This window comes from Anticarsia gemmatalis, chromosome 1, assembly GCF_050436995.1.
Source record: "Anticarsia gemmatalis isolate Benzon Research Colony breed Stoneville strain chromosome 1, ilAntGemm2 primary, whole genome shotgun sequence".
NCBI classification, from domain to species: domain Eukaryota; kingdom Metazoa; phylum Arthropoda; class Insecta; order Lepidoptera; family Erebidae; genus Anticarsia; species Anticarsia gemmatalis.
This window is the reverse complement of record NC_134745.1, coordinates 9128167-9250592: the sequence shown is the minus strand read 5'-3', so window position 1 is coordinate 9250592 and position 122426 is coordinate 9128167. Positions and strand designations below refer to the sequence as shown.

The 122426-nt window shown below is 35.9% G+C and overlaps 8 protein-coding genes across 10 annotated transcripts; 3 read left to right on the top strand and 5 right to left on the bottom strand.

The window, feature by feature from the left end:
- Positions 1-10958: 10958 nt before the first annotated feature.
- Positions 10959-11852, bottom strand: LOC142974906 (uncharacterized). The gene is made up of 2 exons (XM_076117480.1): positions 11657-11852; positions 10959-11453 (listed from the first exon to the last, which is right to left on the bottom strand). The coding sequence occupies exons 1-2, from the start codon at positions 11703-11705 to the stop codon at positions 11011-11013; spliced, it is 492 nt and encodes a 163-aa protein (XP_075973595.1). The 5' UTR covers positions 11706-11852; the 3' UTR covers positions 10959-11010.
- A 2966-nt stretch (positions 11853-14818) lies between these two features.
- Positions 14819-18109, top strand: LOC142974930 (endoribonuclease Arlr-like). The gene is made up of 6 exons (XM_076117508.1): positions 14819-15223; positions 15540-15651; positions 15749-15833; positions 16809-16961; positions 17299-17387; positions 17733-18109. The coding sequence occupies exons 1-6, from the start codon at positions 14850-14852 to the stop codon at positions 17967-17969; spliced, it is 1050 nt and encodes a 349-aa protein (XP_075973623.1). The 5' UTR covers positions 14819-14849; the 3' UTR covers positions 17970-18109.
- Positions 18110-18223: 114 nt separating this feature from the next.
- Nt5c (5' nucleotidase C) lies at positions 18224-27728 on the bottom strand. 2 transcript variants are annotated; one of them, XM_076117488.1, is made up of 9 exons: positions 27343-27728; positions 27081-27256; positions 26508-26735; positions 25224-25358; positions 24318-24475; positions 23249-23435; positions 22324-22464; positions 20585-20736; positions 18224-19479 (listed from the first exon to the last, which is right to left on the bottom strand). In XM_076117488.1, the coding sequence occupies exons 1-9, from the start codon at positions 27512-27514 to the stop codon at positions 19254-19256; spliced, it is 1575 nt and encodes a 524-aa protein (XP_075973603.1). In that variant the 5' UTR covers positions 27515-27728; the 3' UTR covers positions 18224-19253. The 2 variants fall into 2 exon arrangements, with proteins under 2 accessions (XP_075973603.1, XP_075973611.1); XM_076117496.1 differs by having other exon boundaries at positions 18224-19458.
- A 373-nt stretch (positions 27729-28101) lies between these two features.
- Positions 28102-32638, bottom strand: LOC142974889 (uncharacterized). Its single transcript, XM_076117462.1, has 6 exons — positions 32389-32638; positions 30663-31752; positions 29708-29819; positions 29110-29338; positions 28866-28954; positions 28102-28635 (listed from the first exon to the last, which is right to left on the bottom strand). The coding sequence occupies exons 1-6, from the start codon at positions 32444-32446 to the stop codon at positions 28402-28404; spliced, it is 1812 nt and encodes a 603-aa protein (XP_075973577.1). The 5' UTR covers positions 32447-32638; the 3' UTR covers positions 28102-28401.
- Positions 32639-32979: 341 nt separating this feature from the next.
- Positions 32980-36403, top strand: rasp (protein-cysteine N-palmitoyltransferase Rasp). Its single transcript, XM_076117470.1, has 4 exons — positions 32980-33596; positions 33686-34470; positions 34554-34771; positions 34994-36403. Exons 1-4 carry the CDS (start codon positions 33497-33499, stop codon positions 35475-35477), a joined length of 1587 nt encoding a protein of 528 aa, XP_075973585.1. The 5' UTR covers positions 32980-33496; the 3' UTR covers positions 35478-36403.
- Positions 36024-43261, bottom strand: rec (minichromosome maintenance 8 factor recombination-defective). Its single transcript, XM_076117452.1, has 15 exons — positions 42668-43261; positions 41976-42208; positions 41555-41642; positions 41267-41398; positions 40846-40961; positions 40528-40632; positions 40162-40308; positions 39696-39915; positions 39087-39229; positions 38450-38589; positions 38020-38110; positions 37786-37913; positions 36966-37194; positions 36407-36568; positions 36024-36237 (listed from the first exon to the last, which is right to left on the bottom strand). The coding sequence occupies exons 1-15, from the start codon at positions 42888-42890 to the stop codon at positions 36043-36045; spliced, it is 2352 nt and encodes a 783-aa protein (XP_075973567.1). The 5' UTR covers positions 42891-43261; the 3' UTR covers positions 36024-36042.
- A 572-nt stretch (positions 43262-43833) lies between these two features.
- On the top strand, positions 43834-80792 carry kl-3 (dynein heavy chain 8, axonemal kl-3). Its single transcript, XM_076117441.1, has 90 exons — positions 43834-44649; positions 44732-44842; positions 44922-45033; positions 45151-45293; positions 45744-45945; positions 46203-46366; positions 46837-47013; positions 47403-47506; positions 47701-47920; positions 48227-48373; positions 48486-48625; positions 48732-48816; positions 49186-49331; positions 49836-49980; positions 50337-50435; positions 50518-50644; positions 50916-51018; positions 51108-51273; positions 51489-51624; positions 51844-51955; positions 52026-52090; positions 52185-52344; positions 52700-52832; positions 53075-53192; positions 53643-53782; positions 54002-54182; positions 54291-54498; positions 54720-54849; positions 55012-55175; positions 55408-55551; positions 55647-55757; positions 55969-56123; positions 56450-56535; positions 56823-57022; positions 57433-57604; positions 57902-58150; positions 58322-58456; positions 58544-58672; positions 58785-58990; positions 59296-59434; positions 59636-59846; positions 60175-60331; positions 60753-60946; positions 61326-61491; positions 61639-61740; positions 61916-62138; positions 62370-62499; positions 62605-62822; positions 62903-63039; positions 63117-63169; positions 63476-63683; positions 63914-64175; positions 64523-64645; positions 65121-65238; positions 65445-65540; positions 65778-65884; positions 67293-67456; positions 67854-68054; positions 68484-68624; positions 68706-68810; positions 69042-69226; positions 69504-69637; positions 69838-69969; positions 70301-70503; positions 70675-70789; positions 70917-71093; positions 71364-71531; positions 71626-71726; positions 71808-72006; positions 72267-72478; positions 72894-73032; positions 73294-73478; positions 73693-73819; positions 74047-74182; positions 74524-74741; positions 75104-75346; positions 75782-75917; positions 76209-76362; positions 76633-76752; positions 76841-76901; positions 76977-77269; positions 77342-77427; positions 77504-77765; positions 78283-78522; positions 78594-78761; positions 78934-79075; positions 79155-79344; positions 80023-80144; positions 80251-80412; positions 80534-80792. The coding sequence occupies exons 1-90, from the start codon at positions 44299-44301 to the stop codon at positions 80657-80659; spliced, it is 14067 nt and encodes a 4688-aa protein (XP_075973556.1). The 5' UTR covers positions 43834-44298; the 3' UTR covers positions 80660-80792.
- Positions 80793-80843: 51 nt separating this feature from the next.
- On the bottom strand, positions 80844-102867 carry LOC142974856 (uncharacterized). Of its 2 annotated transcripts, none has more exons than XM_076117423.1 (6): positions 102513-102867; positions 88036-88102; positions 85322-85559; positions 82283-85237; positions 82075-82192; positions 80844-81980 (listed from the first exon to the last, which is right to left on the bottom strand). In XM_076117423.1, exons 3-6 carry the CDS (start codon positions 85509-85511, stop codon positions 81917-81919), a joined length of 3327 nt encoding a protein of 1108 aa, XP_075973538.1. In that variant the 5' UTR covers positions 85512-85559; positions 88036-88102; positions 102513-102867; the 3' UTR covers positions 80844-81916. The 2 variants fall into 2 exon arrangements, with proteins under 2 accessions (XP_075973538.1, XP_075973547.1); XM_076117432.1 differs by having other exon boundaries at positions 85322-85554.
- Positions 102868-122426: the final 19559 nt, after the last annotated feature.

The window sequence follows — 122426 nt, the reverse complement described above, 5'->3', positions numbered from 1 at the left end:
GGGGTCGAGGTCGTATTACACTACAGCTACTGTAAATTACGAATGTTATATTCCTGTGATGTAAATGAAAGACTGTGTGGGTGAAACAATCTAAGTGATTACAGACAACGAAGTATCAGGTCTATGTATTCTTGCCCAGAAAAAAATGTTCGATATATGGGGTTTTTTCCTGATGCCGTAAAAGGTTTCATGTAAATATCCTTAAATTTGTAACATACTCTAACATATCAGATTCCGTTTTAAGTGGCCCTAATAAACAACTAAGAAACAATAAAGGTGCATTCATAAAAAATCTTCAAAAACAATCTCGATATTAAATATGAAAAAATAATAAAAAACAAGTGCTGTAGAAATTAAAATTACTTAGCAAAAAAGTATCGACCGTGAAGTTTCAATTCTGCGGCATAAGAAAGCGGGTAAAACTTATATTATATTCTATTATGTCATGTCATACAAAAGTTTTTAAGACATTATATATTATTATTGCAAAACGCAATTATATCAACTTTTGGTCTATGAGTTGTATGTGTTTTGTAACAATTACTTACAAAGAAACAACTAAGCATAACCATTTCTTCTTATTGAATGTTATATAAACTTTCTGAATCATTATCGTAGTAGACTTCGACCATATAGAATTGTAGACTTATCGTTAAATTGTAACCCATATTCAAATACATAATTATTCCTAGAACCACGATTTCCGCGGTCAGTCACAGCCTTTGCAACCCATCATTTTTACCTGTGTAGGTTGCACTGACAAAGCTTCAGCTTTTATGAAATTACTCTTTACGAGCTAGTGTACGGGTTCTTGGTTCATAGAGACGTGTTAAGAACTATCCCTAACAACTATTATTATTTACCAATTTTACGGTAAAACTAGAACAAATTAAAATTCAGATAGTACGACCAGTTCTATAAGTCTAGCAGCATCCGATATATGTAGTTGGGTAGAGATTGCCTTCGATTACTGCACGCCACATTTAGACCTATTTGGAAAGGAACGCCTTTGCGTCGAAATGTGACACCCATCATCATATTTTATTAAAACTCTTTTTGGTACTAAAAAGATAACTGAATAAAATGCCATTCGGATATTTTGTTTATGCATATTTCGGATAAATATTGCACGAAAATTTATCCAAAATACTTTGTTTACTAAACAAAATGCACTAATAGTTTCTAGCTGTCTAGTGATCAACTCGCAATGAAAAAAGTTGCATAATAACAAAGTAAAAGTGCAATAGGATGTGGCTCTTAAATCATCTAACCAACGACTGTGAGACAAGTCGCGTCATCGTTTTGTCGCAATCTCGAGCACTAACGCTTTTTAATCTGGTTAAATTCTACATGCTACATTTTCCTTGAGTAGTGCGTTTCCATTATTATTGTATGCGTTTAACGTTATATTAACGTGTGAGCTTATTTTTACGATTCCTAGAAGACTAGCATACAAATTTAAGTTTCCATTCAAGGTTCATATAAGACCACACAGTTAAATAAAATTAGTCTTTACAGATTTCTCAGATTTTTTTCATCGTCTTATGTCTTTATTATTATATTATATTAGTACACTAGGTCTCGCAGAAAGATCTGCCAAAACACAATGTAATCGAACAAAAATATCTAACAATGAAAAACCGGCCGTTTTTATTTATAAAAGGGAAGTCAGTTACTGTGCTCGTGAGTTGATTGGAGCTGTTACAATATACATGTGCTTCAAAAGCAATATTAATTGCCAAATTGAATTGCCAGCCTATTTAATATTGAAGAAGAAACAAATACAAACGAAAAACACTCTACATTGTGGCAAATCTTATTATTTTTATTACACTATTAATTTTAATTACCAGTAAAATTCGAAGGCGCTTACTTTGTATTTTTTTTTAACTGGCACACTTAAAAGGCAATGTAAAACCATAACGTAGTTCGCGAATCGCAGTAATCGACCAATGATAAAGGTTAATATAGATGCCAAGAGTTAACATTCTCTAAGATACTACGTTCACCACTAAAATTCGATTGCATTTTATTTTCTCCGTGCAATTTCTAAACTAAACAATAAACCTTTCGTTTAGTTACCTAACGATAAAACTAATGCTATCTGTCAATACTATTAGATTTATCCAAGGATTATGCTAAGCTGTATAACTTGTAAAGCACTTTCTAAGTCTTAGTATATCTAGTTGTATTAGTTATTATTATTGTATGCATGTCTATTTGCTGAAACCTACATAAATATACATAAAGCAGCAAATTTTTTACAAGTACGAAGAAAATCGAGTCGCATTTGATGTAATGGGAATACTTTATTTAATGAAAGTTCAAGATCAAGAGGTACAAGGTCAATTGAGTACAAAATCTTTTCGTCTATCTGTAATTGACTACACCGAAATGACTGTAATTGTTTGAAGTGGCTTAGTGGCCGGTATTGGTCGGTTAATTGTTGTTCTACTCAGAATGTTCATTTATAATGGGCACCTAGAGTCAAACGTCATAATTTAAGCACGCTCTCACAAACGCACCGGGCCTGAGCACAGCGCGCGCCAACACACAAATATGAAATTTACGGAAAGAGTGAAATCGAATAAATTGCCCATTGTCTTAGTACGGTGCACGAATTTGGCCAGTATTACTTTCTGTTTTCATCTCAACATGTGCTCGGCTGCAGGTGAATGATCTCGAGTAATTGTTAACTACCACCGCGGCCCCCTTCATTACCGACTCTGACTCTATCATTACACATATTTGTATTAACTCTCTTATTACCCACCAACGCGATAATCGCTTTTTTTTTCTTTCTGTTTAATTAGAAAGATCTAATAGATACGTAACCGGCATGACAATGATTGGAAATTCTCTTAGCTAAGCACAATTGATGGGTTGAAGAAAGTTAGATTTAATATGTTAAGTAATACAAAAATGCAGACTCTAGCACATTCAATATTCATTGAAGAAGTTTTAGTAATGTCACAATTTGGATGAAATGAATAAAACGAAATGTTTCTATTGATTTAATTAAAATATTATGAGGATCAAGTTGCGTAACAGTTGATTGACTTGTTTGGTGAGATCCACATGGCGCCGATTGAGTACATTTTGGGATTATGATTGTGTTGAGTGGATTGAATCCTTAGCGTGTAAATACGTGCGCACGCATGCTTGCCAGCTACATTACATTGTGCTCACAGATCCGCTTTGCATAACAATGCTGTGTCACAACTTTCTTGTAAACGGAACACAATCTGAATTCGGGTTGTATTAGTCACTGTTCTATGCCACCAGCCAAGTGTTCCGATTTACATAAGTCTTACCTACATAGCATTATCTGTATTACTGTCAATATATGAGCCATTGACATATTTACATATTGAGTCTGTTATAAAAGTGAAAGTCGGTTTAATTTGGTAAATATTACTTCAGGTGGTTTCCAATTGCAATAAGAAGCATATCGTTTAAAGGCTTGCATGCTTTAGAGAGAGGATGCAGTAGATACAAAAGAATTTTAATGCTCAGTCATACCGACTTATGTTTGAATAAGCAAGAATTTTAGAAAGTTATGTAAGATTTTTTCTTATTTGTGTAAGTGGTTAAACTAAATTTCTAATTACTTGGTGGAAATACATATATGCAATGAAATTACGGCGCGGAAAATAATAATGTATATGAAGCTCCTACGTCACGGTGAAAATGTGTACGTATTTAATTACGTCCCTAAAAAGTAAATGTTAACTGTGAGAACAGCTCTAAAGCCAACTTTATGTTGTTACATAACACCGACGCTCAACGAAAACATTCTATTAAAAAATGAAAGTAAACGAATTCAGTGTAAACGACAAATCTGAATACCGATGCATAATAAATCAAGCATTAACGCTTACAGATTATAAGTTATCGTAACGTAACATTATACGCCATTGACCTTTGTTAAAAAATATATTACGTTGTGTAAGTGCATACGTCAAGCGTTCATTAGAATGGGCCAGGCGGCTCCGATTATTCAATGGTCGATGATGCGGACGCGCGAAGAATGGGGGCGGGCCTAGCTATTTCATAACATAACGCAGTGGGACTTGGACGAAAGTGAGTCTCGCGGATGTTGGAAACTCCCAATTGTTCATAACGCAAACTGTAACTCAAGGTTACATGTGTTTGGCAACTGTATGCTTCATTACTGCAAGTGCGTAACAATTCTGTATCTACTACCTATCTAGGTTACCAGATATGAATCAACTCCTACACTAAGTATTTTTTAATTATTTAAACATATTAAATGGCAATCCGTGTGGTCTTATTTATATATCTTTGTATACGGATTATGGTGACATGTGGCGGCATGTATGACATTTTATTTTCTCTTCACGACATTTAACTTTTTTAGCATAAAAGTTTAAGTAAATGTTTCAGTGGATTTCGAAAACTGTACAAGCGAAATCGAGAGCTTAAGTTGATTTGTCATGATTAATATAAAATTGTTTACTTATAAATTTCTTTTGCAAATATGCGCAGTTGCGAAACAATAAGACTATATAATAAGAATCTATAAACCAACAAGATTTTGGAGGGCCTTATATGCAAGATGCACCACATTTATTTTCAATAAAATTTAAAATGAGGAGCATCAGCGACCTGAAAGACCATAGTTTGTTTGATGCAGCATCTTTGTATTGGAAATACACAGAATAAGTGATTATAACTTAGATAAATCGTGCAAAGACTCTCTACTATCTCTCAATCGGACTATGTATACTACAAAGAGAACGTACAAACTAGGTAATAAAGGTATATTTAGATTTTTATACAAAAATAAACTACAAAAACTAAAAATGGCAGTGAAAATAAAAGTAAAATTCCTAAGCTGCCTACAATATTTTAAGTATCTCATATTCTATCTTAATTGGTTAGAGAAAGCATTAAAGTAAGGTGAGGTAACTAAATTATAATAACATTCTAGCCGTGTAACGAACATTCCGCACAATTTTCCTCATTCCGGATATTGTTATGAGGCAGAGCATGTCTTGTTTATGAGAACTTAAAACTTATATTGAACATTAATATTTGGTAACTATACTTAATAAATAATACTTAGGTACTTTGAATTATATAGCCGTATTTCGTATCCGCCGACGTACGTTGTATGAGTCTGTTTTATCTTAAATATGCATAAATGTGTTAAAATATATATTAGGTATGTGTATTTGATATGCTATTCAATTTTTAAAGATAAACGTCGCCTATAAAAATTAACAAAAAATAAACTTTTCGGTCATCTATACTAATATTATAAAGCTGAAGAGTTTGTTTTATTGTTTGATTGTTTGTTTGTTTATTTGTTTGTTTGAACGCGCTAATCTCAGGAACTACTGGTCCGATTTGAAAAATTATTTCACAGTTAGATAGCCCGTTCATCGAGGAAGGTTATAGGCTATATATCATCACGCTACGACCGTTAGGAGCGGAGTAGTAACGAAAAATGTTACAAAAACGGGGAAAATTATGACGCATTCTCTCTTACGTGACGCAAGCGAAGTTGCGCGGGTCAGCTAGTAGGAAATAATTTTGAACATAACAAGTCATTCTTTATAATATTACTAGCTGACCCGCGCAACTTCTCTTCCGTCACGTATTGGTCGAAGCGTGATGATATATAGCCTATAACCTTCCTCGATAAATGGGCTATCTAATACTGAAAGAAATTTTTAAATCGGACCAGTAGTTTCTGAGATTAGCGCGTTCAAACAAACAAACAAACAAACAAACTCTTTAGCTTTATAATATTAGTATAGATTAGTATAGATATTATGAATAATTCAAACCTAAAAACACACGCGTCATTATTTTTCTATGCATATTGTACTTGTAAGTTCAAGTCACTGAGCCATAATACCCCAAACAATTACTGCACATAACAATTGAACTGTACTTTAAAATACACCGAACATACTCCTATAATCCTATGGTCTCATGAAACAGCATTTTCACATACAAAATGTAATGGCACTTTCGCCAGTCGAAGAATGTGTGTACTTATGGAGCCACAAAATGATCTCTTGTCATTGTGTGCAGATTAGTTGACAACGTGAATGTAAAACTAGATGTGTAGGGTTGATTGTTTGGCCATATTTATTTATTGTTTTAACCATTAAAGAATAATAAAAATAAAACAATAAGATGGTCTAAATGTATGCGCGTGTCTGTCTGCGGTATTGTAGTGTTTGATATGTATATTTAAAGCCTATAAATTGTAAGGCGGTATTTAAAGTGTTTAGAAATCTTTCAAAAGAAAAAAAGTTTTTTTTTTGGACGACGAATCTCCATAAGGTCATAAAAAATAAAAGAAAAATGCAGCAAACTTTTACTGATAAATCCTTTTACTTTTTTTTCTCTTAAGTTAATTTTATACTAATGTTTTAAAGTGCAAAAAAGATTTCTAATTTAATTTTACAATGCACAATTTTATAATAATCATAGTGTGAGGGAAAACAATAAAACCTAATTATGGTTTGGTTAGGTTGGTATTAACTCAGTATACAATAAGGTTTAATACGAGACGTGATCTTATAGCCAGGGAGTTACACAGTCTACCACACCTAAGAAAGAACAGAGGAAATGCTTTCTATTCACGTATTTGCCGGACACCAAATTACGACGATTTCAAAACTTTTAGTATTAGATAACTAATTTCCAAAAAAAAAAGGCTCTTAATCTGTGTGAGTTTACATATTGGAGCAACATTTTGGAAAGTGTTTAATAAATTAATTACAATAATTTTGTCACACGGAAAAGGAATTAAAGCGGTTGTAAGTTTTATTTATGCACCTTTTATAAATTTATATTTTGGTGACATTCCAGTAGCAAATGTATTAAAAAGTATATAAAGCGATCAATATATGTACTTAAAATTACTCCTACTGTTTCTTTGTTAGTAAATATATTGAAGAAAAAGGTTTACAAATAACCTAAACTTGACGTAACTCGACTTTAATTGAGAACATTATAACTGACAAAATTACCAAATGAGAATTTACACGTGGTGAATATATATATCAATACAAAGAACTTTTTTATATAGCCTGTTTCTGTGTCCCATTGTTAAACAAAGGCCTCTCCCTGGATTTCCAGAAGGTCGATGGTTGCGTTTTGCCACTTATCCAGGAACGCGTCCAGGTTATTCAGCCATCTCCGTTCGCCCTTATAATAAGTTATTTACAAAGAAAAGTATAATAAAAGCTCCGTGCCAGCCCTGTGCAAGTATTTCATTGTAAGTAAGTCTAATAAGTGCACGCGATGGGAACAAGCATAGAACCAAGATGGCACCCATTGTTAGAATTAATATGCCTAATTTATAAGTAGCTGAGTATTGTGTTGTTACATACACTTACTTTTCTTATTACGAATGTATGAAAGTATACTGTTTATCCGTAGAAAGCTTGGAAATCGCGTAATAAACAGATCAACATACATTTATTTATTTCTGAGATATTGATGCACTTTTGACCTGTTGTGGTCACCGGTCGCTAAACGATCAGTGGGTTAAACAACGCTTGGTGCGGACATTTCATAGATGGGTGACCGCACTGTTATATTTGAACTGAGCGTTTCCGTGTTTCGAAGGGCGCAATAAGTCAGTCCTAGTAGTTAACAATTCAGATTAAGGTTATAAAGTCATCTCAAATGTCATAATGCGGCTTGAACAATTTCGACACTAGTTTAACCGCTAACTAACTCTAAGCATAACTAAATCTTAGTTATAGACAGACTTCCACAGTCGTATAACGTAATATACTAGCATAAGTATTTGACGCTGGGAAAGTTATATTTCAGAGTAAGCTATACTTAAAGTAATTTGATTGTACCGCCACAGGCAAATTAACAGGAACACTTGATTTAGTAAAGAAAGTTTATAGCCCTAAATACGTGTTATCCAATATGTAGTAATTTAATAAGCAGGTGAAGCCACTATTAGCTTAAAAGCTTAATAATTAGATATCTTTCAAAAATTGTGAAATTTCGTAACAAAGACATAAACGCGTGCCGGTGTTTATCTAAAACCAAAATTTCAATTGTCAAAATCGATTTCTTGGTTTTCTATCACATCTATTTGCAAAACTTTAAGAAATAATTAATTTAAATATATAGTTCTAATAAGTGGTGGTTTTATTCATCCATCTAAAAATATTTATTACGTCAAAACTTACTCATAATCGCATTTCACAAAATGTTTTATTAGGAAATCGAAAGTTAAAATCCTTTAAAAATAATTCTCTAAATCGTTGTCCTAAATTTGGATATGTCCAAATACGTCATTTATTTTTGGCAAGGGCGTTGACTCATTGTTATTATGAGCTTCAAAATGCGGTCGGTTGCACAATATGTCGCGAACGACGCATGTAAGAGGTATAAGGCATCCTGTAGTCGTAACCGCATGATTCATGCCGAGAGTGAAAGTGGCACATTTCGTGAGCTGTAGCCCTATCTGTGGAGCGACTCGACCGTGTACACAATGAACCTGGGGAAGTAAACTGGTTTTATTAGGCTTTCAGGTTCCTGTTTTTGTTGTACGTGTAGATTAATAATTGTGTATTGTTGTAATGTGTTATTGTGTTATTATTATGATGATGAAATCAAGTGTCATTATTGTAACAGACAGTGTAAAACCAAGATATTTAGGCTTCGCCGCAGTCGGGTGATTATCCTATCAATACTATTACTTTCGCTCGAACTATTGCTAATATTATACGGTTAGTATTTTGTGAATTTTAATAAAAAATAATTAACAATGGGAACATCACAGTCATTCTATGCTATTTAACTTAAGGCTTGAGACTACTTAGGCTCTAAATAAAAAATAACTTAATAGTAAGTTCTTTCTTTATTCAAGCGTAACATTCCATTGGTTCAGGATATTGAGTAGGTATGTTTTCACAGAGGCATGCTAATATCATTATGTGAAAGCCTTAGCACGTTACACTGAGGTTACTAGTCACCTAGAAAATACACAAAGAAACGTGGCCTCCACTACAAAACTAAGAATAATAGAAAAATAATTTTGAACTTGTTTTTCTTTTGCGTAAATACCATTGCGGTTGCCAGACGGCCTCGTTAATATTGAAAAGTTTAAAAGTAGGTTGCTTATAAGTTATAATCATTTTTTGTTTGACAATCTGCAACTATCTTTTATTTTGATTGCTGTAAAAAATGTATGAAGTATGTGTGAAATTTTATGTAACGCTTACGTGTTTTTTTCATGAGACGTCGCTTGTAAAATAACTGTACTAATGAAGGCTTATTATATTGTGGCTTGTAAATTGTCTTTTGTGTTTGAAATCTGTGAGATTACGAGAGCAGTTGGTTGTATGAATGAGCCACAAAGGCGAGGCAGGCGTCGGCCCGCGCCCCGCTGCCGCACCTCACCGTACACTTTCACTAGTGGAGTAGGCTTTACTGCAATTGTTTATATCTTGTTAATGCACCTTTTATGTCTCATCTAGATGTATCCGGCTGATGTGACGGCCATTGACTCCCGTTTCTAATTGTAGTTAACTGCAACATTACATATACTCTTTCCACTTTTTTGTACAGGTGTGTTAAACCAATATCACTGTGGTTAGATACGTTCTTGAAATTGTTTTTTTGGTTACGCCTACTTTCTGATTTCAAAGAGCGAGTTGGTGAGAATAATAATTTATTTTTGAGAAACTTTTGAAATAAACTAAAAAGTAACATTCCATTTCTGTATTTGTTAAAAAAAACTAAAACTGTTTACTGTCATTTTTTTTTAAACAATAAGTTTGAATAAACAAACACAATATCTCAATACCTTTTTAAAATAACTGGCCAAATACATTACCAAAAAGGAAAATCTAATGAGGATTAATGTGTTTAAAACTGAAAGGTTAAGGTGGAAAGTGAGACGACTTGATTTATAGGTGTCAGTCTAGTCAACTTTCATAGTGCTATCAAAAATTGTCCAATTACATCTAATTTGATTCGCTGTAGGCATTCAAGTAGTCATTTGTTTTAAGTTACTCGGCCGTAGATTCAAAAGGTTAATCTAGCTTAAATAATGACTGGAACAATATGGGTATAAGGATATACAAATATAATGTTTGTGTCATTGTTTTCTTGTAAGTATGAGTAGGATTGGTATATTTAGTAGCAGTAGGTAATTCAGGTGTAGCAATAATAAATAATAAAGTACACAATAGTATGTAGAACGATACATAAATTTAAAAAAAAGCTAATATTGTAATAACTACTGAATGTTAACGATAGATTTAAAAAAGAAGTTAATATAGTAATAACGACCAAATGTTAACGTTTTAGATATGTATAAGTAAGTGGTGTACGGAAATTCTTAACTTTAATCTGTTTCTTATAACTCTCATATATTATTTTACTTTACTATACCTAAGTAGTTTTAAAAATCTGTGTAACTTAATTATTACATTTGGGATATGGATACTTCACAAACGAACTTTTTTTTATTTACTCTCTCTATTGTAATTGATTGACATTCCTTTGTAAACATAATAGACAACAAGCCTGTTGAGTTTGCCGGACAACCAATTAAAATTCCAATATATCGAGTCACTTAGAATCTATTGCGGCAAATTGTGATGAACAACCAATTATTACAACAGGCTTAAAGATAAAAAATTCACACCAGTAATAATGTTGAATATATCTATTTAGAATATTATCAACGGTACCGCTGTTACACAACCCAATCTATAACACTATGGGGGTCTATCACGTATTTCAGTTGACAACCATTTTGAAAGCCACTATGCTGTACATTGTTCTTTCTTTTAAATTTTAGTGATTAACACGTTACGTCAAAACAGCAATGTACCATGTGACCATTAATTGGACGTACACTGGTTGTCAACTGAGATACCTGATAAGCCCGCTTGTGTTGCTTAGAATTGAGCTTAAAAATAAAACAAATAAAACAATTCATTAATGTTACGATTTATTTGATAGTTTGGCACTGTTAAAGAATCCCGTTTATCCTTGTTTCACGGCTTGGCTGTAGCTGTAAGGCCTAATAGGACTGCCCTTGCCTTGACTGTCGTAGTAGTTGATCAGAGACTTGACACTGCCGGGACCGGGTGTGGAAGCAGGATTGGCTACGGGAGCAGGGTTTACTGGGACTGGTTTGATTTGAGTCGGTGTTTGAACTGGTTTCGGTGGTGGATTTGGCTGGACTGGTTTAGCAGGCTGTGGGGCCACAGGTTTGGCCACTGGAGCGGGGTTGGTTGAAGGCTGATTCACTGGCTTAGCAGCCGGAGCGGCCGCCGGTGCCTTTGTAGTCGCAGCTACAGGCGCCGGCCCTGGTTTCATCGGCTGAACAACTGGCTGGACTGCCGGCTGACCTCTCGCCCCCCCACTCTCCATATGAATAAAGTCCAAGTTAGCATTTTTGTCGATAGGCTGGTAAATCTTGCGACCTGACGAACAAATCGTTAAATTAAAATTTCATCAGTAATGAAGAGAAAAGATTGTAACTGGAAGAGGTTATGTAAACAAACGATAAATATTGAACGAACAAATAACAATACACCTACACAATTTGTTATCGTTAGCTATTTTCTATTACACGATTAAATCAAATCATTTCTTTGTCATAAAATCGTAAATAAATCGTACTTACATTCAACGTAGCACACGGCGAACAACAAAAATAACGCAGCGGCCTTCATTGTGGACACAAGCACTGTACGGAACTAGTTGCTTGCACGAACTAATAAGGAATGTGCTTAAACACTAGCTTAGAACGTTCTGATTGGTGGATGTTTGATTCGGCAGGGTCAAGTCGGCGTGTGATCATCGACTGACGGCGGGCGTCACTCCGCACCCGACCTCTTATTAAGCATGACCTCACCGATAACACGTTTCTCAGTAAAGTTGGTTTGTTTACAATTTTATTCACCGTACTAATAATACAGAACCGTGTTTTCGTTCGTGATTTGCCTAATGAAATGTTGTAATTTATCGCCTTAACCACAAATAAGGGAGCCACCTCAGAGTATTGTGATAGACATATTCCCCATCACAAATATTTTATAACTTACTGAGGATGCTTCAATTTGGGAACATTGTAATATTGAGATATAATAAAGAAATATTACATATACATGTATTATGTGATTATGTGTATTATGTGAAATTTGCACAAGTTTTCAAGTGCATAACTGTAGTTTAATTATAAGGAAACAATAGCAATAAAATTGTTTCTTTTCTTCGATGTAATTAACGGATAACAGTTAAGTGCGTGTCTGTCTGTGTTGTGATAGATTAACTGGCTAAAAAAACAAAGCGTCATAGTAACAAACTTCTCAATCTTAATTAAGTATAACTATTTAATGTTCCAATATTTCATAGTTAGTTTTAATTTAATTAACAGAAGTAATGTACTGCATTGCGAGAAATACTCCATTAAAACATTATAAAGACAATTGTTATAAATCAGACAAACATGTATTTGTTAATTCCAGGAAGTGTTTGATATGTTATTGTGTGTGTTGAGCAAATAAACAAGGAAAACCTTGGTAAATGAAACCTCAAGACATTGGTCTTGGGAATATACCAATTTATATTCTACAATGTCAAGGAAACTTTGGTAATATTACAACGCACTACTGAAGCTTGGACCCCTATATCAAAGATTTATTATTGTAGATATTACTCTCATGATAGTCCTCGACTGCCTGTCCTAGTTGTCGTTGAAACATTACTTGGTATAGATATTGTATAATTTACCCAAAACAAAACTTTCATTTACCGGAATAAAGCATAATATTTTGAAATAGAACATCACGTTACAAATGAAATAAATAAAACAGTATCATCACTGCAACTTAGATAGCCGAGTACTGTCGACTGCAAAATATAAAGAGGGTTTACTAATGTTCCACATCTGAAGATAAATTAGATAAACGCAGACGCAAATTGCAGACAATAAACACGTTTTACAATAGAATGTCAGATTCATTTACTACTGGATATTATGTTTCAACAAAATGAGTTCACCTGAACTGAACATGTCCTAGTATTCTTCTTTAAAATCTTTCTACCGTGTCATTCTGAACTAATTCAGAAATGTCATTCCCTTGCCAATTTACAAAATCCATATAAGTAGAAAATTTTAACGAGCTGATTTATATGAATGAGTTGCATACGACAGGAAAATCACAGTTTGATCTAACATTGTTAAAATTTATCAGATGTCTTCAAAACCTAGAAAAATAATAACCCATTTTTCTACGCGTGCATTTTGTTATGCTCGGCCATAAACAAAGTATTGGCTATAAATAATTAACATTTCAACAAAGCATTCCAAGCGGTTGCTATGTACAGTTCTTTAACAGCACCATACAAGTATTCAAACGCGATCGGACGAGAGCCTAATGCATTAAACATAGAGTAAGATACGATTTTCCCGCTGCGCGGGCGCACATCACGCTAGTGCTGCATTTCGCGTGCGCACTCGCCCGCAACGATGCGCTTCTGATAATGTCTCTTTTATGATGACTTTCTTTTATTTGTGGACTATAAATACACCCAGAATTGAAACATCCTGATCCTGTTCCTACTATAAATCAACAAATTGCACAGTTTATCTCAAGAGCAATCAAGTGCGCCAGATTGACTCTTCTATGAAACTACGTCGAGGACAATCGTAATAACAAAATTAACAGCCATAATGCACCTAATATTGATACTTACGAGACTTTTTATTGTTTGTAATAATTCAATGGAACAGAGATTACTTATTCTAGGTATATTTTTTATACTTTCACCAATCAAACTATAAAATAGAGAAACGAAGGGCTACTGTTATTGCTGTTCCCTAATTCTTGTCTGAAACTTATATAACGTGTGTTATTTTCTTGTTTGTTTACTGGAATAATTATCGCCAGCAATTGCCTACCTCATTAAAACCAAAAAAGATAACAGGCGCACGAAATTACTTACTAATTGGGAGACTGCACAATGCACTGCACATACCTAACTGACTTATTGTCATAACTAATTTCTCCTTTCCCGGCTGTATCCTTAATACTACAAAGGCACGATTACCTTTTGATTGACTGCCAAGTAGTACCAAGTGGATGCCAACGCCCATTCTCCTGTAGTACCTTCGCATCCTTGGCGGAGGTGACCGCTTATCCTCGATTTGGCAAGGTTCGTCATAACACAACAATCTTGGTCACCTTGATGAGTACTTATGAGTTCAATTTGAATGCTTTAATTAATCTGTGTAACCGTATGATGTATGGGTGCTTATATTAATAAATATATAATTAAAAAGATAAATATGTTTTGAAGATTTTTAGGGCTTTGTCTAGAAAGAAGTCTGACGTAAAATCGAGTTGTAAATATTTAATTGCAGTGTCTCCATCAATTAATTTAACTACAATTAAACCGTTGAAGAAGGATGATAAAGTAGTTGTTTTTGTTGTAATTGTAGAAAAAAGAGTTAGCATTGCACACTATAAGTATTAGACTAATAATTTCATACGACACAGTAGCCTCTAATTCTAAACATAGATATTATTATGACTTGCTCTAACTAACGTGTGGACATATACGCACACCTGCGAAGGTCAATTCTGTTTACAGACAGTCAAGTACTATACACCTCATGTTATATTCAGGGCAATCACCGTTGTCGTCGCAAAAACTATAGGACCGCGGTATGAATCTCAACAACATGCCGTATCTATACGAACTCGGACATGACATCACTCAGAGGTCGCACAGTATCGCCTCCTCGCGCGAGCTCAGAGATCACTAGTGCGCAGCGATCGCGCTAGACACAACGTATTCAAATTACTTACAATATGAAGATTGCTCTAATATTCCTGGCCTGTTTAGCGGTGTGTCGCGGGGACGACCTAGCGCACGCTGCAGGCCAAATATTCAACAATATCCTGCCTAACTTAATCAGCAATCAAGTGACCGGCCAGCAAGGAAACACAGCGGGTAACACCATCCAACAAATTGGTACCGTAGTGGGTGGAGTCGTTGACTACGCGAAGAAGAAGAGCTACGATGACCTGCTGCGTCAAGTTCAAGACTCTACCACAGACGATGACCTCCTCCGCATCAGCGAGGAAATGTTCAACGCTGATATCAACAATGCCTTCAACTACATCCAAGTCAATTTGCAAGGCAAAACCAGTGCTATGTCCAAGAACGACGAGGCGCAATCTAAGTGAGTAAAATTTTTGATCCTATAAAAGAGAATAAAAGTTATTTATAAGTATTTATAGAGTTTGCATGCAAAACAAGAACTGGGTTTTGTCGATTAAAATAGCTTGCATCTCGTTTATGTCAATGACCTCGCGGTTTTTTCTTAAAATCTAGTTTTAAATCTTTAAACAGTTCGACAAGTGGTTAAACAAAACTCGTTAACAAGACTAAATAGGTAGGTGCCTACAACATAATTGGAATGACAGAGAGAATAAGTATTAACTAAGTCGTTAACTAAGTTATGAGTCACATATTTATTGATAAATGCTTGATTACAGTCTCCTGAACGTGCCCGAGAACGTATGGAACGGTCCCACAATCAGACCATTCGTCGCTCTCTTCGACAATTACCACAAAAACGTGATCAGACCAGAATTCGTCACCCCTGGTGTGAGTAAACGCTACAATTGAATCATTAACTAAGATATAAACAACACACCTGCAGTGTGAACAAGGTAAACTAATGTTGGATGATGTCATGTTGCAGGAGGAAACGGAACAGACCACTTATATCAACACTATACTCGCAACTGGTCCTATTAGAAGCCTTATGAACTTCTTGGTTAGCAAAGGTAATGAAAACTCGTTCTTTTTGCAATTAACACATCACGCTATGGCCCGTTTTGATGGAAAATTTATTATACTTACATACTTAGTAAGATATTTTATATCGCGTTAAAATGTAGGTAAGAGTTACTCATAAACTTGTATTTGTATTTTTTGCGCTGATGTCAGAAAGGATACCATAACTGACACGAAACGCTAAGGTAGAGATGAGTTCATACATTCATGCATTCGTACTTATAAGTAGACAGATATGTTTCAATTGTTGATGCTAATCATAATACCATACAATCACACTATCAAGCAAAATCAGTACCTACTCATTATTAAAATCCACCGCACCGTGAAATTTTGCCTAATGTTATCGTTTAATAGGCACTTATATGCCTTACTTTGATCATTTTTAACATTAAAAATATCCATATTTTTAGCAAAATATATTCTTGTTTGCGATAAATAATTTGTATGTAAGTTTATCATTAAAGGATATCCTAGTGCGATATCTAATTGCCCTTAATTATATACATCGCACATTTTAAACGTTTATAACAAATGAACGTGACTGTACTATTTATGTTACGTTAGGTTTATAAACATTAATCATAATTATTAATAGTGTTCAACCATCGGCGATTAACAAACAATTAAGATTTTGCAGCCTATTTTACTTTAATAATTTTCAGTTAATTTTGATGCGTAATAAAACGGAACCAAAATAAGTAACTAACTTGCCATCACCTAGTTTTAGCTGCTTTTGTTAAGAACTTTAATAATTTTTATTGACTGAACATTCATGGTAAAGGGAAACAAATCATCACCTCAGCTATCCGCATGACTTCTTCAAGTCATACAGAACCTATGATCTAGAGTTTAAGATAATATCAATCTCGCAAATTCAAATCATTTATTTCAGGCTACATAGGCCCATATATAAAAAGACATATGTAGTTGACTACTTACATTAATTAAATTTTCTTGTACAGGGCTCACCCAATTGAACGAGTACCCCGAACAAGTGGAGTTGTTGAAGAAGATCTGGTTCACGAAGTACGCGCGTCACTGGACCGGCCTGTGCAAGTGCAGCTGTGCCTTTGAGAACATCTTCATGGCTGAGCTTAAGTCTAATGATGTGCTTGGTGAGTATTACTTGTTGTTATGCCGTTGTTTCTTATTTAGTAGCAAAGTACCGTGAAAAAAGTGATCTTCCATGCTAAGTTGAGTTATTTTACTTAGTAGAAAATTGCAGCAACGGTCTAGAATGTTATTAAGTAGATTTTTCCTTGTTTACATTGGATCAAATGCGGGGAACAATGGAAAGTTGTTGAATATAGCGTTATCATTTATGGTTTCCATGGTACTTACTATGAAATCAGACGACCATGTGGTGAGTAGTACAAAAAAAAAATTGGTCTATAAAAAAAAATACTTACCTTCTATCTTCAGGTATTGTAATAGAATATTCGTATCTTCCAGGTCTCCACAGTTGGTTGTTCTTCGCTAAGCGTGAGCAGGACCGCAAGGCTAACTACTTGGGCTACATCGACAAACTGGACTTGTCCGGCGTAAGTTTAAATTTAACTTATCCCCCATCATTTGTTTTATATTACGATATGACTAGTTGTTTGAGTAATCAACCAGTTATCATAGTTCATCGAATCATAATCATAAAGCCATCCCACTACCGGATACGAGTCTTCTTAAGTTATAGCAGAAATATGGAATACGTTGGCGAAGTAAAATTTTGAGGACTGTACTAGTCAAAAATTATATTAAAAACTCCAGTACATGTACTCTCTCAGAGAGACAGGCATTCAAACTTTAAAAAGTAATATCAGGCGTTAAACTATATACTATGACAAATATACTCTAAAAGATCCACAATCTAAATACAACCATTTCGTTTACAGAAAGGCATGATCCTCAAGCAGCACTCCGTCCTAAGTGACACTAAGGACGCTCCCGAAGTGAACATGTTCGTAGGAACATCTCCCGAGCTGGAGACTGCGTTATACACTCTGTGCTTCATGGCGAGACCCGACAGACCGTGCAAACTGCGCTACAACAACATCAACTTTAGCATTCAAACTAAGACGCTGAAATCTGAGAACGTTCTACTTATTGACACCGCTTACCCATTCTACTAAAGTTATAAGAGTAATAGATTGTAAGACAGGCAACTATCTAGTTAAAGATGTACTCAATTTATACTGTTGTTCGTCAACTCTCTCGCTATCAACAGCTCTCTTAAATAAGTTATTAATAAAATAATTTATCCAAATAAGTTGTTTATTATAGACGATGTAAACGCGTTATCATGCCACGATTCGCAGGTCCCGCCCTCAGATAAACTCCAATTGAACTGCCACTCAAAATCAGGTTATAAATAACAAAATCAGAGTAAATGTAAACAATTTTTTATTACAATATTCGTCTAAAACACCAATTAATATGAAAAGTTTGACTACAGTTTCAGTGTTTGCAACTTGGTTCATATGTCGTAGTGCATTCTGTTTATTGTCTGTGATGGCACAAGATAAGGTTATCTACGAACTAGGCTACTCAATAGTCACTATTCTGGGTCACAATATCATTATGTTATGTATAAATAACGTCTATTTGAACATTCTACTGCAGATCTACATACAACAATAACATTGTCTTTAGGTACTTATTTTAACAATAAAATAATATTAAAGAAACAGCTTTAGAATAAAGAAATTATAAGAAATAAACACACAGAACAAGTAACTAATTTCAACAACAGACTAGCATTAATTAGGTAAACTTCAGTAATCTGTATATGGCTATCAAATGCTTTTAAATAATAACATTTCAGTACAAAGATAACAGCAACTTTAACCTTTTGCGATTACAATAAATGAGCAATATAATACCTACAGCTATAACGAAACGAATACGAGAACATAACTTTATAAATTATAAGATTTTCATTCAACCCGTAATGTCTTATTTTAGAATACTAATAGTTTTTCAATACTTGAGTGTTGTTAAACTTACTATAAAGTATATACTTACTTGTATGCCTGCTGTTGTGTTCCACTTAGTATAGCAGTGAGAAATTGACACTCAGATATGTGTTAGTGGTAAGCGAAAATATAAATAAACAAACGAACTTATCAGAGACAATATTAAATACTCGTGACTAGAAATCCGTTGGATGAATTACAACATACCTACAAAATAGGTACCTTAGTCTTACTCAATAAATTAGACTAATCGCTCAGTGATAGCTAAAAGAACTATAAAAATATATGTACAGACATAAAATATCTTAAAAACTGATTACACATATTTTAGTAAAATAGTTATCAATGAAAATATATCGAAGCATCTTCTATGAATTTGCCTAATTGATTGTATATACAAATGCTGATAATACGCTTATATTTGTAGATTGAGTCTTATATCTAGACGAAATAGGATCCATATTCGTGTGGCATGACTCCTCGGCGCGGATAGAAGGTGTGTGTGAGCGAGTAGTTCATTAGATGTGTGATGTTTGACGTGTAGATGTCAGCGAAGCGGAACAGCCGCCGGGAGAAATACGTCGGGTTGTGGTAGGTACGGAACACACTACCGAATTGCGGATTAAACACCGCCTTTATTTCGTTCCTGGAAGGGATATAAGTACTCCTACAATGGAAGCATGAAAATAAAGAGAAGCGTTATTTACAGCCAATCATGTTATAATAATGTTATTAATGTTAGTAATTTTGTATAAATTCAGGGCCAATTTCACTACTGTCATTAGCATGAAATAGACCCTAAATACATTTAATATAGCCAAGCATCCATCACACACATTAGCCTAATAAACATAGTACGTTTAAATTCCTCAGATATTTTAGACAACAAGCAGAAATAGCTAAGCGGTCAACACTTCAAGCAATAATGAATGTGTCGAAGTACACATTTACAAACACAAATGACGGACAAATGACACCCAAACCAAAACCAATCAATTCTGGCATACAGAAAGCAATTTACACCGGGAGTCGAACCCGTTACAAAGACACAACAGTAAAACGATCACGTTTCATAGTTTTCAAATTATGGTAAGCTTTTAAGTACATAATCACAAAGTTGCAAACTTTTGTCAATAGATGTCGTTAGTTAGGCATAAGTATTATATGACACAAAACGCTTCATTGACATATGAAACTAGCCATATTCACGCCATATACAGTGCCAACACGTGCTATATAGTTCATTGTAAATTGTTTACACTATGAATAGCTTTGTATATTTAAAAATATGCTTGTTTACAGTCATCTTTTGTAAACATCATGATTGTTTGGATAGAACATGCATGGTTATTTGCACAAACAACTGTTACAGGCAAAAAGATCATTATTTCAAAAAAACTCTTTCTTTTAAGTATATTTACTATTCGAGCCTTTGTATAAATATACGACTTTCAAACTGGGTATTTGCAAAAATATCAAAAATTTCTGGCCTAGTTAATTTACAACTGTAACCATTATGCTTTTAGGCTGACGTTCCTTTGTTAGGTAAAAGCCTTTTTAAATACTAAAACATTAAAAAAATACAAAATGCAGCTTGATTTTTGCTTTTCACTCAACAAATTCAATACAAAAGAACACGACAGGTTAGTTACCATCGAAAACAATTGTTAATTAATTTTTAATTGACTTTGAAGAGCCAAGACCAACAGTGACCAATTGCAACATCACTTCTTCTATTAAGTTATTGAGTAAAGTAGTGTATGTTTTCAAACCTGAGGTAATCCCTTTCAGCCATCCATTCGTTGACGACCTCTAGCGCCTCAGGTTCCTTATAGTCCTGGTGGTCCTCGATCAGCTGGGTGAGCATCTGAAGCCAGTTGGCGTTCTCCTTGAACGACTGCGTGTTTAACGTGTTGATTTCATGCTGGAAATTGGAAAAATATTATATTAATTAATTTTATTATGGAGCTTTAGTTTAAAGTTTGGTTTTCGAGGACAAAGGCGTGATTTAATATTAAGTCGAAAGCCAAATTCGTTTAACTGATTTCATGTCAATAAATATGTATACAGTGCCGATCAAAGTTGAAATTTGTAAAGCGATAGAACAGACAAGAAGTTTGTATGGATCGTACCAAGTGGCGTTTTGTGGTCTCTGCGTGTGTATAGAAAATATATCTAGGGATAAACCTAATAGGATAGTGATATTAAAGATAGTATAGGTTATAGGTAGTATTTTATAAAATCTCCCACGCGAGTAATCAAGCTGGCACAACAAGTAAACAATATTTACTTCTATTACTCTACTATCACCATGTAATTCAATTCGTCAAGCATATTATTTTATCAGGCCCATAGTAATCTGTCGTTATCAAGTACTTACAATAGAAAATCACATGAACAGTAAACTACCGATTGTGATTTTTATGAAGCGATAAGTTGAAGTACATAATGTCGAAATTTGATAAACGTAGACTAAATCCTTAAGACAAGTACTTATTAAGATTATAAAAATCCAACAATTTTAGTTAAGAGCCTCATATGCAAGAGTCACGGCTGGCTAAGGAATATACAAAATTCAGAATATAGAATCTCAATCACCCGCAACCATATGCAGCTGACTGTGACGTGTTTGACACAGGTACTTTTTTGAAAATGGACAGAATTATTAAACGAGGCTCTATACTAAGTTGTCGAACTATAAGTATGGTGAGTTGTTTACTATTAAATTTTAAACTTTCGCATTCGTTAGTCAGTCATTCCAGCCAACCACTGCCTGTGTCAGAACCGAAACGTCAAGGTAAAATCTAAATTTGCGTCCTATTCAATAATGTACTAATAACTCTTTTCACCCCTTAAGTTACCTTATAATGTTCGGTGACCTTAAAACAGTGACAAGGCGTATAATATTGATTTTATTTTATAGAATAAACGACGTCTATGACAGTGATCAATGTGATTGTGAAGGTCGGATTCCCACAGCAAATAACCATTAATACTTAATATATAACATGGAATAAAAAATAGTTATTTTAACACCGTGTTCTGTTTAGCGGTTCGTTATTGGTATAATTGAAAACCCTACAAGCCATAATATTACCTACTTATGCTATAATAATGCGAAAGTTTAGATCGTTACCCAATCACGCCAAAGTCAATGGACGGATTTTAATTAAATTTGGTATAACTACATACATTTAAACATAGGATACTTTTTACCATTTTTTTTTTTTTTTTTTCGTGGGGAAATGCGTTGCGCATACCCTGGTCCCTGGGTGGAGCCCAGGGTTATGTGGGACTCTCCCGCCAGAAGGGCGGTCATACCCGCTAAAACCCCACGAGTGCCTGCCTGATCCGCGTATGTGGCGTGCGACGGGATAACTGCTTGCGCTTAGAACCGCAAGTCGCACGCCAAGGATACTTTTTACCCTGGGACATCTCTTCACGCCGGCCAAGTCACGGGCATAAACAAGTCTTGAAACAAGATAAAATAGTGTTTTTGTACAAAACTAACCGTCAACTCATTGATGATGGCTCCGGTGCGCCAGCCATGCTCCAGCGTGACGTCAGCGAGGTCACTGTACGGGTGATCACCGAAGTACAGCACCTGGTGTCCGCACCAACCTGTCAGATCTTGTAACTGCTTCACTGTGCCCTGGAAATTAACCATGAGTATTCATTAGCAATATAACAACTGGAATCTTTGAAAATATAAAACCGGCTTATTGAGAACTTTAACCCTCCCGATTTCTTACCGATTCAATCGATTGAGTTCTACCTAAATAGGTTTCGTGACGTCGTTGAGAAAGACTCCACTATTTTTAATAGATATCCAATTCCCATTCATGTCATTATACCTACACATATTACCAGTACCAGTACGAAAGCGAGATGGTTTTTAAAGTTACTAAGATCTCGATTACCTTCGCCCCATTTTGTTCTTGGTGCATATAAAATATCTGTTTCGATTCTGTCTACGTGACGACGAACCGTTCCCCCTTTATTCTGCCTACGTGACAGCTGACCATTACCCCAGTATAATCTATACTAATATAATAAAGCTGAAGAGTTTGATTGTTTGTTTGTTTGAACGCGCTAATCTCAGGAACTACTGGTCCGATTTGAAAAATTCTTTCAGTGTTAGATAGCCCATTTATCGAGGAAGGCTATAGGCTATATAACATCACGCTACGGTCATTGGGAGTGGAGTAGCAACGAAAAATGTTACAAAAACGGGGAAAATTTTGACCCTTTCTCTTAGGTGACGCAAGCGAAGTTGCGCGGGTCAGCTAGTTTTAAATACATCCTTAATGCCTACGTGATCAATTCTGCGTTTACAGATGGGAATACTGCGAAACCTTTACGAGTTAATAAAATAATAAGTACAATCACTAAATAAACCTGTTATTTGCAACACACAAACAAATAAGTGACCCAACCTCATAATAAATGATGCCTTTTTCCAAAGAGGAGACTTTCTCCCAGATGTGCGTGTTGGCGTTCTTGTCGAACACTCTGATGGGACGGGACACTTCGGTGAAGAACGTCGGCTTGTTCGCGTTCACTATCACCACGTCGAAGAACTCCCGCCAGTCGTGACCCACCAGCATCTCCATGCCAGCGTTACTGGAAACCAGGAAAAGAGAAACGATTTATCAAAAACTCCCGTATAGAATTTTGTATCAACGTAGTTACTTAGCAGTCGAAAAAATTCGACTTTAAAATATTTTTATTTAATGTAGTTTAATAGGTTCTGTGTTATTGGCGAAATTAGGCATAAAGTCAGGATCACCACGAAGCTATACAAAAAAAAACATATAATTATCCCCTACTAAGAACTTCTTAGTAAGAAGCACAACAAATAATATAAAATCTGATATGTGTGGAACAAAAGACGCGCGGAAGGAAAGCTGTAACCACCATAACCACAGCGCTACGGAGATTGTCAATTCCTCATCAAAAAGTTTACTTGACCGAAATCGCAATATGTTTATGTCGAGTAACAGTGGCTCCCATTAAATAGCAGTAGGCGCCTTGACTAATCTAATATCCGAGGCGCCAGAAACACAGCGTGACTTCCTGCATTCCCGCAATAATAATTATTTGTATACCTAACAAATGTCACACAAATGGGTGTGCTCATAATAAAAACAATGTATTTACTGTTTTACTTCATGTCTATGAATATGTAATACAAACATACTATACTGTAAACAACACGCAAAGCAAGATTTATTCATAATCTTCGTATTTCTATGTTTTACCTTTCACGGATAGAATTACGACACATTCGTTATGGCCATGGGACGCACAAAGTCTGCAATCTCTGCGTTTTGTTTTGGTCTAGATTAGAATGCAATACTAAGCATTGTTATGTGTCAAAGATTTCTCGTTTTAAATACGCCACACGTGCTCTCAGTCACGTGTGCTTTCTTATCAATTACATTGTGTGTAATTTATATAATACATAGTTGTTCTAATCCTTTAGTAAATAAATATTTAACTCACACAAAATGATAAGGACTGTTTGTGACTAGGAACAGTTTCTTGTCGTTCTCTTGAAGCATTTGGAAGTATTTCCTCAGATCTGCATTCGGTCTTATGTATTCTTCTACATTTTGAGCAACTATTTTATGCATGATGGGGTGACAGCTTTGCACGGAGTTCTAAAACATACACAAATACGTATTTTAAACATTTATAATAATTAACTGTTACATGAAGAATGATCAATCTTACTAATATTATAAATGCGAAAGTTTGTGATAATGAATGTAACACATAAGATACTTTTTACCCGGGAAATCTTTTCACGCGGACGAAGTCGGGGGTAGAAACTAGTGTAAGAATATGCTTGCTGAACTTTGCTAGCAGGATATTATCTACATCAGTGTTATCATCATATAATTCGACAAGCATCTGCTTTTTCGAGAAATATTTTGCAGAAGCTATATAAAACATATTCATGTATTGAGTCCTTCAATATTTAAGTTGATATAACAATGATTAAAATAAAGGAGTTTCAAGGTTTTCATTATGGTTTTAAATTTTAAATGCATTCAGAATAATATAAGAATATTATTGAGATCTTGTGACCTTTTGTAAAGAACTAGAATATGATATAAATTTAAGTTAATTTAGCTTAATTTGCTACTAAATCTATACTAATATTATAAAGCTGGAGAGTTTGTTTGTTTGTTTGTTTGTTTGAACGCGCTAATCTCAGGAACTACTGGTTCAATTTAAAAAAATCTTTCAGTGTTAGATAGCCCATTTATCGAGGAAGGCTATAGGATATATATCATCACGCTCCGACCAAAAGGAGCAGAGTGCCAAGAAGAAATGTGTGACCCATTCTATCTTATGTGACGCAAGCGAAGTTGCGCGGGTCAGCTAGTTATTTATAAAACTCACCTTAACATCCAAGAACAAAATTTCTGGATGATAATCAATATGATTCCTTATAAAATATTCAGCTACATTACAGAGCAAACCCATCTCAGGTACAGAAAACAGGTCAGCTAAATGCACCATCTTAGCTCTGTTGGGCTGAAACCAAGGCAGATAAATATTACATAGATCAAAGTTATTTTAATAATAACTAAAATGTTACTATTATGCTACCACTATCTACTACAAAAGTTTGTATGTTTGCATTTAGTAAAGTAGAAATCTAAATTATATGCCAATATTCTAAAGTTTGGATGGGTGTTTGTTACTCAAACATGCCAAAACTACTGAAAGGAATTTGATGGAATTCATACACATTACAATCAGAATTAAGATATAGGATACTTTTATCGTGAGAAATCTTTCCACACAGTCGGAAGTCGCGAGCAAAAACTAAAGTAGGGTACATAATAAATACATTTTACTACACTATATCTATGCAACAGTCATGTGCATATTGTTTAATGATGTATTTCAATACGCAAATTGTTTACAGGTAATATTAGAGTACATTACTCTAACAATAATGCCCTACACATATCAATGGTATAATATCAACAAGTGATACATGGTCCTTGTTCAAACATAACACAAGGGGAGCACAAATGAATGATTGCTTACAAGTGCCACTGATTACCAGACACTGTCTAGCCTAGCTACACCCACTACAACACATATTCAACCTTATTCCAATAACCGTTACACATATAATCGTCTGCAGTAATATATTTGTTATGAATAGTACTTGTTATGTTAGCAGCATATGGCTTGTATTGCAGTTAATTAAACCATGTCTTGATCCAATCGCAAACATATTGGAAAACTGCATTATGCATGCACACATTTCCATGACCTATATCAAAAATATGTGTGTTTATAAGTAAGAAGAAATGTATATTGTAGGTGAGTAAAGTATCGAATTATAAGTTTGTAGTTCTTTAGTACTGTTTTTAAAGCTATCCACATCCCAGAATGATATACTCAAGAACTAAACCTTCCTCCAGTCTGAGAGGAAACTATTGCTCTACAATAGGACAGTGATGACTGATGGGATAAATTTAGTCTACCCATAAAAGTAGAAATAAATCACCAAAATGTATGAATGAACATAACTTTTTAATAACTAAACAAATTTTTTTTTAAATGGTTGTATCGGATCAACTGTATCAAAATTCCCACTGGAATTGAATCAACGGGATAAAATTGCACTAAATAAATGAAGTTGGACCAATCATTAATAATAATTACCTTATGTGCTCTTGTATCTCCTTCAACATATGCAATAGGTATGATTCTGTTTCTGTACAATTTGAGCACCTCTTCTGTAGAGACCTGTGTAAGACCTCTGTATACAGAACCAAACTGTATTTGCAGGAAGGAGTCCAACTTCAAAAGGAGGCCCTTCTCAATGTCATAATGCAAACCTCTTACGGCAAAGTTAGGCTTGTATTCCAACTGTAGAATTTCTGGAGGATACTGAAATATAAATACTTGTTGAGTTTTATGTAAATAAGTAGAAAGTTTAATAGATTAAATTAATTAATTAAAAGTGAAAGTGTGTCTGTTAAGTTGGCTTTTTAATTTGATTACTGCAAAAATATAATAAATATATTTTAATTTTACATACACAGGGATAAATACAGATACAGGTATTTGATAATCCCACACAAATATGTGATGTTATAGCAAAAGTTTTATTCAATAAAAATTTGCATCTCAATTCTGATAACATTGAGATGTGAATTTATATTTAGTAATAGCTGCTTTTATAGACAAATATCTGAGATATATTCAAACAGGTAGTATATTTTTTCCACCCACCTTATATTTCTCCAAAAGAATTTCTCTGCCCAGATTGTAAAGCAGATGTTCCAAAGTTGGTTTATAATGAGCAAGAGTGTAGTCGTAATCAAATCCGTACACTTGCACTTCAGATAGGTCCAGCTCATTGCATGCAAATACACCCCTCGGATTTACGTCTTGAGGTAATTTTTTTGCTTCGGAAAAAAGGAAAATAACATAAAAATATACATTATACTATAAATGTAAATATTCTTCTAAATATAATATAATATTCACTTACATTTGAATTTCAACCTTGTGCGACAGTATGCCTCTTTCAATAATTCACGAGTGGAATAACTCCTGCGTAGTACATCTTCCGTAGATTTTTTGGGATTAAGGTGTGTTAAACCGCTCTTAAATTTTCGAACACCATTCACTAAATGACTTCTTAAACTTATTAATGAAGACATTTTCGAAACACACAGGAAAATATCAACAAATGATGAAACTTTGAAATGTTTTAAAATTCGAGTTTATGTATAATTAATGCATAAAGGTAATCTATTCTAGCAAATCCCTTAATAAACACAGGTTAACTATTAGTTTTATTTTCTAATACAAAGTCGTTGCATAATTCGAATAGAAACATTACGACAGTCGTCCATTCGCGCTACCATCAATGAACTGACATGACAACACTGACATCACGTTCATTGATTGTAAATGTCAAAGTCAGCCGTGTTCACACGACGTTCCATCATCCCGAATAAACCAATTTTTGGCGTAAATTTTAAGATAAGGTCAAATGAGGTCAAACATTTTTTTGCTCTTAGTAAATAATAAAAATTAGTATTAATAGAAATAAGATTAGAATAGGGCCGGAGAGCACTACTACAGCATTTGTTGACGAGCTACACCATATTAATTTTCTAACGTTTAAATTATCATTTTAGTATCTGCGGACACACTTACTTAAAGAGCTGATTATAATTTGTTTAGACAATAAATAATAATTACTGAATGGTTGTTAAGGGACTCCCAAAAGAAAGCCACGAAGTCAATATCAAACATTTAATATAATAATATTTAATCCAATAACATAATGAAAGGTATTACAGCAGTCGGATGACAATTTAATTATTAGTTAAATATGGATCTGTATTGTTTGCGTTTGTGGGTCATCCATGTAAGTAAGTAAAATTATAACACGGATGTATTATTTAATTATTTTACAATAATGGAATTTACATACAAAATCATTCTCATTCAATGAGTATTATTAGTAAATAATCAACATTATAAAATACTTAAATTATCGCAAAAATAGAAGAAAATTTGTTTTAATTTCTTCTGGCTTTCAAATTTGAGGGAAAGCACTTCCAACAAGATTCTTGCTTCGGTAACGGTAATTATAAGTTACGATGTTGACGTCGTTGTTGGAAAGTTTTAGTTTGCAGTCGTTATCAACACGCGTGACATAGCAGAGCGTGTACAGCGCCATCTCGAGTTCCGGCGAGGTACCAAGAAACATGGTATTCACTGGCTTGTCGACTCCTTGTTGCGAGAAGTGATATTTCAGCACAGCCCCTTTCTGTAAAACAGAAATTATATTGACACAATGTATTAACTTTATTTAGAGCCTAAATTCTTTATCCCTGAAACAGAACAAAAGAAATGCAATGATTGCGGTAATTATTACGTCTTGCAACATTCTAGTTTTATTATTTTAGGGGACTCCCCTATACTCTTCGTGCAATCGACGCTCATTCGGGAGATTTTTGTACATGTTAAGCTACGATTGCACGAGTAATTGATACTTACATCACCCAGTTCAACGTGTTTCATCCATCCCAAGTAATTAGCTCGGTTTGCCGCCTCTTCTCGAGAGAAATACACCCAGTTATGTAAGCCTGGAAAGAAAAGTCAATGGGTTAATTTTTTTAAAGATACTAAACTTTAGCAAATTTTGTTAATAAAAAAGTTTTCCTAAATCTCTGACTATTATGCCTTTTTATAATAATATCTCATTAGATTTTAACTAAAAATATACAATATGCTTAGTTACCTGAAACTCCTCCATTCTTAAGCTCAGAAACAAAAGTGTGCTCAAATCCAGAACTACCGATCTTTCCTTTGCCTCTTGAATACAAATTAAACCACATCTGCTTTACAAAGTCTCTCTGTTGTTTCGGGTCAGGAGTTACGTAGCCTTTGTTCTTTAGGAAAGTCATTAAATGCCTCATAACCGTCGTGGACATAATTGCATCCATAAATGCATTTTCTTCGATCCGCTCCTGTAAATAATCAATTTAGCTATGAATCGTCGTGTTTGATTAACATTGACAATTGAATAATAATAAGCTTCTGTGCAGACTATTGGCACTTCCTTTAACGTCTACGTAGTAGGTAATTGTCGAAGAGTCCTGGAGAATGTCGAAAGGTGATTATAAGAACACCGCCGAACATTCAGGAGCAGTGGTACAAGCAAAATATACCGCGGTGACCCTGTGTAACGTATGTCGTATACCTTACCAAAGACTTTCTAGACGTCCTTAGGGATGAATTAGAACGCCTCAGCATGTCGAGGCAGTCTTGACCTTTGCGCCATATCAATAATAGTCTGTGGGTCTCACATTGTCAGCAAATTAAAAGAAAGTCGGTACCTGTGGCGTGACATGTTCGTTAACAGTAACATCTCTCTCGTAGTTGTCTAGTAATGGAACAAACTTCTGAATGGTCGGAATATTCCATGCTTCAGGTGACACGGTGAGCAATCTGTAAGTCAATGATTCATTAATTTTGGAGAAAACATCAACACGTATGTCGTAAGTTACGTAAGAATTATGATGTATTACATCCTCTGTTAAATTATTATTAGATCAAATCTATGTATGTTTACTATAAGTGCGCTTATCTTCTTTACCTACCTATACTAGCCATATTAATATGATGATCTCAGTAAATTTAAGAAAACATCGTACGTAGGTAATAGATTTTAGTATTGTCACAGGCTTGTGGTTATAAGTGATGAACGCATTGTCTTCGTTTTCCTTGCAAATGACTATTAAAAATATGCGTCAATATTAGCACAGCAGTTTAGTCGCATTAAGGTTATATTCATCCTTTTTTGTCGTTAACTCATAACTAGTTAGTAGCCAGGTATTTCACATTTCACAGAAATTAGAACAAGTATTTCTTTTATAAAAATGGTCGTCTTTTTTTTTAAACAATATTATTTAATTGAGTATGTATTGCAAGATTGTATCAACGTTATTATCGTGTCATGACCTGGCATTGTTATCAGTAAACTGAGTGAATTACTGGTCTTCTATTTCGAACTACTAACAAGATTTTGTTAACTAACAAAGACAAACTGATTAACGTAAGGCAAAAAATACACATATTATTATCGCCTATAGATGTATTGCTGGGCCCAAACTGATCGTCGTAATAGTAATACAATATGACAATTACATTTTTCAGTAAGAACAAAATAACATGAAAACGACCTAATAATTTTATTCTCACGCCCTTGAAACTCTAATTCGATGGGACATAAACTACATTGTTGAAACTACTGGACTAATGGAAACAATTTTTCAATTGTCGGCTACTTACGGTAGCGGGGCCTTATCTTGACTTGATTGTGAAGTTGTTTTTTCTTGGTAGTTAATAGTTATGTACCGCGCAGCATTATTGGTATCTTTTCTCAGTAATTCTTCGCTAAGTGTCTGCAGTTCCGCGTCAGTTACAGTGTTCCCATTTGAATTTGTGCCACGATTATTGTTGACGATAGTGCTGGGCAAAACCGGTGTTCCTGGTCGTGATCCTGGCGAATTAGGAGCGTTTGTTCCTGGTTTTGCTGTCGTGGGCATTTGAGCTCCGGCATTCGGTTTTTGTCCAGCCACAATCGAACTGAAGCTCATCGGCTTTGTAGGTGTAGCAGGCGGGGAGGGCGTTGCTTGAGTGACTCTTGTTGTAGAGCTCGGTCCATTTTTATTTGGGCCCTGTAAAATTGTACTGTAACTTGGAGGCCCTTGATTGGGATTTTTACTATCGTAGAAATTTACGAGATCCTTAACTTTACCTCCAGTTGCTTGATTATTTTGAGAAGGTTGGTTATTTGGCGCCGGTTGGTTATTGTGCACTGGTTTGAGAGTTGGAAATTGTGGCGCAACGTAATCTCGTTTTCCGTTAGACGACTGAGGATTTTGATGATGCCAAGCGTTGGTAACAGTTGTTGTTGGTTTTGGTGTAGCTGGAACGTTATTATGCACTGGTTTTAGTGCTGGATATTGAGGTGCTACGTAATCTCTTCTTCCACCAGATTGTTGAGCATTATGTTGAGCTCCAGCATTATTGTTATTGACAACAGTCGTTGCAGTAGGTTTTGACGTAACCGGCGAGTTATTCTGAACAGGTTTTAGTGTTGGGAATTGAGGTGCAACGTAATCTCTCTTCCCGTTAGACTGTTGTTGCCCATGATTGTTCCAGACACCTGTTGTTGTCGTTGATTTTGGCGTGACTACGGGGCCTAGTGCTGGAAATTGGGCGGCATAATCCCCATTCTGATTGTTATTAAAGCTTTGACCATTACTACCAAAAGCATTTGTAGCTACGTTATCCCTTTTTGGAACATTTGTTTGTCCTCCTTCGTGTAGTAAAAAGTCGGTATTGGCACTCAGCCGTTGCCGATTATATTCTAAAGCTGAAAGCAGAAAATTCAATAATGGAGTCTCGAAAATGCAAAAAATTAAACCAATTCGTTTTGTATCTTAGGCAAAGCGATATCTGTATTGTTTAATTAATACAGATTAATAATGTATTGTTATGGTTATCATTGTTACTTATTTGCTGCGGGTGTAGTCTTAGTGACCTTAAATAAAGCCTTGACCAAATAGATGGCATTGGCCTTAGCGAATTCGAATTTGTTGTTAAACATGTTATACTTATTAAGACACAAACCGACGATTATTGTGATCGAAAGCCGAGATTATAGTAAATAAAAAAGCTATTGAGGCTCAAAAATATTTTATCCTAGAAGATATAAGCTCTACGCTTCAAATTCGCGCGGTGCGAAAACATGCCTTCAGACCTTACGTCACAAAAGTAAACAGTCTAGTCACCAACTTTCACGAACGCGGAAAGTGTGAATAACAAAAATAATATTATTGTGGTACCTAATAATTTAAAAAATATAATACCTATATCTACAATAGGTACTTAGGCAGTTACAACTTCATTCGAAGTAACTAAACAAAAGTGATTCATAAAATCATAATTACTTATAGGTAGGTAATTATACGCGGATTCTACAACTATAAAATTATTAAAATTTATTTACCTGTGTTGTATTTTAAAATTAACAATATCCCACAAAAAACCACTGCACACTTATTCATTTTTATATATTTAATTAGTAAACTTACACGTACACAATGTCAATCATATTATAAATAAGTACTGTTTAAAATTGTCTCGGTACAGTTTTCCGTGTTGATTGAACCGTGTGCATTGATCACACATTAACAGTAAATGACCTCAGTACCTACCTAAACTTTTAATAAAATAAGAATGAGTCCATCTGTGTCAATCTCCAGACATTGAGAACGAATGAGCTAGCAGGCGCCGCTCTGCCCCGTAGCTGTGCAAGCCACATCCATTTTTATAACTTCTGAGCTAAGATACATTTTTCTAAAGCAATATATAGGAAAAGGCCAGCTGATATCATTCGGTTCACATCTCGTCTTTGTATTTACGTTCAAGTAACGGTATTTACCTACACCCCGATAGTAGGTAAATTAAAATGAATTGGCTAATAATACAAATGCTGGCAAAAAACATGATTAAATAATGTGGCTAAATTAAGGTAGGTGTAACTACTTGTCTGCTTGAGTAGGTAAAAAAGACACCTCAACTGTAAGTTAATGCCTTTTTTCCTTTAATAACAATTTTAAATGCCATACAATGTTTATTCGTTGAAATATTCTCATAAACTTTCTACGACTTATAGTTCCCAAAGTTCCCGTTCTCAAAAAAATCCATCAATTTTCTAGATTTCTTGTTGAATGTTACCCTAGTCCGTACCCCGTCAATCATACTCAATATACCTACTCAAACTTAAAATGTACCTACCTAACTATTGATCTGTCATCACATGTTTGTGAGACGATACTTTTTGAGAAATCGTTCATTATTTGGTATTTGGTTAATTATAATTATCTTACAATTAAACGCATGATTAGTCTTGCTTAAAACATACATATTTTAATCAACAATATCACTGATTCAATTCGTATAATCACATAGTGTACAACCCTAACTCATTCTGATGTTCGTTCTGTTCATTCTTTTACCGTCAAATTTGAAAGGTGTAAATTGCGGATTGTTGTTGTGATTCAAGTTTGCTTTTATTTTAGTTCTATTAATGAAAATTAAACTAAATTTTAGTGATGAATCGAAAATTAAGCTATGCCGAGAATGTTGTTCATTTTAGTGGTTGGTTTCTGGCCTGTGTCGTTTCGTTAGTAAAGTTATTTCATGCTCAAACCGGTAATTTTCCATATGTTATGGGACAAATAAATATTTGAAATATAAATGTGTTACTAGTTTAATAAGTGTACCTGTTAACAATATTGCAGATATATTAGAAAACTCTACAAACATACATCACACATTAAGAGATTTAAATCCTGGATGGCGAATTTTATCAAGACTGAAAGATGACTCTGATCCTGAGTGGAATACATTGAAATATTTTTTACGAACTTCTTGGTTTTACCTGTTACTACAGTTTTGTGTGTCTGAGATTATACGAAGGACAAATATTTCTGTTTTAAAATATTGGTATTTAATATCAAGTGTAATTTTCATAGTGAATTACCTGGGTGTTAGACAGCTAGCATTAATTATTACTCAGCCCATTGTTTTTTGGGTAGTTATATTTGCAGGAGGTAAAAGCATCAGTGTATGGCTGACCAGTATTCTCTTCCTAACTGGTTATAACTCACTGAAGTACAAATATTACTTTTGGCATTTCTTAGACAGTGAATATATTACAGACGAGGAGGTATTTCTGTTGTTATTTGCAGTTGCTTGGGTTAATTTAAGATGCATAAGTTTTTGTATTGACTATGTTGAGAGTAAAGAGAAATTAAACAGTTCTCAAGATGAGAATAATGTGAGATTATCTGTGGCTGAACATACTGTGAACATGTTTAGTTATGTCTTATACCTGCCAGTATTACTTGTTGGACCAATTATTTTATATGAAGAATATGATAAGAGTTTCCATGTCAAGAATGAGAGCCTGTCGCTGAGATTAAAAAGATTTATGTGGGATATGATTCTGTATGCTATGTATTCAGTAATACTTGAGATTGCATTTCATTACATATATTTTCTTGCGATGCAGAGTAACATTGAGGTATGAATCTTGTAATCATAAACATTTGTATTAAATAAGTAAATTAAATACATGATATTGTCTTTAATCTTTTTTGTTTTCAGGCAGTCAAATTGTTGCCAAGTGTAGCACTTTGTGGAGGTGGATTGTGGATGGGTTTGCAATTTCATGTTAAATATGTGATATCATATGGAACTACTACAGCTTTTGCAAGGCTGGATAATATTGATGCTCCGCCAACACCAAGATGTATTGCCAGAATTCATTTATATTCACAAATGTGGAGATATTTTGATGTTGGTCTTTATAGATTTTTGTTCAAGTAAGTAACAGCAATTTAGATATATGTATTTAGCTTTTCATAGTTCTTTTTTTCTATCTTGCGCTCAATGTGCTAGATCTGATGTAAGTAATACTATATTACATTATTTTTTACTAGAAAACCTCATACCTATATAGTAGTAAAAAAGAGAGTAAATAAAATAAATAATAAGTTAGTTTCTATATTAATTGCCTCTTTCTTACAATGTGTTTCTTTTTTCAGGTACATATACAAACCAATTTCTGATATACTAAAGTGTTATCTGACTTCATCATACATGACTTGCAAATTATTATCATCACTAGTCACATTCATATTCATCTTTGTATGGCACGGGACCACTTGGAGTATACTGGTATGGTCAGTCTTAAATTACTTGGGCATTGTATTGGAATATTTTGGCAAAAACATTGGAAAATCTGAGAAATATTTATGGTTTAGGCAAAAAGTGTTAAGAACTGATGCTATAGAATCTCGCTTCATTGCCATGTTATGTGTTCCAATGTTAGGTTTATCTGCAGTGTCGAATTTTTACTTATTTGCCGATAGTGATATAGGAGATATGTATTTTGGTCTGATGAAGTGGCCATCTTTAGTAAATTTCGCTATTGTGTACATATCACTGTACTGCAGTTGCCATGTCGCCATTGCCCTACAAGATTTTCCATCTAGAACAGATGTGAAAATGTATAATAAGACTGCTTAGATACTGCTATTTTAAATTGAAAGTACAGACTGAGACTTCAATTCCTACAGTTGTGTAATCTATACAAGGTATTTTTCTTTTTGTCCTATTTTCTGCCATTGATGGGCTTCCTTAGAGGTATGTCATATAGTTTAGTACAAAGTTGCCTTAATTCTATAATAATTCAGTCCATATTGGATGTCCATTAGGGGAAATTTGAACTCACACTAACACTAGGATTAGATAAAACTATGTTCCTATTATTTTTATCATCATCACAAGCTACAGAACTTAGGTTAGTGTTTTTATGAATGGATATTATTAAGGAAAAATTGCTGTACTCATACTGTGATTCATGTTTATGTGTATTTGTTTTATGTCTCCATTGAGTGATGATTCCGTAACTATTTATTTATTTTACGAATAAACAGGTTTTGAAATGATGTACATAAGAAGTAGTCTTTATAAAGGCTGGCTGAAGTGGTATTAAATACTTAACACTGTTGTACTGCAAAATACTCGATGTTATATACACATTTAAAAAGGCGGTTGAAATAAAAAGCAGAATAATAAGTAATAACATTTTTTATATTGCTATCAATTGATATGTGTTGGAACCTTTCAATAATAAATAAGAATGTACATGCATTGCTTCAATCAAGTCATTAGGGTCTCCAGCCACACCTGCTGCCTTATGTATCTGAATCATTTCTTGCCTAGTAAATACATCCTTTCCCATTTGGTGCGATTGCCGAGTTAAAGCGTCTAGAAACTTCTTTAACTGAAATAAGACAATATTTTTCATCACAATTTTGAATTATTTACAAAAAAATATGTTTCTTACTTTTGTATCGAAATGTAATGTAAAAATTACGAAATCTCAGAGTATGCCTTATAATTATATTTTTATTGTATTTTTTAATTTATAATAAAGCAACGAAACCACATGCCTTGTTTCTGGAACTAACACCCGACCCGTTGATAGACCGTGAGAGCTGAATGTTTCCAAATTCATCACTGAATGTGTCTATGAGACTGTGCTTTACTAAACTGATTACGTCATTTGCGTCTTGAACTGTTGCCTCTTCTCTTAAGTCTACTCTGGCTCTTGCCTGCAATAAAAAAAGGAAATTTATATCCTAAACTATACAAATTTAAAACAACAATGTCATTTAAGTAGTGAATATAATATCTATGAACAGATTAACAATCTGGCAACTTTGTAGGGAGACTTGGCATGTACGATTTATCTAGATTATAACAGAGAGTTCTGTGTAATTCCAAAAAAAGTAGCTGCATCAAACAGGCCAGTCAGCTACGTAGGCCTGCGGGTCACCGATGTTCTAAATTTTGTATACCTACGCCAGCCGCAAATCATGCACAGTAGGCTCTTTACTAGGTTGTTGTACTACAAAAGTTAGAGCGAGGCACCCTTGACGAGGCACTAATCTTACGTGCCGGGAATCGAACTGCGGTCCCTGTGATCATAAATACTTATTTATATCTTACTTGAGTCAATCGTATACAAGCTTCAAGTTGCCGTGTGGTAATCGGAGTTCCATCGTGTGATCCTCCTTGATGATTATGTCGTAATTCTAAATAAAAGTTTTGTAGTGCATTCGCAGCTTCCACGCTTATTTTTGGGTGGACGTATCTTCTTGCATATGCTATGTATTTGCGTAATAGAACTAATGGTAGGTGATCTATTACTTCTCCTGGCTTTAGTCGTAATCGTTGGCTGTAAAAACATTGTTAAATTTTATGAAATAAGGCGATTAACACACTGCCCCGCACCACGCAGCGTAGCGCGTGAATGCGTGTTCGAACGTTGCTTGTAAGTATCTCCGTTTGTATGGAAACACGCGTGTATGCGCGTGATCCGCATGAACGCGCGTGGATGCATTTTCTGTGTGTTAGACTGTGCGTGTTTTCCATACAAACGGAGATACTTACAAGCAACGTTCGAACACGCATTCACGCGCTACGCTGCGTGGTGCGGGGCAGTGTGTTAAGCGCCTAAGTGTTGGCTACAATTCGTTTTTTTTTTAATTTGTTCTTTGTAGCTAGAGATGTAGAAATGTAGGTTATTGTTTAAACTTATTACTCAATCTAAATACCTTATACGTTACTTTTAATCTTATTATTTTATTAAATTAAATTAGGTACCTACATAGTTGCTAAGCAAAATATAATTAGAACCTCGTCTTCATTTCTAGGACATGTTATGTGTTAATAGGCAATTATAGTGAGTTGTTCATAAAATTGATTAATCCTCGATAGTAACGCCAAATAGTCCTTGGTTCAAAGAATAAACTGTAATATTTATTACCTCAACGAAGTTTCGTTATCACACTGGCTGGTATTAATACTTGCATTAAGACTAGGTTTGGATGAAGATTTCCCTTTTGTGCCACTATGTAGAGCTAGTACGTGCTCTGATAACATTGCATCCATTTTCTGAAATATATTTTTATTTTGTTTTAAGTAAATACAGGACATATCATAATTATTAATTTTAGCTGTTGAGTTGATAGCTTAAGACTAGCAAGCTGTGAAACATTACCTCGTCTGGTTGGTCCAAAAGAATAAAAACTAAGTCAAATCTTGATAGAAGAGCCGAATTCAGTTTCAGATTCTCTGCTACTGTTTTAGATCTGTAACAAAAGCACATTATGTTACATACTGAATTAAACCCAAAATAGAACAGGCATATCTTAATTAGCTTTTTGAAATGACAAGAATAAACAGAATATAGACTAAAGCCATAATTTGCGCGTATTTTTAATAAGGTAAAAGAGGGCATTGACCCGACTTTAACTGCGTTTCCTTGATCAATAGGTTAGCTCCATAAACCCTTCGCCACTTGCAGTCAAAACGTGCCCGGGACGCTATATTTTTGTCGACATTTGCCGACGAAAGCGTCGTGAGCACTTTCTCATTTGTCGAGTATAGCCGACCGCGGCGGTCAATGGGTTAAATACAATAGATGATACCTATTATAACTGCCACCGGCCGGGTTGGCGGCGGCGAGGACGGTAGCTCTAGCCGCCAGACTGCACACAACGCCGCCCTTGGCCACGCTCACTCGTCTCTGTTCCATCGCTTCTAACAAACTGCTGTGGTGAGCTGTCATCTGTAGATATAATCGCATAGGATAACCACTATTTTGGGGTTTCTAATCTTCAACAGAACTTTTTTAGCACATGCTGATTCGCAACAAGTGTCTGTAGGTCATACAAATATTTGTTTAGCGTGGAAATAATACCAACCATTATAATAAGTGAAAAGACTCTCCTATGGGCTATAAGAGAACGTTCATATCTGACGGAAGATACGTCGGGCGTAACTTAATTTGTATGGGCTCCGCACCGACTCATCATCGGTCGAGTGTTTTTCAATAGATTTGTCTGTTCTGGCGTTGCGCGACCGATAATACGCGACGTATGTTCCGTCAGATATAAACCTTCCCTTTGCCCAAAATACCGAAGTTAGCTAAATGAGGACATTGTTTCATAAATATCTATCTTTTGAGGGCCATATGCGTAATATTATCGCACTCCTAAGTCCCTGAACTATAAACTCACGCGTTTAGAGTACTGCATAAATATGATAAGAGTATTAATAGCTCACCTTATCGAGTTCGTCTATACAACAAACGCCTTTATCAGCTAAGACGAGCGCGCCGGCCTCGAGAGCAAAGTCCCCGCCGGCTTCGCGACCTAACGCTACGGTTAGACCTCCCGCTGATGCTGATGCACCGCAAACGTAGACACCTGAAATGTTATAGAAGTTAGTTGCACACGCTCATATTGGTAAAAAGTAAAATGGTTTTTCTTGCAAGTCAAAAAATATATTTTTTTCTTATAAAAAATATACTCAGACAATTTATCGATACTTATCTTATTTAGTTACTTTAAAAGTAGAGGAAGATAATACGGAAATAGGGTCTTATGTCGAGTGCATTCAACTAAAAGCATTTTCATATCAAGAGATTTTTTTAGCTTGCATTACGCATATCTTCGACTTATATGCGTATACGGGTACTTGTACGTATGAACGTGTGAGTCTGTAGGTGCTCGTTGGTTTACGTATCAAACATATATTTGCATATGAGATAAGCAGTAGCCAGTCTCTGCATACAAGGTAGTTAGTTTATGCTAAAGTCGATACTTAATAACTTTCAAGTTAATTAACTAAATTTAAGCAGTACTAAAAAGTGTTCTTAAGACTCTTCTTTACCTCTCGGAGCAGCATGAGCAGCAGCTTGCAACAACTGAGACTTCCCAAGCCCAGGGTCTCCTACAACTAATACATGTGGGTTAGACCTCGGTCCATTGTCATGCTCCGTACCGCCTATAAGACCTAGTATAAGTCCTGCTTTTACTGCCTCGTGTCCAAATATTGTGGGACATAGAGAATGTACTAGAAGTCTAAAAACATCTTCTGATGCGTGGATTTCCTGAAAACGATTTTATATTGCTTTTATTATTACTTTTGCTTCTGTGAATTTAGAATTTTTAATGGTCACATACTATGTCTCTGTCATGTAGCATGTATATGCGATACATGTCGAAATATAAGACACAGTTAAAATGAATTATTATTCAAAATATATGAGCTGTTTCAGTAGCCAGCCTATACTCATTCGTCTTTTGAGCTGTTTGATACTGAATATCAAGTAAATAATTACCTAGTAATTTGTTACCTGTATTGCATAGTAATCTTTTAATGTAAAAGATAATGTCGGATTGCTTAAATTTCTGTGACTGTGAATAGATACTGCTTCTATGTAAAGTTGTAATAGTCGTGCTGCTCTTTTTCCATCTTCACCACCTTTACTTTCGCCGCGAACCTGTAACAGCGAATATCAGACAATGATGATTCGAGATTTCGATTTACAGCAACTAATATAACATATTATAGTTATAATGCCATGCGTGCAGCTAATTAAAAAACCCTGATAAAATTTTACTAGACCCAGAAATCTAGGTCTAGGTCTAGTCATTGCACTCGATTGAAAAATAAAAGGGACTTGGTGATTGTGAATAATATAGCTTCATTATCATAATACCTGTACAATTCCTGTAACAGAGAGCACATCACCAGGACAGGCTGTGCCAACTAAATCACCTTGTAGTTCTATCTCCACACTTCTTGGGATGGTTCCAGATAAACTCTGAAATATAACAAAACTTTAATATTATATTCAGATAAAAATATTACATCTTGAATGCAGATATTATATCATTAACTTTTATTTAAAATCACCCCTGGTTTATCAGTAAACTAAAGCGTCGGTATCACACCTACGTTTCTCTCGTGACAACTTCAATGGATTCTTTTGTTGACAATATTTCTTTTTAATAAACAATGCAAAAGCTATACATACCTGAGATTGAATTTCTTGTATTTTAGCAACTTGCCAGTCTGTCGTGTTGGTGAAAGGTGATGATTGCAATGGTTCATACTTAGAGCCACCATGACAATGTGTGCAGGATACTGGTGCTGGAACATAATCATATGCAACTATTATATTTTGTACAGAAGATGCCATTTTATGAGTCCAGAATTTTAGATTGGAATTTTACCCAGTCAAGGTGATGCAATACATGTCTTGAATCCTAAAGATTGTGCTGTTATCTGTTCATATGTTCTTGAATAAATAAGTAGTGTTTTAATAGTGTATGTTATGTAGTAGAATTTTGTCAAAGCTGTCATTGTCCTGTTTTATCACCAAAAATCTCTGAATTTAGAAAAGTTTTAGATTTCCAAGTTTAGATTTAATGTAAAAATAAATCAACTTAATTTACCTGTGAACACTCCTTGTGGCTGAACAACTGCTTGTATATTATGGCAGCTGGAACACTCAAATGCCATAGAAGTACAGATAAGTCCAACACTACCCACTCTAATCACTGTCCCTTTGATTGTAACCAGTTTACCTGAAACATTATAAATGAAATACATTGCTGAGCATACATTAGCAGAGAAACTAAGTGGTTTCATGATGTGTTAAATGTATTTCAAAATGTTTGAGAGATTCTCTTCTGTCTAAATAGTTTGTAATTAATTAGTTAATGGTTATTTGTTTTACTTACCAAAATAATTAACTTTAAGATTAGCCAGAGGGATGACAGGCTGATGGTTTAATATTCTCACTTTTATTTTAGATTCAAATTTAAATGTCTGTGAAAAGATAATCATATAACTAAACTAAATTATTATACTAAGTAAATACATGGAAAACGCATACATCACAAATAAATGGATGAGTTTCCTATATAGGTATCTGCTTTTGCAAAGAACTGAACATGTTTTCTGCCTGGTAAAGTGTTTTGAATTTTCAAAAATAGTGTAGTTTGCGACAACCTAAAGATAATGAAGCTGACAGCAGAATTTGTCAGAACTAAATATGTCTGATAAAGCAGTAGATACATTTCTGACAATGTACACTTTAAAATTCTTACTGAAGAATGCTAAACCTAGATTCTGAGTAGATACTATCATTTTATTTGTTACCTCATGTAAACAATACTCAAGGAGGCGCAAGGTGTTGTCTGGATACTCAAACAACTCTGTGTTAAATGATGGCCATCCTTCAATAAATTCAGTATCACTGATTAGATTAGCTACATCCAATGGAACACTGCGAGTTTGATCTATTTTCTCCAAGTCAAACAGATTTCTGTTCTTCTCAATAAATGTCTTGACACATTTTATATTATTTGTTAATTCAGGTTTTGATTGTTGCTCTAAAATAAAATATGAAAAAAAGTATTTAGGTGCTCTATTGTGTCATACAACAATGTTACATTCTTACTGTTCTAAGAACTGCACATTTGGCAGTGGTAAATGTTATCACCTCACCACAATAACCATAGTGCTACATGTGGTAGGTTCAAATCTCACCCGAACAAATATTTGTGTGATGAGCATGAGTATCTGTTCTACGCCTGGTTGTTAGTGTATCTATATAAGTACTTATTTATTTTGAAGTCAAGAAGTTTGTTTATCAGTTTTTTGGTTACCATGGTATAAGTTCTGCTTAGTTTGGAATCAAATGACTATGTGTGAGTCCAAAGTCCAATGGTATTTATTTATTTAAAAAGGAACTTCAAAAAGTAGAATAGGCATGAGTTCTATAGCGACTGCATATAATAAAAAAGCTGTAAAGGACCAATCATGATGATGTCTTGTAAATACGTACGTACCCTCAGTAGGAAAGTACAATTTCCAAGTGTTATTCCCACCAGTATTAAGAGGAATAACAATAGGTAGTTGATTAGCTGGGGCTCTAGAAGACCCCGAAACACTCGACACTCGAGCAGTAGACGTAGAACTGTTGTTCAAACTCTGATTGTCAGAGTTATTGCTTCTAGAATTACGACCGCGGTTCCAATTGTTCCTATAACGACCTCTCCAGTTTCGTCGCATTTTGATCAATTCTTTATTATTGTTTTTCGTTTTCTTGAGATAAATGTTTTGTTTCCCGCTCAAAAACCATTGTTATTGTTATGATTTTACATATGACTTTGACAATTACATTATGGGTACTGTGGTCATAATTATGCTGTATCTATACTAAATCAACCAGTGATTCACCAAACGCAATCGTTTCAGTAAAATCTGTCGCTTTTGTTTATGTACCTGATTGCCCAGTTGTATTTTATCAGTTATTCTATGAAAATTACAGGTTCACCTTCGTTAAACTATCAACGGCGAATATCTGGGGCCAACCAATGCAGACAAATCCCAATCGTTACTAATCACTGATTAGTGGACACTCCATGAGCCTTCGTCGAGCCATCGTGAACACTGCAACTTCAACATTACTAGATTTTACTTTTCTATTGCCTATGGTTGCAGTTGGCAGCATTGGAAATTAATGCTACCCCAGTAGTCTGTGGTAGTACCCTAGTATTTACCCTAAAAAATAGCATACTTTTGTCGAGAATGAGTACTTCACTGATATATTGTTATGCTCATGTATACATCATCATTTGTAGATGTTTTTTAATTTTATAAAAAAAATAGATTCTATAAATATTGCGGCACGGTCGGAAATGTGACTGCTGGTCTTATTTATTCTCGGGTTGTCCAAAAGCGATATTGGTCTTTATTAGAATATTCTCAATAGTAGTCAAGAACTTGGTCACGTGCCTGGTAAATGGTAACGGAAAAGCCCCATATTACTCTACCCGAAAATTTGTTCACCTAAACAGAATGGGATATTCCATAAGTGGTAACACTGTGCAATTTACTTAGATTGCCCACCAGGGAGCGCGAGTCGCAGTCTACAATATAGCGCGCCAAAAAGGAAAAGGAGTTCCGAAAGAATGACAGATATTTTTTCTAATATGGTTGCTAGGCAGTCGAACTAATGCGGCCTGAAAATATTGTTTAAATATTCTTACTTCTGCGGTTTAAACTAGATAAATAAAACGTTTAGATAGTGCTTTTTCATATTATACTTTGCAAAATATAAATAAACAACAGTGTCTTATGTTTATGTTTCATTATACTTAGACGTAGATAATTCAAAGTTTACGACTTGAATGTTGTTAAAGGTAACCTCCCGTATGCCTCCAGCTGCAGAGAAATTAAAAAATTGCCGCATAATGACGCAAATGGTAGTAACATTCACGATGGAGTATCATTACATAATTTTATTGTTGAACTGGCCTTTTCATTAGATTTATTTTTAAATTTTAAATTAAGAAATGACAAAGTTGGCTTTCAAATAAATCTACACAACATTGCTGACAGTTGATACGAAAGTCAGTAGGAGAGAGTTTTAAATTTTGTAACTTTATTATAATTCGTTTTAAAACTCTCGAAAATAATGGCTGAGGGTGGCGAAGAAGCGCCACCCGATGTAGCGGCACCGGAAGGAGATGAAACTCAACCACCGGAAGGAGAGGGAGGCGAGGCGCCTGAAGCAGCTGAAGGTGCCGAGGCTCCGAAAGAGGAGGAATATCATGCTACTGGAATCCGAATTAGCGATGTTTCCAAGAGATCAGCTAAGAAGGGTCGCACGCCTTTGCAAATAGGCGCTGAAGAACGCGTCGATGTTGATAGAACGGCTCTGAACGCTATCCTCGATGTCAGCTCTCGGATTAAGGATATCCAGAAAAAGAGTAGACTATCTATGAGTACTTTGGCGTTAGGTCAGGAGTCGTATAAAGACAAGCAAGTAAATAAACTTAATACCTAATTACGTTTGCATTGTTTCATTTTGTAGTTGATTAGTTCCTAACTAGTCATTTTATTTGTAGGCTAAAGCTAAAGAAGCTCGCCAGAACCGCGTGGGTGGCATTAAAACGCAACACAGGTTCTTGCTAGAGAATGCAGCTGTTTTATTGAACAAAACACCCGAATATGTGTTGGTAAGCAAATTACGAGTTTAGCTGCAACAAAGTGTAATAAAACAAGTCGCTAAAACTTAAATGGTCACACCCTTTACAGGAAGGTGTATACGACGCAGATATAAATCTCGAATTGTTAGATAGTGCTATAGCTGAAGGTGGCCGAAATTGTATTGTCTTATGTGACGCAAGCCTTCCTCCTGTGAAAATGGGTAATTTATTTATTATAAACATTATGGTACTGAGTTTACCTAGAAGGTACCGGTTAAATGAGTTTGCTGTTTTCGTTTTAATCGATGGAATATGATGTAGCCTGTCATTGGTTGCAGAGTCTGGTCGGTTTGTTCCCAACCAAAAGGGTAAAATGGATAGGACGTACGTATCTGATTGTTCCTCAATTGGTACAGAAGGAAGATGCGTGGCTATGTACAGACTTAAGAATAAAGCAGTTGACTCTAAAAATGTTGCTGACGTAAGTTTTAAAAACGGAAATTATTTTAGGAGACAAATATTAAGATTTCATTATGTTAATTATTAGTACGTCAACTATTGTAATTAACTAAGCGAGAAATGAAGTAAGATAAATTTGGACGCAGCCGGTACGACGATAGTTGTTTGTAGGCATTATAGTGCTTTGGTTAAACGAAAAAACAAATTGTAGTTGCAATTATCCACTTTAAGCTATTTTGTAAACACCTGAACACGTCACAGCATGCTTGTACAAAAGAATTTAGCAATAAGTGAACTGTCGCCCGTAGCCTCAGTTAACAGTTCTATACCCATTACTTATGTTCTTAAGGCCCGTGCTAGTTTCATTTATAATTATAGTACCACATAACGTATGACGTTTATTCCTTATAGACCTATTCATTAGAAAACATTTATCAGTTCATGAGACCCTATAACTCATAAATACTTTCAGGACTTTTTCCTCGTACTTTTCGACGTAAACCAAGATACTGAGAATATAGTATCTGGTATATTTAGAACAATGCAGAGTGTTTACATTCCGGCGCTCAATGCATGCAGAGCTTGGGGGGACATCAACCCTCCTAATCCTAAAAGCCAAGATACAATAAAGTATTACATTTCTAAGATCATGCTGTTTGTTGATTATCTTGCTAGTAAGTTATATACAAATCATTGATTTTAATATTATAATATTATCGTTCTTTTCTCAATGGTTGCTTAGAGGGCAACATGCCTCTGTATATGGCAATATTATGCTCGCTCCCCATAATGAACATTGCTGATGGCGAATTGTAGGTTTATTACACCTCTGTCTTCCAATTTGTGTGTAATAGGCGTGATATTATCTATGCATGTTTTTAATATCAAAATTACAATCAATATCAAAGATTCTAACGGTCTTCTTCATTAGAAACAAAAATCGATCTGGACTGCTGTACAAGATTTAAGATAAACTATACATTATACGAGGAAGAGCTAGCTGATCCCGACAAGATGAAGGCGGCAATCACAAAGACCCATGTGTTAGAAGAAATATGCACTTTTGTTAAACAATGGATCAGGCAAATAACAATGGTAAGACAATTTGCTACACACATAATTAGTTTCGGTAAAACCGAATATGATGTCGATGAATTTCCAAAAAGCTGCTCGGCATCGCCACGCTTGAATGTTCAAACCAAATTTTTAACTATCGGATCCGAATTAACTACCCGACTGGCACAAGCCGAACAAGCGCAGTAAATGCTTCAAGTCGGTTATGTTGTTCGATAAAAATTGCCGAATCGAGCGTGTCGAATAGAATGTGTGTAGCAAGCGTAACATTCGCGTCTTATAAACTCGCTTATATCAGGACAATTTGACCGATGATTCAGTAATTTAAAAGGAATTGCTTGTTGTATTTCGATCGTAAATAGTACCGTATAATATTTTTAGTCTTTTCAGATACAAAAGTATAAGAATCATAATATTGTTAGTCTTTTCGTAGTTAGAAGTTATAGGGAATTTTCAAATATTAAACATAACTATTCATATGTGATTTTCAGGTGTTAGTTCAAAGCCAGCAACTAAGACGTGAGCCGTCTAACATAGGTCCTCTAGCAGAACTGGATCACTGGAGACGTCAGCTCACAACGTTTACATCCATTATCGAACACATTAAGAGCGACCCTACTATGATGTACATTCACACGCTTATTCGTGCCAAATCTAAGCTTTTAAAGGCAAGTAAACAGTAACCAAGTATTTTAACTGGGTGTAAAAACTATAAGGAGAAAGTTAATTTAGCATATGAAAAAGACTTATCGTCGGGGATAGTGCATATCCGCGTATCTGCATTTGATCTGATTTTACACGAGGAAGTTAAAACTTGATAGTTAATATCGCTATTTTAAGAGCAATTGTAACGGAAAAATTATGGTAAATACCCAATAGTCCATTACGCGGTATTATTCAATGCTAAATACGCGGATTGCCATTATCCCTGTGGATATTAAAAGACAATTTGTTTAATTATTATCTGGTACAATACTTTTCGTCAGTATTGTGAGTCTATCAAGGTAAAAGGCTGGGACCGTTTTAGTCTTTAATTATTTTACTTAATACATTTCAGAAATGGCGTCAATTGGATAACTTGGTGACTGATTACTACAATGAAGCTTTTGATAATGTTAAATATTTATACGCTCTGGAAAAATATTGTGAGCCTTTATACAGGTACAATTCTACTTATATCCTGGTTTTTAGCCCCCGACGCAAAAAGAGGGGTGTAATAAGTTTGACGTGTCTGTCTGTCTGTGGCATCATAAGTCCCGAACGGATGCAGTTATACATTTTCTACTATATTTTGGTCATAACGGTTTAATTCATTTAATTCAGTTGCAGCACTTTTTATTGATTTTTGTCTTCAGATGCGATCCTGAGACTATGCAGCAATTCATACCAGGATTACTTTATACCATTCGTATGATATTTGCCACATCCCGGTACTATAATACGACGAAGCAAATATCTACTTTACTGGTCAAAGTTACCAATCAGATTCTCAATACGTGTATGGATTACTTAACGAACAACGGGAAAAAGACTATCTGGAATCAAGACAAACTTAATTTTATTAAGAAGTCTATTGTGAGTTTTGTCATTCTAGTAGGTACCTACTTAAGAGATGGCTGATAGACTGTCTCCGTGGCGCAGTGATTATAGTCGCCAAAGATCCCGCGACATAAAATAAATTCTTTATGAAGCGGTTAATGAAAGGGAACATTTTAGATAAACAGTAACTGATAATGTTTGTTTTTAGTAAGTAAATAGTCTAGCATTGAAAACGCCCGATCCCAGTTAAACATGTTGTGAGCGGGTATAATAATTATATATTTAGAGGTATTTAGGTACCTACATTTTTGTTCTAATCATATAAAGTTTCGAATGTTCTAGCTCTGTCTGAATTTATACAACTTCTATCGTGAGTGTTATGCTGAAACTCAAAAGGAAATGATGGAAGCGGCTGATGAGAGACCATTTGACTGCTCTGAGATGTACATATTTGGAAAGTTTGAAACATTCCGCAAAAGATTAATAAAGGTAACATACAAAAACAACTGCGCAATATTTAACCATATTATTAGAATTAAAACTTGTTTTGCTCGAAACATTACTATAGTTTTAAAGATCATATATTTTTATTTTCTTGCAGATTATCGATCTATTTCAAACGTACATCACGTACTATGTACTCAATAAAACCACTTTAGAAGGGATTGAAGAATACACTGCCAATTTTAATAAATTCTTTAAAACTATTTCGACCAAGACTTATGACGCTTTAGATCACAGGTAAGGCTGTAGTCTACTATCACAGAGTTCTATTATAAATAGATTTTTATACTTTTTAAAAGCATTTTAACGCGATTAGTCGTTTTACATAATTATATTTTTACAGGCGACCGGACTTTGATAAAGATTATAAGGCGTACAAAGATGCAGTAGCCAACCAGGAATTGCTACTAGAGAATTTTATGATTAATGTAACAACACTATTAGTGTCTATTATTTTAACTAATCATTAAGTAGAAGCATACGCTGCTACATCACCTCCTTTTGAAATTAATTTTTAACAAACCATATATCCATATCCAGTCTTGTGCCTAATTGTATTATGTATTTTACCACCATATTTTATCATTTCTAGTTTCTGGATAGCTAAGCTACGTAGACAGTTTATGGTTTTTAGCTGAGTTGGTATTGTGCGGTGGACGTACATGTATGAAAAAACTAGCTTAACTGTACGAGATAAACATACTATTACTTAATTTAGTTGCCGATGTTTGTTCGCCTTAGAGGTAGTCCCTTTAAGTATTAAATAGATCACTAATTCAAAATTTACTTATTCTCAGAGTGTAAACAAATGTCCAACGACAGAAATAGCTATACAGTTGCTCTTGAGATTTGGAACACTGAAGTTGAACTGCTTGTATCTTGAAGACCAGTACTATGATTTGATCAGAACATACACAGCTGAGATAGAATCTATTCGAGACAGGTAACATGAAAACATCTTAAGAGATCACTTAGTATATTTGACTTAACAAATAACAGACTGAGTTCACATAATAATATGGATAACCATTTAATGAAAAAATGAAAAATTGTTTGCTTGCATAAATTAGCGTATCATTACAAATAAGTTCATGAATCCTCCCTTTTTTTACAAAGGTATCGCGGCCTGTACACATAGTACTAAATTGCTCAACGGTGCTTAGGGGGCCTCCCAAGAGTTCCCGTTGGAGAGTCCGCCTATGACAAAGCACGATGTTAGTCGGTTGAAATGACGGGTAAAAATAAGAATATCGTTACCTTTAAAAATGTCATCACTTTAAAATCCGTTTAGCAATGCAGTACTATTTTTTACAAGCAGTTATATTCATTTTTTAGTAGCGATGAATAGTTTTACGTTCCATACAAGTTTTTCATACTGATTGTAATTTTTTGAGCGAATATTTCTGTAATTTTCATTTAATTCCCGTATCTTTTCTGTTTATTTAAGGTATAATGAAGAAAGAGATCACCCAGACTTACCAAGGAACATGCCTCCAGTCGCCGGTCGTGTAATGTGGATTAGGTTTTACGACAATAATATCAAAGTTCCTATGGAGACTTTCAAAAAACATCATGAAGTTATCACTCATATGGTAAACAAACATTTAATATTGTTCTACATCATTTAAAGGGATGCATAAGTTTAGATTAGATCTAAATATGTTTTTATAACATATGAATGAATTAGACCGTGCCTAGATGGATCGAATTCACCGCGAATCGATTCGCGCACATTCGTTACCGAGATACTGCTCATTCACATTCTCGTCCACAAGCTTCGCGCAAGCTCAAAAATATGCGCGAAGTTCAGAACGTTCGCGCAAAAGAAACGCGGCGAATGCGCCTCTTCTGGATACGATTTAAGAGTCATATGCCCATCTGATAAGGTATCTTATTCTCATCCAAAAGTGCTAAAACCACGCCTAAACGTTCTTATTTGCTTTCACAGAATACGCAGCGGTGTATAAAGTTGTACAATGTGATGGCTATCGTGTTCACGGAATACGAATTGATATATCATCATGCGTGGGCTGAAAATGTTGGACAGGTAAAAAACACGTCTAAGAATTTATGAATACGATCTCCAGAAGTTCTATTTCGTTCTATGGTGTGGTTTTTTTCTATTATAGGTTCGTTTAGGATTGATCGCACCGCTTCTGATTAGACATCCTCAAACAAACTTGTGTATCGTCAATTTCAGTATTTACATCCCGGAATGTATCAGAGAAGTTGAATACATGTGGCAGTTGGGACTGAGTAAGAATATTGATATCTATTCTGCAAGAATTTCTCAATTAGCCACCTTTACACATACACTCTATCGCGCATGAAACAACAATCGCGGGTGAATGAGCGCGCATATAAGAGGTTTGCAAGGGGAAAGGAAAGACCACGCGCCGCGCTCATCAGTAGTGTGTGCGAAGAAAATCGCGCTTAATCCTGCACGTTCCTAAGAACGCGCGGTAGAGTGTGTGTAAAGCCCGGCTATTGATTGTTTACTTTAATGTTGATTTTCTTTGTTTTGTAGGTGTACCTGATGGTGCCCAGATCGTCGCCTTCTGCAAAGACAAAATTTTAGGCAACTTCGAAAAAATCAAGTATTTGGTGGAAAGAAATAATCAAATCAGAAGGTTACACTTTAGATTAATTGAAATAAACATTCAATTATTTAGTACTCTTTTCTTTTTAATGTTACTTTGTTATTTTTTCCGATGTCCAGGAGTATGCCAAAGCTTTATTTACCACTACTCCGCGCGCAATTGATCAAATTGGAGAAAGCATTCCAACCGGGCTTCTCAACAATAACGTGGACGTCCCTTGAAATTCCTACGTATTGTGCACATATTGAATCAGTTCTGGATGAAGTGGATTTATTTGTGAAAGAGGTGAGACTATGAATATAAATACTTAAATGCCAACAAATAATTGGACTTTTATGGTCCAACAACTTTAAGCCTAGTGTGCAAGGTTTGCGGCTAGTGGAGGTATAAAAAAACAGAAACAGAACCTGTTGGCAACAACTGCTTTTGCATGCGAAGGCTCTCTATAATATTTTTTCTTACACTTCTTTACACTTTTTTCTGAAACAGTATAATTACAGGTAGTAGACATGAAAGAAGCACGTATAGATGCAATATTGGCATCTATCACAAAGACTATGCTCGTCTATTTACCTGAACAAGCTGTTGATCCAACGGTCTTCTACGAAGAGAATCTTATTCGGCGAGATGAGATCTGTAAGTAGAATTCCTAAATATAAGTGTATGATGTATTAAAAAACTGTCCACTAATATGCGTCGTGTAGGACCTGATTAGTTATACAGTCTTTTTCACCGACAAACCGTTTCAAAATCCTCTAGTCTGCACTAATTAGACCTTCCATAACGTTTATTAGAATATTATTCTTGATTTGTGATTTAGAAAGCAAGGTGTCTGAAACTTTTTTGTTTTTAAAGCACGCGAGATCCAGCAGAAGTCATGGAATGCTGAAATAGCTGTCATAGAACTGATACATAAGTTCCTTGAAAGTGTACCTTCAAAACAAATACAGGACTTAAGAGATCATTGGTAAGTTTTTATTAAATGCCATTTTACTTACATGGAATTGACACTAATTGTCCTGAATTCATTAAATTAGGTTGGATATAGAGAAGGCATTGAAACAAGTAACATCGGCTACGAGAGTATTCCCTGAAGATGCAGGTACGGTAAAAAAAATAAATTGAAATTTGCTTGATTTTGTTCAGAGCAACTATACAAATTAGTCAAGCTTAATACATTGTAAACACCTTTCTAGCATTTATGGAGATTGAAAATCCAGAAAGATTTGATGTATTGCCCGCAATAAACGAATGTAATGAATTGTTCGCTTATTTCGCTACCAAGTGCTTGGAAGCTTTAATTAAATGTACCAGACAGAGCTTGGATACGCTCAGACGTCGTGCTTCTGTATCCAGGTTAGTCATTTAAACAAATATAAATTGGTTTTAAATTCCAAATTTCCCAATCTTAGCAGTGGCACCGAGGCAATACCAACAATGACTTTCCGAAGTTAACTGTGTATAAGAAATAATCAACACTTGTTGTAATGGTAAAGAAAAAATATTGCCTTGCATTCCTAAAAGTTTTTACTCAAATAAATTTTTTAAGGGCATGTAAAGTCCGCAACTCGCTTTGATCAGGGTGGTGGACTCATTTAATTCATTGTTATTGTTGCCGAGGAGGCCCTTGTCCATTTATTTTACGATTAGAGTCAGTACATTTTTCCCGGATACAGATAATCAAATTTAATTTTTTTTTGACGTTTTACAGTTTCTTGACAATGACAACTGATCCCGAAGAACAAAAGAAACTAAAGCCGCTCATGTTGACTCACATGTATCTGCAAATACCAAGGATTTTGATAAAGCCTACTCTGGAGGAGATACAGACTGCATTTTCACAGGTAGATCATAAGTCAGAATTTTAGCACCCGTTGTAATTGCGCACTTTCTTATAATTGGGTGCCAAAGAACAATCAAAATTGATACGGTGATAAAAGTATGATGCGGTTTAATACTGATTCATTTGTGCCTTATTCATCCCAATATTCCTTTCTTCAGACCTTTCCCTGTAACTTTTAATTTAATTCACAGTAGTGTAAAGTGTTTAATTGATAGTTTTGTACGATTTTATTTTCCTATATAGGTTGTGCTTAATTGTGTAATGGACATCCACCGCAACGTGTTCATGTGGGGTCAACAAGATTTAATAAAGAAAGATCAAGCGGGAGCTGGTTCTCTTATGATGACGCGTAGTATGACAGGTAATATTTATTTCTCACTAGCGGACTGGCCCGACTTCGTCCGGGTATACTACAATTTTATCCCGTTGATTCCATACCCGTGGAAATATTCATCCCATACAAACCTTGTCCCAATAGCACATAAAAAAAGAATTATCCAATTTAGTTTAGTTGTTCTAAAGTTACGTATGTATATACATTTCGGCGATTCATTTTTAATTATATAGATTGAAAAGTGGTTTGGGATCAGGGGACAGACTTTTTAAGAATTATTTTATGTATTTGGACTGCCTATGTGGTCTGGGTGATTGCTCGTTACGAGTTCCCGAGTTTAATTTCCGATTCAAACATAGTGTCACGGATTTTACCAACCCATTACTTCCATTCATTATTAAGAAGTAAGGGGGAAAGAGCATGGTCTTTCACCTTTTAAAAACTTTGCGGTATCTAATTTAATATTGACGTTTATAGGATCGCGATCTGGTTCTAATATCGGTGGAGTTCGGAATTACTTCCGTATGGTGTCAGAGCACAAGGATATCGTTCGTTCAGTAATGGCGTTGCAAGGAATGATGTATATGTATAAACCTGATATTGAGAAGCTTTTAAAGGTATGGGTGACTTCTGATGTAGTAAATCGACGAGAAAATATAATTTATTACTTAGTAGACTATGTACTCCCAAATTGTACACCTAATAGTCCCACAAGGGATACGTCTTGTCCTTAAGATGTCCTTGTTCCTCTTTACTTAAAAGCTTGCAATTGGCTTGTAAATAAAAATATTTTTGGTTTCGCGATTTTTTTATAGTAGTGGTTTATCATTTTATAGAGTTATGGAAGATTTGAACACTTATGGGCTGAAGACAGAGTGCCACAAGTACAAGCATTTGTAGATTCAAATCCACTTAACGTCATAGTAAAAGATATGCTTACGAAATACGAGGGCCAGACTGAAGAAGTACTGAATTTGCCTGACAGGCACATTATTGGATCAATTCAAATAGATACCGGTACACGTTTCAATTGATTTTATTTAATTGAAGTACACATACATCTAAGTAAATTGGTCAGTCCATTAATAAGGCAGTTCTTTCATTTTTTCTCTTTCTTTCCCTCAGAAAACATAAAACTGGCGCTACATTTAGAGTCTATTGAATGGAAGAGGATTTTAGGGAAATTGCTATGTGTAGCGTACAAAGAGCGTGTGGCGAAATTGATGCAATTTATCAACGACCGCATGAAAACTATGGGCAAAAAGATCAAGGATTTGGACGATGTCAGGCTTGCTATGTTGTGTCTGGAACTAATCCGTGAAGAATTCATTGGGTTAATATATTTATGTGTACTAACTCATTATTTCATGTTTTTTCAAAAGTTCTCAGCTGTTCTGCCATTACAAACGTACGTCATGTCGTATGACGTAGCTAGCAGTATTGTAATGGCCCGAGTATAATATCTATATTAATAATATAGCCTCGATTACGTACAACGCTTTTTCCTAAAGTAAACGTGCAGACAATGTAGGTTATAATCCTTAATGTTTCCAGAATGGATATGGAGCTTGATTTGATCGAAGAGAGTTACGCAACTTTTGCACAATTTAATATCGATATTCCTCGAGACGACGCAGATATGGTATACGGATTGCGTTACGCTTTTCAGAATATGTTGATAACCGTAAGTTTCACGCAAATCCTTTTGCTAGGTGTGTCCGCTCTTGTATAAGTATCGTGAAGCATAACATGTTAAAAGTTAATGGATTTATTAATACTGCTATCTGACACTTAACCAAAAGTCTTGAAACTGGCCTTTACTATATTATGAGTTTTCTTTCTATAGTCTCAACAAGTGCAACAGAAGATAGTAGAAATGCAAGGTCCACTGCAGAAAGAGCTGACAGAAGGTGTGGCTACCTTCATGGAAGATGTGTTGAAGTTTGATGCTGATTACGATGCGTTTGGACCTCTGACGCCTGGTCTGTCTGCTCGGGAAGCTAGTGATAGGTAAACCATTGTATATAAAACTTACTTTTGCTTGCAGCTTTGCCTAACGCTGTTTATGTTGCGCTGTATAAATTTTTTTGGTATTGTGTCAATTGGATCAGCAATTCGGCGCCAGAGAAATTTATACAAAGTGGCTTGCGATGCGTACGCTCCGTAATAGCTCCAGAATTTTTTTTAAATATATTGGTTATGCCTAACCCATGATAATATTAATAAAATTGTAATATTCCAGAGTAATCATGTTCTCATCGAGGTTTGATGAGTTGTGGAGGAGATTTGAAATGTACTCCAATGGTGAAAAATTGTTCGGCATGGAGGTTAAAGATTATCCAATTTTACATCAGAAGAAGAAAGAATTCAATTTGTTGAGCAAACTGTAAGTATTTCTTGACGCAGTTTTGTATTTAGAAGAATAAAATGTATAGCGCAGAATATTTTGGATTCTACACTGTTCTTTGTTTTGGTTAACAGGTACAGTTTGTATCTTGCTGTGATGAACTCAATTGATGGGTACTTTGAGACGCCGTGGGTAGAAATTGATATTGAACAAATTGTTGCTCAGCTAGCAGAGTTCGATCTAAGGTAAAATGTCTCACAGCTTTTTTCTACTTTACTAGCAGGTACCGTGGATGCTGCCGGTTTTTTAATTTGTTTTTATCATAATCATCATCATCATCATCTCAGCCGGGAATCGTCCACTGCTGGACAAAGGCCTCCCCCATCGAGCGCCAATAGGACCAATAATATAATAGCTAGAGCTAAAATATGCCTTTGAATATTTTGTATAATACAGGTGTCGTAAATTGCCAAAGGGCATGAAAGACTGGCCAGCCTTCATTGAATTGAAGAATAAGATTGATGACTTCAATCAGACTTGTCCACTATTGGAACTGATGGCTGACAAAGCTATGAAGGAGAGGCACTGGAAGAGACTAGAGAATACAATGAGTAAGTTAAATGGTTTTATAAACAGTGATCCGCGCAACTTCTCTTGTGTTACTACATAAGAGAGGATGGGTCATAATTTTCTCCTTTTTTGTAATATTTTTCTTGGTACTCTGCTCCTATTGGTCGTAGCATGGTGTCATACAGCCTATAGCCTTCCTAAATTAATAAGCTATCCAATAGAAAAAAATAATAATTTGCACCAGCAGTTCCTCAGATTGGCGCGTTCAACCAAACGAACACACAAACTCTACAATTTCAAAATATTAGTATAAATGTGTATCATTTCATTGAATCCTATGGAAATTATTGTAAATGTTGTGTTTCAGAATGCGTATTGGATGTGGAATCCGAAGCGTTTACCTTGGCTAATGTGATGGAAGCTCCGCTGCTAAAATACAGGGAAGAAGTTGAAGTAAGTTATAAGATTAAAAAAAAAAACCAGACCAAATATAGGATAGGATCCAACATTTTCGGGTGACATAATGACAGCGGTTGTGCAATAGCAGTTTACGCCCTCTCATAGAGAAGCGGTAAAGGGAACAACGTTTCTTTTAAATAAAGCTTTGAGGAACTTATGTGTACAACAAAATTTATTTTTTACATTTTTGGAAAACTAACAGCTAACACATTAATGCATAAGTATAAACAGAAGAAGACGGCCAATCACAACTTTTCACTAATGATAATATGAATGTTTAGGATATCTGTATCAGTGCGGTAAAAGAAAAAGACATAGAAGCAAAGTTAAAACAAGTGGCGGCTGACTGGGCGTTAGTAGATCTGACGTTCACGAACTTCAAGAACCGAGGCGAGCTGCTCATCAAACCGCAAGAAACTCTCGACATCATCACCATGCTTGAAGACTCGTTGATGATTCTCAACTCTTTGGCTTCAAATAGGTAAAAAATAACCTTTGAATTGCTGTTAACTTTTATGATATTAGGACAAATAGGACGAGACTTAGCTTAGATCACGGGTAAAATCAAAATTTGCCAACCTATCATTTTCTTTACTATATGATTACTAGCTGACCCGGCAGACGTTGTTCTGCCATATAAAAAAAGTGTCACTTAGGGGTATGAAAAATGGATGTTGACCGATTCTCAAACCTACTCAATATGCTCACAAAATTTCATGAGAATCGGCCAAGCCGTTTCGGAGGAGTATGGCAACGAAAACTGTGACGCGAGAATTTTATATATTAGATTAATACAGGTGGTATAGGTATGGTAGCGGTATGCTAATAATAAATGATGATGAAATCATTGAATTTGCAGATCTTAGTAAAGTTTGAAATTAATTTGTTAAGGTACAATGCACCGTTCAAGAAAGACATCTTGCTGTGGATTTCAAAACTAGTGAACACAACGGAGATTTTAGAGAAATGGTTGCAAGTGCAGAATCTGTGGATGTATCTAGAGGCCGTGTTCGTGGGTGGTGATATTGCCAAACAATTGCCAGCAGAAGCTAAGCGATTTGCGGTTCGTTATAAGAATATTTACTTATGTATCCATGGCATAAATGTTTAGTTGTATAAATGGACGTTTACCATTCGGTCATGAAAAACAATTGTACCGATTTAAAGTAGGGCAAACAGTTTATTATATTAAAAAATATTAAATAAGATAATTCAAATATGTGTGGACCTCGACTAAATAGCGTGTAGTCGTCGATAGTTTAGTTATGAGTCTAGAACTAAAATAAATCTAATCGAAAACGAAAACATCTTTGTGTTAAAAATAAGTTAAATGAAATTAAAAATGTTATCGGATTTACAGACGATCGACAAGCAATACGTGAAAATCATGTACCGTGCCCGCGACATAGTGAACTGCGTGGAGACGTGTACTTCAGACGACACGCTCAAACAAATGTTGCCGCACTTGTTCGAGCAGCTGGAGGCCTGTCAGAAATCTCTCACCGGCTACTTGGAGACAAAACGACTTATCTTTCCCAGATTCTTCTTCGTTTCCGATCCAGTACTGCTCGAAATTCTTGGACAAGCGTCGGATCCACATTCCATACAGGTGCGTTTTTAATAAAATTGTATTTGACAAAATCTTTACAGTCACCAATAGGCTCAATCACTGGAATTTTCTAGTATTTGGACGAAGCGCATCTTTTGTTTCGTCAACAGGAGTGTCTATATATTATGCTGTCACAGGCTTAGGAAGCAATTAATCTAATTCTTTTTGCAGCCTCATTTACCCAGTATCTTCGACGCGATATATACAGTCGAATTCGATGACAAGGAGCGGATAATTATTATGAACTCTGCTAACGGAGAATCTATTGATCTCGAGAGACCAGTCGTTTGCATGGGAGGTGTAGAGGTAAAGTATAATAATATGAGAATGAACGCAAGCTCATTCCAATATTTCTTATGCGCTGGGATAATAACGTTAGTTTCAATATTACAGATCTGGCTAAATTATCTACTGGACACAATGAAAGACACGATAAGAAACGTGATCGCTAACATATCACAGACGATGGCTGGTGATCCAGAGTTTGAGTTCTTGAGCGGATTCTGGAGCTTCCCTGGACAGGTAACAAACAATTTCACTAATTATTAACTTCTACAAATGTGTCTTTGAAGGCTAGAACACTTAAAAAATACAGGAGGCGTATAAGCGATGGTTAATGATTCTCTTATTCTAGGCTGGTTTGTTAGGAATGCAAATCCTATGGACAAGTGATGCCGAATACGCCCTGAAGAAGGCAAGAGCAGACCGTTTTATCATGAGACTCACAAATCAAAAGTTCCTTGATCTTCTGAATGGTCTTATTGACCAGACAGTGACAGATCTAGTTCCTTTGGACAGGACGCAGGTGGAGACCATGATCACCATCCACGTGCATCAGAGGTAGGTTATACATATGTAGAGTAGGTAATACATATCTGAAGGTGTGAGGTGTAGGCACTTATGATCCTATGAATGCATTACATCGGCGTAACCAATTTCTGGGCTGATGGATGTACTGTAATTGTGAAGAATGTGTTTTAGTGTAAAAAATCTGACAAAGGGAACAACCCCAAAAATTTTTTGCTCGGCTAGATAAGGCATCTTTAATAGCAGTTGGTATTAACTGAAGCAGTGAATGAATTTTGAACAAATGAAATTAGTTACTAACATTATCAGTATTTTCAATATGATTACGTTGTTACTAGGGATATCTTCGATGATCTAGTAAAAATGAGAATCAAGTCACCGATAGACTTCGAGTGGCAGAAACAAGCGCGATTCTATTACTTAGAAGATACGGACGATTGCATTGTGTCCATCACTGATGTTGATTTTATATACCAGGTACTGTACTTGTCCTTATAATGTCTGAATATTACGAGTAATACTACATTTATGTTCCCTCTAACCTAACCTATTTATTAAAGTATAGGCAGAGTTAGGCTTGTCTTTCAGTAATGCATTCGTTGAATAGAGTATGCTATTTGAAGACCGTAGAAATTGTCTCATGACTTTAAAGGGTTTTATACTTAAATGTCTATATAGAATGAATACCTGGGTATCACTGAGCGTCTGGTAATCACCCCACTGACGGATCGTTGCTACATCACGCTGTCCCAAGCCATCGGCATGAGTATGGGCGGTGCGCCCGCCGGACCCGCTGGTACTGGAAAGACTGAGACCACTAAGGACATGGGCCGAACTCTGGGCAAACTCGTCATCGTGTTCAATTGCTCCGATCAAATGGACTTCAGAGGTTTACCTTTAATCTTTATAGTGGTAGTAGTTATTTATGTGTGTCGTAGAATAGTGAGGCATCCCTCTATAAGGGGGGAGAAATTTTCGATACTATTGTAGGGATGGGTGTCTTAAACTTTATGCCATTTAATTACTTCTTTTACATGCGTGAGTGTTGTGATACAGGGATTAAGAAACATGCAAATATCAATTGACACGCTCAAAAATGGGACCCTAGAGTAAATATTTATTATGAGAAGAAATATTTATAATTCAGCCGCGTCGTTTTGATTGACCAGTATTAAAAGACTTGCAAAAGACTAAATTCGATTCTCCTGTTTTGTTAGGTTTAGGTCGTATTTACAAAGGCTTGGCCCAGTCCGGCACATGGGGTTGCTTCGACGAGTTCAATCGTATTGAGTTGCCTGTATTGTCTGTGGCTGCTCAACAGATTTACATCTGTCTCACTGCTAGAAGAGAAAAGAGAGAATTCTTTATATTCAGGTAAGTAATGAAGGACGCATGGAGTTTGTAACAAAAGCTTTCATTTTACGCTATTAACAATATTGGGTCATTGCTGGTCTCAATAAAATTTATCTTGATTTATGATTGATCATTTAGTAGCTTTTGCCATTGTTACTTGGTATTTTATCTGACGTACACTTATGAACTCTTTGGATTAGTATTCACATAAAAATGTGGTATTAGACTTAAAAAAAATGTGCTGAATGTTTTTTTAAGTAACAATTATACTAACACTTTTTGCTTCTAATCTAGTCCGTCTATTGTAGTACTGTCCTATTGTTGGGCTAAGGTCTCCCCTAACTTTCTTCCCTAGGTCGCGATCCTCAGTTGCTTTCTGCTAATAATTTAAATAGATAGAATGATATACATTATTCATAACAATTATATCTGTTTGTCATAGTGACGGTGATACAGTGAGTTTGAATCCAGAGTTTGCATTTATTATCACAATGAACCCCGGTTACGCCGGGCGACAGGAGTTGCCTGAGAATTTGAAGATTCAATTCCGTTCAGTGGCTATGATGGTCCCGGACAGACAAATTATTATCCGAGTAAAATTGGCCAGTTGCGGCTTCAAGGATAATATTATGCTATGTAAGAATTTTAAACTTATATTATTGTATGATGAATTAGTTTGTAAAAAAGACCCAAGTTCTTTCCTATACTGTATCACTTTATATTTTTTATATAAATCAGTAGATTGATTCCCTACTACTATCGACTACCGATAACCGGTTACCTATCGAGAATTTTTAAACAAAAATCTGCTTAGCGCCTCTACCGGGCTCCGTAGGAACTATATTGGCAGCATACTTTAAATGTCAAACCCTCGATGCTTAACAGACTATACAAAATCGCGCTACAGTTTGCTGGTTTAAACTTAAAACAGTCTAGGCTAATTTTTAAATTATTCTGTAGGTATGGTCTGTAAATTTCGGATTAATTAATAGTTCTCGCGATGATTGTATTACAGCTCGTAAGTTCTTCACTCTGTACAAACTATGCGAGGAACAGCTATCGAAGCAGGTGCATTATGACTTTGGGTTGAGGAACATTCTATCTGTGTTGCGTACTATGGGCTCACAGAAACGAGCCAACCCTGACAGCACTGAGGAAAACATCATGATGAGAGTGTTGAAGTAAGAAAAAACAATTTTATAAGTGAAACAGATGAACCTTGTGTATGCTTCTTTGTAAAAATATTTAACTTAGGAACTACTGAATGAGTGCCTATTACTGCCCATATAGGGGTTTCACCTATCGATTTAAATTATGTAATTTTACAGGGAAATGAATGTGTCGAAATTGGTAGATGAAGATGAACCATTATTCGTCTCCTTGATTGAAGATTTGTTCCCCGGTATCAAGCTCAGTCAAACTCAGCAACGGTTTGTTTTACAAGTAGTCTTGTTTTTATCCTTCTGTTTATTATCCTTCAGCAGCACTGCTGGGAAAAGTCCACTCCATCTCTTTTTACCTCGTTTTTTGTCAAAGGCAAACTTTGTTTAAGACTAGAATAAAGTTTTCAATCTTGTGTTATTGATAAGACTCTACGTATTTTAGAGAAATGCAACGCGCTATAGGTATAGTGACAGAGCGTACTGGCCTAGTGAACCATCCCGAATGGAACTTGAAGATCATTCAATTGTATGAGACGTCGCTTGTAAGACACGGTTTGATGACTATGGGACCGACTGGCTCCGGCAAGACGACCTGCATCCATACGCTCATGTCAGCACTTACAGAAGTCGGTAGACCTCATAAAGAGATGAGGATGAATCCGAAGGTATGGAAAGAAAATACATATTTTACATTTATAATTATCATAGCTAGTTGCGCTCATCGGTCTGTAGACGATTTCTTGTAAAGAATATGCATGTGGGTCAATTTTTGACGTATTCTCCGAAACGCTAAGATAGCCAGCTTAAATACCACGGGGACAATACTAAATATATATCCGAATCCGACTTCGGATCAGTGCTGAAACATAACTAGGTACCCCATAATAATGTTTCAGGCTATTACTGCGCCTCAAATGTTTGGGCGTCTAGATGTGGCTACCAATGACTGGACAGATGGTATATTCTCTACTCTGTGGCGACGAGCTTTAAAAGTAAAGAAATCTGATACCACTTGGATCGTATTAGGTAAGAAAAGTACTTAACGAAAATTTTTCTTAACTGTCAATGACACGTATTTTTTTTTTACCCTACAATAATAGGTACTAACAGAGTAAATGTTTTCCTTTGCAGATGGTCCAGTAGATGCCGTATGGATTGAGAATCTGAACTCTGTATTGGACGATAACAAAACGTTAACTTTGGCCAACGGTGATAGAATCACGATGGCGCAGAACAGTAAGCTGGTGTTTGAACCAGACAACGTTGACAACGCTTCACCTGCCACTGTCAGTCGGATGGGCATGGTGTTCCTGTCTTCGTCAGTGTTGAAATGGCAGCCTGTATTAGAGGTTCGTGTATTTTGTTATTTTCAAGAGTCGTAGTTTGAATAAGATCATTTTTGGTATACGTAAAAGAATTTTTCTTCCAGGGTTGGTTGAAAAAACGCAGCCAGAAGGAAGCGGATTCTTTGCGTAATGCTTTCAATAAAGTATACGATGAAGTACATCTTTTTGTACAACAGAAAGTACCTGCTAAAATGAAGCTTTTAGAAGCTATTTACGTCAGGTACCAATAAGTTATTATAGTGTACTATCGCATATGTCAAGCGATCTTACTTGAGATTTAAATGAATTTTTTTTCAGACAATGCATAGATGTGTTAATCGGACTGTTGCAAATAGAAATTCCCGGCGGCAGTAAGTAACTCAACGTATTTAATTATTTTTTATTGTGGCTTTTTTATAGTTAAACGTATTTGATCTATTCTTCTTAATGTATAATAGAATACCTACGGGAATTAACGCGAACACGCATTTTACCTTAAAATGCCTAACGTTTCGGCGCAGGTTGCGTCAGCCAGTAAAATGCGTGTTCGCGTTAATTCCCGTATTCTATTATACATGAAACATGCAACGCGAGAGTAAAAAAGCGATTCTTCTTAATCTAAGATTTATCTACTTCGATTATTATTTGAACAAAAATCTTTATTTGTTGCTGTATAGAGGCGCACACTGATCGTCATTTGGAGCGTCTATTTATCTTTGCGATGATGTGGTCGTTGGGTGCGGTATTAGAGCTGGATGCTCGTACTCGTATGGCGGAGTTCATGACCAAACTGCCCGTAAAGTTGGACTGGCCTGGCGCTAAGTCTAAAGAGTGGATCATGCCTTTTGAGTACATGGTCAGCGAGACAGGCGTTTGGCAGCACTGGTTAGTTGATTGTTTGTTATTTATGTCTTCATAATTATTGCGTTTATAAAGAGTAAAGCGAGATTTTTATATTACACTGTTCTGAAGCTACTTAATTAATTATGATGTTTGAGGGAAGTTATCGGATTTTATTTTACCTACAAAGGATAGAAGAGGATTAGTGAATGCTTTAAACAGAAATTAGCGACCGATATATGAAGTTGTATAAAATCGAATGTATAATGTTACAGGTCTGAACACGTGGAGGATTACATCTACCCAACCGACAGCGTACCTGAATATTCGTCTATTCTAGTTCCGAATATAGATAACGTTTGCATTAACTTCTTGATTGAAACTATCGCGAAACAAAACAAGGCTGTGCTTCTAATCGGTGAACAGGGCACTGGGAAGACTGTCATGTTGAAAAGCTACATGTCTTATTACGATAATGAGTATAAACTGTTCAAGATGATCAACTTTTCTTCTGCTACTACGCCGAATATGTTCCAAGTGAGTTTTCTTACATATTTTATGTCTGCTCACATATTTATTTACCAGCCTTTGTAATCTGGTTTACCTCTGTTGTTCCTTATGGGCAAGAAATAGCACTTAACAGCACTGATAGAAAGCTACCGCGCTTTAAGCGGATCGTATCTTGACTGCCAACAACTGTCAAAAATATATCGAAACGACCGTCTTATTAGTGCTGTTATGCTATTTCAACGTTATTTGTCTGTAGATATCATGTACTAGAGAGACATAATATGTATATGTCCGTTTCTTAGTAAATATAAATGGAGCGTAAAACCTATTTATAAAAGACAAATACTTCTATAAAGGTATATTTTCTGTAACAGAGAATTATTGAGTCGTACGTAGAGAAACGTGTCGGTATGACATACGGACCTCCGGGAGGAAAATCCATGACGGTATTCGTGGACGACATCAACATGCCCATAGTAAACGAGTGGGGTGATCAGGTAACAACCTTTAACTAGAGAAAAATGTTTTTTCAAATTACATACATCTGGTATGTAAGCAAGTAAGTGCTCATTCACGTTGACTCGCGGGCGCGGTGGCGGGCGCGGTCGCGAAATATCAAACATATGGCGATGTACCGAAGTGTTCACGTACAAACCGTTCGCGCGGTCTAAGTCGCGGGCGAGCTAGCGGCGTCGCGCGCGGCCCGCCTGGCGCGCTCGCGCCAATATCAAACAAGTGAAGATGTTCGTGTGTGTTCACGTCGAACTAGCGGTGGCGGGCGCGATCCACTCGCGATGTCAAGTAAGATCAACCAGTTTGAGCCAGTTTGAGCCAAACGCCCGCCTGGCGGCCAACGTGAACACAAATCGCCACGTCCCCGCGCTCGCGACCGCCACCGCGCCCGCGAGTTCCAACGTGAACAAGCACTATGTCATACGTAAGTGCTGGTGTCAATGTATAGCAATGTTTCAGGTAACAAATGAAATAGTACGACAGATGATGGAGTGCCGCGGCTTCTACTCTCTTGAAAAGCCTGGAGAGTTCATTATTATCGCGGACATTCAAATGTTTGGTGCTATGATTCACCCAGGTTATTAACTGTTTTAACTTTCTGATATGCTGGTGAATAACATTTGACCAGGTCGATTTTCTCAAGCTAATTCTTTAAAGCATAGATCAAGTCTGTTGTCACGCAATCCATTTATTTCTTTTCATTTCGAAATGAATCATTCAGGATAAAGTGTATCTAAAACAATGTTTATATAGTGTATCTAAATAAAATTTATATCGTCTCAGGTGGTGGCAGAAACGATATTCCTCCGCGGCTGAAGAGACAGTTTTGTATATTTAACTGTACTCTACCTAGCACTGTGTCGATGGACAGGATTTTTGGTAATGAGTTATGATTTCTCTAATTATTCTTTTTTGTTGTTATGTTGATTGATGGTTCTTGTTAAGATTGTCTTGATTAAATTGAAGTTATACGTCGTCTGAATTATGTAGAACTTGAAAGGGTGTATTATGATACAAAGTAGAAATCGACATATGGGTATTTGGTATCAAATGCATTGACTACCAAAACCCCATAATAAATAGGTAAACATAAATTAATTTCTTTATTTATTTAAGAAACCATAAGTGCTGGGTACTTCTGCAAGACTCGCTTTGATAAGAAGATAGTAGATTTCATGCCGAAACTCGTGCCAGTCACGCGTATTATTTGGCAACAAACTAAAGTAAGTAGTCTTTATCCATACTAAAAAAATCGTCTGTAAGAATTGTACACCTTTACAACAGCTGCCTCTGTGACGCAGTTGGTAGTGTATGCGACTGCCGCGCGAGGGGTCTATCCCACTAGTCCCGTTGAGTTGTCCCGTGACGGGACAACTGGCACTATTTTGTCCCAGTTGTCCCGTGGCGGGACAAGTGACACTGTTTTGGTGCCAGTTGTCCCGTTGCAGAAAAATCACGGGACTAATGGGACAGACGGAGGGGTCAAATCAACTGGTTCCATTGAGTTGTTGTGTGACAACAGGTACTTGGTACTTTGGTAAGATAGCAGATGGTGAATTGGACGCTTATCTTTGTAAACTTTAAATTCACAAGAAGTTTTTTTTTACCATTTAGGCTTTACACTTAATAATTAAATTGACAAGAGTGTCTATATTTATGAAAAAACATAATATAAGGAAACCAAAAATGTCATGTTAACAGGCCCCTAGGGCAGCTCAAACATTCAAGTCAATTCAACTTGTAATATAATTTCAACTGATTTACTAGAAATTAAGTAAAAATGTACTAAAACACATTTAAGAAACAAAAAATATCATATTATTTGTTTGTCCTTTCCATCTCGGGACTATAGAGTTCCGGACTTTTGGAAGGCATGCGTCCCCACGCACGAAGCAAACTCGCAGAGACCCTTTGAGACAGTTTTAGTATAACAAAGATGTAATGGGACACAATCCGGTAACTATCCCTGGGTACACTTTGAGTATTATTACTAAGATTATAGGTTTAAACACCTTTGGTTTTACAATTTATCGACACAAGTATAGTGCATATTCCATTTGAGATATCTACCCTCGTTAAAATGTACTAGTTTGCATAACGTCTGCTATCTTACCAAAGTACCAAGTACCTGTTGTACCAACCAGTTGATTTGACCCTTCCCTCTGTCCCATTAGTCCCGTGATTTTTCTGCAACGGGACTACTGGCACCAAAACAGTGTCACTTGTCCCGCCACGGGACAACTGGGACAAAATAGTGCCAATTGTCCCGTCACGGGACAACTCAACGGGACTAGTGGGATAGACCCCGCGCGAGAGGTCTCGGGTTCGAATTTTGGGTCGGGTCAAAAAGTATAACTGCTGATGTTATTGTCGTATCAAACATTTGAGGATGTATTATCTTTATATATATAATTCTTCTGTAAGTGTGTATGTCACTGAACTTCCCTTAAACGACTAGACCGATTTTGATGAAATTTTTTGTGTGTGTTCAAGGGGATCTGAGAATGGTTTAGATTCACACCGCTGGACAATGTTTTTTTTTATTAATTTTTAATTTATTAGTAACGTGTAGACAGGACAACGTCCGTCGGGTCCGCTAGTATAATTATAATATTTTTGCACAAATTTCAGATAAAAATGTTGCCAACGCCAGCTAAGTTCCATTACGTTTTCAATCTTAGAGATTTGTCTCGAATATGGGAGGGAATATTGTTTATTAAAAGGGACGAGCTACCTTCAGTACAGATTGCTTTGAAATTGTGGTTCCACGAGTGCTTGAGGGTCATTTCAGACAGGTACTTAAAACGTAAACTACTTTACAATATGAAGTTTAGGTATCTCTTAGAGTACGCCATATTGTAGTGTCCTGTGCCTGTTTCACTCATTGCAGCCGTGTAAAGGTGCTCCCGTGTAAAACAGTTATATAACGTTATACAACATTGTGTAACACGATAACGACACGACACGATAATAAAATTTAAAAAAAAAATGTTTAAAAACAAATGTTATAAGTCGGTTTCTAACGTTATATAACTGCTGTGTGGGAGCACCCTTATGTATACGATATCATCCCACTACATACAGTTCAGTACGGGATTTTTGCTTGCTTCATAGTTATTAGTCATTTCCTGCAATCTTCACGTATAGCCAAGAAGTATTTGCTTTACTTAATATATGTATATATTTTTACAGGTTTACAACATTCGACGACAAAAATTGGTTTGTATCAAATTTCTGGAAAACAGCCACTGGGGAACTTCCAGAGTATGTGAATGACTTCCCTGAAAAAGAGACGTACTTTGTAAACTTTTTGAGGGAGCCAGTTGACCCAACTGGTGATGAAGACGAGGATTTCAGTACTGATGCACCGAAAGTATACGAAGAATTGCCTGCGTATGTGCCTTATAATAATCAGATTATTTACAGCTATATTATTTTAATCAGTAAACTGCCTCTGTGGCGCGGCCCCTTTATTACATGGGACTAATACTGTTTATGACGAAACGCGGGTGTATTTCTCACGCCTCTATCTACCCCTTCGGTTATAACAGGACTGATATGTATGAAATCAAAATCAAATCATTGATTAATTTAGGTCAAATGCTGACACTTATGATAGTCAATGATACAGAGAGTGAATTTACTTAAGGTAAGGCTACTGAGAAGAGCTGGCAAGAAACTCCAGGCGAGTAGCCTGGAGTTTCGCATTTTTTCGAATTTTTTAATCGCCAAATGGTTTTAACACTATTTAAGTATGTAATATTTTAATTAGTTGAACTGTATAAGTAGTAGTCGTGTAAAGACCAATGTTTCTTGTTTCAGCTGGGATTTCGTTCTCAGTAAGCTAGGAACGTTCCAAGAGACGTTTAATGAACAAATCAGAGGAGCTCATTTGGATCTGGTATTTTTCCTCGACGCTATGGTGCATTTGTTCATCATCTCAAGAATTATAAGTACTCCTCGGTGAGACATTATCCAGTCATTTATACAATTTATAACGTACATTGTTCATAAATTATACTGACAGCGATATCTTATTTTCAGTGGTAATGCGCTACTGGTAGGAGTCGGAGGTTCCGGAAAACAGAGTTTAACGAAATTAGCATCGTTCATAGCGAATTATACATTCTATCAAATAACTTTAACAAGGTAACTCATCATTTGGTACAATGCCATTGACGTCTTCCTATTTATGTTTAATTTTCTCGATAGCTGCGTTGTCTGAAGTTTGAATGCAATACGTCTACTGTCCTGTCTTTAAACGTCGGGTCACCGCTGACTTGGGACTAACTTCATCGTATTATCATATCATAGACGACAAAACGGGTGTATTTCTCTATCTCTAAGATAAAGAATATAATAAAACTGTTACGGTTATAGATCTTACAACGTGAGCAACTTTATGGACGATATTAAAATATTGTACCGGATAGCTGGACTTCAAGGGCGCGGTATTTCGTTCATATTTACCGATAATGATATAAAAGACGAACAGTTTCTGGAGTTCCTCAACAATATCCTCAGCTCCGGCGAAATTGCCAATCTGTTCCCTAAAGAAGAAATGGGTAAGTTTTTTAACCAAGCTAACTTAAAGTGCTATGTAAATATAAAGGGCGTAAACATAAAAAAGCATAAGTGGTGACTTAAAAAAGCTTCTGAAAGCTTTAGAAATATCAAAAATGTATGGATGAAAACTAGGTTTAAAACCAAAAAAGTTCCTTTTACGTTTGTAAATTTTTATGTAAGACACACTTAACTTAAAATTTTGAAGTATATAACTGTATTATTGTGTTATACTCGGCATTTGTAAAAAAGACTATCATAAAAATGTTTAAATCCCAGATGAAATAATGAACGAGCTGACACCGATTATGAAGAAGTATGCTCCAAGAAGGATTCCAGTGCCAGATGTGTTGTACGAATACTTTATTATTCGCTCTCGGGCGAATTTACATGTTGTGCTATGCTTCTCACCGGTAAGATTTACCTTAAAAAAACTCAATATCTAAGACCCGTCCACGTGGTATTTTTATTTAATATCTTTTACTTTTCTAAACTCTGTCCGATTGCATTTAAATCGGTGCACCAGTTTAGTTAAGACGAAAGGACAAAAAAAACGAATGCAATTCTGCATTTATAACAATGCGATTAATGAGTAAAAATAATAATTTTGTAGGTAGGTGAAAAGTTCAGAAGCAGGGCTCTGAAATTCCCTGGACTTATATCCGGATCAACAATGGACTGGTTCCAGAAATGGCCTAAAGAAGCTCTTATTGAAGTAGCATATCACTTTTTGTGGGAGTTCAAGGTTTGTAATGAATACTAACACTTACTGGAATTGTATATCACGTTTACAAGTAATCAATAAAGCCCTTCAATCCATTATTGTCAAGGGCAAGAGTCTCCTCCAGGAACGAGGGAGAGGTTAGTCGTGCGTAGTGTGTTTGGTGATTTTGCATTCTTTCAAGAACTGTGTTAAAGAACTCACAGGCGTGCACGGTTTCAGTTTACTTTTCCCGTTTAAACATATTTTATAATACACACATAACTTTGAAAGTCAATAGTCTGTTGCCTCAGGTTCATACCCTAGTAAAGCATAACAGTTATGATTACGATGTATGATAATTTTCTATTTGCAGGTGGTATGTTCAAGTGAAACAAAGATGCAATTGATCGAGATTATGGGAATGGTACAGGATAATGTCGCTGATACTTGTGGCTTGTACTACGATCGATTCAGAAGACAGGCCCACGTCACTCCCAAGTCTTATTTGTCTTTCTTGGAAGGGTACAAGGTTTTGTACAAGGAGAAACATGTACATATCGCCGAAATGGCAAGAAGGTACTTACTATTTCACATATTCCCATGATCCTTTAACGCATTATTACAAACATGCGAATTGTGTCATGTAATTTTATCGGACTCTCTCGTTCACAGTTACTCCTTGTCAAATTCCTGTACTTATTTTGATTATAACTCGAACGTTTGTTAAGACTTGAGTTTTTTTTTTAGAATGACTACTGGTTTAGACAAATTGGTTGAAGCAGCAGCAAGCGTAGACGTGCTGAAGCAAGAGTTGGAGCTAAAAGAGCAAGAAATCAAGGTGGCCACTGCAAAAGCTGAAGAGGTAAGTGTTGATATACAACGTATTTTGTACAACTTTTTATTTTTAACAATTTTTTCTACTTTTTTATTTGTTTTGTCTAAATTTCAGAAGTAATAATATCCTATAGTCTCTTAAAATATTTGTGTAGGTATTAGCGGCTGTAGCCACATCGCAAGCAGCTGCCGAGATAGTGAAGGCGGAGGTGATGGAAGTGAAGGAAGTAGCCGTGAAGCTCGTAACGGTTATTGCGGCAGAGACCGCGATCGCTGAGGAGAAACTCGCGGCTGCTAAACCCGCGCTGGAAGCTGCGGAAGCTGCTTTGCAGGTATTTAAACCAATTGTAATTATAAAAAGAATGTCCAGTATGTCGACAATGCTATCATCTATGTTTGTTTAGAAACAAAAGTATTTTATATTGTTAGGTTTCCTACATACATATTTGGTTCGGCATTTATTGGCTAAGCCGGCCGGCAAAACCGATCATGTGTGATGAGGTTGATCGGCACAAGCCGAACAAGTAAGTCGAGTGGGTTTTGTTTATCGATTTCAACCGAATATGTAGTAGCAAGGCTTAATTGAGTGCATTTAATTGCAGACCATTAATGCCGCTGATATTGCTACTGTAAGAAAATTGGGCAAGCCGCCATATCTCATTACACTTATTATGGATGCCGTATGTTTGCTATTCAGAAAGCGTATAGATCCTATTAAGGCGGATCCCGAGAAAAACTTCTTAACTGCTTCATGGGCAGAGTCATTGAAGGTATTTTATTATTTTGATAGCTTTTGTTCTAATTATTTTTATTTTGTCTGATGATTTTGATCTGATGATTTTGTCTGATATATTTTTTGATTAGGTAATGGCGGATTCAAGATTTCTGAGTAACTTGAAAAACTACCCAAAAGACGAAATCAATGCAGAAATGGTTGATTTGTTGAAACCCTACTTCAGCTTTCCGTGAGTGAACGCATATTATATTATTGTACAATTAGTCTTATTTTTGTACTCAGGATAATAACTATTGATATTTTTATACAGCCAATATACTTTCGAAGCGGCAAAGATTGCTTGCGGCAATGTTGCCGGCTTGATCTCATGGACCATTGCCATGGCGCAGTTTTATTCAGTGAATAAGGACGTGCTGCCGTTGAAGGCTAACTTAGCGGTGATGCAAGGCAAATATCAGGGAGCCAAGAGAGAATTGGAGGCGGCCGAGGCAGAACTTGCTGCAAAAGAGGTAACAAGCTGACTATATTGTTATGATAAAGATAACAAATTACATTTTAAGACGGTGACTTCAATCTTTCGAATTAAGCAATATTTTAATTAAAACAACATCATATCCATTCATACATATCTGATGAGATGAGGCATATTCATCTCGTATTTTAGATGAAAAATTGCGTTTTTGTTCTCGTGTATACTGTCTGTCTATGTGAAAATATCATAAAATATAGGGAACCTGCGGTAGATAACACTAACTATTAATTATTCTAGCTGGAATTAGCGGGAGTACAGAGAGAATTCGACGAAGCCATGGCATTGAAACAAGCTGTGTTAGATGACGCAGCTAAATGTCAGGAGAAAATGGACGCCGCCACAGCGCTGATCAACGGCCTAAGTGGTGAAAGAGTCCGATGGACAGAACAATCCGCGCTGTTCAAATCTGAAATTGAACGGCTGGTTGGAGATATACTGCTGCTTACTGGGTTTGATAATTTTTTTGATCTTTCCAACTTATTTTAGAGTCGAGTTCAGTAGGCCACCCGAGGCGTCTATAGCCAGTTGCGCTGACCGGACGGTAAACGATCTGTGGATTAAGCAAGCCTTGGCGCGGTCATTCCATAGATGGATGACCGCCTAGTGGTATTTGAACTGGGCGTCTCCGTGCTTCGGAGGGCACGTAAAAAAGTCGGTCCCGGTTGCTGTCTATTGAGATAACAGTCGTCAAGCCTCGTCAAAGGCCTTCGGGTGGTTTGGACAACTTTGATACTAGGTTGACCACTAACCATACTATAAAGAAGAAGTACACTTTTAGCAATGTGTTTTAGTAGTACATTGCTTGCTTGTTATAACAAGCAAAAATAGAAAACGAGCTAATATCATAATTTATATTTTTGGTAGATTTCTCTCATACTCTGGGCCATTTAATCAAGAGTTCCGCAGCTTGCTAATATCAAACTGGCTCAATGAACTACTGCGAAGGAAGATACCAGTATCTATGAATTTGAATATAACTGAGCAGCTTACGGATACAGCTACGGTACGTGTGTTGGCATTTTTGAAACGTGTTTTTGTAACTCAGGCATTAGTATTATGGGTATTACAGCTTAGATTTATTTCTTTTCAAAATTTCTCACTCATCTTTCACGACTATTTGTTATTGTCTTCTGTTTCACCTCTTTTATTTTCTCACTAATTCCTAGTATCCATTCATTCCCCTTTACCCGTACATCCTTATCACTGCCGCACTGGCTTTTAATTCCACATTCATTTATATTAAAAATTGTATATATTTGTGTAGATAGGAGAATGGAATTTATACGGGCTGCCGACTGACGAGTTGTCCATACAAAACGGCATTATTGTAACGAAAGCTGCGAGGTTCCCGCTCCTGATAGACCCACAGACTCAGGGCAAGATCTGGATCAAGAATATGGAAAAGTTTAATGACTTGATTGTTACTACGCTTAATCATAAATATTTCAGGTATGAGCCAAGTACATTATAGCGAGAAGACAGCTACTTAAGCTGTTCTTAAACTAGTATGGTTTCGTGACGGAAAAGTAGTTTACAAAAATGTAAACTACACTTTTTTTCATAATCTAAAGATCGATATAAACTTGTTAAATATCAATGAAGATGATGAGGTTTATTCTGTTTCATACAATTTGGCGAATAATATTTGTGTACAAATATTCAGGAACCACATAGAAGATTGCGTATCACTAGGAAGACCTATGTTGATAGAAGATGTTGCAGAAGAATTGGATCCAGTGCTGGATAACGTTCTTGAAAAGAATTACATCAAAATCGGATCATCATACAAAGTAAAGTCCCATTTATTTTTCCCTCTCTTTTGTCTGGTTACTTGTTCCAAACTATAGTAGTGTTAGTATACCTTTTATCAGTTAACAACCTAATATTGAAATGTCATAAAATTTTGAGATATGCTCAAAAATATTCCCGTCAAGGGGCAAATATAGCATGATAATTAAGAGTTTGTTAAGGTATATGTTCTTTTCTGTGTTCGGCCGTTAATACTTTGTTATTCTAGGTGAGATTGGGTGATAAAGAAATAGACGTGACAGCCGGCCACAAGATATTCATAACAACCAAACTGCCTAACCCAGCGTACACGCCCGAGATTTCAGCTCGAACTTCTATCATAGACTTTACTGTAACAATGCAAGGTACATTATTTTAAAGAATTACATATTCTTCGCACATGTGCAAATTTACTACTGTATTCTCTACATCAGTTGATTCTCTAACCCCCGGTTTTTGAGTACATTTAGCGGTAATTTATCTATTCAATAGCGTTCTTTTATATGAGTTTAAAAGCTTTTTCAAGCAAGGTAGTGCGTAAAATAAAACACCAATAACATGAAAATTTAACTGTTAAAACCATTATAATGGGTTTTCATTGCATTTCACCGTCTAGTTTTAAGCCGCCACGCAACTTGCCATCAAGAATGTCAACAAAAACAGACAGATTTAAAATTCCTCATTTTATTACAATGTTACAAAATAGGTCTGGAAGATCAGCTACTCGGTCGTGTAATCTTAACGGAGAAGGCGGAGATGGAAGCGGAACGTACTCAGTTGATAATGGACGTAACAGCCAACCGTCGTAAAATGCAGGAGTTAGAAGCTAATCTCCTTCATAAGCTGACCACTATACAGGGTTCGCTTGTTGAAGACGTGACGCTTATTCAAGTGCTTAACATTACGAAAGCTACGGCTACGGATGTAAGTGAAACTACATAGTCTACTAAACTAATCTTGGTAAATGTATTTTTTTATGTTTCGGAAATTAAGACTGACAAACATCTTAAGGCAGGTCACAATGATATCTGAGTGGATAGATTTTAGATATTACTGCCAAGTAGATTAAATGTATAGCTGTATAGCTTCTACAGGATAAAATGTCTATGAATCTACAAATGTATGTATCGACAACTATCCATTCAAACCGGCTTATTATTCACAATAAACTTGAGATATAGGATGTTTAATACTTACTTAACTTATTGTTTTTAGTGATAATGGTTTCATATCATTTTATATATAATCCGACTGAAAATTCAAATAATTTGTTTCACAACTACCAGGTAAAAGAGAAACTAGATGTGGCAAAAGAAACTGAAATAAAAATCAACTTGGCTCGCGAAGAGTTTCGTCCAGTTGCGACGCGCGGCTCCGTGCTATACTTCTTGGTGTGCAACATGTCGCTCGTGTGCAACATGTATCAGACCTCGCTGGCGCAGTTCTTGGAACGATTCGACATATCCATGGAGCGGTCGCCTCAAAGCCCTATCACTACAAGAAGAATCGCGTTTATTATTGACTATTTGGTAATTATCTTTAGACTTATTGGTGCGATATTATGTAAGAATGCGTAAACTCAGTATTGGTGCATACATAAGAATGCATGCCCACCACTCTCCACCATCACCACCACACATCTGTTAAATAGTCTAACATTGAACTAGCCCAAACTCATGATCTATTAAAACATCGTACGCACAAACAATCCAACATGACATGTATCTGCTACCTCACTTTTCCTTTCCATACTTCGTGGAGGGTTGGAAAAATATGGACTTTGGACCAATGCAATGTGTGGAGGGTGGAATAGGTCTCAAATGCTTTAACACTGAAAAATGCTCACCAAATAATTCGCTAAATGCTCGCCACATCGGTTCCCCCCTGATGCGAATTGAACCTTAATTTCATTTAATAGTGTTTTTAAACAGCTAAATTATTAACACAGTTTTTTTGTTCGTCAGACATTTGATGTGTTCAAGTTTATCAGTCGAGGTTTTTATGAAAAACACAAGTATCTGTTCACGGTGTTGTTGACGTTGAAGATAGATTTGCAGAAGGAATACATAACATTTGAAGAATTCCAGACATTTATTAAAGGTGCTTTACTCATGTTATTATTTAGTAAAATTACGTATCATCTTTCGTTTCGTTTTTTAGTTTCATCTGCCACGAAACATCAACACCTACTTTATTAGGGCTATTACAAACGTGCGAACTCCGTCATAATTAAAGTGATTATAGAATGTGACAATATGTAATTGTGGGTAAGAGAATCCGATAAAATGAAATGACATAGTTCGCACGTATATAATGGCCCAAATATAGTACTAGTGGTAGAGTTAAAAAATTCAGTCACAGAAGTAATTTATTACAAAATAATGAATGTAGGTGGTGCCGCTTTGGATCTGAACGCATGTCCACCAAAACCTTTTAAATGGATCACCGATATGTCGTGGCTGAACATGGTCCAGCTATCAGGCTTACGACAGTTTACTAATTTATTGAACCAAGTCACCAATAACGAGAAAGGTTGGAAGAATTGGTAAGTCAACATTTTTGCTGATTTCGACGACACTTCGTACATTATTATTTCATGGTTTAAAAAAAAAACGTAGTGAAGAAAATCATTAGTGCTTTCGATTCTGATCAAAGTACTTTTAGATTTCGAGAATACCGTGACTAATGTTGCATATTTTAGAAGAGTTCCATTGATAAGATAAGTTTAGAATCATTTTGGCAGTTACTTTATAGGAACAGAGCCTTTGCTGTTGGTGACATAGTTTAGTTAAACAGTATGCTTTATTTGTTAAAGGTTTGACAAGGAGGCACCAGAAGAAGAACCATTGCCTGATGGCTACCATGCCATGGATGTGTTCAGAAAACTTTTGGTTGTTCGTGCCTGGTGTCCTGATCGAACACTGGCCCAGAGCTTGTAAGTAACATCTACACATTTATATGACGCACAAAGAAGGTTCCATTTTGTTAATTTTCATGCATTTATGCTTCTTTTGTTCTTACAGGAAGTATGTAATACATTCTATGGGAGCTCGTTTCTCTGAAGCTGTTATAGTGAACTACGAGGTATTTATTAAACATAACTAGGTCGTGAATAATTTTCTGGGTTTAGCAATGTATAATCAAACATTTTTATTTTAGCAAATGGTTATTGAATCCAGACCTCTAGTACCACTTATTGGCTTCTTGGCCATGGGATCTGATCCAACGCCTTCTATTGAGACGACAGCTAAACGGCTCGAGACTCTATGTCAGTCTATTTCCATGGGACAAGGTCAAGAAATTCACGCGAGGAAACTTATTGACCGCGGTCTTTCCGAAGGATTGTGGGTGCTGCTACAAAACTGTCACTTGGGTCTCGATTACATGGTGGAAATTATGGAACAGTTTGCTGAGCTTGAAAAGACTCCAGAGAAAGTTCATGAAATGTTTAGGTGTGTATTTCAAATATTTCCTTTCATGATTGCTAATTTTAGAGCTTCATTGAAATAGTTATTCATTTTCAGGCTTTGGATCACAACAGAAGTTCACCCATTCTTCCCAATTACTTTGTTGCAAATGTCTATTAAATATACTTGCGAGCCGCCATCGGGTACTATATAATACACATCTATTAACATAACGTTCGGTCATTCTAATGGTAAATGTAATGTAACATTTTTCTCCAGGTATTAAAGCTGGTTTAATGAGAACTTACGATTCGATGAGTCAGGATTTCCTTGACTATAGCGACAGTCCTTTCTACTTACCTTTGATATACACTATATCTTTCCTGCACACGGTAGTGCAAGAGCGAAGGAAATTTGGTCCTCTCGGCTGGAATATTCCATATGAGTTTAATTCAGCTGACTGGTTGGCGTCTTGCATGTTTGTTCAGAACCATTTGGATGGTTTAGAACCGGGACAAGGTGTCAGCTGGACTACCACACGGTTTGTTTTATTATATTAGATGATTAAAATCACACATTTTGCATTTCTGGGCTGGATACAGTGCTATTAATTATTTCAAATTTATAAAGAACTAGCTTTTGCTCACGACTTCGTCCGCCATTTTCCCTAGGGAATGCGTCATTTTCCCTGGGTAAAAAGTAGCCTATGCCCTTTCTCGGGTCACGCCTATACCACTGAACCAAATTTCATGCAAATTGGTTCAGTGGTATAGGCGTGATTGAGTAACAGACAGACAGACAGAGTTACTTTCGCATTTATAATATTAGTATGGATATGAATATTATGTAAATAGAGGTAAATAGTAGCTCGGATTTTGTAAGTGTGCTGGGTATATTATTATACCAATAGGCTTGCATCTTATTACATGAGACTTACATTGTAAATGTTGAAACGAAGACGTATTCCATACGCCTCTGCCTGCACCTGCGGGTTGAACCGACATGATTTTATAAATAAAATGAGAAATTATAATTTTGTGTCCTCTAACCTTCACCAGTTACATGGTATCGGCTGTGCAGTACGGTGGAAGAGTGACAGACGATTATGACAATCGTCTGTTGGGTACGTTCACCAGAGTATGGTTTACAGACCAGTTATTCTCTGAAGATTTCCAGTTTTACAAAGGATATGGTATAATGAAGTTCAAGAATATACCGGAGTATCTTGAGGAGATTGACAAGATGAAAACTGTTGATCCACCTCAAGCTTATGGTTTGCATACGAATGCTGATATCACGTAAGTTCGCCATACATTTTTCTTTATTCTTCAATTTCTGGAACAGTTAGTTCGAATACCTGACATTTCAGCTATCAACGAAACACTACTCAAGAACTGTTGGACACGATATTGTCTATTCAGCCAAAAGAATCTGGCGGAGGCGGCGGAGAAACCCGAGAAGCATCAGTGTACAGGCAATCCAGAGAGATGCTTGACAAGGTGCCGCCTAACTTCGATCCTCATGAAGTCAAGGAGAGGTATGTCTACATATTAAACCGTTTTTTTTGTTTGGTTGTATTAATAAAAACTTTGTCTTTTTTACGACTTTTACAAGAATTAAGAATTAATCTGAGTAGATCATTAATCTCTGATGTAACGTATTGGTTATGGTTAATGTGCATGTATTTTGTATAAATAACTTGGTTTCAGATTGAGATTTTATGGTGCTCTTGGTTCCATGGTAATTTTCTTGCGACAAGAGATCGATCGAATGCAGAAAGTTATAAACTTAGTTCGAACAACATTGAAGGATTTATTGCTGGCTATTGACGGTACTATTATTATGAATGAGGTAAATTCTTTCACACATTTAACTCTGTCAAGTTGTAACATAACACTTGAATCCAATTTAAATACCGTCATTGTTTCAGGCACTTCGAGCTTCGTTAGACAATATATACGATGCGAAAGTGCCGCCCATTTGGCTCAAATCGTCATGGTCTTCTTCCACGCTTGGCTTTTGGTTCACCGAGTTTTTGGAGAGAACCATACAATTTGCTTATTGGTGTTTCACAGCTAGACCTAATTCCTTTTGGATGACTGGATTTTTCAACCCACAAGGTAGTCATTTTGCAGCAACAATTCTTTCTTGGTCCCTTTTTAAGGTTCCTTACTCAAAGGGTAAAACGGGACCCTATTACTAAGTGCTTGTTCACGTTGGAACTCGCGGGCGCGGTGGCGGTCGCGAGCGCGGGGGCGTGGCGATTTGTGTTCACGTTGGCCGCCAGGCGGGCGTTTGGCTCAAACTGGCTCAAACTGGTTGAACTTACTTGACGTCGCGAGTGAATCGCGCCCGCCACCGCTAGTTCGACGTGAACACACATGAACATATTCACGCGTTTGATATTGCCGCGAGCGCGCCACGCGGGCCGCGCGCGGCACCGCTAGCTTGCCCGCGACTTAGACCGCGCGTACGGTTTGTACGTGAACACTTGGGAACTACGCCATACGTTTGATATTTCGCGACCGCGCCCGCCACCGCGCCCGCGAGTCAACGTGAATGAGCACTAAGCGCTCGCAAGCGTCTCGTAAACTGTGATAGCTAGAAAGCTGAAATTTTTACAAATTATGTATTTCCGTTATTACTTCAAAGTAAAAAATATATAATAATATGTATTCAGGGGGTCCCTATACAATAAACGTGTTTCTTATATCTTCGTGCGCTGAAGTCGTGAGTATGACTCGCACTTGTTTGTATTCATGGGCAGCTTACCATAAAACTATCATGTCTTGTCTTAGGTTTTTTGACGGCTATGCGTCAAGAAGTAACACGTGCCCATAAAGGTTGGGCATTAGACATGGTCGCATTACACAATGATGTTACTAAATTTACTTACGATGAAATCAAAGTACCACCACTGGTAAGAAAACATTTTTTTCCTAAAATATCCGAATATTTGGAGACGTAAAGTTCGTTGCTCTTGATAACTGAAAATGGGACTTATTCAATTAATGTCTATAATGTAGGAAGGTGTATTCGTCCACGGTCTGTTCCTGGATGGCGCAGGTTGGGATCGACGCAACTTGCGTTTGTGCGAGTCTACTCTCAAAGTGCTGTACACTATGTTACCAGTTGTTCACGTGTACGCTATCAACTCTACCGCACCCAAGGATCCCAAGCTTTATCAGGTGTGCTAATATTTCTTAAATATTTATTTAGGTAACATTTAGTATTTATTTAAGATGCTTGTTTACTAAAGTCCTTAATTCGATCGTTCGGGAGAGTCAAAACGTCAATGTTGCCTTCCAGTGTCCTGTCTACAAGAAGCCAGTCCGCACCGGGCTGACCTTCATCACTCCCTTGTGGCTACCAACCATTAAGAACCCAGATCATTGGATCCTAAGAGGTGTAGCCATATTGTGTGATATCAAATAATTTTATTAGGTAAATCGTGAGTATATTTTATGATCATCAAATCATGTTACGGCCAGAACTATACATGGTTCGTGTTTATTACGACACGTTTTTAATGTTTTGATATTTTGAGCTGTTACTGTATTGTGATCTTATATTTTTTTGTCTTTTAGTTTTTAGTGGGATTTGTCGAAATAAACAAAAATTGTTATAATATTCGTGTATAATTTCAAAAGCATCGAGGTATTGCAATTTATTTACATCAGATGTAACTTACAACACTGTGAATGGATGGATTACTTACATTCGTTTTCAAACTCAACTGGCTGTTTTTTAATTTTATGCCGCGAAATATTCACGGAGCTGTTTGCTGAAGCCAACATAGGGAAACTAGGTTGTAGAAACAATTGACTGTTGTAACAATCGTAATGGACGGAGTTAATTCGCTGGATAATTTTACAACTGTCATCACAAGTATGGCGGAAGCATTCATTCACTGATATTTAGAACATAGATTCATTGTTTTCGTATATATTCTACGACTACCGCAATCATAGCTGCCAACGTTATGAATTTAACATAATATAAAGCATATAATTAAAATATAACTGCTTTATTTATGATTAAGGGAGTTTCTATTGTTTAGAGATTGCAGTCTCTACACTTTTCTCGTTAAGTCTAAAAAGCTTTGGCAGCAAAATAGGTACTCAAATTATTAATAATATCAGTCTGGTTGAATTTATAATTGTCATGTGTTCATCGTTAAGGAAGTCTAGTCTTCATTGATAGATAACATCGTAACAAAAAGTTCTTTGATTACTAGAATAATATATACAAGTTACAGCAAATAACGAGATCTAGCATTCCTAACTTTAACAATAGCTATCGTATAATAGACTAAACAAATAACGTTAAATTAGCTACAGCTATACATACAGTCTTATTTTACAAAAGCTAACGGAGATTTAGCATAAAACAGTAGACATGATATCATGATTTACAATGGTTAGGTATAACGTTTATATATGCCATAATAATGTATCTAGAGTGGCGTACACTTAGTGATACTAAAACAATTCAACGTTAACATACTTGATATTCATTAATACAATATCAATATTTATAATAATATCATTATAGCTTAGAATAATTCGTTTCAGCGACAATTAAAGTGAAACTGAAACAAGTTTTAGAAACAAGCGTCTAAGTTTTGCCTTTGGCTAAAAGAATTAGTGAATTATTGCACTCGATAACACCATTGTCTTTCAGGGATATGTGTTAATCCCTTTTAGCGTCCCCGCGAAAATTGCCCAGAGGTTCCACGGATCTTGACCTAGGTGCTCTGAAAACAACAATATTATAATTAAAAATAGATGTCTAAATGGCTATAATAATATCATTAGAATGATTAATATAAGCAACTGCTATGCACTCACCTTCTTCTTGAAAGCGTCAGTTCTATTTTTCCTTCTTTTACTTGTTTGAAAAGCGATATGGCTCCAGCATGGCTCAGTCCACGTGTAAGCACATTGTTTACCGACAAGATCTCGTCACCTGAAATCATAATTATATTAAGTAGGTACATTTTTGAATGTAACAATATAATAATGTCTAAATGATAAATGTAATTAAAATAAAACGTACCTTCAAAAATAGTACCCTTATCAGCCGCTTGACCATTTGGAAAAACTGTTTTTACAAATATACCCATTTGCCCTTTTGGTGAATCTGTTCCACCTACAATACTGAAGCCCAGGCTTTTATGTCCCGGACCTTTCCAGAATTCAACTTTGTGAATCGAGCTATGTGCATAATGCCCGCCTTGTTGAAATTCTTGGTGCTGTAAAGTGGAAGCGTGCTCTTGAAGTCTTGATATGTGAGGACCTGGGTTTGGTGAACATCGCTGCGAACCAACTCTGCTAAAGAATCGACTTCGGCTACTGTTTCTCAACTGTTCAGGGATACTTTCAAACGATCTGTTTTGGTACAGTCTTGGGACGTGTTTGACATAATGTGAGAAATTCTCTTTAATTTCGTTTGTTGTATTGTCATTGAACACTGTGTAAGGCGCAGGAACTGGAGGTGGTCGAGAACTATGGAATGATATTGGTCTATAAATATTATTCTGATTATTCGTCCTCGGAGTTGGTGAAGACCGTAGTGAAATTTCTATATTCGTTATATTCTGCAATGACGAAGACTGGGTGTAACTATGCCTCTCGAGTAACTTTTCATCGTCACTCTTTGGATTTGATTGCATTTGACCATTATTAGCTTGCGGCCCGACTTCACATTTTTGACGAAGGTCTGATCTGCTGCCATTGTGTTCGTAATTTAGTTGTTCGCTTGAACGTTCTTTGGTTCTATTGTTGATATTACTCAGATAAAATTGATTATCGGTAGGGAAATGTGTTTCTATTGTTATTTGATTTGATGACGCTGGCTTGTGGACAGTTTGTGATATTATATCTGGAGGAACATTTGATGCCGGGAGCGTTACATTATTCTGTTCCATTGACTGACTGTTGATAATTCTACTCAAAGTTATCGGAGTTACTTCATCATGGGCCATGACGAGGTCGACTTGATATCTTTGAAATAATGCCCCATCTTCGAGAGTAGCTTCGGTTGAACAAGAGTTAACAATATGCTGTACGTCTTTCAAAGAAGACAGTCCTCGTAATACTCTTCCGTTTACGTTAACTATTTCATCACCTATTCTTAGTCGACCATCTCTATGCGCTATACCATCAAAATCCAATTTTACTACAATGTATCGTATTTCATAATTTGAACCAGTGCTATCGAAGTCCACTCTATGCTGTGCCAAGTAAACTCCAAGGCTCTCATCCAATCTTGATTTTAAGAGCCGTATTTTTCTAAATCGTTTTGTGCAAGGGCCTCTACCAAATATATCAGTACCAGGTATTTGTTGCATTTGCGATTGAGATTCCACAATTATGTTATCGGTGTTAGAATTAGATGCATGCTCATTAGGTAACAGTTGTGAATGTAAAAATTTAATTTTTCTAGTCTGTACCCGTTCATCTAATGTTATCGTTTTATAAACATAGGGCTGCTTTTTGTTAATAGTTTTCTTTGGAAGTGGAGGTGGTTTTGATTCGAGATGTTCAAACATTGCGTGTTTCAGGCTATCAGAGGGAAATTTGTTGATATTCTCTCTGCTTTCATTTTGATACTCATATGTATTATTCTTTTCTACTGGAAATAGTGCACAAGGGGTAGAACTTCGGCGCGCAGGTACTTGAACACGACTCATATTGATTTTGTGATTAAGACTTAACTGCCTCGAAAAATTTCCCGTATTTCCTTCACAATTAGAGTCCATAGGTTCTCTACGATTCTGCATATTTCCAAAATGGGACGAGTATCCGGGTGGGGAATGATTACTGTGTTCATCGGTGGGGCGACCATCGCTATCATATCCAGATTCATTGGAGCTCACGTAATTACTAAGCCGATGAGCTTGTACTTCCACATGCTCCGGCCCATGATGTATGCTCTGTGTAGAAGAAGTGAATTCAGTTTTTAAATCCCTCATTGAACCCAGGACAGAGCTATACTCATACACGGGTAGACTATTTCTATTTCGTGGTATGAGCATAGGATCGTAGTCTAAAGGGCCTCTCTGTGAGATCATCGATGCCCTTCTAGGTACGTCATCGACTCTTCCGATAGGATAGAAACTGCCGTCTATTTCGTTGATACTCCTCATAGAACTTCGTGAAAAGTCATAATCTTTTCTTAAAGCATTGTTCAATAGCATATTATCCTCATGAATGGAAATACTATCACTACTTTGATATCGTTCTTCTGAACGTGAGTTCGAAAGATAAATTCTTTCTCTTCTAAACTTCGGCGATTTTCTGTCCAATCGTTCTGAAAAACTTTGTCGAATAGTACTGGTTCTTTGTTGGGATGCCATGCTATTTTCTTCAGGTAACACTGATAACTTTGATCGTAAAAATGCGTAAGGGAAATTAGGTTTCTTAGATGCACCGTTATTAGCTTGTCCATCGTTTAAGTTAGTAATATTGTCGCAACTAACAGCTTTACCAGAGGATGAAACCAAGGCGTCTTCTGAGAGACCACTGTTATGTTTTTTTGGTGAAGTTTTATTTTCATTTTCTGCATTCTGTAAATCAATGTCATCAGAAGGATCGTCAGCTTTCACATATGTTGAAAGGTGAGAAGTGGAACAACTGCGATATAAAGTCGGGCCGTTAGCGACGGGATAATTTTCAGGTGATTTGTTCATGTTGAGAGATTGTGATTTTGCAGAATTTAACATTCCTGTCGATCCCATTCTATGAAAAAATGATTTGAATGGGCTCGGAGACCTGTCTCTCGAACCACTTCTTATAGAGTCAGTGTCGTTGTCTTTTTTCAATGACGTTGAATCAGAACTGCTTCGCCCCATTTTCCAGTGCTGTTTTTTCTTATATTGGCCTGTTATAACAGTAGCCGTTTCTTCTCTCGGGTCTTCTTTCGGTGGTGCTTCTTGAGTAGTTTCTTTAGGATCGGCTTTCTTTAACATTTCTAGCTTTTTTCCCATTCGACGACCCCACGTAGCAAACACTTAAAAAACAAAAGAAATTGTTTTTAAAACTCTGGGTGGTAATTAATAAAATTGGGTAAAACAAGGGCTAGCTCAAAATGTACCTTTTTTCATCTCCTTGACATCATCCTCCATAACCATGGCTGGAAGTGCGGTTACAAGTGTGAAGTCTTGTGGAACGTGCGGCTGGGTGGTGGCAACGTCTGCGGCGGCGGCGTCTCGGCGCGGAGACGGCGTCGCGACGGCTCGCGGCCCGGTCACTTCCCTGCGCTTCGGCCCGCGGAAGAGGCGCATGATGACCGATCACGCAACCATCGCGCCAGTCCGCACGCGCCTACTGCTCTGAAAAAGCAATGCACCCAGTTTGAGTTATTGCGTTTTTAGGATTGCTTTTATCAAACACAACAAACTGTGCAAGATTGAGGATGTGAACGAATCTTGTCTGTTATTAGATCTGTGTGATTGACACAACCACTGTAATTATACGACGACGGTAGCTAATAACATAATACAAGCTAGCGGTAGGAACGTTTATCTTACGTGTTCGGTTTCAGTGAGTCATAAACGGGTCTATAATAGTCGTTCGGGATGGCCGGAAATCTTAGTTCTCAGACGTTAGTCTGCTTTAATCACTACTATCCCGATCTAATCTAGTTCTTGATATTCTTCACTCGCTGGGCAGTTTGTGCGATAGCTATACCTTAGAGAAACGGTCATACTAATTATATCTAAGCAGTAATTCCGTTATAGGAAATGTATGTAAATGGATTAGTCTATTTATCTCAAGCAAGAACTAACAAACGTACGTTTGATTGAAGTCGGTATTATAATAAATTCTTTAAACGTATATGTAGATAGATCTTTACTTATAGAGTTTTTTTTAAAGACTAGGTACTGATTTACATTACGACGTAAATACTTAATTGGGCCGGGGACTAATAGCGACTGTGGGAATTTCCTGTAGTACTATCAAGTGGTTCTTTATTAGCCTATTTATAAGTAAAAACATATAAGTGGATCCTGCATGTTTTAAGATAGAATTCATACTATTAAATGAGATTTACGATAATATTAATTCGTTTCCGTTGTTATTACTGACAACTATTGAAGCAATTACATACATTTCTTACTATAATTAGTGCGGCACGTATCTAATTAGTTGTTTGTTCAGTAAAGTGATTTTCGTTAGAGATTAGTTATGTTTGTTTGAGAGGTGTGTTATTTAGGGAGGAGCGGTAGTGACGTAACACATGATGGATTAAGGAAGCCGTGTTCCTGCCGGATGCGCTGCACACGCTGGTTATCGGTCACCGCGATACTACACTGTTTTGGACGAACATGATTTATGAATAGAATGCATCGTGTGTCTGGTTTATAAATGTGGGCGTTTAGTTTTGATTACTGACTTAAAAGCTTTGTATTTGTGGCACAATATGTTGAACATAGAAATATAATATGACGGTTTTATCGTATGGGTGTGTATAGTCGTATAGTTCGATGCACAACTACTTTAAAAAAGAGTACATAACACGATTCAGTAGTCAATAAATAACACAGTTTTTTTTTTGGGTATGACAATCATCAAAAGTTTTAATTTTTTTTCTTTCATCAAGCTAGCAAGTTGCCTTGTATCCATTGGGTAGAAATTCATCAAGTATAATATTCGCATAACTCAAAGGGTTAATAAGGGCACATGTAATTGATACTATGTGGCGTCTGCCCACTTCTGCGGTAGATAGCATGACATGAACACTCACCATGAATGTGGCTAATCAACATTCCAATAAGCTCGATTGCCATTCAAAATTAACAGAACACGAATAAAAACAACACTGCCTAATTACCGCTTTAATGACCCTAACTTTACACATTTAACAAATTATGAATGTTTGCATGTGTCGCGTTATGTGTGTACCTACAGTTATTATTTACATCGTGGCGGCTAACTGCGTTACTCAAATGTTGCCGGTAAACACGCGTGACACACACGAATCTCACTTAGACACAGTAATAGTTTAATATCCGTAGATTACTCTCCTCTTAAGATTCCTAGCGGACCAGCACTTCTGTGGAAGCCACTAGTCATGGACCTGATTTGTTTATGTTCATACTTAGTAATTACGTTTTTCTTAATAGCGCGGATACGTAAAGATAACTGGCTGCGCGACGCGTTAGCAATTATTTCGGTATTGCATATGTTTTTTGTACCGGAAACATTACAGGCGAACTCATAAAACTTCATGGCGAACCATTGATTCATTTTACTCTATTTTGTACGTTTGTTATCATGGCCATTGGAGGTTAAGTATATCAAATTGCGTGGGTAATGAAATAAAAACAGTGATTTGAAGGAATGTTTCCTACGCAGTACTTTTTGTTCCGGCTGCTACTTATTCAAACTTGTTACAGTTTATATGCTATGATGGAGTATATTATTAAAACAAGGTTTTCAGTCAGCGGCATTGGTCGCGTACATTATAAGGTACCTAGTAAAGTAAGTAGAGGTAGGAGGGTCGCGTTTGACGGACATTGACATCAAGTCGCGAGGCAGGTGTGCGTTGCTAACTAATAGCGAGCTCACGATAATATGTATAGCATGTTGCACGTTTTATTTTAGCGTCTACGTGATAATTCCGTCTACTTTGGCAAAAACACTGCAGCAATTAGGCTTTAACTACTATTGACTAGTTACAAAAGTGTTTGTAATCACAGTTAATAAGTGGCTACGTATGTGGCTTTGAAATCATCATCTATTTACAGTGACCGGGAGTTAAGCAAGTGAAGTAACTTTGAGTATAAATGCAGCACGATGACTCACCTCATACCAGTGCACATGGGGTAGACAGCGAAGCAGGCGGCGCGGGCGCAGGCGACGCGACGCTCAACTGTAACATTATTACATTCACATTTTATGAACGGAATTAAATTCCTTCCAATATGCAGGAGTTATTAAAAATACTTTCACATATTGTTTGCATACTAATCGTGGGATACATCAAGGATACCCATCTCACATATCACGTGTCGCACGCTAACATTGATATGTATCGTCTAAGATTGTAAAGGCGACTGCTTTCTTACTCGTAGATCATTCAATAGATTGTGCACGATTATTTATAAATGATATAAAACTTTTAAAAAGTTAATATCATAATGCTAGCGGCGTCTAAGGATCGGAAACATAAAAATTCCGTCACGTAGAGAGTGTTTTATCGCCATCTATTGCAGGACAATAGGGCGGCGTTGAAAGAGTGCTCAATGGCAATCTAGTGGGTTTGAGGCCGGCCGCGCACCGTCACATGCAAATATGAACAACACACACCCTGACTCATAACATTACCATTCTCAACTCACTCACATACTACCAACAAACAAATAGCCCCGCTCTCAGCGATTCATCATGCCGTAGAAATAAATCCCTATTCCCTTCCATTAAATATAAGTTTCAGAGTTCCTTTTCGTCTTAAAATACTTATTTGAAGTCCTACTTAATAGGAAAGTTTGACACTGAATATTTAATCGCCGCTTGTAAGTTAGAAACGTCCGACTTTTAAATAGGTGCGACGAGATTCCATTGTTTTGGAAATTACATAATTTCTTTGTGAACACTTTGACAATACAACAATGTGTGCGATTGTATGCGTTAAATTGAAAAATATGTAGGACCATGTGCCAGTCCACTTGATGTTTGTAGTATTCGAGTTTGCTTTATATTAGTGTTATGTAGGCTGTAGTGTGGCTAATGTTCTGCTGGGCTGTTGCTCGGTCGCGTATGACAAATATGCCGGCTATGAGACGTGATTAAACACACGCTCCGTTTACGGTAAAACTGCCTGCGCAACATAACTATGACAATAATAGTCCACTGCCATCAATGAACTTCAAGCGTACATTCTTGACTAATAAATGTGCGCTTGCATAATTGACTGATCGTTTAAAACCCTTTTATAGTTGCAGCCTGTGGCTTCGCTTAAAAAGCTAATAGCACATTGTAAGCTTAAGCGTGTTTGTCTTGACTAAATTTAAAATTGAAATGTCTAAAACCACATAGTATTTTGTGCGTTTATTTAAGTAGCTGCATACATTTCGTCGAGACTTCGAGGTACCTGCGGCATACAAAGAAACAACAAAACAATGATGTTGACGAGCCTTCTTGGTGTTACTCGAATCTCGAAAGTAGGATTCATTGTTTGTAGGCACAAAGTAAACACATAAATGTGCTTTGTCGGTAACTCGAGGAGCACTTGTGACCACAAACACACGACAAATGATATTCACGATAGGTATTAGATAAAACGCATACGTCTTAAGCACGTGTTGTGCGGTTTATTTAACTTAAAGCTCGAAGATATTTATCTACCAAGATTCATTACCATTTTATGTACTTGGAATATAATTGTCGTTGAGTTTATAATATATTAGGTACGTTGAATTAGCTACTTTTAATTAGTATAAAATAAGTATCAAACGAAGGGTTGTGATTTGAGACATCGGCTTTGTATTTGTCATAATGTTATTGTGTTGCAAATACAAATAGTTGCCATTATTAGGTAGGTAGATCCCTTCTTTTGTAGGTACTTTTTATTGTACATATTTTTTTGTAAAATAGTTTCGAATGAAATATAGTAACCAAAATAATATATTTAAAAGTCAATTAATCATTTCACACTTCCACGTTATAGTCGCAATTGCTAGTTTCTACATTACACAATTTCCTTGGATTCCTTTTGTTTGAGTATGTCGTGTATTTCCAGTTTGTTACATAAAGCCTTTGTTTTAGGTCTTTCTAATATAATTCGCGGACTCCCACACTCAATGATACGGATAACTAAGGAGTTGAACCATCGAGTTAGCGGTATCTACCATTTCAAAGTGTTATAATGATGTACCTGTATTTGTTTTTAAAACATTTTGGTAAAAAAAGGTTCACAGGTGCTTCAGTAATATTTTTTTACTTTCATATTTCAATCGTAATTTTTCATTAATGAAGTCCCGTTGGTTTATATATTTTATAAAAAAATAAAATATTACGAACATAATACGATAAACTCGACACGCCAATTGAATTTCTCCAGCATAACGAATAAAAAGGCACTTAATCTGACAAGTTCGAACGGATCAAATCGGATCAGGTAGTAGGTAGTATAAATAAAACATATAAAGGAGCAATTTATTCACGAGCAATTTTGAGTATCAGAACCGAAATAAATACACTTTATGTATTGTAGTTGCCAATAAGCCTTCAATGTAGGAACATTGAACGTTGTTGTTTATATTATCCGGGCCAAGATCGTAGGTGTAAAGTTTCACTGTTAGAAGGAACGTTTATAATGTGCACAGCAGATTGTGATTCCGCAAATCGTAATGTTCGTTTCTTACTTAGTAATAAGTTTCTAGCGGTAAATGTTTTTATCTTGTCTTTATAACATTGAAAATGTAATGTACGAGATAATGTTAATGTCGGGTTAATGAATATAGATAACGTACGGCGTAATTTCAGTGTAACTTAAAGGAGTTTTATCGTCGAACAGATGTCATGGCCTTAACCCGATAGTCCTTAATGTGTAATCTTTATTGCTATCTCGTACGATTGTGTCTAAAGTTGGTAACATTTCATTCAATATTATCGCTGCTGTGACGTTTCTATAAACTAACCGGCAATGTGATGACTATTGATTACAGTTATTTTAAGTGGGTATTTGCTGTTTATGCAAGCTGAGTAAACAGTGTTATATTATGATCGTGTAACACGGCTGCGTCAAGTAATATTAGTAGCCGTAGTTAGTCGTCAAAGAAATTACTCAGTCTTCTTCTTCTTCTTGTCGTATGGTTAGTGTTCAACCTAGTGTCAAAGTTGTTCAAGCCGCCCGGAGCCTTTGACGTGGCTTAACGACTGTTATCTTAATTGATAACAACCGGAACCAACTTTTTACGTGCCTTCCGAAGCACGAAGACGCTCTATTTAAATACCACTATGCGGTCACCCATCTATAGAATGACCACGCCAAGGGTTGCTTAACCCACAGATCGTTTACCGACTGGTGAGCACAACTGGCTATGGGCGCCAGTAAAAAATATTTACATGAAAATCGACGATCATAATATAACTCATAAAGTCCTATTATTGCTTAAGTACCTCACTAATAAACGTTGAATTCTTCATTAGCGTAATGAAACAACCACTACACATAAATTAGGTTTCATATTAACGATGGAATTAGCATTGGAATCGAAAGTACGATATACTCATAAGGTAAATAAACACGGAACAAATTGGAACACCATAAACATTGAAAGCAAACGTCCATTACGCCGACTATTTCAGTAATATTCATATGGAGTTTGTTATTTGCACGTCATTAGTGAGATGCCGTTAATCTGACGCCGGCTTGTAACTGACGTCCGTCTATTATACTCGTCTCTATACAAAAACTGAACACATTATTTACCGAGAATAATTTCTTTCATAAATTGGATATAGGTAATTATCGATTGCAACTTCGAATGCCGATAGTTGTACTGTTTTCGAATGTACTACGGCAATATGCTGGTACGTATGATCAGTTATAACTATTTGAAATTTGACTGGAATTCTTAAGTACTGTAGACAAAAGTGCAACAAACCGTTTCAGCTACTGAATCTAAATTAATGCCTATGTTTAATAGTGGTAATCTTAGAACAAGAGTGCATTATAAATTTTCGCTGTTCAGAGAAATAAGAAGCTCTACCTGTGTGCTCTAATGTCCCATAAATAAAATTGATGAAACATAACCATCTATTGCCTCAATGACATAATTCTAAGTGATCGCTATTATTTAATTATTCGCTTACACTTAATGCCGCTACGAGCAAAGATTTAACATGACTGAATATGATTTACATCGTATAAACGAACGTTTAAATATGATTCCCATCATATTAAGATTAAAGGAACACTATAATGTGTGATACACGGGCAATTTGTCGCGGGTACAGTTAGGAAACAATTTAGAGGCGCGTGGGCGGGCGGGACTCGCCGCACGCGCTTTGTAGGCGGACGCGACCATTCAAGAGAAATTCCCTTTGAAACTATCTATCTTCCTACAACCAAATGCGGTTTTTACGACCAACAACAAAACATGCCTTAATAAAACTCTAACACCTTTACAACTCCACGTTTTGTTAGACAAACAATGACAAGAATCCAGACAGCTTGTAAACAGAGCTTCTTGTAGAAAGACTCTTTGTTTCGGTAATATCCATAAAACCTCTGTTTATTTACCGTATTTCGGCAAAGGTTTATTGTTTAATTGCAGCGGCTTTTCAGTTAAGAATCTATTTGAGAGATAAGTTTGGGTCAACGCTCGGCTTAATTGATTAGATAAGTGATGTACCATGCAACGGTATCGGAAGTTAAGTGGCTCCGCCTTACGTAAACCTCGCGTAGGTAAATCAAGCACGTCCAGCTATGAGACATTAATAGCCAGTAATAAAACAAACTCGACTGTTTCCTGTCACAGAATTGGATCCCAGCCACTTCACATTGAACGTATTTACGATTACACTAATATGTAATCGTAAATACGTTCAACGTTCAAAGTTCATAACGTAATATTTCCTTGGAGAGGATTTCTGTATCGATGTGATGTAATCGTTTGATTCAGGGTCGCCACATTAATTATATTCATTCATCCGCGGGTGTGGAGTCGTTTCGTAACTTAAATCCACGTACAGACAGAATATCTTTAAATCTAAATGACATTGTTAAAGCATTAGTTGTGATGTAGGTGTTTATTTATGAATAAGCATATCCACTTACGGATTCAAAAAGTATGATATGCAGGCGTGATATTTGCAAGGATAAAAATTATCGTGAATGTTAGATGTAGGATTGAATAGAACTTTTATACGCTCATATATTATGTAGCATTAAACGTGAAAGATTAGGCATTAGATTATGTAATTTTTGTTAATTCTTGGGAATAGTGACAATACCAAGTTGTCGTACAAAATTTGAGAAATAATGCTAATGTAAAGAAACGTTAAATGCTTGTTGCAGCTTTCATTTTCTTTCACGATATCAGTTCCTTTTTATAATCATAGAATAAATCTATAAGTAGGTGTGACTAATTCTCTCGTTCAAAGATAATGATCGAGCGCTTTACTTTTACAAAACAAGTAGATCGAATCGCCTTACTTCGGTTTATTATGCGGAACTCGTGATGACGATTTGTTTCACGTGTGATCTGCAGAATTCACCAATTATTTTGAGCAATTATTTCTAGTTGTTGGTTATGCTTCACGGTCATGGAATGCCTATTTTATCGAAACGAAGGAATACCTACACCAAATTTAGAAAAACTTGTGAATCATTTCGTTTTATTACAAACTCTTCTCATGTAGGAAAATCTTGTACCAGTTGAATTAATGATAGTCTTTAGATCCGTTACTAAAATGATCTCTGAATAATTACGTCGTTTTGTAAATTAATTGCAAGTGCAGTTAGATTTCAAGCAGCCTAAAACCAGTCTTTTCTAAGCGGATTTGTAAATTATGGCACTGTGCCGGTATATCGCAATAGATTCACTTCCTAATACATGCGAGCTGACCTCAGATTATTGAAGACCTAACATAACTTATGAAATGTGGGTGTAATACATCTCGGAAGGAGTACACTCACACTTTAAATGTTATGAATAATGCATGGGACAGCATATTTTGCTCAAAATGAAGTTTCGTGTGACATAATTGCAATTATCTAATATTTTATGGAATTTATTAGCTGTACTGCGAAATGTACAGCGTTAGAGCTCAGTACTATGTAATTGTTAAGCGCAAGTTGAACGTGTTGGGCTACATAAGTACGTGGGAGTTATTATGCGAACTTTATGGTATAGCGTGGCCGATGCACCGTAACGTGGTCAAATGATCGACGAGCAGTTTTGTTACCTAAAAACCGTTGCGTGTTGCTTAGATTGTAACAACTTGTTGTATCCAGTGAAAGCCGTATTACTCAATACACGTAATAGGTTCAGAAAAACCGATTCCCGACGCGCTACCGGCCATTCACGAGCATCTTTCATTAGTAAAAATTAAAATTCCAATTAATACTTATCTCGGGAGCGTGGAACCTGTTCGCTTCCGGAGTTACGCCAAACCAGTCTGCCGCCCAATTTGTTCTTTTTAATATCACATTTTAAGATGTTTCAATGGTTCGTCGACGCTCTGTTGTTATGTAACTAACGCGATTAGGTAATTGAATGGGAGTTAACTCATAAGTCATAAACATATCATATTATAACTTACTTCCCTAAGAGACTACTAGTGGTTCTTCGTACCAGTGCACATTTATTTTGGGTAGCGAGAAGCGCTCATTTAAGTTCTGCAGACGCTTGTCACTGGGCACCGTTCCAGGTTCCAAGCTGCATTTTATTTCAACTTTAATTAAGGACCGTCGTAAAATAAAAATTCTTTACGGCTATTTAAAGCTATCACGAAAATGATGACTTTGGCTGATCATATAAATTTTGCAACAAAGTATGCATGCCTCGCAAAGTGAACTAATAAAATTGACTTTCTGATCGTCGCGTACTTATCTCTGTAAAAACTTTATTTCCGATAACTTGGCTGCAGAATATGCACGTTCTTTAGTCAATTCAAAATATGTTATTGCAATTTTTGTTATGCATTTATGCAATAGGGTACTGTGGTGCTTTTTGTAATATTATGAAGAATATGTTACAGTGGCGGCCAGTTTTACTTGTTTTCTATGTACGGGTAGATCTGGCTTCGTGTTTAATCCGGCTACTTACATTTGATAAGACTTAGCAGACATTTTACAATAGTGGAGGTTTGACCAAATAATTATATAGAATAAGTTAGCTGTTAAAATGTATTCGAGATTGTCACAAAATAATAGGGTATTCAGTTATTAGGAACATTAACATAATTATTATAATTACAATTATATCCATCAAAGACGCCATACAAATATTTTTTGGTGTTAAATGCGTGGATACACTTCTGATTACTTGTGAATTAGATTGTTTTTTAAATGTTTTGTAAATGCTATTAATATGTGATATCACATTTATGAGCATTAATTCTTCTTACAAAACTAAATGTAGTGCTATAAATTATTAATTAGGAATCTTTAATGATAAGTAAATCTAGTTGACGCCATTTAATTTTAAGATAAGAATTCGCGATTGTTTTGCATACAAACTTGTTTACTTGTATTGGTGCCAATCGGCTACCGAATTGGATTTAGGACATAACAAACGTAACATTGATTAATCGAGCCATAAATATATCAAATTTAATTACAATAAATGCAAATTTTTATATAACATAACAAGATATGTTGTAATACTTATAAGTATATATGTATTTTATTATTAACTCAGCTTCCTTTAATAAAAATACGCCTTATTTGTTCCGGATAAGCAGACAGCTACATTTATTTATTATATTGACTTTTGCTCGCAGCTATATTTGCGTGGATGTTTCCTGTAAAAAAGTACTATATCGAACCTCGAGATTAATTACATAATCACTACAACATGTAGTCGTGCCTTCATCATTAAAAGTAGGTATATTAGGTTAATTTGCTGTTTTGACCCGTGTTCCACCAATAAATAAAATTCTGTCAAAGCCTCATACAAAAGTATGTGCCGAAATAAAATATCAGTTAGTGGAAAATATTACTTCATACTAACTATGGATGACACAACCCTTTTGTTATTTCCATTTTCCATCATAATCTAACAAAACTAATAAAATCAAAGTTATCAACCCTTCAAGGAGCAAGCTGTCCAACTCAATTATGTCCGCGATAAAAACTTTTCATTAGTTTATCCATCAATATGCTGTCGTACAATCTGCTTAACTTCCGCATTCCCTCGACTGATTACTAGAGACGATGACATCCAACATGGCGGAAATAAATTCATTGTGAAGCTTAGATGCATGTTTAATTAAAGAGTTGTGCCCATGAATTATCCTCATGTCGCCTTTACACTTCGTTTCACATTGATTTTCTTTGGTTTTTTTTTTACATTAGGCCTGTATTTGTTATATCTCTTTTACCCACTCTAACTTATAAGAGATTACACGAGGTTTATTGCCTCGTGTAACCTCTTATGAGTAAGACAGTGTTTTGTCTTTTTCACTTATAAATATGTAGTTCCAAATTGATTGAAAGTGACGAACCACTGTATAACTAATCATAGCTTACATGACGTTTATCAGTAAGACAGTAAGTATGTATATTGTGATTCGAACAAACATCGTAATTTCTGATAATTATCTAGTAGTATTTCTCAATTATTCTACACGGAACTTTTACTGAGCGTGCATGACCATATGTTGGTTTTAAGTAACAAGAATATTAAGCCTGCTAATCTTTGGTTCACAATAGATTAGGCACAAAAACGGCCGTTAGAAAGGTAGACGAAATAAGGCGAATGTAAGGGAAGGTTTATGGTCGGTGTCGGCTGATCTTAAACGTTCAAGTGATACTCCAGATGATCGCTGCGACGGTCTGATGGTAACCAGGTCGCATGTGCGGCCACGGCCCATTGCCGACGGACTTCGGACTCAATGAGTTCTGTTTTATCTCAAGTAAAAACTTCAATGTTTGCAGATTAGCTCGTAATGAAACTCGTGTTCCAGTGTAAGTGTTACGATTGTTGTTGGTGAATGAGCATTGAGGAGGTGAGATATAGAATTCGTAATTAATAGTCCAACTAATATTATGTATGCGAAAGTTGAAATATATGTGTTCAGTACCTTTTGGAAAACTAGTTCACAGCGATTTTTGTAAATTTCCAGTGTACAGGTTATTCTGTTTCTTAGTCGCGACTATAACTTATGACATTTTAGTGTGTACGGGTGTTTTGTAAAGTTCTGTTTAGCAACCTTTGGAGCTGACTGTTCATATATCTTTTTACATATTGCATTTTAATTGCATTAAACCAGTTCATGACTATTATGTATTAATTTAACGTTCTAATATGGTAATAGTTTAACATCGCTTATTAGGATCGAAGTTTGGATCAACTTCATAAGTTGATTCGTGTCAAGTACTATCTATGCTAATTTATATTAATAATTTATATTAACATTAAATCTTTTAAAAAGTCGTGTTATCTCTTAAAATACGTATATCATCTGGTACTGTGTAAGAAAGCAGCATAGGTATTAGGTATCCCTGATTAACACAGCATACATTTTTTAACACTTTGCTCTCTCATTTGACTGCTAGGCAAGAGTCTCCCGAATGAGGGACGGACTAGACCTAGAGTCCATCACACTTGTCAAGTACGGATTTGGGACGTTCTATGCTGTTTAGAAATGTATTAAATAATTACAATACAATTCTTCCAAGAAAAAAAATGAAAGAAATCATTTATCTATTTGGCTCATACCGGTGGTCCTTCCTGATGCCATTAAATTTACACATAGCTCTACGAAGTAAAAAATGTGTACATTTGCTTAAAGAAACTGCGAAACTAGTTTAATATAAAGAGCCGTACACACAAGTATATCAAGGCTGTGACGATAATTAAGTTGCACATCGGGATGATTTCGCAGGTATTCAGGTTATTACACACGTTGTAACGCACCATAACGGATACGATTATGTACTTAACATTTTTTATTTTGATATAAAGCAGTCGTTATCCGTAACTGTTTGTGCATTCGCTTCTTCGGAACCGCGAAACTGATTTTGATACGGCTCTCAGTTTAATTTATGAAATTCTCTTACTGAGGGATCTGTGCTCAGATTTTTTTAAACGTAAGGTTAGTAGTGGTGAAGGTTTTTATCGCCCTAATCAGTAACCATATTTTCCATGACTGCAAAAACTTAAAGAACACATTAATGCATAAAAACAGAATTGTTCAAATCGGAATAGTTATAAAGTTCTGTACTTATAAAAATATATGTATAAAATAAATAATATATATAAAATAAATGGTTTAGATCACCCACTTCCTCTAAACTTAAGAAACGTATTTGAAGATTAGCGTAGATGCAAAAAGATAATGTAGATTAATGGAAAGCAGAGACAAATCCGTATTAAGTTGATAATCGCTCGTAACATTGTGTTTTAAGTAAGTATGAACTATAAACGTATATAAAGGTTGTTTATCGCAACGTGACCTTGAGTTCGTAAATGTCACAGTATTTCAAGCGTCGATTAATACCTGTTAATAAAACAAGCAATGGTTTTTTACTTATTGCTTCGACTCTTATTTAAGGACAAGGATAATGTTCACTTATGTAACATTTTAAGATTATTTTAAGTCACTTTATATTACGTACTAGCTGACCCGCGCAACTTCGCTTGCGTCACCTAAGAGAATGGGTCAAAATTTTCCCCGTTTTTGTAACATTTTTCGTTGCTACTCCGCTCCTAATGACCGTAGCGTGATGTTATATAGCCTATAGCCTTCCTCGATAAATGGACTATCTAACACTGAAAGAATTTTTCAAATCGGACCAGTAGTTCCTGAGATTAGCGCGTTCAAACAAACAAACAAACAAACAAACAAACAAACAAACAAACAAACAAACAAACTCTTCAGCTTTATTATATTAGTATAGATTACTACATATTTATACGCATTTTAATTTGCGATCAGTAGTTTATTGAGAATCACAAAATTTTGAAGTCGATAATGCGAGAATGCTATGTTAAGATGCTGTGTTAAGAATTTATCGGTAGCAAATAAAAACAGACCGGCCCTTGTTAAATTTGCCAAATGAAATACGTCTAGTCTTTGTGTACTTCTTCAGGAAATTGCTTCTATAAATAGATATTAACACTTTAAGGTCATTGAACTGCAACTGACATTAATATTTAAACTCATTAGTTGAAGAATGATCCGCACAAACGCAAAGAATGCGTTCATAATACATTGCTATACGCATTCACGCATCACGACTTGCTCTATATACCAATAGTAGGTTGGCACAATGAGGATAAGAAAACTATGACGTCACTGGCTTCGGGAGCCGGGGAATTTCGCCTTAATGATGTTTCCTCGTTAATCAAAACAAACAACTTGTTTTGCGATCAAACTTCAACGATGTTTTTATTCATTACTAGTGTCGTTTGATTGCCTGTTTGAAATTCCCGTAGTGTTCGAACTATAGCCACTTGTATAGCCTGTGATAGAAAGTAGCCTATGCTATTGAAAAGAATAATTGATGCTAATAAAATATTGCCCAAAGTGCCTTTTTTGTTTACACGCTTATGTCTGAAACGGCTTTTAAAGGATTATTTGTGTTATGTAGCTACATTGACGAAGAAGGCTATAGTCTACCATCTCAACGTAAAAGTCAACTGCAGTAGCGTAGTCACTGTAAACGTCATCGAAACTGCGGGCTACAGCTAGCTAACGATAGTGTACTTTATTAACAAAAGTATTTTCTGTGTCGATCAGTAAACATAAAAATTACTTTACAAGATTGCAATTTGATTTACAAGAGAATTATCAAACTACTTTTTTATAATATTAACATAGAACCAAATGCATTGAGGACACAAATAAAACTGCGCTTGTAAAAGTGGGACAATCGTCAAGCATTCGCTATGGTGACTGGAATTATTAAGTGTCGGTACAAGGTAATTTGTGGTGTTACAATTGGTAGAACAGAACTCGTTTGAGCGACAACCCTCAGTCAAACATTCACTGAGATTTGTACGGTCATATAAATTTGTTTTACTACAATATTCATCATAATCTATACTAGTTGCATAGTAGCACTAGCATGTTAGATAGCCCATTTATCGAGGAAGGTTATAGGCTATATATCATCACGCTACGACCAATAGGAGCAGAGTACCAGTGAAAAATGTTACAAAAACGGGGAAAATTATGACTCTCTTATGTGACGCAAGCGAAGTTGCGCGGGTCAGCTAGTAATATATAAATATAATACATATTTGGACTCATACACGGTGATATGACTTGAAACTAAGCAGAGCTTGTACTATGAGAACCTGATAATTGATAAACATATGTACAACAGTACAATTTACAACTAGGCTCAGAACAGATACTCCTGCTCATCAAAGGAATCTAGATGTACTTACTTAACATTATTTGAAGATTAAGGTTATCTTTTAACAGACCTCAGTGTTCAATGTTTGTATGTTGTATGTATGGCAAAATGAAATGTAATTTGCAAGGGTGTGTTGTTAGAAAAGTAGTCAGCATCCAGCTTATACTGGACCGTCATTGTGTGCCAAGTTCAATTTCCGGTCGAGACAACAATAACAAGGGTGGATGGACTTAAAATTATTTTGGATTCTCATTGGTCCCCACGTGGGGTAGTCGTAGGGTCCGCTGGGAAGAATCTTGTTTCGTTCATAATACATTGTTACTGTATATTGTTACTTTTAAAGTAATTTATTTAATAGTTAAGTGACGAAAAAATAATTTCCACGCGGGATATCTATATTTTTTAACCCATTACTGTCCCACTGCAGGGCAAGGGTCTCCTCCCAAACGAGGGGTTAGGCCTTGAGACCACCACGCTGGCCAAGTGCTGGTTGGGGAATCCCATCTCAAAATAAAATTCATGTTGACTTGAGATTATCTTGCTTTTTCTGAAGACGGGTAGAAATGAACCTGGCCACTTCTTACGCAGATATAATATTTTAATCTTTATAAGTGTAAAACTGAAATGTTAATAAAGTATTATGATAAGTCGTTAGTGTAGTGGTCCTTACATGCATGTGCCAGTCACCGGCGCGATCTTGATTACAATCGAGACGCATGCGCGCGTGCATCGTCTTAAACACGTTGTATTATCTCTAATATTAAAGTTATTCAACGTATTTATCATAACACGCTACGTGACATATTTTTACACATAGCTCAAATATCTTGGTTTATTAAAGGCTAATTTATAAGCTAGGGGGGAAAAATTGTAGGGTATAAACTCTCAGCGCGAGCTGACTAAGAGTTGAAGGTACAAAATATCGCGTTATCTAAAGGATCTATCTTTCAAACTGTCAATAGCTATGATTACCTACTACAGATTTTCCTGCAGTAAAAATTCAATGTTTACCACATAGGAATAGATGATTTGATTTAATAAGAGATCGACGCATAATATTTTTATGACCTTTATACAGAAGTTCTGAAAAGTGCACGTGTGTAGATGTAGAGTCATATCACACAGCTATTATAAAATAATTATTCTTCTGTATTTTGCTCCGCGTGCTGCAACCATTTTCATTAGTTGAAAGATGGTGTTGACAATATACTTTAACATATTGATTTGTTTTTATATAAACACAACTTCCGAAGGTTTCAATAAAAACCTTCATTTGTTTCATTCAAAAAACAATAAACTATTTATACAAACAATTAATTTCAATACCATTCTTGGTGTTCATTTTAATTAAAATTTATAGCCTTGAATATAATTAATACTACTTTCTGTTCGGGCTTACGCTTATGAAATATGAAAGAGCACACTTTTACAGTAATAAAACCAAGTTTGTTTCATTAAGAACAGCTGTTAAATCCGTTTCTCTCGGTAACTCTTTTATGTGTTCCTCTTTGGGTATAAATATCTGTGTGATGTATCCCTAACATCTGAAATTACGTGCTTAGGTGCATGTCTTTTGTATTCAGATACTCCGAAGGGTATTTTTAGATAGCGTCGTGAATACAAACAAGGAGAAAAACCCGCATTTTACATTTGAATGTATAAATATTGATTGATTGCAATTCACCGATTACTTATTTTATTATTGAGTTTGTTATTATTACTTGCACTTAGGCTCACTGCGTATAACTGTCTTGCCTTGACTTCGAAAATTAAGCCTGCATGTTGTAACTACATTAAAATCAACAATTTATTAATAAAAATGCGTCATAATTAAGGTTTAAAATTTTTACCAAAGCGTATCTTTTGACCCCGTTATTTACTGAGGAGTGTAATATTTTTTGCTTTATTTACCGATCTATATTACCGCTGAATGTCTATTTCAACACTCTCCAAAATGGTGAAATTAATGTGAAAGTACATTTTGAAGGTACTGCTCGGTTATCAGCATAAACGGGACTTTAACACCTTTTTTATTTCGCTCTTTTAAAACACGATCATTTCCAAATTAAATGTTAATGCGTTAAAATTAAAGTAACTTCAATTTTAAGTATCCAGTTAAGTTAAGAGTTGTTTTCAAACGAGAGCACTTATATTAAACTTATAATATGATCAATTATAAAATCGTGTTCAGAAAATTATTTCTACAGTGCGAGCTATTTTAAGAAATAATTGAAGTACTCACACTCGATCCTCGGGTAAAACTTGTAAGTCAGTTATTATCCTGAACTGTCTAATAATAAGATCGGAACGCAAATCACATGTGAAGCACAACACGATAGTATATCGGAGAGTACATCCAGTAGCACTCGAGTCACAGTGTCACGCAGCGGTCGTGAGTTGTCGTTATCAGTGCGAGGCGCGTAAAGACATGCGGATCGATCCCAATGCGGGAATGTTTTGATAAGGGCGGGCGGCGCGAGGCGGCCGGAGATCGGCGAGGCAGCCCGGAGCGAGGAGCGACGGCCTCGGTGCGCGCGGCGCGACTGACTGCCCGGCTCCCGCACTCGCCGCACCAGCCACCACTATCCTATACTCCTACACCCGCCCTGATAAGCCAGCTCCGAGCTCCATGCACGCGACAAGTGCATCCATTCATTCCACGCTGTTTCACTCATCCGATTTAACGATTCAGACAATGGATTTATGAATAAAAGCGCCGATGATAACGACCCGTGTACCCATTGTTTTCGGTACGCATTGTGCTTTGGTAAACAACATCCATTGCGACCGCAAAATATGGCCTATAATGAATGACAGCTCTTAGCTAATTACTCATATTAGTTGTAGCGCTAAATGATTCATGAATGATTTTGCGTAGGCTTGTTTGTGTTTGATTTATTTATTCATTTGTAATTATTATGTTCTTAATACCTACCTGCTCGTTAATATGCACCCATTTGTGATCTATAGACTTCTGCTTTAATCTGAAATATACCCTATTAAGCTTATAACAAAATGTTCATAGCATTTCATTAGCATTTTCAAAAGTTTTAAATTTACTTCACTATAAAACAAATTCTAGTATGAAAAACTAATTAGTTAATTAATAAATTTAAAAAGTAAAATAATGAACACAATTATTAAGCAGTCCATTACTTACGCAAAGCTTTCGTAATGATAATGAACATTGTGTTGAGTTCATTCATCTCAATTTATAAATCAATACTACAAATTATTTAGCGCATGCTTATTGTTGCAATTTTAAACTTCTTTTAAATGTTCAATTTCAATTTATACAATTTATATCAGTATTATTTTGCAATATGTATCTAGTTCTAGTAGTCTTCTCTTCTAATAAGTTAAGCGACATATTTTGATGGCCTCCGTAGCGCAGTGGTTAAAGTGGTCACCCCACCACTACCACTGCGTCGTGAGGTCGTGGGTTCAATTCCCACGCGGAACAATTGTTTGTGAGATCCACTAATAATTGTTTCAGGTCTGGTTGTACTTTGTGACCGTTTGTATGTTTGTAAAAGTCCCCGCGACACAGGAGCAATTCCTAGTGCGGGTGTTGTCTTTTTAAAAGAAAAAAAAAACATATATCAATAATAATAACACGTGTGTTAACATGACATGAAACAAATACTTAACAGGATAAAAAAAAACATAGGCGTGTCACAAAATTACAAGGGCTCAAGGAAAATATCAACACAACCTTTGTTTTGGAACAGGATGTACACAGAATAAGGAAAACATGATTAAATGAAATGTAAAAATATGAAGATTTTTACGCAAAGCTCCTGTCCTACATTCGCCCTGTACGCTTCAAAATAATTCCCCATTGGCTCAGCGAAATATTTTATAGAGTCTCATACTGTCATAATTTTCCTTATTCAATATGCTTTTGGGCAACTTGATTTACTGCCTCGACGGTCTGTGAGAGGGTATGCGACTGCCGAATTCGAAGACCACGGGTTCGAATGTCGGGTTGGGCAAAGAACTATTGGTCTGTAATCTATACTAATATTATAAAGCTGAAGAGTTTGTTTGTTTGTTTGAACGCGCTAATCTCAGGAACTACTCGTTTGATTTGAAAAATTCAGTGTTAGATAGCCCATCTATCGAGGAAGGCTATAGGCTATATATCATCACCCTTCGACCAATAGGAGCAGAGTACCAGTACAAAATGATACAAAAACGGGGAAAATTTTGACCCATTTTCTATTATGTGACGCAAGCGAAGTTGCGCGAGTCAGCTAGTAATTTATATTAGAATACTTTTTCTATATATAACAATTGACTCACTTTCTGTTAAATGGAAGTAATGTTTATGTATGACAAAACGTGGTGTATTTCATACACCTCTGCCTAAAATATAAAACAAGCTTGATGTTACGTATGTTTGTATTTGCTTTAAAAGGTACCTTCACAGGTAAACACAAACAAAGTTAATTATTAGGGTAAATTGTTGTAGAAAACCCAATATTATTGAAGGATGGAAACCTGTTGGTTTTGTTGAAGAAACTTGTGGCTAATAAATACGATTGATTGCCTAAGTTCTTAGGAATCATAATTATTCATTTGGATTGGCTGATACCTATTTAATGAAATTAAATCATTAATTTCAGTCTTACGAACATACTTATATATTTCTTGAACTTGAACATACATATGTATTTTAGTTTTACACAGAACTTTCAATAAAAATCTAAAACAAAATATTTACGATACGCCTAAGATTACTCTAATATTCATTCTGTGAGTAAAATGTCTGCGCTACCTATTGTGGGTAATAATGACACTGAGTTTGTATGTAGAGTGAAAAGTTAAGGCGTTTTCTAAATGAATAGTTGTACAAATATTTGATGAAAGTTTGTTTACACTTATGAAAACTATCATTGACTTCGAATTTATTCGTACGCACGCACCATCTCGGCAACCGAGTATATTTTAGAACTCCTCAAAATGATAATGTGTAAGCGAGATTAGTATTTTGTATGCATTTTGTTATTACTTCTGTACTTCGCAGAACCCACAATGTAAACAGTTACGAAATTAAGATTAAGTAACATTACGTTCGAGTGTAAAGATTGTCGATTTGCACAAACTTCTGCTCGTTTTAATACGTTTACGATATCGACTCTTAAATTTAACCGTCTATTACCGTATGTTCAACTTTTATACTGTGATATTAAGTACTTTCCTTATCAACGGCTTTCATTTCAGTGGCATTAAGACTAAAGTATTAAAACTTTAGAATGGTATTCCACTGTTTTGATGTTGCAGATTCATAGGCTAATGTAACGTAATTAGGCATCTTAAATTCTGTTTTGTACTCTGATATTATTTCGGTTTGTTGAAAGATGTCTATCGCAACTTCAAATAAGTCTTGTGTCACCGGACAGCAGCTAAGACAGTATTAGTAATATCAAAGGTCCATGGTATTGGAGAGTGACTCTCTTATTACGTCACATGTTTCACGACCACCAACCAGCTTTTATATCATGACTATCACAGCAATCTTACAGAGCGCCGTGAGGATATCCGGAAAGATAAGCAGTTGCTATAATTCGGTACTTTATACCATCAACTTCCAGCGCTTGCATAAGGGAAATTACAATTTCTACCGAACAAACGTATAACGTAATATCAAAATGTAAACGAGAATACAAAAATAAAACAAATGAAAAGACTTGAAATTAAAAAGAATCTGTCTTGTGTCTGCAATAAGTGTAGTGTAACACGTTTATCATGTTTATTCCTATTGCATAAAATTTAGCATTGCATTGTAAATGCCAGCGTCCGTTGTAAGCCGTTGTAAAATTGACTACCTTTTGTAATTGTTAATGTGTAGTTTGGTTGTTTCGTCCGACCACTGATCGAAAGGTTAAGTTACTTATGACCACAAACCAAGCAAGCAAATCAAGCGTAGCGCGACCAAATTATGTTCTTACGATATTAAAATACAGCGTTTTGAATGTGAATAGTTAATCAATCGGTGCTATGATCTACAGGTCGGTAATTTTGGATCCTATGTTAACTATTGTTTTACCTACTCCTTAAACAAGCATAAGTAGATTCTAAGCATGCGATATTGAAAGGATCATCAAAATTTGGTCCACCCAGAAAAAGTTATGAGGTAGCAAACAGTAAAAAAAATATAGCCCAATTGAGAACTTTCTCCTTTTTTGTAAGTCGGTTTTTATCTTTCTTCTCCGATTTTCTTCAGTTGATCAACTCACGTGATACATGCACGCGACAATGTCACCAATATGTTTCATTTTCCGAATGTCGTTCCATAAAATCGATTACTTTTCCGCGCGGCGGGGCGTATCAACAAATTGCCAATTTTACAATCTGTCTCCCGCATATGCATAATGTAGTATGAGATCTATTGACGTGTTGATATTGACTGGTTCTGAACGCATATTGAATCACACCGTGCCTCAGGTACACACGTATTGGGACAGGCGTCACGTACAGACTGCATACATAAGACCGTTCTCATAGATAACGCTTTAAGGATTTTTAATGCACTTGTTTTAATGAAGGCATTTAATTTCATTATGTGTTTGGTGAGTGGATAATAGGAATATAACGTTTTGAACCAATTGTCATTATGAGTATAGGTGGCTCGGTAGTCTCGGTAGTAAAGTTTTATGGGTGGGAAAAAATTGACCACAATTTTAAAACTACTGGGGACTCCACATACTACACAAAACTGTGGTGAACTAACTGAAATCGAAAACTTTGCTAAAATAAAATACAATAAACGACAGGCATTTTACTGAATAGGTATAAATATACTTCCATTATCTAAAAAATTAAAACACGAAATAGCTCGTATTTCGCCGCATACGAATCTTAAACTAAGAAGCATTTCTCATGCCTTCATCTCGTAACGCGGTGGAACGTTACTTATGGATGTTTAAGTTAAAAACTGGCGACTTGCCGACTACCCGCTGTGAGTCTTCCAGGCGTGACGGTATACATTTTCAACTATTTGCCATATTGCACAGGTTACATGGTCCAGGGAGCCGTCTACCGTTATCCGTTAATTACTTTTATATTCTTGTAAGATTTTAATTAAGGCGCATTCTTAATTTTTACATAATTCCGTCTACAATCGTCATAACGGTGCGTGTGCGAATAACTAGACGGAACGTACTCGTATTATAGCAGTGATAGAAAATTATGACGTTGTTCATCAAATAATAATAAACTTTCTATCGATTTATTTTGAGAACCTAAAACAATAGAGATGTATGAAACACGTTCAGAGTGGTCCTGAAAACATGTTTTTCATTTCAGTCTAAGCAGAGAAGAGTTTAAAAACACAAAACGTGTGTAAACAAGGTGGCGAACTCTGGCAGCGTATGTCGATTTTCAGCAGTTTTTGTTTTGTTTGCCTCATGTTCCGTTAAATATTCTGTTGCGTATTCCGCAGAGAGTTCCACCGTGTGTATCTACAAGAATCTACTTAAAAGTCCAACAGTACGCGGCAAATACACCTTTGCATAAACACTTCCATATATTTACTCGAAACTTCCCCAAAACGAGGCCTTGGATTTTGTATAAGCCTCGTTCACAAAATGCTTCGTTGAGTAAGATTGTGTCGCACAACATTTCTAGCTATGTTGAAAAAATACGAATCGAAAAAAAGACTTGCGAAATGTTAAAATCTAGCATATTGCTACAATTTTACAGTTATAACGCACTTGCGACTGTGAAAAAAAAATGTGTTTGTAAAACATGGGATTCCACAGCTATCAGAAGAGTATTTTCGACCCCATCTACTTATGCTATCTTTCAGTCTCTCACCGGCTGTTGTCAGTGCGTATTAATTCTTAAAAACAGTTGTAACTAAATTCAAATCTTTGTTTTTAATAATATATGCAAGGAAACTGGGCCGATGTACTAACAGTTTTTGTAATATAACCACGCGGCGTAAATATCGTGTATCATGTGCAGCCTACTTCATGCTATGTCTTGCCACGCTGAAAGGAATTGTATGCCAGTCCATCTGATATCGTAAAACTTACATTCATGATTCCATCACTCTATTATACTTAGTTAATCTCAATGAAATAATCTTAATGTACACTAAAAACACTCTAAGAAAAGATTTTAGTTTCTTTTTTGTTGTGACTCAAGTTATAAGTCGAGCTCTTCGTTCAATAGATAGGTCTTACCCCCGGATTTTGAGGTACCTACATTAAGCAGTAGTTTATCTATTAGGTCGGGGAAAAAGTCTTTTCGCAGTATAGCATGTATGAACTTGTAATAAAATCTTTTCTCTACACAAAAAAGCTCGATATTTGGGTACCCCACGAGCTCACTAGAAACATGTACTCATTTGTGATTCTTGAAGCCAAAGACATTTTATTACAACTTCATACATACTATAATGCGAAAAGACTTTTTCCCTGACCTAATATTCAATAGCGTTTAAGCTCATGTAAAAATTACAGTTTAAATAGATAAACTACCGCTGAATGTGCCTCAGACAACGGGCATTACTCCTCTATCTGTCGCAAGTGCGTAATAATATTAAGCCTAGTTCCTATCACTATAAATATACCACAATCTGCGTTATGTACCTAGTAGTCAATCTTGTTCAACTACTTACTAAAGCTTCCAGTTGTAGTAAAAATACATAATTTACTCGGCACGTGTAACAGTTGATAAGTCCCAAAATACTTGTAACTTAACATCCATTTACGTATAGTATCTACATATTTATACACACAGTCATAAGGTAACACTTTGCGACTTAATTTGATTACAAGTTAGACGGCCTCTCTCGAGGCAGTGGATCAAAACTCGTATGCTCAAGTAATTGATTTGTTTACCCTGCCCTAAGAACCTTGACACGCAAAAGGCAAATATCAGTTAAGAATTTACATAATGTAAGGTATCATGGTAAACAATGATACGGCTGATAGGCTGTTGTAACGTTGAATATAAACGTGTGGCAATAATGGTATAGAGTTCATATACATGTATGATATTGTAAAGAAATTTGATAATTACATTCTTCTCATACTTCATACAAAATAATAGGCACTGGAATTTTTAAACGCATTTCAGAGGTCACTTTTTTAATATGTGTAGAATTTTTTACATTACTTCATTATTTTTATCTACACAGATACCTACCTAATCTATCCATACTAATATTATAAATGCGAAAATTTGTCTGTTTGATAAACAGAAGAATCGCTTTTCACGAAATATTGCATGGAGATTAAGAATAGACTAGTTTTTTTAATCAACCGTAAAGCTGCTATATTACGGTCCAAAACATAGACACGAAAGTAGCGATGGTTAGCTGCTACTTATATGAGTAATGTAATCATCATTGACCTGCAACCTTTTCATACTAATCTGGTAAGAGCTAAATATTAAATACTTAGTTGGGGTGAACGAGGACAATTTGCACGCCCCGTAACTGAAAAGAAATAATTGTCATAATATTGGTATCTCTTCATAGAGATGAAGAGATACCAATATTATGACAATTATCACTTTATTCAAAACATTTTATGTCTAATACTAGGTTAAGGCCAACAATACGCTTCTTACAATGCCAGTAAGTCAAAGAGAAATAATTGAAAGGTTTACTGCAATCATATAAAGAAAATATGGATGATATAATTACATCTAGATATTTTTTAATATTAAATGTAAATTGTCGTGTTTTAATTAAGCCTTATTCTTTTTCATATAATAAATGGCTGTCGCTGATAGCAGGTCTCACTAACGATACAAGATTAACGTTGTGTTCATGCAACAAAGTAACAGTGTCCGTACCATTGCACTTGATATTGGTATACCCAAAGGCGTACATACTAATTTGTAGAACAAAACATGACACGTTTCCGAATAAGGCACGTCCATGGAACGGTCACAGTAAAAATACCATGTTCCGCTAATTGCTTAACACAGCAAAACTTTACCAATTTGTCTGGCATTCAACACGGTCCGGTATAACTAGATATAAAGATGAAATGGTGCACGCATTGCTAATAACTTTTATACATGGGAATATTTCGGGTTTACACATACGAGATATTTACTCAGTTGGCAGCGATATGAATTCCTTTATGTTGTTCAACTTCGGTTGCTTCACCGCCCAAAAAAATGAGCCAGTTCTTGCACTTGTATTTGCTTACTCATTGTTAAGAAATGTATGTTTTCTTTTTATTCGACTCTTGAACTTTGTCACATAAAAACTATAACTTACGCAATGTACCGTGAAACGGCTCACACGCGGTCGATAACGGCCGAGTACAAATGAGTTTGGCATTGTGATTTGAATTTGTGCAACGCATCCGAATATAATCGAGTATATCCGGCGAGTAACTTGCGTTTTCGGAAACTTAATGTATTGAGGACGTTACGATAGTAATTGAAGAACAAAGTAGATACGCGTAATTAGAGTTATATCTGCATATAAATTACTATCAGCTGTTGCTAAACACAGATGCGCACACTGAGTTTCCTATGAGAGTTATGCAATCACGGACGTGGGTTTACCTTGCCACAAAGATTATTGATATTCTCTATGTATTCTTTGTTAGCTAGTTTGTTTATTAATTTTCAAGTACACATCAGTTCAAGAATAGTTGGTATAAACTAGTACAAAGTCCCTTCATGTCTGTATCCACCGTTTCCAGTAATCTCTTTTAGTAGCGCTAATCCAATCACTTGCACTCTTACAAAGTCCTATCAGTTCGATTCTAATATAGACATAGGTACATTGTGTTACATTTCGCGATATCCGCACACAAACAAAGTCAATTAATTGTTTTACCTAAAAGTGGATGTGAAAAAAGTGCAAACCTATAAACATTGACGAATGGTGGAAATCCATCCATATCAACTTACTCAAGCGTCCGTTTCATATTTGGACACGCTGCAATGATTCCTAGGAATTTGCAAAACGTACAGTGGTTTTGATATCTACTATTAACAAATATAAACACCTAAATTGAATTGTTTGCATATGACTCTTCGCAATGTATCTAACTGGGCCATCATTGCACAGGATAAGTGAACCATTAAATCCTGATTTATGTTTGTTATGCACGCACTGCGTACAACTGCATAATCCAATTTGCCTAGGTTTGTACTATTAGACGCTAATATGAACTAAGCCTTTTTGTAAGCCTCTTACAGCTGCAATCGTGTCCTAAGGTTACACTGTTCATTGCGTAACGATACTACTACATTCCGTTCGAAGTATTAAACGTTACAAAATACCACGATGAACAAATGTAAACAGTGTTGAGTGACCTAATTAATTGGACTGTATCATGTCTACACTCAGGAAGATACACACGTGAAATAGTTGCACGAGAACGCGAATTTTTACATCTTTAAGTGATTTATTCACAGGTGTAGAGTTGCGTTGTTTTATGCGTTAACAATAAATTGAATGTACCACGTGCTCGAGTGACTATGTATGCGCAGAAGATGGCTTACTAAGATTGTCTATATGCAGTAATTATTTATTCTGTGTAACAATACGTACATATGCGTATAATTCCCAGCAACGCGTAGAATTTCGCGATGCAACGTGATTGTATTTCACATAGGTACCTATCGTTTAAACGTCATGGTGGTTGATCAATATTTTGCCACTGGAAATTGGCGCCGAATCGGGGCTACGAATGACGAAAGATTGATGTTTATTTGATCGACAAGGAATGTTTTCAAATAATTTATAGCCACGATGTTCAAATCGCAGACCTATTTTTTCGACAGGCGGTTTTATTGCGCCAGTGTTTACGTTAGCACGCACAATCAACGTCTGGATATGTCTACATGTCTATCAAAGGCGTGGATTAACTTCAAAATTGACAAATAAAATTAGATATGGAGAGGGTTGTGGGATGGCAGGTGCGTGAATGTCAACGGGATTCCTATAGTGGTCCATCAAAAAACTAGGGTTTATTTGCGAGATCGACAGTCTCCACAATTAACCGGCTGAAAAATGTCACTCGACATCCTCAGAAAATAAAACATATCTGGACACCTGCCCCGCTCTTAAGCAACTAATAACGAGTACTCAGCTCCATACAAACTATTGAAAAATCTTGTTCCAGATTTTTTTGGATTGCTTTAATAACAAGTTTAATGCGTTACTTTTCTCATCATTCAGTAATTAATTCAACCGTACCTGTACTGTCGCATGTATTCTAATTAACAACTTGCACGTACAGCGCCAACCATGAAATTTATATTATCTTATTTTTATTTACGGCCTAATCGCAGCGACTCTATCTATGAAGTGGGCCGTCCTCGGTTTCTTTAGTTAAAATGATTGCCGTACAGTATAATATCGGCGTTAAATGAGTGAATCGTGACTCCAATAAACTTGGCAATAGACGAGGCGACGATTTACAAAATGGAAGATTCGATTAATTTTTAATGTTATAATTATGGTTGAAATATTTTTGTTGTTGAAAACATTAATCATAGCCAGATAAAAATGATGTTTATGTTACTCATCAATATGTAATCTTTTCATAAACACACATCAATTTTCTTATATTTTCTATTTATTATTTGTGGTTGACAGCCGGTGCGATGTCCTGCGACGTTGACAAATCGAGAGGCGGCCACATTGCGACATTCTAGTCCTTTGACGTGCCTTCATTTATAAAATACATCGTAAGTGCCCATACAAAAATAATATTAGAACGATTATAATGTCCATTAGTACGGCCATTAATAAGCTATAATTTATGAATCATGTTGGAATTCTCTTTATAAGATAACCATCACGATTTACGGATATTACCTGTTTAATTCAATTATGGATCTAATTAACATGAACGGATATCAATTTAGTTTTTTAAGTAATTTACTTTATGAAATATTGATTGTGATTATCAATCTATTAACTTTGTAACAAAGCAAGTAGTAGTATATTAGATATACATACGTCAAAATGCATGTATTTTTGTGTTATTTAATATACCGATTGCGTTCTGTATTATGTTTTTATCAATTAGCCAGACTGTCCGCAATCAAAATATTAGCTGTTTAGTAAACAGTATCAAGAACAAATAGGTTAATATAAACACTTGTGGATAGATTACAAATAATTAGTATGATGATTGGCATTCAAACACGTCTTGAGGCATGCATATGCATGTGGAATCGTTTAATGCGTAATCTTGTACTAGGATGTAGGTAGGTACTCATTGCGCCGTATAATAATATTCTAGGCGTAGAACAATAAAGGATTCATAAATTGGATTCTATCGGTTCCTTTCGGAGGTTCGTTAACAGCCAAGGCTCGTCAGACAATGCGTCGTGGCATTGAAGTGCTGATCGCGTCCCACCGCTCACGTAACATTTCCCCAAAAGGCTTTAGCGCAGGAAGGGCCACTGACTCAGCGACCTTATGTGCTGACTGTTTGCTGCCATACGAACACCCCACACGCCTTTCACGAAACTCAATAGACCTTAGAAGCGAACGTGACGCAATAACTGCTCATTATTGATTTGCATCTATCTACGCTACCTTATAAGGCTGCATGACAGGTGCCGGTAGGTGGTTTGTACCAGTATATCTGCAGTTCTGCCTGTCATCTTTATAGGATAGAAAAGTCACTAATCAATACTAGTTACATAAACTGGTTGTGATTGATCGAATTGGAATTGACATTTCATATTTGCCAATTCATACAACGTAACATGTCGGTATGAATATGAAGCGTATCGTCAGCGATTCATCGCGTGTTTCGCACGTGTCATGGTTCTAATAATTCGTTGGTTAGGCATGTGTTATCGCCATGGTATTACAGTGTACAAATTAATGGTGACGTGAACGACCGTGTGGCGTAGTTTGTTGCACTCGGGCGGCCGCGTGTCCGTTGACACTGCGGTGCACTCGTCACCGTCACTATTGACGTGCTCGTGGCCTGCGCCTGCGCCGAGCCGAGCCGACGGACTTTCTACAGCGATGATTCTCTCCAATTAACAGAATGATTGGCGGGTAGAGAACATCTTTGTCTGCGCACGCGACACACTTTACTCTTGTTACGAGTCATGCGATTTTCGTAATTACTGGGTGATGTATTAATATTTCCGCTAGGTTCGGTGAAAAGTTGTTCCGGAAATGATGCATGAAGATATGAAAAAATTGTTACCCACAATATTTAGCACGTCTAAAGTACTCAGTAATAATTTAAAAAATAGCTTTTAATTTTGCTGTTTAGAGTGCTCAAACAGTAGTTAAACATCAGTGTAAGATAACATTTAAAAACAAATCTGAAGCATTTCCCTTGCCAATGAAACATACACTGTTGTCATTGTCTTCCGCGTATTCGTTGTGTAAACGTTCATAAAATAAGTAAACAATGTCACACAGTCACAGATACACACGTGTTATACAGCTCTCGTTAACCGCCAGTACAAAGTAACACGAACAGTTAGAATTATAATGTAGGAGGGCCGTGATTAGTTTCCAATATATGTAATTTTAGAAAATGTATTCAAGTTGCGTACGGTTGCGGCATTTGGTCATATCACAACGCACTTTCACTTAGATATGATTACACTTGCATGCGTAGTATGTGCAATGCGGCATCTAATATCATAGAATACTTGCCTATAATTATTTAAGTGGTGCATATCCACTACTTGTTCTAAATAGAAAAACGTGGAAGAAAATTATACACAGAAAATATTATGGGTGACGTATATTTACAGTTGTGTAAATGACTATAATATTGGACAAAATATTGTAGCTTTCTTTACCATAAATCGCTTCAAGATATCGTGTAATCGAAGCTATAAATCAGACAAAACTTGCAATACACGAAGAAAATGTATCTAAAGAAAATACTAAATCGTACTTGAAACTAACTTTGTAATCTTTTTCGCATTTGGCTGGAAATCTTGAACGTACAGAAGAATAGCGGTCTCGTTGAACTGCGGCCTATTTGGCAAAACGTCCGACCTACATATTTGATGTTATGTCGTTATTACATTACACGGACGTCGTGTTGAGCAACATTCCCGATTCGACCCTCGTACCATCGTAATGCTCTACGAATATGTTTTTATTATGCATTATTTGTTTGTTTTTATGATGCAGCTCAAAATATAAGATGTTTTTGGACGACAATAATACGAGTATGTCGCATATTTTTGTCGTAAAGGAAAATATGTGCCATTCAAGACTAGAATCGGAATTGGAAATGGCAAGGCTTTCATTGTGGTAAATTCTTTATCGATTTAGAAGAAAGTCGAAACCGCGGGAATTGTAATCCGTTTAGAATTCTTGGTAGAATTATAAGGCAATTATTAGTTGTCGGCAAATAGACGATGCTTCGCTAAGACATTTGATGGAGGTCTAAAAGGCCCGGCGCGTGTCCGACGACCATCCAAGTGAGTCAGCTGAACGTTGGAATGCCATAGTTTCCTGAATCGGTCATTGATTGCCGTTCATTCGGCAAGTGATATTTGTAATCGTATTGATCTGCGTTCCAGATGCCATTATACGCCCATGTTTCATAATTTTAAGGTGGTAACCCGAATTTTTTAAATGCGATAAATTCGTTTTATTCGCTATAAATTTTATTGCGATTTTTTATTTCTGTATATGTATTTTCACCGTAATAGATTTATTAAAATTAATTTATTATATGACTTTATTAAACATCGGTGAATCACACCAATTAGGTACCTACTGAATAATACTGACTGTGTTTTATTATTCTATTGATAACCACCACCCACTTAAGAACCAATTGTAGTCTAAAAATATTCACAAACAACAATTAAACATAAATCTCGCAATATGGGCCTACAAAACAGAAAAACATTCAGATGTTAGCAATTCTGCGTAACAACTGTTTAATTAGGTGCGCGGGGCGGTCAAGCGAGTTATGCGGATATAGCGCAACCGCGGCGAGTACAATGCGCGCGCGCCGCCACCGCGCCGTCCTTCGAGGTCGTTCTACTTCCACGCACTCTACGAGTACGACTGCAAGCCGGGCCGCGCCGCGTGCCGGCCCAATGCGCCCAAACACACGCACTCCACCAAATTGCACATCACTAAATAATGCAGCCTTTACATCGACCGCCTCCATTGAACCCCATTACGCTGGTCGTGTACGCTTGCTTCATAATTCATAACGATTATCCTTACGACTCCCATTATGACATTAAAAGTAATTGCAATAATAAAGCCCTATAATGCTTCGCATTTTTCTCCAACACTTGTTTCTGATTGATTACTAATTAAGTTTCATAGAAGAGAGAAGCCATAAAATCATCGTGGCTTTACCGAGAATTCTGTACGAGATGACATTAGTAAATTCCTGGAAGCAGTGCTCGGGCTAAGTCGATTTACAACTGACCACAGAGAGTTCAAAGTCATTATTTGTGAGTATTATATGACTTAGCTTACTGCACAAGTAAGTGATCTATGGCGCTTGTAAGCTATCAATAGAATAATTTACACGACTAAAATATGATGATGAATAACCAACACTTATTATTCGAAGCAACCGTCTCGACGCGGTGGACGGTAAAAAAGATAAAACGTGGATACTACTGGTCAGTTAAGAAGTACTTAAGAAAAAGGTAAAATGGAATTCAATATTGAAGAAGGTAGTAAAGAGTGGATCTGAGATCTAGTGGACAATTTGTCCGGAGTAAAGGGCGGTGAGTGTCAACAGATTGCCTTTATTACGTGAATTACGTAGCTGATGAGGCGGCCGGAGCCACGTGAAGGTAATGGCGCCTTTAGATTACATTTCGAGTGGAATCGCCGACGCACATCCGCCCTCACATGTAATTGGTCATTCACTTCGCTGGATTCTGAGCGGTCTCACGATGTATGGGAACATCAGTTTGATTCATTCGGACGTTTCCGATTAGTCTAGGTGATTCGTTGAGTAATCGAACACTCATCAATGAAAACAACCCTTGATTGTAATTGTGTCGACCGTGACTTCTCTCAAAATTCGTTACAGTCAGTGATCAGCGAACGATGTTACGACAATCATCATGTTTAAAAGGCGTTTAGGTTTGTTCGGTAACCTTAAAAGTGAGACTATAAATGTACTTGACATACAAATATTTAATGAAAATAAAAAAATACACGCCTAAGTAACAGATTAAATTTAAAATATATAGATCTGTGGATTCTCTATTTGTGTTCTGCAAGGTATATAAACGTATAAACTTACTAACTTGATAATCCTATCATTGCATCACAAGAAGCCCCCGCCATGCAAGGCTGCGCAACAAATTAAATATTATGTAAATTATATAAAAATAGCATCAGGAACCTCCGTTATCCGGACTGCATCCTTGTATGTGCATAATGCCAGGGAAATATCAAATGCTACGCGTGTTGTGTATCTCTATTTTCTGCGTAACTGCTACCATGCCATTCACTGATAACATCAGAAACAAATTGTAAAAAGTGATTCTGCATATATAGACACTGTAAAGCAATGACGTAGGACTGGATGTATGGCAGTTTTGCACGCAGTAAACTGTAGTAAAAAGCGATCCTTCTATATTCCGTGAAGGCTCAAAGACATCCATACTATTCACGGCAAGTACATTTAGATACAAAACAATGCGTAACTTACGTTCAAGAACGCGTAATTAAACCATAGAACCGGATTGTTCATGATCGGATGGCTATTCATCGTAAATGAGGTCCTTGCGGAGACGTGTGCTATTTCACTACCTAATGGAAACGCTATCGGGGTGCCAGCCTATAAAAATTATTTATACACTGCGGACTTAGCTTCCCAGTTGCGCAGATAAGCTGGAGGGAGCTATATCCCCGGGCCGGTGGGATATTAACAGGTAGTAGCTACTACAAACTTTGCTGATAAGATTGTATGCTGCAATAACCATTAACTAGCTGTCTCTACCTCCGCTTCAAGATAGACTCTAAAGCCGATCCTCGAATTCTTGCCGCTCATTTTTTTGTATTTGGAATCTGTCTTATTATCTCGATTATCTTAACGATGGTTTTAATTAATAGTGACTGCGAGTTATCTCGAACGATGTTAGTATTAAATACTTATATCCGTCGGTTATTATAACAATCTGGTAATGGTAGAAAATCATGTGTTTTCTATATCACTTAGTGTGCCATCAAAGTGAAATGGGTTATTTATCGTCGAGAGACAACTAAGTTATAATATGTGTCATTTATTACACCCACATCACTTTTCACTTAGACATAATTTGTGGGGACAGCTTTTTGTTATATTTCGAAAGTCTACTTGTCAGAGAAATTGCTGTAATATTTATTGAAATATTGTTGTATTATTACATGTTTTCCTCCTGTACCTCTTTCTAAATATATTTTTAGAATTAAAGCCGAATGATACATCACATCATGGCGCCTAAAATTCGCCGTGACTAATATAAATATCTGTACCAAATTCTCCAACAGTCAAGGTTAATGGTTCGTATCTAGCAACACAGGATCGGAGCAGATCCAGGGCGCATTCCCGATTCGTTCCCTGTTGTTTTTGCGGCTAGGCACTCACTAATGGGTACTGGTTTAGCTCTAGGCCCCCGAGCTGTCCACTCACGGCCTATGGCGAACCCTACGCTTAAAATGACATCGCTTGATTACAGTGACGTCGCACACGATTATTATCACTGTAAATTTAATTAATTATAAGATATAAATCCCAAATGATAAAAACTTTCTCAGTTGCAAACATAAATTGTTATCAAAACAGTTCGTGTGGTACTTTTCTAATTATTTATAATCCAAATCCCAGATAGCAACAACTTTCTCAGTTGAAAACATAAAATGTTATCAAAACTGTGTGGTACTTTTCTAAAACGAATCATTTCATTCTTTAATCTCGCTGAAAGTATCCCCTCTTTGCTTTAACCATTTGTTCCACATTACAAAATTCATTCGTTTTAGATTGCGGGGACCCATTGCAAACGAATTTGTTCGTCCTGATTTACGATCGAGGCGTGAAATTAAAAATAGTCCAAAAAGTTCGGGGGACCACATTTCCTCCTGATTTTCCATTTAATTTCTCCCACAAGCCCCTGTATATGACACGTTTAATAATAATCACATTATAACATATAAATCGTTTTATATTTGTGTCGAAAATCTTAATATTTTTTTTACGACAACTCGATGAGAACTTCATGGTATTTTGTTTTTAAAGTGTTAGTTCTATTTAATTCTTTTCGCGTTATTTTTAACCGTGACGGTATCATTTTGAAGTACTTAATTCTACGGTGAGAACAATAGACATCACTTTTGCAAAAAAGAAAAAAAAACCTATGGGAATAAGGCCAGAAGACCGAGATTTTAATACGAGTATAGTTTATAGATCAAGCAAATTTAGAATATGCATTAAAGTTAATAATTATTTTTTGTAGTTCTTTTTCCGCAGACATACCAACCAAATTCTCGTTCCCATAATACTAGTTTGACGTATATCTAGATCGGCACGTAATGGAACGTTGCACGTCAACAACTAAGGGTCTGCGAAACAATTCAAGTTGAAGTTTCAAAGTAAAGGCAAAACAACTTGCCATCTACGGCGATACTTAAATGGATAATTTAAATCGCTTACAGCTGCTAACTGGTGCTTTATCGCTACTGGTTAATTATTGGTTTAGTGTAAATACTTTGATCTTGTATACTGTGTTACGCGATTGATAATTTAGTGTTATTTGTGGATAATATCCAAGCTATCTACATCGTAAAGAGGAATATTGTTAGTAGTTTACATTTCAATTTATAAATGCACATAATATAAGTAAATGCGAATTTATTTGTAAGTTTCTACTTGTGAATAAAATTGATGTGTCGATAGCTCGCACACTTTACTAGTCATATTTTAAATCGAGTAAGGCTTTTATTTATATGACATGTACGAAGATTACTGGTTCAATATAAACTATACAAATCGATATTTGTATAGAATAAGTGCATCGAACACAATACGATACATCTCTTTCGATGCGTGTCTATAGTTGTGTTTTAGCTAAGCGTCTTTGGGTGATACGTGTTATGCGAATTTAACCAGATTTATAGAATGTTTATTTTCATGAACTTCAAAGCAATTTCTACAAGACTCAAATAATGGTACTCCATGTTTTATTTTGTCATGTTTTTTAATTTCCAACACCTCCAATTTTTTGTAAGCACAGTTATCGATCACTGCGAAAAAACGACAAATTCTCAATCACCAAACTTATTTAAATATCGGTGAGAGCACAATATACCATATTCTCTACGGCTCTACGAAGATATTGGCATGTAACAGTAGCCTATATACAGAATTGCAAATGATATCCATTGTTAACTTTACCCAAGTTGTGATGACAATCAATTTTTATGATCGATGTCTTCGGCTCCCGAAGAAAGTTCAAATTGCAAAATATAAGTGAAAGTTTGTGGTAAAACTAAAAGTATACAAAAGTAATTTCAGCGTCTCATAAAATGCAGAATTGTCCATAATATCGATATGTTTAAAAAGAGATATTCTTGTTTATGTCGCATAATTAACTCTTTTATAGTTTCATTACAGAAAATGATTATCGATTCATTAAATACGTTCTACGGAAGCAGTTATTATCGCACCGCGTTAGTATTTAATTGAAATTTCCATATAACATTATTTCCATACACGTATGTTTGTATTTGTTCAAATGCTCGTTTTGTATGATTTTGAATTCACAGTACTGACTGATAAATTTATTTCGCCATTAATTTTAGGGCTTTACAAAATACGACATTAACAAAAAGTGGTAATAAAATGCCTCACAATTCTTTTATGAAGGCAATATTGACAATTTATGGGCAACGTTAAATGTGGCCCCATTACTGAGTTTTCAATTTTTCAAAATAAACGTACTTTCATGAGGAAAATGACTTAACATTAAAACAAGCTTTTTCTTTTTTTGTGAGATCTTAGTAAAGGAACTTTTTTAGTAACCTGCGCCGAAACGTTAGGCATTCCAAGGTAAAATGCGTGTTCGCGTTAATTCCCGTATTCTATTAACTAGGTATATTTAAGAAAAAGTTTTATTCGATGCGATTCTCTATTAGTTGCAAAAAGGATACAAGTAAAATATTGTACATTCTGACATATACTATTAATGTTTTAGTTTTTTGCACATGTTCTCGAAGACACCCCACTGTTTTAAACTGCGCGACACAGCAAACGAGACTATTATTGTTGTATTGAATTGTTTATGGGTAATTTAGCATGTTATAATCATTTATAATGATGTGAATATGAGCCTTCTGTAAAGATAAAAGTAATTGAAGTAATGAAGCAAAAGTATTGATAGCGAATCAAGTAGATTGTATCGCAACGAGGCACATTACTAGCATATTTTATAAGGCATTTGTTAAGCTTGAATAACCTGAGTAATGTTAATGAATAAGTATTGAGTATTTAAAGTCAATTTGCAGCAAGTTATAATTCTAGTGTTTCTTTTATTAGAGCGTTTTCTATTAGCCATTTACAAGGTATGAAGTATTTCGAAGTAACTTTGATCGTAAAAACTGTTGTTTTTTTCATCGTATTATTTTTACGTCGTGATTTAATGTTGGTCCGTCGACAAAGAGGTCTTCAGACTATATTACTGTCCTAGTTACACAAATGATCGACCATGAAAACGCGGTTAATGTATTTGTTTTTTCTTCGGTTATAGATAAGCGTGCACACTTTCATCTAAGCAGTGGTAGACTTTCATTTTCATGTGTGGCAGAGTTCAATGCGAGGGGTTATTAAGGCGCTTGGAGCAACGAACCTTGGGCCGTGACTTCCTTTTTAACGTCACTGCACTGGGAAAGTGTCGAGGAATTAACAGGAGCGTAGCGAGAGCCTTTGTTCTTCATCTGTAACGAAAGAGCCAGACCGTCTTAAATGACGAGTCATTACCGAACCCATTATACCGCTTGAATATATTTGTTTATATTATTTAGGTCCGTACTCCTCTTAAAAAAGTTTAAAAGAAGCTCATTTGAAATTAAATGCAACGGGGTTTTTGTTCGTTCGCACGTGGGTAATGTATCTTGTTTGTAACAATGAGTGTCGTTGGTGATGTGTTGCCGCCATATTAATGTTGGTTATGATGCAGTTTCGGTGGGGTCTCGTGTTGGCCGATG

Bases quoted from the DNA above. Each gene is read 5' to 3' on its own strand.
- kl-3 (XM_076117441.1), top strand. From the start codon at position 44,299: ATGGCTGAGGGTGGCGAAGAAGCGCCACCCGATGTAGCGGCACCGGAA. The intron at 55,176-55,407 runs GTAAACCATTGT...GTAATATTCCAG, and splicing joins GCTCGGGAAGCTAGTGATAG to AGTAATCATGTTCTCATCGA. The intron at 74,183-74,523 runs GTACATTATTTT...GTTACAAAATAG, and splicing joins CTTTACTGTAACAATGCAAG to GTCTGGAAGATCAGCTACTC.
- Nt5c (XM_076117488.1), bottom strand. From the start codon at position 27,514: ATGTCTTCATTAATAAGTTTAAGAAGTCATTTAGTGAATGGTGTTCGA. The intron at 27,257-27,342 runs GTAAGTGAATAT...TTTTTTCCGAAG, and splicing joins CACAAGGTTGAAATTCAAAT to CAAAAAAATTACCTCAAGAC. The intron at 22,465-23,248 runs GTTGGGTCACTT...GTTAATTTCCAG, and splicing joins AAGGCATCATTTATTATGAG to GGCACAGTGAAGCAGTTACA.
- LOC142974856 (XM_076117423.1), bottom strand. From the start codon at position 85,511: ATGCGCCTCTTCCGCGGGCCGAAGCGCAGGGAAGTGACCGGGCCGCGA. The intron at 82,193-82,282 runs GTACGTTTTATT...TTATGATTTCAG, and splicing joins TAAGGGTACTATTTTTGAAG to GTGACGAGATCTTGTCGGTA. The intron at 81,981-82,074 runs GTGAGTGCATAG...TGTTGTTTTCAG, and splicing joins CTGACGCTTTCAAGAAGAAG to AGCACCTAGGTCAAGATCCG.
- rec (XM_076117452.1), bottom strand. From the start codon at position 42,890: ATGCGACGAAACTGGAGAGGTCGTTATAGGAACAATTGGAACCGCGGT. The intron at 40,962-41,266 runs GTAAATTAAGTT...ATTATGTTCCAG, and splicing joins GCCACAAGGAGTGTTCACAG to CACCAGTATCCTGCACACAT. The intron at 37,914-38,019 runs GTAATGTTTCAC...AATATATTTCAG, and splicing joins TTTTGGACCAACCAGACGAG to AAAATGGATGCAATGTTATC.
- LOC142974906 (XM_076117480.1), bottom strand. From the start codon at position 11,705: ATGAAGGCCGCTGCGTTATTTTTGTTGTTCGCCGTGTGCTACGTTGAA. The intron at 11,454-11,656 runs GTAAGTACGATT...TTTGTTCGTCAG, and splicing joins CGCCGTGTGCTACGTTGAAT to GTCGCAAGATTTACCAGCCT.
- LOC142974889 (XM_076117462.1), bottom strand. From the start codon at position 32,446: ATGAATAAGTGTGCAGTGGTTTTTTGTGGGATATTGTTAATTTTAAAA. The intron at 29,820-30,662 runs GTAAGTAGCCGA...ATTGACTTACAG, and splicing joins CAAGATAAGGCCCCGCTACC to ATTGCTCACCGTGTCACCTG. The intron at 29,339-29,707 runs GTACCGACTTTC...GATTATTTACAG, and splicing joins ACGAACATGTCACGCCACAG to GAGCGGATCGAAGAAAATGC.
- rasp (XM_076117470.1), top strand. From the start codon at position 33,497: ATGAATCGAAAATTAAGCTATGCCGAGAATGTTGTTCATTTTAGTGGT. The intron at 33,597-33,685 runs GTAATTTTCCAT...ACAATATTGCAG, and splicing joins GTTATTTCATGCTCAAACCG to ATATATTAGAAAACTCTACA. The intron at 34,471-34,553 runs GTATGAATCTTG...TTTTGTTTTCAG, and splicing joins CGATGCAGAGTAACATTGAG to GCAGTCAAATTGTTGCCAAG.
- LOC142974930 (XM_076117508.1), top strand. From the start codon at position 14,850: ATGAAGATTGCTCTAATATTCCTGGCCTGTTTAGCGGTGTGTCGCGGG. The intron at 15,224-15,539 runs GTGAGTAAAATT...GCTTGATTACAG, and splicing joins AACGACGAGGCGCAATCTAA to TCTCCTGAACGTGCCCGAGA. The intron at 16,962-17,298 runs GTGAGTATTACT...CGTATCTTCCAG, and splicing joins TAAGTCTAATGATGTGCTTG to GTCTCCACAGTTGGTTGTTC.